The 141559-nt window shown below is 44.7% G+C and overlaps 5 protein-coding genes across 16 annotated transcripts in view; 4 read left to right on the forward strand and 1 right to left on the reverse strand.

Moving 5' to 3' along the window:
• The first annotated feature begins 8054 nt into the window (after positions 1 to 8054).
• Positions 8055 to 22643, forward strand: FBXO31 (F-box protein 31). Of its 2 annotated transcripts, XM_070761606.1 has the most exons (9): positions 8055 to 8432; positions 11357 to 11443; positions 11908 to 11984; positions 15127 to 15294; positions 16631 to 16705; positions 16955 to 17064; positions 18128 to 18281; positions 20223 to 20578; positions 21928 to 22643. In XM_070761606.1, exons 2-9 carry the CDS (start codon positions 11389 to 11391, stop codon positions 22148 to 22150), a joined length of 1218 nt encoding a protein of 405 aa, XP_070617707.1. In that variant the 5' UTR covers positions 8055 to 8432; positions 11357 to 11388; the 3' UTR covers positions 22151 to 22643. The 2 variants fall into 2 exon arrangements, with proteins under 2 accessions (XP_070617707.1, XP_070617708.1); XM_070761607.1 differs by lacking the exon at positions 11357 to 11443 and having other exon boundaries at positions 8361 to 8432; positions 21928 to 22354.
• Positions 22644 to 25504: 2861 nt separating this feature from the next.
• On the forward strand, positions 25505 to 63905 carry KIAA0513 (KIAA0513 ortholog). Of its 4 annotated transcripts, XM_070761845.1 has the most exons (13): positions 25527 to 25604; positions 26322 to 26445; positions 44407 to 44862; positions 49701 to 49800; positions 50059 to 50132; positions 51405 to 51475; positions 52181 to 52385; positions 52971 to 53011; positions 53120 to 53204; positions 54400 to 54477; positions 58696 to 58776; positions 59356 to 59450; positions 61007 to 63905. In XM_070761845.1, the coding sequence occupies exons 3-13, from the start codon at positions 44528 to 44530 to the stop codon at positions 61054 to 61056; spliced, it is 1215 nt and encodes a 404-aa protein (XP_070617946.1). In that variant the 5' UTR covers positions 25527 to 25604; positions 26322 to 26445; positions 44407 to 44527; the 3' UTR covers positions 61057 to 63905. The 4 variants fall into 4 exon arrangements, with proteins under 4 accessions (XP_070617948.1, XP_070617946.1, XP_070617945.1 ...); XM_070761847.1 differs by lacking the exon at positions 26322 to 26445 and having other exon boundaries at positions 25505 to 25604; XM_070761844.1 differs by lacking the exon at positions 25527 to 25604 and having other exon boundaries at positions 26292 to 26445.
• Positions 63906 to 65857: 1952 nt separating this feature from the next.
• On the forward strand, positions 65858 to 93276 carry LOC139172641 (meckelin-like). 5 transcript variants are annotated; one of them, XR_011559903.1, is made up of 24 exons: positions 65866 to 66368; positions 68755 to 68828; positions 68920 to 68985; positions 69835 to 69935; positions 70147 to 70225; positions 70433 to 70510; positions 71020 to 71085; positions 71344 to 71488; positions 73506 to 73623; positions 75459 to 75549; positions 75731 to 75787; positions 77685 to 77783; positions 78474 to 78572; positions 78861 to 78959; positions 81702 to 81795; positions 82226 to 82350; positions 82763 to 82903; positions 83327 to 83407; positions 84225 to 84341; positions 85106 to 85222; positions 87383 to 87478; positions 89190 to 89645; positions 90773 to 90915; positions 92309 to 93276. XR_011559903.1 is itself a non-coding variant. In XM_070761853.1 (24 exons), the coding sequence occupies exons 1-24, from the start codon at positions 66143 to 66145 to the stop codon at positions 92387 to 92389; spliced, it is 2496 nt and encodes an 831-aa protein (XP_070617954.1). In that variant the 5' UTR covers positions 65877 to 66142; the 3' UTR covers positions 92390 to 93276. The 5 variants fall into 5 exon arrangements, 3 of the variants coding, with proteins under 3 accessions (XP_070617956.1, XP_070617955.1, XP_070617954.1); XM_070761853.1 differs by having other exon boundaries at positions 65877 to 66368; positions 89543 to 89645; XR_011559904.1 differs by lacking the exon at positions 90773 to 90915 and having other exon boundaries at positions 65865 to 66368.
• CIBAR2 (CBY1 interacting BAR domain containing 2) lies at positions 93266 to 112268 on the reverse strand. The gene is made up of 9 exons (XM_070761857.1): positions 112149 to 112268; positions 110531 to 110765; positions 108881 to 108949; positions 106707 to 106808; positions 100238 to 100243; positions 98629 to 98733; positions 96366 to 96479; positions 95989 to 96096; positions 93266 to 93805 (listed from the first exon to the last, which is right to left on the reverse strand). The coding sequence occupies exons 1-9, from the start codon at positions 112166 to 112168 to the stop codon at positions 93677 to 93679; spliced, it is 888 nt and encodes a 295-aa protein (XP_070617958.1). The 5' UTR covers positions 112169 to 112268; the 3' UTR covers positions 93266 to 93676.
• A 23310-nt stretch (positions 112269 to 135578) lies between these two features.
• Positions 135579 to 141559, forward strand: part of GSE1 (Gse1 coiled-coil protein) — a 319547-nt gene continuing 313566 nt past the window's right edge. For all 4 annotated transcript variants that reach the window (XM_070761849.1, XM_070761851.1, XM_070761850.1 and 1 more), the window contains exon 1: positions 135579 to 137768. In XM_070761849.1, coding sequence (XP_070617950.1) covers positions 135579 to 137768 — 2190 coding nt within the window. The remainder of the gene's footprint in view (positions 137769 to 141559) is intronic.

Below are 141559 nucleotides of genomic sequence, written 5' to 3' on the forward strand. Positions count from 1 at the left end.
TCATGTTTAAGGAGTCTTAGTTCTAGGCTTTCTAGACCCAGGATTGAAAGTCTAGTCTCGTAGGGTATTCTATCTAATACATTAAAAAACTACAGCTAGCCAAGTGGTTAAAAAAACCCACCACCATCCTTCTTTCTTATTGTTCCTCATTTTGATGCCCAATTTTAGCCCCAACCTGAAGATTAATTGCCTTTTTTTTTCAAGAGCTGTAGTGGTGTAAATCTACACGAACTACACAACAAATCTTCAGCGAAGTGAGCAGATCTTCAGCGAAGTGGCAACCCCTAACCCTCAACATTTTTCCCTTAGACTATCCACGATTGACCTCTCCAGATTTCTAAGTGGTCAGTAAGGGGCGTGCGTAAGTGCACCAGGGCTCCTTCCGTCCCCTGTCCAATTGTCTCTCCTATATCTCATATTTCTTTTCTTCCACTCATATATCTCTTCCTCTATCCTCCATTGATGTATTGCATTTTATTCTTATATCTTCACTCCTATCCTGTCTTTCTTCCTTCCTTCCCTTCCTTCCCTTCCTTCTTTCCTTCCCTTCCTTCCTTCCCTTCTTTCCTTCCCTTCCTTCCTTCCCTTCCTTCCTTCCCTTCCCTTCCTCCTTCCTTCCCTTCCTTCCTTCCCTTCCTTCCTTCCTTCCTTCCTTCTTTCTTTCTTTCTTTCCTTTCTTTGATATATATTCTACATGGTTAATCTCATTAACCTTCATTATGTATTTGACTAAACAAACAAACAAACAAACAAACAAACAAATGTTAAAGCAGTTCATCCAGAGAGATTGTAGTTTTGTGCCGTACAGCCCTGCTTAGGTTTAAGAGGAGGTGGGAAGAATTAAGTTAATACTGATCTTGGTGGGACTCTCCCCTTGCCATAGATTCCCTGAGCCAGATTTCCTTGGGGGGGGGCAGACCTTTTCCTTTTACAGCCCCTGTCCTGTGGATCCCTTCCCAGCCACAATCTGCTCCCTCCTGCCCATTTTTCGGTATTTCTCTTTTCAGCACTGCAGTCGGATCGTTGCCCCCTTTAATGCAGCTGGTCCCTTCCCCTTCTCTCCCCCCCCCCCAGCTGCAACTCCTGCCCCTGCAATGAAATCATCCCTTTGGACTTGCCAGGGCGGAGGCGGTTGGGGTGCTGTGTCTGCCCAAGGCAGAGCCTGGCAATGCGCTCGGGATGCCTGCACCACTGTCTCCTCCTTGTGGGGGAGAACTCTTGTCTCCGGGGATGGGAGATGATAGCACTGACTCATCCTCCTGGGTTGGAGGAGGCCCAGAATCCTCCCTATAAGGGGCTTCGTTGCCGTTCGCCTTTCCTGCCTGAGATGATTTGGGCCAAGCACTCTCTTAGTCCGTGAGGGTTGTTATTATTATTATTAATACCAGGGAAAGAAGATATTGGGTCATTCTTTGTCAAGTGGACCAGCTGAAATCGAAGCCTTCTTGGAAAAAAAACCCATCACAAAAATGTGATAGGAAAAAAAACGTGCTTTTTCTAATGAAGATGATTGAAGGCGATGAAACAGAGCTCTCTGTTTTCTCACCTTCAATCATCTTCATTATTGTTTCATTAGAAAGAGAACATTTTCCCCTATCATATATGTTGTTTTTGTGATGGTTTCTTTTCAAATAAGGCTGCAGAAATCAGTCAAGTGGACACCTGGTCCACTTGACAAAGAATGACCCTATTATTTGTTTTTTTGTTTGTTTGTTTTGTCAAGTATGTATTGGTGGTATACAAAGATATAACAATGTTTATATACATGATACTAGTAAGAGAGAAACATTAGGACAGAGGACGGAAGGTACGCTGGTGCACCTATGCACGCCGTTTACTGACCTCTTAGGAATCGGGAGAGGTCAACAGTGGAGAGTCTCAGGGGAAAGCTTTGGGGGTTTGGTGATGATACTACAGAGTCTGGTGGTGAGTTCCATGCATCAACTACTCAGTTACTAAAGTCGTATTTCCTGCAGTTGAGTTTGGAGTGGTTTACTTTGAGTTTGTATCTGTTGTGTGCTCATATGTTGTTGTGGTTGAAGCTGGAGTAGTTAACAGGAAGGACGTTGTAGCAGATGATTTTATGGGCTTTGCTTAGGTCGTGTTTAAGGCGACGTAGTTCCAAGCTTTGTAAATCTAGGATTGTAAGTCTAGTTGTGTAGCATATTCTGAGATGAGTTAAGATAAGTTACTATATATCAGTGATCTGGGGGTCTGGACCCCTTTGGGGGTCGAATGACCATTTCACAGGGGTCAGCTAAGAAGTCCGTGGGAAAAGACAAATTTCTCATGGTGTTAGGAACTAAAGCTTCTATTCTGGTGCCTTGGGACATATTTTTACAATCCATCCAATCAGGAGTTTAAAGTGTCCCTCTCACCTTCCTGCCAATGAGCTTCAAGCTCTTTTGGGAGAACTAGCACTAGACTTATGGTTGGGGGGTCACCACAACACGAGAAACTGTTTTAAGGGCATTAGAAAGCTTGGGAACCACTGCTATAGATGGTCTTTAGAAGACTTCTTTAGCTGCTCTGAGTTCCTTCTTTCTGCAGTTAGATCTGATTGTCTGGACATAGAGCAAAACATTGTTTTTTTGAGATGTAGCTTCTTGAATGGCCAGGAATTCAATTGTTTAATCCAGGAGTATCCCAACTTCAGCAACCTTTAAGACTTGTGGACTTCAACTCCCAGAATTCTCCAGCCAGCATGTTAAAATCCACCAATTTTGAAGTTGCCAAGGTTGGATGCCTCCTGGTTAATCCTTTTTTGGGGCAGATAGTTGTCTGATGTTCTGGTGGGTCATTTTTTTCTCTATGTGTAAAATCTAAGCCTTAAAATTGTAGCATCCATTCCTGTGATCAAGTGTACTGTAGTTCACTTTGGTCGTTGTTTATTCTTTCTCCATGTCTTGCGAAGATACTATTTATCTTCAGAAGACAAAGACAAATTCCTCTCTCTCACACCCACACATACACACAGAGAAAGAGAGTGTGTGTGTAAAACTATAAGATTATTATTTAAAGTGAGAAATAGCCAATCGGTCAAAAAATCAACCCAAACATGTCAGAGTCGATTTAAACTTTTGCCAGCCCTGTTGTAATCCAGCCTTCTAACTTTTTAAACTACGCTGGTTCTCTTTTTAAAGCACACCTCTTTTTAATATTGTCTTCTGAAAATGAGGCACCCTTTTTTTTCGTCTTGTACAGTAATATTTGGGAAATCAATCCATTTTATTATAGATCCTGGATATGGTTCAGTTCCTGTGTCTGTAAAGCAGAGATCAATGTCTGCTGTAGAAAATAGCAGGCAAAATACTAGAACAAGCCAAATGCTAGTTATGTACTTTGGGTTCCTGTCTTATTTGATAGAGCAGGTTTCGCCTTCGTGGCTCGCAAGGTGCAACCGCTTGATAAGGTAGCCTGTCCTGTCCTGAGATTGATGGGCGCGTCTCTATTTTTTCCCTTTTCTGGAGTACGTTTGAGGGCGAGAAGGCCTAAAATTTTGCTCACCTTAGTTTTATACCATACGGAATCTACAGCGGTCCCTCTACTTAAGAACTTAATTCGTTCCGTGACCAGGTTCTTAAGTAGAAACGTTCTTAAGTAGAAGCAATTTTTTCCCATAGGAATCAATATAAAAGCAAATAAGGCGTGCAAACCCATTAGGAAAGAAATAAAAGCTCGGAATTTGGGTGGGAGGAGGAGGAAGAAGAAGAGGAGGATGAGGAGAGTTGCTGCCCAAGAAAGAAGGTGAGGTGAATAAAATTTTTTCCAAAACTTTAAGACTTAAAGAGTCCCGACGACTAAACAATGTCGTCTGGCGGGACCTAGGGGAAGAGCCTCCTCTGTGGCGGCCCCGGCCCTCTAGAATCAACTCCTCCTGGAGATTCGAAATGCCCCCACCCACCTCGCCTTCCGCAAGGTGTTGAAGACCCATTTATGTCGCCAGGCATGGGGGGACTAATTCCCCCCCCTTTTCTAACTGTAGCCTTTGAGAGTGGTATGACTGTATAGTATTGACTGTTTTTTAATATTAATGGGTTTTAATTTTAGTTTTTATTGATGTTGGATTTGTATTGCTGTTTATTGTTATTGTTGTCGAGTGGGGGAAGGTTCCGAAAATTGGTCCACTTGACAAAGAACGACCCAAAGAGCCTTGATGAGATTCATCGAATGCATGTTGGCTACCCATCGTGGTGGCTCCCTTTTGGCATCCGGCTCCAGCTATCTTGGTTTGTTCGCTACGATCTCAGTCAACCCCAATAGATTTTGCCTTTCATCTGATGAAGCTCTGGAAATAAATAGCCTTTCTCTCTCTCTCTCTCTCATATGACTTTCTGGGCACAGAGGTTGCCAATTGAGTGTTGCGGGGACTATAAATAGATGTTCATGACTTCTCCGTGGGCTGAATTAGCAAATTCTCCTCTGCTTTTTATTTTGGTTTTAACCCTCTTATCGTCCCTTGTTTGTTTTCTTTTCCAATGTTAGCCAGCCTGATCGTGGCCTTTAGTAACTGCTGGGAAGCAACAGATCTGAATGTGGGCTTAAGGATCATTCCAGGGGACCAGCAACAGACAAACAGCCGATGTGCACAATCAGGTTGCCTTGAGAAAGTTTGGGTGTGTGTGGTGTTGTGAGGAAAGCAGCCAATATTGTGTCAGGTTGCAAACCTGTTTTCTCCTATGTGCATGGACATTGGCACAGGCTTGGCCTCCTCTCAATGCCGCCTGGGAAATATCGTGGGGATATGATCTCTGACCATGCGCAGAGTACTGGGTCAGGATTTGGAAAGGCTGCAGCTGTTTTATTTCCCCAAACTCAAGATTCATTTAGCCTCTCAAATGATGATGTCTATCTTTACTCTTGATGGCTATATCCTCCTCTTCCTCCTCCTCTCCCTCCTCTTCCTCTTGCTCCTCTTCCTTCTCTTCTTCCTCCTCCTCTTCTTTCTCTTCCTCCTCCTCCTCTCCCTCTTCCTTCTCCTCTTCCTTCTCTTCTTCCTCCTCTTCCTCCTCTTCCTTCTCTTCTTCCTCCTCCTCTTCCTTCTCTTCCTCCTCCTCTTCTTTCTCTTCTTCCTCCTCTTCCTTCTCTTCTTCCTCTTCCTCTTCTTCTTCCTCCTCCTCTTCTCCTCGTTTATTATTATTATTATTATTATTATTATTATTATTTATATTTGTATGCCGCCCCTCTCTGAAGACTCGGAGCGGCTCACAACAGCAAAGCACAGTACAAATCCAATGATTAAAACATTTAAAACCCTTAATATAAAAACAGTCATTCATCCCAAACAAACCATACATAAAACGGAATGGCCAGGGGGAATCAATTTCCCCATGCCTGGCGACAGAGGTAGATTTTTAGGAGTTTGCAAAAGGCAAGGAGGGTGGGGGCAGTCCTGATCTCCGGGGGGGAGTTGATTCCATAGGGTCGGGGCCGCCACAGAGAAGGCTCTTCCCCTGGGTCTGCCCCAGACGACATTGTTTTGTCAACGGGACCCGGAGAAGACCGACTCTGTGGGACCTAATCGGCCGCTGGGATTCGTGTGGCAGAAGGCAGTCCCGGAGATATTCTGGTCCGGTGCCATGAAGGGCTTTATAGGTCATAAACAACACTTTGAATTGTGACCGGAAACTGATCGGCAACCAATGCAGACTCCTCCTCCTCCTCTTCTTTTCCTCTTCTATCTCCTCCTCTTCCTCCTCCTTCTTCCTCCCTTCCTCTTCCTCTTCCTCCTCCTCCCACCTTCAAGTTGCAACACGCTCTACATGGGGCTACCCCTGAAAAGCATTCAGAGACTTTAATTAGTCCAGAACGCAGCCACGCGAGCTATTGTGGGTGAACCTAGGCACACCCAGATTACACCAACGCTCCACAAGCTGCACTGGCTCCCAATCAGTCTCCAGACACAATTCAAGGTGTTGGTCATCACCTATAAAGCTCTACATGGCTTAGTGCCAGACTATTTACGGGACTGCCTTCTGCCGCATAGCTCTCAGCGACCGATAAGAGCCCACAGAGTTGGCCTTCTTCGGATCCCGTCAGTCAAACAATGTTGACTGGTGGGTCCACGAGGAAGGGCCTTCTCTGTGGTGGCTCCAGCTCTCTGGAACCAGCTGCCTCCAGAGATCCGTATCCTCCCCAGCCTACTGGCCTTCCGTAAAGCTGTAAAGACCTGGCGCTTCATGCAGGCCTGGGGTGTTGATCGAACGAGATAGCGTCCAGATCTGTCCGTGAGTCATTTGAGAGAGATGTGTTATGTTCTTACTTAAGGTCATTTAATTAAGTGTTTTAAATTGTTCTTAAATGCTCTTTAAATTGTTAAATTGTTCTTAAATGTTCTTTGTTGGAAGCCGCCCAGAGTCCATTGGGAGTTGGGTGGCGTATAAGTGGGATGAGTAAATAATAAATAAAATATATTTCCATCTGCATTCACTTTTAGAACCACTCTAAATAATTAATTCTGGTGATTTGCAGTGGAGAATTTTTCTTTTTCATAAGCCATGGTGGCGCAGGGTTAGAGCGCAGTCCTGCAAACTGCTTCTGTTGACTGCTGGCTGTAGTTCACCCGGTTCAAATCTCACCACCAGCTCATGGTGGACTCAGCCTTCTATCCTTCCCAGGTGGGTCAAATGAGGACCCAGATTGTTGGGGGCGAGAGCCTGACTCTGTAAACTGCTTAGAGAGGGCTGTGAAAGCATGATGAAGCGGTAGATAAGTCTAAATGCTATTGCTATTCCTTCCTTCATTCCTTTCCTTCCTTCCCTTTTATTTCCTTCCTTCCTTCTCTCCCTCCTTCCTTCCCTTTCATTTCCTTCCTTCCTTCCTTCCTTCCTTTCCTCCCTCCCTTCTCCCTTCTGGTTAGAGTGCAGCACTGCAAGCTTTTTCATCTAACTGCTAGCTGTAGTTCAGCTGTTCAAATCTCACCACCGGTTCCAAGTTGACTCAAACCTTCCATCCTTCCGAGGTGGCTCAAATGAGGACCCAGATTGTTGGGGGCAAGAGGCTGAGTCTCTGTAAACCGCTTCGAGAGGGCTGTCAAGCACTAGGAAGCCCTATATAAGTCTAAGTGCTATTTCTATTGCTATTTTAATCTCCTCCTCCACTTTCCATCCTTCTCTTCCTTGCATTCTATATCAGATGTACCAGAGGGTGTTTTTTTCCTTGTAACATCCATTAGCATAACAGCTTTTCAGAGTGTTGCCTGATTGTTATCATGGACTCCCAGGACAAGCTTTTGAAATTGGCAGGCTGCGTAAACCTTTACCTTGTGGGAGGTTTTCTTCAAAGCCAGATGCTTCCAAGGGACGTGAATGAAATATTCTCCTTGAATACTTCGTTCTGTAGAAAGTTGAATGTGCTGCCAACATGTGAAATTGATTGTCAATCAGTGTTGCTTCCTAAGTGGACAGTTTGATTGAACAGAAGTTTGATTTACTTGGAGTTATATTGTGTTGTTTAAGAGTCCCCCCCCCCCTTTTTTTTGAGCAGTGTGCGTAAATGTGAGATTGACTTGTAAGTCTGGAAATGGAGATTGAAGTGGCCCCCACTTGAAAAATAAATTAGAATAGCAAACAGGAGGTGCAGATGGAACTTCTGAGAGCAACAGTTGTGTAAAAAAAGGGCAACAAGGATGATCAAGGGAATGGAGCCCCTCCCTTATGAAACCAGGTTGCAAGGCCTTGGTCTCTTCAGCCTTGAAAGATGGCGTTTGAGGGGTGACTTGATCGAAGTGTATAAAATCCTGCATGGGATAGAAAAGGTGGATGGAGAAAAATTCTTTTCTCTATCACACACTACTAGGACGAGGGGGCCCTCCCTAAAGCTCATAGGTAAGAAAGGGAGGACAAATAAAGGGAAATATTTCTTCCCGCAGAGGGTCCTTGGTTGATGGAATTCCCTTCCAGAAGAGGTCGTGACAGCTGTCAGCCTGGATAACTTCAAGGCAGGATTAGACAGATTCATGGATGCCGAGTGTATACATGGTGGTTATTGAAATGGATGTCCAAGTGCCGCCTCTATGTTGGTTGAGACAGGCAGGGTTCTTTTGGGTCCCATTTGTTGGGGGTCAAGGGAAAGTCTTGCCTTCTCTTTCTGCCCAAGATTCCCATGGACAATTGGGGGGCCACTGTGGGACACAGAATGCTGGACTCGATGGGCTTTGGCCTGATTCAGCCGGGCTCTTCTTAGGTTCTTATGTGTTGGAGGCTGTGTCAGTGTGACTGGTCTAAGGTTACAGCTTACATGGGCTTTAGATGGAGGCCATAAAGCTCCACCAGAACATGGGCTTGCTCTGGACAGGAGATGGAATTGCATTAGAGTACATCTTAATCCTGGGTGACACCTGTCCCTCTCTTGAATTTCAGAATATGGCGTCTGCGAGAACCTGCGGAAGTTGGAAATCACAGGCGTATCTTGTCGGGATGTGTATGCGAAACGTAAGTCCTAAACCTCTGGGTTGTTGTTGTTGTTACTTTTGTGTACTTTATTGCCATTGCCTCTCATAACAGTGAAATTAAATGTTACCTTCAGTGTACATAAAAAAATAAAACATAAAGACACATCCTTCACATTCTATGCGATTGAATCGAAAACCCCTGGTATTGCATTAATATTGCACTATACAGTATACAGTGGTCTATACAGTGAGACCCCATTTGGAATACTGTGTTCAGTTCTGGAGACCTCACCTACAAAAAGAGATGGATCAAATTGAACGGGTCCAAAGAAGGGCTACAAAAACGGTGGAAGGTCTTAAGCATAAAACGTATCAGGAAAGACTTCATGAACTCCATCTGTAGAGTCTGGAGGACAGAAGGGAAAGGGGGGGACATGATCGAAACATTTAAATATGTTAAAGGGTTAAATAAGGTTCAGGAGGGAAGTGTTTTTAATAGGAAAGTGAAGACAAGAACAAGGGGGCACAATCTGAGGTGAGTTGGGGGAAGATCAGAAGCAACCTGAGAAAATATTATTTCACTGAAAAAGTAGTAGATCCTGGGAACAAACTTCCAGCAGACGTGGTTGGTAAATGCACAGTAACTGAATTTAAACATGCCTGGGATAAACATAGATCCATTGTAAGATAAAATACAGGAAATAGTATAAGGGCAGACTAGATGGACCATGAGGTCTTTTTCTGCCGTCAGTCTTCTATGTTTCTATGTTTCTACAGTAGAATTCAATATACATTGCTCAAAAAAATAAAGGGAACACTTAAACAATACAATATAACTCCAAGTAAATCAAACGTCTGTGAAATCAAACTGTCCACTTAGAAAGCAACACTGATTGACCGTCAATTTCACCTGCTGTTGTGCACATTCAATTTTGTACAGAACAAAGTATTCGATGAGAATATTTCATTCATTCAGATCTAGGATGGGTTCTTTGAGTGTTTCCTTTATTTTTTTGAGCAGTATGGTTATCGCTTTGGGATAGAAGCTGTTTCTCAGCTTATTTGTCCTTGTTTTTATTGCTCGGTACTGTCTGCCAAATGGTAATAGTTCCCCCCAAAAAATGTTGCCCAGGATGAGATGGCTCTTTAAGGATGCTTTGGCAACCAGAGACAGGTGCATCGTATGCCTCAGAAAATAAATTTGCACTACATCTTCAACGGGGATGATTGACATCTGCCTGTCCACTGTCACCCACTTGGCTTATCAGGGAAGACAGATGATCCCGCCTTGGGGTTTTCCTCCTGGAAAAATCCGGGTTTTAAATATCGGTGAGTCACCTCCTCATCCCTGAATGGAAAGCTATCGGCCTTCGGCCCAGGTCCTTCGGCCATAAAGATGGTTTATGCTGAACAGGTTTAGTGGCTGATGGCTATTTTTCCTCCAAATACGTTTCCCATCATCTTGACTCACTCCAGCCAAATATGTACCAAACAAGGCCCATAAACATCATCCCCTATTCATCCATTCCTTTGAATTAGATATTTCTCAGTTGACTTTTTTTTTATATAGAAAATATTTTATTGAAAATATATAGAAACATGGAAGATTGACGGCAGAAGAAGACCTCCTGGTCCATCTAGTCTGGCCTTATACTATTCCCTGTATTTTATCTTAGGATGGATATATGTTTATCCCAGGCATGTTTTCCTCCTGAACCTTATTTAACCCTTTAACATGGAAGGTCTTAAGCATAAAACTGATCAGGAAAGACTTCATGAACTCCATCTGTCTAGTCTGGAGGACAGAAGGGAAAGGGGGGACATGACCGAAAGATTAAAATATGTTAAAGGGTTAAATAAGGTTCAGGAGGGAAGTGTTTTTAATAGGAAAGTGAACCCAAGAACAAGGGGGCACAATCTGAGGTTAGTTGGGGGAAAGATCAGAAGCAACGTAAGAAAATATTAGTTTACTGAAAGAGTAGTAGATACTTGGAACAAACCTCCAGCAGACGTGGTTGATCAATCCACAGTGACTGACTTGAAACATGCCTGGGATAAACATAGATCCATCCTAAGATAAAATACAGGCAATAGTACCAGGGCAGACTAGATGGACCATGAGATCTTTTTCTCCTGTCAATCTTCTAACTTTCTATGTTTCAATGATGGCTTGTTGAATAAACCACAGTGCTCTGATTGACTTGTAAAACGTGGCCGCAAATTTCCATTTCGATCAAAGCCAACCATTATTATTATTATTATTATTATTATTATTATTAATAATAATAATAATAATAATAATAATGGTTGGCTTTGATCGAAATGGAAATTTGCGGCCACGTTTTACAAGTCAATCAGAGCACTGTGGTTTATTCAACAAGCCATCATTGAAACATAGAAAGTTAGAAGATTGACAGGAGAAAAAGATCTCATGGTCCATCTAGTCTGCCCTGGTACTATTGCCTGTATTTTATCTTAGGATGGATCTATGTTTATCCCAGGCATGTTTCAAGTCAGTCACTGTGGATTGATCAACCACGTCTGCTGGAGGTTTGTTCCAAGTATCTACTACTCTTTCAGTAAACTAATATTTGATTTGTGGGTCTCTGGCAACCAGATTTGTATGCCGCCCCTCTCCGGAGACTCGGAGCGGCTCACAACAACGAAACAGTACAAATCCAATGGTTAAAACAATTTAAAACCCTTAATATAAAAAACAACCATACTTCGCCATTTCTTAAGATCATTAAGTGCTTTTGCCCATCGCCACTGGCGTGGCCGAACTCGCCTGAAGGAGGCTGAAGGTTCTGAGTTTTGCAGGCCAAAATTGTTCCAGGGGGCTTGAGCAAAGAAATTCCCCAGCAGCATCCTAAATTTGAAGTAACCGTTGTGATAGATGGGCATGAAGGGGGGGGGGGGGGGGTGAGCGGCATTTTCACAATCCCCCCCGCTGTGTCTGCTCAGGTATAAACCCGCGAGTGAAGTCGGGGCGCTTTATGAAAATTCTTCCTGACTACGAACACATGGAATACAGGGATGTTTACACCTGCCGTATGTACCAGTGGTTTCTGGGCTGTGAACGCATGGCGTGTGCTTGCTTAACCGTGTGATTAGCAAAAGTTAATCATTAAAACCCTGGGATTTATTCGGGGACTGATAACGAGAGAATTTAATTTAATCAAGAACAGGTTTTTTTCCCAACCTTGGCACCTCTAAGACGTGTGGACTCTTAACTCCTAGAATTCCCCAACCAGGTATCTCGAAACCTGAGCAAGAGAGGGTCCCTTAATGCAGGGATCTACAACCTTGGCGACGTTAAGCCTGGCGGACTTCTGGCTGGGGAATTCTGGGAGTTGAAGTCCGCCAGGCTTAAAGTCGCCAAGGTTGAAGACCCCTGCCTTAATGGACAAAGTAAGCAGAATGCTAACTTCTGTCCTTCCCAAGTTTGTGCTTAGTTTTGCTACGGAGGAATTCCTTCTCCTTCCTATCTGATTCCTCGTTCTCTCTTTCTCTAGTGCTTCACCGGTACCGGCATATCTTGGGTCTCTGGCAACCAGACATTGGACCCTATGGGGGTCTCCTCAATGTGGTGGTAAGTTCGGAAGCCTTGGGAATACGGAGCCCCTGTGCTTTTCTTTCATTTCATTTCATTTCATTTCATTCATTCATTCATTCATTCAATTCATTCATTCATTCATTCATTCATTCAATTCATTCATTCATACATTCCTTCCTTCCATTCCTTCCTTCCATCCATCCATCCATCCATCCATCCATTCACTCATTCATTCATTCATTCACTCATTCATTCATTCATTCATTCATTCATTCAATTTGTATGCCGCCCACTCCTGAAGGACTCTGGATATAAGATGATTGCCCTTTTTCTTGTCCTGGAAGGAATTCTTTTTTATTATTTTATTTTTATGTTTATGTTTATTTTTATGTTTATTTATTAGACTTCTATGCCACCCTTCTCGAAGAGAATCGAGGGTCGCCCAGAAAGTGATGCACCACATTTTTTTTCTTCAAGAATTATTTATTGAACCCAATGAAACTGACACCCAAGAGAGAACGATGTTTCTTCTACACTCCCTCTTTTTCCACGTAATCTCCGTCCCGTTCTCTGGCCTTCCTCCAGCGAGACATAAGGGCATGTTTGCCCTGTCGGTACCACTCCTTGTTCTGGTCATGAAGCCATTTCTGCACTATGCGAATCCCATCTTCGTCATCCTTGACTAACCGTCCTTCTGTCGACTGCAGATTCTCCATCAACTGTACACAAACGTTTGTGAATGTTCCCAACAGTTTCTTTTTCCGCAGTGAGAAATTCAATGACGACACGCTGCTTGCAACGTACATAAGATGTCATTTTTAAACACTTCTGCAGCTACAATTCAAATAAAGTTTCGCATTCGTACCATTACTGTAGGCTGAGAAAAAAAATGTGGTGCATTGTTTTCTGGGTGACCCTCATACATTAACAGAATCTATTTTTTTTTTACAAAAAGTTTTATTTATACTTATATATACATCACACAAAACAAAAGACATTGAAAAACTTTGGACGTTTGTTTGAAATCTATCTTACATTTCTTATTGTGCTCACAACCTATTACGTAACTATTTTGGGCATATTATTATAAACAAATCATATACATTGATCTTACTTCTATGTCTAATCCTATGTCTATTTTCCCTTAACCCCCATTTGTCCCCAATAAATCATTCCAGTTAATAATATTATTACTAAGTATACATTTCTTACTTTTTCGCTTTCTCCAGCCAGCAGTAGAACTTGCCCCAACGTTCATAATACAGTGGAACCCCGACATAAGAGCTGCTCTACTTAAGAGCAACTCGAGATAAGAGCTGGGAGGGGAGAGATATTTTTGTTCTACTTACAAGCCCAAATTCGAGATACAAGCGCCAAGGAGCTGTCTCCTGAAGCCAAACGCTAACTTCCGCGTTCGGCTTCAGGAGACAGCTGCGAAGCGGCGCGCGTGGGGGGCTCGGGGGGTGCTTGCAGCTTTCTTTCCTGCTCTTTTTCTTTCTCTCTTTTACCTTCCCTTCCTCTATTTCTTCTTTTCTTTCTCCTTCCCACCTTCTTCCCTCCCTCCCTCCCTTCACTCATTCCTCTCTTACTCTCCCCTTTCATAAGTTTCCTTGCTTCCTTCCTCTGTTCCTGTCCCTTCCCCCTTTCTTTCTTTCTTTCTTTCTTTCTTTCTTTCTTTCTTTCTTTCTTTCTTTCTTGCTTTTTCTTTCTCTCTTTTACCTTCCCTTCCTCTATTTCTTCTTTTCTTTCTCCTTCCCACCTTCTTCCCTCCCTCCCTTCACTCATTCCTCTCTTACTCTCCCCTTTCATAAGTTTCCTTGCTTCCTTCCTCTGTTCCTGTCCCTTCCCCCTTTCTTTCTTTCTTGCTTTCTTTCTTTCTTGCTCTTTTTCTTTCTCTCTTTTACCTTCCATTCCTCTATTTCTTCTTTTCTTTCTCCTTCCCACCTTCTTCCCTCCTTCCCTTCACTCATTCCTCTCTTACTCTCCCCTTTCATAAGTTTCCTTGCTTCCTTCCTCTGTTCCTGTCCCTTCCCTCTTTCCTTCCTTCCTTCCCACCCTCCATCCATTCATTCACCCATTCCTCTCTTGATCGCTTAAAGCCGGTCCCTGGTGCAAAAAGGGTTGGGGACCTCTGTCCTACAGGATTGGGTGGAAGAGAAGTTGAACATATGTAAATTTAAAAGTTTAAGAAAGTTTACAAGTTAAGTGAAAGAAACTTCATTATTCATTTATATGTACATGTACATTTCTTCATTAAAAACATGTCTTTCTGCATAATTTAGACTAACTTTGTGAGTTTTTTGAGGGCTGGAACCAATTAAAATTATTTACATTAATTCCTATGGGGAAAAGTCGTTCGAGATAAGAGCTGCTCGACTTAAGAGCCCAGGTCCGGAACGAATTAAACTCGTATCTCGAGGTACCACTGTATTCCGAATCTTCCTTATTTTTGTAATCCTGATGTTAATTTCTCCATCTCTGCACATGCTGTTATTTTTTTCTATTACAATGCTCCCTTGATTTTTGTGGGTTTTTCAAAAAGATTAATTAAAAAATACTTTGCGTCCCCCCCCCCCTATACCACGGTTTTTCCCGCCGATGACGTCATATGTCATCGCCAAACTTTCGTCCGCCTTTAATACATATTTTTTAAAATAAACTTTAATAAATAAATATGGTGAGTAATAATCTAAATGGTTGTTAAGGGAATGGGAAATAGTAATTTAGGGGTTTAAAGTGTTAAGGGAAGGCTTGGGATACTGTTCACAACCAAAAATGGTGTATTTACTTCTGCATCTCTACTTTGCGGAAATTCGACTTTCGCGGGCGGTCTTGGAACGCATCCCCTGCGGAAATCGAGGGAACACTGTATATCTCGCTCTGTCGGGACATTTTCATTTTTTCAATATTGTGCAAATATTATCCTTGATGTGGTTGTTATGTGCAAAATTAGAGAGAGAGAGAGAGTTTGAAAGTACAAATCTCTCACCCTTTTCTTTCTAGTCTTGAAAAATTAAGGGGGGGGTCCCTTCTGTCCGAGCCCCTTCCTCTGCCTGCGATGCTGCTGCAGTCTATTACTTCTTTGGCCTAATTGGTCTGCAGGCAGCATCTCTTCTCGAGGACCAGTTCTCAAGGTCTTTCTCACACGCCACTCCACCTCTTTTGCCCTTTTCGGCAGGTTGACGGGCTCTTCATCATTGGGTGGATGTACTTGACCCCCCACGACCCTCACGTGGACGGGCCCATGCGATTTAAGCCCCTGTTCAGGGTCCACCTCATGGAGCGGTGGAGCGCCACAGTTGAGTGCATGTACGGTCACAAGGGACCTCACAGTGGGCATATCCAGGTGAGACCCTCTTCTTCCCACTTCTCCCTCTCCCACGGAAGGAAGGAAAAGCTCTGTTCTGAGGCCCTAGAGCAGTGATGGCGAAACTTTTTTTCCTAGAGCATGTGCATGCACTATTATATTATATTATTATTATTATTATTATTATTATTATTATTATTATTATTATTATTATGTCAATACATCACAGCAAACGAGATCACTATGCTGGATTTCGTATTTCATCACCAGTTGGGCGCTTCCCAAGCACCTAGGGCTGCGTGATGTAGCGGCAAATTATGTTTGCCGATCCCAGTAAAGTGGCCTTTTGCAATTGACAGATGGAGATTTTGTCAATTCCGATGGTTTTCAAATGTCCGCTGAGATCCTTTGCCACTGCGCCCAACGTGCCAAGTACCACTGGGACCACTTTCACGGGCTTATGCCAGAGTCGTTGCAGCTCAATTTTTAGATCTTCATATTTAACTAATTTCTCTAGCTGCTTCTCCTCAATTCTGCTGTCTCCTGGGATTGCGATGTCGATGATCCATACTTTCTTTTTCTCCACGATCACAATGTCTGGTGTGTTATGCTTCAGAATTCGGTCAGTCTGACGTCGGAAGTCCCACAGTAGTTTTGCTTGCTCATTTTCGACCACTTTTTCGGGCTTATGATCCCACCAGTTCTTTGCCACTGGTAAATGGTAGTTCCGGCACAAGTTCCAGTGGATCATCTGTGCCACAGCATCATGTCTATGCTTGTAGTCAGTCTGTGCAATCTTTTTGCAGCAGCTGAGTATGTGATCGATTGTTTCATCTGTTTCTTTACAGAGTCTGCAGATGAAACAATCAATGATGATGATGATGATGATTATTAAGTAGATTTGTATGCCTCCCATCTCTGAAGACTATTGTGCATGCTCGAGTGCCCACACCCATAATTCAATGCCTGTGGAGGGCGAAAACAGCTTCCCCCGGCCCCCGGAGCCCCTCTGGAGGCTGGAAATAGCCTGCTTCCCAATTTCTGGTGGGCCTAGTAGGCTCGTGTTTTGCCTTCTGTGGAGCTGGGGGAGATGAGAAATGCTCTCCCCCATCCCCCTGGAGGCTCTCTGGAAGCCAAAAACGCCCTCCCAGACCCTCCGTGCGAGCCAAAAATCAGCTGGCCGGCACACACATGAATGTTGGAGCTGAGCTAGGGCAACGGCTCATGTGCCAGCAGATATGGCTCCACGTGCCACCTGTAGCACCTTTTCCATAGGTTCACCATCAGTAGATGCTTAGTCCATGCAGGGGCTTCATTTCCAGACTGGGCTTCAGGCTATTGACTTGCAACCTCCTTTCCCCCCCAAAACGGACAGATTGTGAAGAAGGACGAGTTTTCGACCAAGTGCAACCAGACAGATCACCACCGTATGTCAGGAGGGAGACAAGAGGTGAGCTGGGCCTCGGCAACACCCCCGCGGAATAAAGCCCCCCCTGGAATAAAGGACCCCCCTCTATAATAAAGGCCTTCCTGGTTTGGTATCCTTCAGATAATGGTGGCTTTTATTCACTTGACCTCTGTCTGGTTTCCTGAATGACTCCATCCCGTGTGGTGGATGTAGTGGGAGGTGGGAACAGGATCAAGAGGGGCTTCTATCCAACCTGTGGGTCTCACCTTCTCCTCTGCGCTGTTTCTGCAGGAGTTCCGGACGTGGCTACGAGAAGAATGGGGTCGGACTCTGGAGGACATTTTCCACGAACACATGCAGGAGCTCATCTTGATGAAGTTCATCTACACGAGTCAATACGAGTAGGTGGAAAGCAGGCAGTCTGGTGGCTTCCTTCAAAGAGCTCCGGCGGCCCCAGTGGTTAGAATGAGATACTGCAGGGCTAAACGCGCTAAGCTCACAGCCTGGAGTTTGATTCTGAGCAGCTCAAGGTTGGACTCAGCCTTCTGTCCTTCTGAAATGGGTAAAAGGTTGTGAGTGCTCTAGCACTGGAAGTTTTTAAGAAGATGTTGGATAATCATTTGTCTGAAGTGGTGTAGTGTTTCCTGCTTAGCCAGCAGGGGGTTGGACTAGAAGACCTCCAAGGTCCCTTCCGACTCTGCTGTTCTGTTCTGTTCTGTTCTGTTCTATCCTATCCTATCCTATCCTATCCTATTCCATTCCCTTCCTTTCCCTTCCCTTCCAGTCCATTCTATTCTTATATATTTTTATTGAATTTTTTAGAACATAAAGCATAGAAAAACAAAAAGAAGGAATAAACAATATACAAAATTACAAAGCCATTTGCACATTTAAAATAAGGTTGTTATTAAATTTCTATTCTATTCTATCCTATCCTTTTCTTTCCCTGTTTTATTCTATTCTATTGTATTTATTCTATTCTATTCTTTCTCTATTCTATTCTATTATTTCCCTGTTCTATTCTTTCTCTATTCTATTCTATTCAATTATTTCCCTGTTCTATTGTTTCCCTTCCCTTCTCTTCTCTTCTTTCTCTATTCTATTCTATTCTATTCTATTTCTATTCTTTCTCTATTCTATTCTATTCTTTCTCTATTCTATTCTATTCTAATCTATTCTATTCTATTGTAGCCCCCATGAGCACTCTGTAGGCCTCCCAAACTCTCTGCACACTCCATTTTTGGGGACACCTGGACTATTTTTTTGCAAAAATGGGACATGGGGAGAGGGGTTTCGTGAGGCCAAAAACGGCTGTATTCTGTCTATAAGACACACCAACATTTCCACCCTCTTTTAGGAGGGAAAAAGGTGCATCTTATACTCTGAAAACTACGGTACATGAATCGGTAATTTAAAGGTGAATTTTTCCGACCGGTCATCATAATCTGCTTTTTTCTGTTCCAGCAACTGCTTAACCTACCGGCGCATTTACCTCCCCCCGTGCAGTCCGGAATATCTGATCCAGCCGGGCCTTTTCAAAGGGACCTACGGCAGCCATGGCCTCGAGATCGTCATGCTCAGCTTCCACGGGAAAAAGGCCAAGGGAACCAAAATCACGGTCAGCACAGAGGATCCGGCCTCACAGAGCCACAGGCACTCGCTCGCCCCGTGTGGTTTATTTTAAAATTATGTAATGCTCTCTACATGGGGCTACCTTTGAAAAGTGTTCGGAAACTTCAGATCGTGCAGAATGCAGCTGCGAGAGCAGTCATGGGCTTTCCTAAATATGCCCATGTCACACCAACACTCCGCAGTCTGCATTGGTTGCCGATCAATTTCCGGTCACAATTCAAAGTGTTGGTTATCACCTATAAAGCCCTTCATGGCATCGGACCAGAATACCTCCGGGACCGCCTTCTGCCGCACGAATCCCAGCAACCGACTAGGTCCCACAGAGTGGACCTTCTCCGGGTCCTGTCGACTAAACAATGTCGTCTGGCGGGTCCCAGGGAAAGAGCCTTCTCTGTGGCGGCCCCGACCCTCTGGAACCAGCTCCCCCCTGCCTTTCGTAAACTCCTTAAAACCCACCTCTGCCATCAGGCATGGGGGAACTGAGTTAACTTCCCCAGGCCTATACTGTTTATGTATGGTATGTCGTGTGCATGTTTTTTAAATTATGGGTTTTTAGTTTTAATTATTAGATTTGTATTATACTGTATATTGTTTTCTATTACTGTTTTGAGCCACCCCGAGTCTACAGAGAGGGGTGGCATACAAATTTAATAAATAAATAAATAAATAGATAGATAGATAGATAGATAGATAGATAGATAGATAGATAGATAGATAGATTAATTAATGTTTAGTAGTTCTTCCATCCTGCATTCCAGAAACACTGCCAAGACGACCGTGGCTTTTGAGTATAAGACGCACCTAGATTTTCAGAGGTGCAAAACAAGGGAAAAAGTTTTCTGAACCAAATGATGTAGTAATATACTGCTAAAAAAAAAAGGGGAATACTCAAATATCACATCCTAGATCCGAATAAATAGAATATTCTGATTGAATACTTTGTTCTTTACAAAGTAGAATGGGCACAACAGCAATAGAACTCCAACTAAATCAAACTTCTGTGAAGTCCAGCTGTCCCCTTAGGAAGCAACACTGATTCAATTTCAATTTCATTTTTTTGTCAGCACATTCAACTTTGTACAGAACAAAGGATTCAATGAGAGCATTTCATTCATTCAGATCTAGGATGTGTTATTTGAGTATTCACTTTATTTTTTTGAGCAGTATATTAAATACTTAAGGAGGAATAGAGGGAATGTAAAGTGTATATAGTTATAGATTTAGAAGATCGATGGCAGAAAAAGACCTCCTGGTCCATCTAGTCTGCCCTTATACTATTTCCTGTATTTTATATTACAATGGATCTATGTTTATCCCAGGCATGTTTCAATTCAGTGACTGTGGATTGACCCACCACCTCTGCTGGAAGCTTGTTCCAAGCATCTACTACTTGGAACAAACTTCCAGAAGACGTGGTTGCCAAATCCACAGTATATATAGATATAGATATAGAAAAGAATAAATGTGATAGGATAAAGAGAGTTTAAGTGAAGATATAGTAAAATTAGAGTTATTGTATATAATGAAATGGTGGCATAGACTGAAAACCGAAAACTGTAGAAGAAGAAATCTTTGCATTGGCATCCTATAGAAGAAATAGTTTATCTTACCAGAATTGATATGGAAATATAACCACAACGCAGTTTACTGTAAAAGAAAGGGTTAGAAGGTTTTTGTCCTTTGTTTGTTTGTATATTACGTTTGCACAGAATTGTTTGAAGTTTGTGGTTTAATGTTTTAAATGTACTTTTTAAGGTTTATATTTAATAAAAAATATTTTTTTAAAAAATAAAAAAATAAATACTTAATGTTTTGGAGATATGATTTTTTTTTTTAAGAATACCTAGTAGAAAGAGTTCAGTTTCAGTGTCAGTCCTTTCCTGCAATTGCAAAGCTTGAACCAGCCCTTGTCTCCCTCCCCTTCCAGGGTGACCCCAACATCCCAGCCGGCCAGCAGACTGTGGAGATTGACCTGGCCCACCCCATCCAGCTGCCCGACATTGAAAACCTGAGCAACTTCAGCGAGCTCTCCCGCATCGTGCTGGAGGTGCGTGAACAGGTCCGGAGGGAGCAGCAGAAGGAGGAGGAGGAAGAGGAGGAAGGCGCCTTGGCGGTGGAGATGGGGCCGGAAGCCGGAAGCCAGCAGCAAGAGGGCGGGGATGGATCGGAGGCAGCGGAAGATGGACCAGGCACCTCTGGCTCCCCCCCTGCCCCCTGCCCCTTCGTCCTGCCTGGCGGGATCGCCTCCCGAAACGAGGATTATCCCCGCACCTGCAGAGCATGGTAATGATAAGGGTTGATTTTTATGGGTATAGATATGTAGGTCTTGGCATATTCGGGTCTTTTCCTATGTGTTGTGTATACTCCTGTTCAGTTTGGGGATTTTGCAGATTTTGGTTCAGAAAGTGCTTATGAATTAGTGGCAGGGCCTGATTTACAAGCAGAAGAAGGAGAAGACCAACCACAGGACATTTCTATGGGTTCAGATTCAAGTGAAGGAGAAACAGATGCTAGATGGGTAAATCCTTATTTCAGACGCTTGCAGAGGCGAAGAGAGCAAGTGTCAGGGAAGAAATATTAAGGAGAAGAATGGGTTAATTAATTAAGTAATTAATTCATCACCTCCGTCTGCCAGCGGAAGAGAAGGGTTGAGTTGTCAATATGCTATTTAGAAATATAGAGGTGTCTTCAAGCGGCTCTGAAAGTAAGCTTTGCCTTGTGTGCTTTTAATTGCAGTTTTTATTACCTTGGGCTAACTCTGACTAGCCATAAATCTTAGAATGACTTGTGGAATGCTTTGATGATTTTGATGTTTCCTTGCCTACCCAAGAGAGCGCTGCGTGTTGAGATGATGCAGTGTGGAACAGAGGAAAGAAAAATAAAGATGATGTCTATGCATTTAGCAAGCCTTTATTCCAATTAACAGTGGCTTTAGCCGGAGATCAGAACACCGTGTAAGGTTGATTCTATCAACGTTACACGGGAAAAGACCCAAGTATAGGCACAAAATTGATTGTCAATCATTGTTGCTTCCTCAGTGGACAGTTTGATTTCACAGAAGCTTGATTTACTTGGAATTATATTGTGTTGTTTAAGTGTTCCATTTATTTTTTTTGAGCAGTGTATTATTATTTTTTTGCTTTACTGTATTCTTTTTTAAATATTCCCAATAAGAACAATTCCAGAGAGAATTCTATCTTTGTTTGTGTCATCTCTTGTAACCATTTGTGGATTTTCATCTGGAATTTTTTTGTCTCAGAGCATAACCACCACATGTGGAAGAAGGTGCCACTGTATTTTCTTTTTACACTGCCAACAATTTGGGCTCAATTTTGGATATATTATTCAAAATTTATTATTATTTATTTTTATTCTTTTTATAACTACCATTCCTTATGGCAGTGTTTCCCAACCTTGGCAACTTGAAGACATCTGGACTTCAACTCCCAGAATTCCCCAGCCAGCGTTGGCTGGCTGGGGAATTCTGGGAGTTGAAGTCCAAATGTCTTCAAGTTGCCAAGGTTGGGAAACACTGCCTTACGGTATATATCCAATTACTACAATTGTTAACAATGATAATCCCTTTTAATTTAGCGTCCTTTATCCATTTCTCTCTCTTCTGCTGCTGGCAGTTTCTACGGGACCGGCCTCATCGCGGGCCACGGTTTCACCAGCCCCGAGCGAACCCCCGGCGTGTTCGTCTTGTTCGACGACGACCGTTTCGGCTTCATCTGGTTAGAGCTGCAGTCGTTCAGCCTCTACAGTCGGATCAAGGACTCCTTCCAGAACGCCGAGGCCCCGTCGCGGGAAGCTTTCGACGAGATGCTGAAGAACATTCAGTTACTGACCTCATGATGGAGGCCATCCGGGAAGCAGAAGGAAGGAAAGGAAGGAAGGAAGGAAGCTAGGAAGGAAGGAAGGAAGGAAGGAAGGAGGGAAGGAAGGAAGGAAGCTAGGAAGGAAGGAAGCTAGGAAGGAAGGAAAGAAGGAAGGAAGCTAGGAAGGAAGGAAGGAAAGAAGGAAGGAAGCTAGGAAGGAAGGAAGGAAGGAAGCTAGGAAGGAAGGAAGGAGGAAGGAAGCTAGGAAGGAAGGAAGGAGGGAGGAAGGAAGGAAGGAAGCTAGGAAGGAAGGATGGATTTCTCCTTTTGTCCACGGTTGCGGGGTCTGGGCGCCCGACCTCAGTGTGAGGAGGCTGCGTGTCTTTCTTCATCCGGCCTTTTTATTGAATTGTATCCTCCACCTCTCCTCCTTCTTCTCCTCCTCCTCCTCCTTCGTGCGCTAACGTTCCTTTCCCAATATGTGATGTATAGTTTGTAATATAGCTTTATTATATTGGGAGGGCAGCTTGCCCGCTTGTGTTTTTATTTCCTCTCCACCTTCAACCTCAAGGCCCGATTTGGTGCAAATACAAACACACACATATACGGTACACACACCCCCCCCAGCCCAGTGATGGTGAACCTATGGCACAGGTGCCACGCGGAGTCATATCTGCTGGCACGCGAGCCGTTGCCCTAGCTCAGCTCCAACATGCATGTGTGTGCCGGCCAGCTGATTTTTGGCTCACACAGAGGCTCTGGGAGGGCGTTTTTGGGTTCCAGGGAGCCTCCAGGAGGATTGGGGAGGGCATTTTATCTTCCCCCAGCTCCAGGGAAGACTTTGGAGCTTGGAGAGGGCGAAACACAAGCCTACTGGGCCCACCAGAAGTTGGAAAACAGGCTGTTTCCAGCCTCCAGAAGGTCTTTCGGGGGTGGAGGAAACTGTTTCTGCCCTTCCCAGGCATTGAATTATGGGTGTGGGCACTCATGCATGCCCACTCTCAGAGGAACCAGAGGGAAAAAAGAACCTAAGAAGAGCCCGGCTGAATCAGGCCAAAGCCCAGTGAGTCCGGCATTCTGTGTCCCACAGTGGCCCCCCAATTGTCCATGGGGATCTTGAGCAGAAGGAGAAGGCAAGACCCTCCTTTTCCCTTGACCCCCAACAAATGGGACCCAAAGGAACCCTGCCTCCTCAACCAACATAGAGGCGGCACTTGGACATCCGTTTCAATAACCACCGATACACTTGGCATCCATGAACCTGTCTCATCCTGCCTTGAAGCTCTCCAGGCTGACAGGTTTGCCATCCCTGCCCTCGCCTCTCGCAGACCACGGGACTTGTCTCAAAGGAGGCTTGTCAGAATATGGAACTAGCCACGAACACATCCCGGCTGTTCCCTGCCCTCTTCTGGAGCAAGCTAAGAAGACACTGGCGCTTTGAGGCTTCTGTGCTGACTTTAAAAGGCCTCATTTTGCCCTAGGACGGCATTGCTTTCATGATCTTGAGACTTCAGAAAATATTAAACCCGGCTGCTCCAGGAAGCTTTTCTTAAAAGGGGAACCATAAATAGAATTGTCTTTGCTTGGCGTTATTTTACAGGCGGTGTTACTAGCACAGAGAAGAATACTGAGAATATTCGTATTAAGGTTCTTAGAAGAGCTGTGTGGCACAGTGGCCGGCTCCTTCAGCTGACTGATAGCTGTAGTTCAGCGGTTCAAATCTCACCACCGACTCCAGGTTGACTCAGCCTTCCATCCTTCCGAGGTGGGTCAAATGAGGACCCAGATTGTTGGGGGCAAGAGGCTGATTCTGTAATCCGCTTAGAGAGGGCTGGAAAGAACCGTGAAGTGGTATATGTCTAAATGCTATTGCTATTCCTTCCTCCTCTACCTTTTCCTTCCTTCCTTCCTTCCTTCCTTCCTTCCTTCCTTCCTTCCTTCCTTCCTTCCTTCCTTCCTTCCTTCCTTCCTTCCTTCCTTCCTTCCTTCCTTCCTTCCTTCCCTCCCTCCCTCCCTCCCCATGTCTGGCCTGGCCTCCATTCAGGACCTCCTCCCCTCCCGGCCCCCCAGTGCTTTTCCTCCCTCCCAACTGCTTCCCCGGGAGGCCAGAGCTCAGGTTTTCCAACTTGCTTTTCCAGTTTCAGACCACAATAACAAAGACAATAAAAACCAGGCTGGGCATTTTCAACTTGTGTCCTGGGACTTCCACTCGGGCCTCCCCTGCGGTTTCTCAACCTTGGCAAACTTCGACTCCCAGACTTCTTCTTTCTCTCCCCGTCTGTTGCTTGAACCCCAACATGCATAAGTATTATAAACATAAGTGGTGCATCAGTCCCCTGTCCCAATGTTTCTCTTTAACTAGTGTCATGTATATAAACATTGTTATACGTTTGTATACCACCAAAATAAACAAAATAAATATTTAAAAAATTGAAATGAAGGAAAAAAAGTGTCCTGGTGTTGGTACAAGACCAACAACCCTCCCTCCCCACCCGCTCCCCGGCATCAAAGGACCAGGCTGCATTCTAGGTACAAGTCCCTGAGGATAAGGGCGGCCTATAAATCTAATAAAATAAAATCTAATTTTAAAAAATATAATAAAATAATAAAATAAAAGATAAAGAAAGTTATTTATTTATTTACTTACTTACTTAATTCGTCTTCTATGCCACCCAAACCTGAAGGACTCAGGGTGGCTTAAAATAATAATATAGATAGAAATACAAATATATACAGAACAATAAAAAGAAGTCGAATGTAATCTAAAAATATAAAAAAAGAAACATTAATTATAAAGCCTTCATGATCCCATACATCCATACCGTTCATACAGCGTAGCCTTGTCAATTATTATTTCGTGGCCCCCCCAGGCCTACCAGCAAAGATAAAGATAATAAATAAATAATAAATAAATATGACAAATGATAAATAAAAAATAATGATAAATGAATAATAAATAATATAATAAATAATGACAAATGATAAATATTAAATAATAAATAGTACTCCCTCCCCCGGACCGTTTCATCACCGTCCCATTTGAAGCTCCGACCTCCCGCCAATCTTTCCCCGGGACATCTTTCCATCGGCGACGCGCGTGGCGCACAGCTTTGGAAGGGCATCCCCACGCCACGCGCGTTCCCGCCCGCCTTCCACCCCCGCCCCTTCCCCCTTCCCCCCAGCAGCCGCATTCCGAGGGCCGGAGCGAGCCAAGGGATGCTCCGCACCGGTCCTGCCCCCGGCAGGCTGCGGGGCTCCTTCCCAGCAAGGCTTCCCCACCCCCGCGCGCGGTCCAGATGTTGGCCGCAGCTGCGCGTCCGCCTCGGCCGGGCTTCCCCCGCCGCCTCCTCCTCTTCCTCCTCCTCCTCCGGCCGCCCCACGTGGCAGCTGCGGAGCTTACACACACACACACACACACACCCTCCACCCGCGGCTCCGCCTCTGCGCCCTGTTGGCTCGGCTGGCAGCAGCTGGAGGAGGCGGCGGCCCAGGTAAAGGCGGCGTAGGGCCGGTGCCCGGCGGGCAGGGCGCTCCTGGGCACGTGCAGAGCGCTCGGGGGCGAGGAAGTGGGTACCTCCGGTCCAAATGGGGAGCGGGTCGGACGGGGAGGGTCCGGTGCTGAGTCCCTTCCTCTCTGGCTGCCTTGCCAACCCTTCTCCAGCTCCTGGGCACGTGCAGAGCGCGCGAGGGCGAGGAAGCGGGTCCCTGCGGAGCCCCCTCCTCTCTCCAGCCCTTCTGGAGCACCTGGGCACGTGTAGAGCGCTCGGGGGCGAGGAAGAGGATGCCTCCGGCCCAAATGGGGAGCGGGTCGGACGGGGAGGGTCCGGTGCGAAGCCCCCTCCTCATTTCAGCCCTTCTGCACCTCTTGGGCATATGCTGAGCGCTAAAGCTGGTCCTGCGTTCCGGCTTCGGGAGGCGGTTGACGTGCCTTGCGCGGTTCAAGCATGCTCGTGGTGGATACCGCGCAGCCGGGGAGGCTCTGGTGCCCCGGCATGACGGCTGCCCCGAGGTCACCTTTCCTTCTGGCTGCTGCAAAGCGCCTTTTCCTGCCGGACCGTTCGGCTTGGCTGGCGTTTTCCTCCTCCCTCCTCGCGGGCTTTCCTCTTTAACGCCGCGACTCCCGGCCCAGATCCGGTCAGGGCTGTCCTGGGTTCCCCCCCGCCCCCCAACACACCCACTTTCTTTTTTTCCCTGCTGTCTTAAAAAAGGCATCAGAGCTGCAGCTTCCTGCTCAAGGCAAGGAAAAGTTGTCGCCAGCGCTTTGCAGCAAAAGCCTGGTTTGGTTTGGTTTGGTTTGGTTTGGCTGGGCTTGGACAAACAGCCCATCTCCAGGTGAGTTCTAGAGGGGAATTAGGGAGGGAGGGAGGATTTCCTGGGGAGGGGGTGTTGCTGGCGACTTTTGCAATTGGTAGAATTTGCAGTTGGTAGAATTTGCAATTTGTAGAAAATTCAGAGCGAATGGTATTGGCTGGGCAGCCTTGATTCGGAGCTTGGGTTCTCCCCAGATCTAGGATCTGGTGGACTGGCTTGGCTCAGCTGGGTTGAATCTTCTTAATTTCCCCCTTGATGTTTTAGCAGGCTTGTCTGGATTGGTGCAAAATAGTGCAGTAAAACATGGTTTGATCTCTGGTAAATGTCTGCAGAGCTTCCCAATCATCCAGATCTTGGTTGTCCTAAATATGCTTTTTTGAAAAGGCAGCTGGACTTTTTCTTTCTTTCTTTCTTTCTTCCTTTCTTTCCTTCTTTCTCTCTTTCTCTCTCTCTTTTTCTTTCTCTCTCTTTCCTTCCTTCCTTCTTTCTTTCTTCCTTCCTTTCTTTCCTTCCTTCTTTCTCTCTTTCTCTCTTTTTCTTTCTCTCTCCTTGCTTTCCTTCCTTCCTTCTTTCTTTCTCCCTTTCTTTCCTTCCTTCTTTCTCTCTTTCTCTCTCTCTTTTTCTTTTTCTCGCCTTTCCTTCCTTCCTTCTTTCTTTCTTTCTTCCTTTCCTTCCTTCTTTCTCTCTTTCTCTCTTTTTCTTTCTGTCTCCTTCCTTCCTTCCTTCCTTTCTTTCTTTCTTTCCCCCTTGAAAAGGTTTCATTTCTCATCCAAGGAGAATTTGTGGGAAGAATTTCAGGTGAAGGCAGAGTTACTCTGTGGGAGAGGTTTTTCAATACATTCATTCTTCAGAGCCTCAAGCTAAGTGGCAGTCCTTAGGCAGCCTTGAAAAGCTCAGCAGACTTAGAAAGGGAGCCACTAGGAGATTTAATTTAATTTAAAGCTGCCCAACTCCTTGCACACTTTGGACGGCGTACAATAATAATAATAAAAATGATAGTGTATGAAAACTATATAAACAATAATCAACTAAGCAAGTGGAAGGTTTGTACACCAGCAAGCAAACTTTTAAAGCTCGGAAGGAGTTTTTGTTGGCAAGATCCTGTAGCCAGGCTGGAATGGATTTGGGACTCTCTTGAACAGCTGGAGGAGGTGACAAACAGCGAAATTTCTTTCTGGGCCTCCTTTCAAAGAGGTTCTACTCCGCAGGACCAGTTGGCACATCTGGAGTCTTTCCTCTAAGCTGTTCTTCCTTCTCTCTGCAGATATGCTTTTATTTTTAAAAAATGCTTTTCTCATCTTTAAAAACATCACAGTAATTTTACACAGATCAATACCGATCTCTTATATTGTATTCCTTCTGTAATCTACTACTGTTGTTTGTATTTGCAATATATTTACTTATATTGTTATATTTACTTATTTACATTTTTCATACATTCTTTCACATTATATCACATTGTTTTTATTTTATTTTCCATCCAATTATACCATTTATACCATCTTTTGCAGACCTGCTTTTAACATCTGTAACAGTTCATTGGTATATAATCCAGCTGTGCTTTTTGGTACACCAGTTTCCCCCTGTTTGTGAATCTTTGCAGCTTTGTCTCATTTTCAGCCCTATCTTGAGAAAGAAAAAAGAATAGGACAAGCTCAGGTCAAACTCCCACAGCCCTCTCCTATTTAAGAGGAAGAAAATTCAGACCATTATTTTCTGGTTGACAGAATCTAACCTCTAACCCAGATCTTGTGACTTCCAACTTGTAAAATCTTTCACAATCTCAATGCAGCTGTGAACTTCACACGTGTTACTCAGGTGCTGCCTGTGTCAAATCCGCAACCATCGCACACTTGAATTTGGGGTTGAGATCTTGCAAAGAGATTGTGCTCCTCTTCAGAAAGGCAGCAGCCCTATTTGACCGACATGGTTTAAGGGCAAAACTGTGTGTGATTTTTTGGGGGGACAGGCTCAGAGTACAAGAAGACCTAGACAGACTATCACAGTGGGCCAATACCAACAAAATGAGGTTCAACACCGACAAATGCAGAGTCCTCCACCTCGGCAAAAAGAACCCTAGACATACATACAGCCTGGGAGATACCCCACTCAGCAGTAGTGACTGCGAAAGAGATCTTGGAGTCTTGGTGGACAATCAACTAAACATGAGTCAGCAATGTGCAGCAGCAGCCAAAAAAGCCAACTCAATCCTAAGCTGCATCAACAGAGGAATAAGCCCTTCATGGCACCGGGCCAGAATATCTCAGGGACCGCCTTCTGCCGCACGAATCCCAGCGACCAGTTAGGTCCCACAGAGTCGGCCTTCTTCGGGTCCCGTCAACTAAACAATGTCACTTGGCGGGACCCAGAGGAAGAGCCTTCTCTGTGGCGGCCCCGACCCTTTGGAACCAACTCCCCCCGGAGATTAGAATTGCCCCCACCCTCCTTGCCTTTCGTAAGCTGCTTAAAACCCACCTCTGCCGCCAGGCATGGGGGAACTAAGATACACTTTCCCCCTAGGCCTTCACAATTTTATGTATGGTATGTTTGTAGGTATGATTGATCTTTATACAATGGGTTTTAACTGGTTTTTTAGTATTGGATTTTGTTGTACTGTTTTACTGATGTTGTTAGCCGCCCCGAGTCTGCGGAGAGGGGCGGCATACAAATCCAATTAATAATAATAATAATAATAATAATAATAATAATAATAATAATAATAATTATTATTATTATTTATTTATTTATTTATTTCGTCATATAATATTAATATACAAGGTACACGTAAATGTCTTAATATTCAAATGTATGCAACAGGTAGAAATAAAGAAACAGTAAGGACAGGGGACGACGGAAGGCACGCTGGTGCACTTATGCACTTATGCACAACGAGAGACTATTGCTTTTCTCCTCTTGCTCCTTCCTCCTGGAGAAGGAACTTTTGATTAACCTCCACCTATTTGTAGAAGACGGAAGCTGTAAAACACACAGTGGGGCAATTCAACAAGCTGGATTCTTGGTTTACTTTTTGGGCTTCCGGAGATGAAAGGAATGCAAGCAAAACGCGTGTTTTCAGCTTGAGATTTGGACCCGGGTCGGTTGGGCTTTGGCACCTTGGGCTGAGTCACAACTGCTGAGGAAAAGCAGAGGACAAAATGTGTGATTTTGCACAGGGGAGCGAGCGTTGGTGCATTGCCGAGGGTTGAAGCGTGAAGCAATACAGTCCCTGCCTTTACCCAACAAGGAAATGCGGGTCACTTTTTTCAAGAATTCAACATCTTCCCAGAATGAAACCGTTTCTAAGTCATCTCATGGAGGGCTGAGATCAATTCGGCTTCTTGTGGATATTCCTGCCCTCTCAATTCTGTTCACACAAGCAGGTTTAATGGGGGTCCTCCTCAACTTATAACAGTTCATTTAGTGACGAAGGGACACTTCATGTAGAAACATAGAAACATAGAAGTCTGACGGCAGAAAAAGACCTCATGGTCCATCTAGTCTGCCCTTATACTATTTCCTGTATTTTATCTCAGGATGGATATATGTTTATCCCAGGCAGGTTTAAATTCAGTTACTGTGGATTTATCTACCACGTCTGCTGGAAGTTTGTTCCAAGGATCTACTACTCTTTCAGTAAAATAATATTTTCTCATGTTGCTTTTGATTTCCCCCCCAACTAACTTCAGATTGTGCCCCCTTGTTCTTGTGTTCACTCTCCTATGTAGTTCAAAGTTACAGCAGCCATTGAAAAAAATGGTTTGGGGATACCCAAACTAAATAAAATAAACCCATTCTTATTAACGGACATAGTTACCATATTTTTGGGAGTATAAGATGTGCCTTTTTCCTCCCTAAAAGAGGCCGATGATTTGGGTGCAGTTTATATAGGTGTTTTTTCAATCCTAACTAACGATCTTCCCAGCTCTTACCTTGCAGGCTCTTTCATTGTTGCTGTCTGCAAAGAATGTTTTCCAAGCCCTAAGACTTTGCAGTTTTTCCCCCCATTGCTCTAACTTGCTCTGGATAAGTTTCTTTCCAGCCCTAGCCAGGTGCTAATGATGTTTCCAGCTCTTACCAGCTTGCAAGCTCTTCCACTGTTACTCTCTGCAAAGAATGTTTTCCAAGTCCTAAATCTTTGCAGGGTTTTTTCATTGCTCTAACTTGCTCTGAATAAGTTTCTTTCCAGCACTAACCAGGTGCTAACAATGTTCCCAGCTCTTACCGGCTTGCAAGCTCTTTCATTGTTACTCTCTGCTAAGAATGTTTTCCAAGCCCTAAATCTTTGCAGGTTTTTTCCCCCATTGCTCTATGTTCTCCAAATGTTTCTTTCCAGGTGCTAATGATATTCCCAGCTCTTACTGGCTTGCAACCTCTTTCATGGTTACTCTGTTTGAATAAAGTTTTTTTTAAAGCCCTAACCTAACCAGGGGATAAAATAATGTGCTAGCCAGATGAATGCCTGGTAAACAGATTGTTTTCCCTATTTATCTCCCCAAAAGCTAAGGTGCATCTTGTACTACAAAAAAACATGGTAGGTAGTTTTCAAAGCTGAAAGCGATGGGAAAGAATTGCAGCTTAGTTGACTTGTCCTGTGTCCGCGGGGATTAAATGCACAGAACGTACACATACGAGGAGAACCGAATTCCTTTCAAAGCAAAGCTGGCCTGCCTTTTAATGCTTGCTGCTGGTAGATAACATCTCTAATTTCAGAATGTGCTCCAATAGGCGACAGCGAAAGGAAATCATGTCCTGGATTAGCAAGGTCTGATGTAAACCAGAAGGCCCCGAGCAGCGCACAGCACGCAGCCGTGACTGAAAGCGAGGTTGTGCTATTTTAAAAATAAGTTACGCAACCGCCAGATCTCTTGACTCCCTAGGGTTGGCTTTTACCGAATCCCCAAAATCGGAAAGTCGAAAGAAGCATGTGCAACGCGAATGGCCTGGCGCACTGGCTGTTTGCGCCATCCTCAACCAGAGACCCTGGTGATGTCACTTCACAAAAGCAGCTGGACCTTTAATGTGCCAAATGATGCTCGCACATCCTGCCTTCCTTAAGCTTTTCCCTGTGAGATGCTTTTCCCAAGCAGCATTTTCAGGAGAGCAGAAAGCAGGGTAACACACCGACACAATGGCAAGCTAGGAGCCCGCCCTGCTTCTTTTGGTGCGGTGCCTTGTTCCGCCTTTTAACTCTGCCCTTGGGCACCTCACGCAGTGCTACCCCCGTTTTTATCCAAGCCTGCGCCAGGCGCCTCTTTCCCCCGACAAAAAGGGAGGGGAAAAATAACAACAGCAAAGTGTCAGGCTGCAATTGTGTGTTGTGTAACCATTGGGTAATTCAGTTACCAGGCCAACATTTCCACCAGTGGCAGGGATGCTAGTTAGACCCCCCTTGGCAACCTCCTTGCTTGTCCTTTCGGAAAGAACGGGAATGCTGAAACCTCTCCGCGCGGAGGTCAAAGAAAAGCTCTTGGAAGCCAGAGGTCCTTCCACAGGCAGCCATACGGAATTAAGCGCTTTGCAAAGCTCTTATCTTCTGCAGAGGAGGAGGAAAGGGTGGGGGTGCCCGGAGAAAAGAGCATTTGGGCCATAAATTTGGAAGGGCAGCCACAGTTGTGTGGTTGCTGCAACGGTATGTTAGCAAACTTGGCCAAGTTTAAATGTTCTTGGCACAGCGTCGGGCAATTTGGAAACTTGTCAAACCTCTTTGATTGGAATGGAGCAAGATAAGTCCTTGGTTTAAGACCAGAGGGGACACGATAGTAGTCTTCCAATATTTCAGGGGCTGCCACAAAGAAGAGGGAGTCAAGCTATTCTCCCCAAAGCACCTGAGGGTAGAACAAGAAGCAATAGGTGGAAATTAAACAAGGAGAGAAGCAACTTAGAACTAAGGGGAAATTTCTTGACAGCCAGAACAATTAGTCCATGGAACACCTTGCCTCCAGAAGTTGGGAATGCTCCAACACGACGTTTTTAAGCAGATGTTGGATAACCATCTGTCTGAAGAAATGCAGGGTTTCCTGTCTAAGCAGGAGGTTGGACTAGAAGACCTCTAAGGTCCCTTCCAACTCTGTTCTTCATGTTGTTATTGTTGTTATTATTATCAACAAGACAACACAGCAAACAAGATCACTATGGTGGATTTTGTATTTCATCACCAGTCGGGCGCTTCCCAAGCACCTAGGACTGTGTGATGTATAATAATAATAATAATAATAATAATAATAATAATAATAATAATAATAATAATAATAATAGACTGGAATTGAGCCTGGAATATATGAAACATAGAAGATTGACGACAGAAAAAGACCTTACGGTCCATCTAGTCTGCCCTTATACTATTTCCTGTATTTTATCTTAGGATGGATCTATGTTTATCCCAGGCATGTTTCATTTTAGTTACTGTGGATTTACCAATCACGTCTGCTGGAAGTTTGTTCCAAGCATCTTTCATTAAAATAATATTTTCTCACATTGCTTTTGATCTTTCCTCCAACTAACAAACGTCATAAACGGAGACAGATTCTCAGCGATTGTCTCTAAGATACAGGATAATTCTCGACTTACAACCATACACTTAGTGTGAAGTTACAATGCCACTGAAAAAAAGTGACTTATGCCTGGTTTTCACATTGATGATCATTGCAACACCCACAAAGTCACACATAGAAACATAGAAGATTGACAGCAAAGAAGATTGACAGGTCCATCTAGTCTGCCCTTATACTATTTCCTGTATTTTATCTTAGGATGGATCTATGTTTATCCCAGGCATGTTTAAATTCAGTTACTGTGGATTGACCGAACCACATCTGCTGGAAGTTTGTTCCAAGCATCTACAACTCTTTCCTTAAAATAATATTTTCTCACGTTGCTTCTGATCTTTCCTCCAACTAACCTCAGATTGTGCCCCCTTGTTCTTGTGTTCACTTTCCTATTAAAAACACTTCCTTCCTGGACCTTATTCAACCCTTTAACATATTTAAATGTTTCGATCAGGTCCCCCCTTTTCCTTCTGTCCTCCAGACTAGACAGATTGAGTTCTTCTTCTATGGTCATAAGTTGAGACAGTCATGCCAGTCCTTAAGTGAAGTTATGAATGCATTTTTCAGCCTTTTAAAACATTTTTTGGCAACACTTGTAATGTTCATGAAAAGCCAAAACTCGGTTCAGGGTGGTTCAGCAAAAACACTGTAGTTTCACCTGCTCTATTTCCTCATCGGAAGGAGAACAATTCTATTGTCCATTTTTCATAGCTGGTGACATGGTCATGCCTGGATAGAGCTTGCAAAAGTCCCAGGTGAGCTGGCAAAGAACCATTTAATGCTTGACAGCTTATCCTTGTGTGAGCCTTGCCTTTCTGGAGAAACCATGTGCTTTGCGACTCACACCTGCCCAGGGAGCTCAGGTACCACAGGAATGCAGGACGGTCTTGTGACAGGTGTCAAAAGGGATTCAGCTAAGAAGAGACTTTGACGGACAAGCGACTCCGCTCTAGCCCAGCGGCTTTCATTCAGAAACGGGCAACCTGTAGCCTGGCCAAGTGTGGCGTCATTAGCTAATAAAAAGCACCAGAAGAGAGAATATTAAATAAGTGTCAAGTTGTAGAACTGTAATAATGTCTTTTGGGGGGAAAAATGACAGGTTGGTAGTATACAGAGATATAATAATATTTATATACATGATACTAGTAAGAGAGAAACATTAGGACAGGGGACAGAAGGCACGCTGGTGCACTTATGCACGCCCCTTACTGACCTCTTAGGAACCTGGAGAGGTCAATCGTGGAGAGCCTAAGGGAGAAATGTTGGGGGTAAGGGGTTGACACTACTGAGTCTGGTAAGGAGTTCCACGCTTCGACAGCTCGATTGCTAAAGTCATATTTTTTACAGTCGAGCTTGGAGCGGTTCATATTAAGTTTGAATTTACTGCGTGCTCTTGTGTTGTTGCAGTTGAAGCTGAAGTAGGACGTTGCAGCATATGATTTTGTGGGCAATACTTAGGTCATGTTTTAGGCGTCGTAGTTCTAAGCTTTCCAGACCTAGGATTGATAGTCTGCTTTCGTGGGGTGTTCTGTTTCGAGTGGAGGAGTGAAGGGCTCTTTTGGTGAAGTATCTTTGGACATTTTCAATGTGCAGGACAGAGCATTTGTTGGTTGAGATTTGGAGTTGCCAGATGTTGGGCCATTCAGACACAAAGTCAAGGTCTTTTTGGCCTAGGCCCCACCTTCTGAATGAAGGGAAAAACATGCTTCCAACTGGAAGCATCCCAAAACTCAAGTCTGCCCAAGAGAAGATGAATAAGAGCCGAGTTAGCTTTCAACAGGCCGGACTGAAATGAAGTTAGAGCCCGACTGGCCGGCTGTTCATTTCCTGCCTCATTGCAAGTAATTATTTTTACTGGCTGGTGGAGCAACAGAGGGAGAGAAGTAACAGTTGCTCCCTTCGCTTTCTTCCTCCCACCGCTGCTGTTTGGTTGATTTCCCAAAGGGAGCCCAAAAGTGACGAATGCAGAGAACAGACAGCAAAGCATCCTCACACACCACATACGGGTGCGATGGAGCCAGAATTTGGAGTCTCATTCTGGGGATGGGGGAGGCCCTGGTTTTATGGAACCAGCTGCCTCTAGAAATTTATATCCTCCCACCTTACCGGCCTTTGGCAAAGCTGTAAAGACTTGGTTTTTCCAGCAGACTTGTTGATCGAACGAAACCATCCATGATAGCGAGAGTATGTATGTTTTAGGAGGGTTTTAAATAATGCTTTTTCTGTTACTTTTATGAAATGTTTGTTTTACTTGGTGGAAGCCGCCCAGAGTCCTTCGGGAGTTGAGTAGCATATAAGTACAACCAACCAACCAACAAGCAAGTACCAGAGAGACAGAGAGAGCACCCTGACTCCAAGGACATCTATCTATCTATCTATCTATCTATCTATCTATCTATCTATCTATCTATCTATCTATCTATCTATCCATCCATCATCTCTCTCTCTCTCTCTCTCTTTCTCTCTATCTATCTATCCTCTATCTTTCTACCCATCCATCCATTATCTCTCTCTCTCTCTCTCCATCCATCCATCATCTATCTCTCTATCACTCTATCCATCCATCCATCATTATCTATCTATCTATCTATCTATCTATCTATCTATCTATCTATCTATCTATCTATCTATCTATCTATCCTCTATCTACCCATCCATCATCTCTTTCTCTACCTACCTTCCTACCTACCTGCCTGCCTGTCTGCCTGCCTGCCTGTCTGTCTATTTGCCTGTCTGCCTGCCTACCTACCTACCTATTTACTTACTTGATTGGTTTTTATGCCACCCTTCTTGAAGCAACTCACAGCAGTGTACAGTATTATAAATGCAACAATATATAAAAGAAATCTAAATTACTTTGAAAGAGTTATACAAATTACTAAAAGTGTTAAAAACCCCATATGCAGTCATCCCCATTCATCCAATTTAATCATTCACAGAGTTGGCCTTCTCCAGGTCCCGTCGACTAAACAATGTCGTTTGGCGGGACCCAGGAGAAGAGCCTTCTCTGTGGCGGCCCCAACCCTCTGGAACCAGCTCCCCCCGGAGATTAGAACTGCCCCCACCCTCCTTGCCTTTCATAAAGTTCTTAAGACCCATCTCTGCCGTCAGGCATGGAGGAACTGACACATCTCCCCCGGGCCTATACAGTTTATACATGGAATGTTTGTGTGTGTGTATTTGCTTTTAATAATGGGGTTTTTAGCATTTTTTAAATTATTAGATTTGTTCTTACATTGTTCTTGTTATTGTTGTGAGCCGCCCTGAGTCTACGGAGAGGGGCGGCATACAAATCTAATAAATAAATAAAATAAATAAATAAATAAATAAATAAATAAATAAATAAATAAATAAATAAATAAATAAATAAATAAATAAATAAATAAATAAATAAATAAATAAATAAATAAATAAATAAAATCGGCTGGGAACAATCTCAACTGTCACAGCCCTCCATGCCTGCCGGCAGAGGTGGGTCTTCAGAGCTTTACGAGAGATCAGGAGGGAGGGGGTGGTACGTATTTCCGGAGGGAGTTCGTTCCAGAGGGCTGGGCCCACCACAGAGAAGGCTCTTCCCCTAGGTCCCGCCAGTCGACATTTTCTGGCCAATGGGACCCGGAGAAGGCTAACTCTGTGGGACTAGACTGGCCGCTGGGGTACATGAAGCAGAAGATGGTCCCAAAGATAATCTGATCCTAAGCCATGTAGGACTTTACAGGTCATAACCAGCATTTTGAATTGTGCCCAGAGATCAATTTGCTAGCTTGCAAAGCTTTCTAGGCGTTGCTGGCAAACCTCTGGGAATCTGGGGGGGGGGGGGGGGGGGGAGATGTCAGGAGTCTCCCCCACACAGAAAAAAGGAAGGAGGCGATGGTTAGCTGGCGTTCTAGGTTTGCATTTCTCAAGAGCTTCTGATCCCGAATCGAGGTGACACCCTTGGAAGGGGAGAGAAACGTACAGCCTGCAGCTACTAAAATGCACAACGCAACGGGAAGCCTCTCCCGTCTGTTGCTAGACCTAGAATATGCCGGGGTGAAGGGCTCGACAGACCCCCCTCCCCCAGTGCTGGAGGGTCCTTGCACCACGAAGGGGTGGCAGCCGTTGTCGGCGCACACAGCCTCCTGCGGGGGTGGCCGTCTCAATCTGTGCTGGAGACCACGAGTGGCCTTGTCCACCTGGCTCCGCTCGCTCAGAGGCGAGGAAGAAAAACGCTGCTCTTTTGCAAGCGCTCGGGTGGGAACGGGGGAGGCCGCAGCTTTGCCTGAGTTGGATCTGCCAGCTCCGCCTAAAGTGAAATGGGTTTCAAAGAGCTGCCAGCTGCCCCGGCATGCCTGCCTCCATCCCACGCACATCTTTTGAAACGTCGCCTTTCCATGGCAATCTCGGTTTCTGATCAAGAGGAAAGCGTTTCGTTTCAAGGCAGAGCCGAAAGATGTGAATAGAATAGAATAGAATGGAATGGAATTTTATTGGCCAAGTGTGATTGGACACACAAGGAACATAAAAGAAAAAAGAGACATTTGTCAAGAATCAAGTGGTACAACACTTCATGATTGTCATAGGGGTCAACTAAGCAATGAAGAAACAATCAATATTAATAAAAATCTTAGGATACAAGCAACAAGTGACAGTCGTACAGTCCTAAGTGGGAGGAAAAGGATGATAGGAATGATGAGGAAAAACTAGTAGAATAGAAGTGCAGATTTAGTAAAAAGTCTGACAGTGTTGAGGGAATTATTTGTTTAGCAGAGTGATGGCGTTCGGGAAAAAACTGTTCTTATGTCTAGTTGTCTTGGTGTGCAGTGCTCTGTAGCGACGTTTTGAGGGTCAGAGTTGAAACAGTTTATGTCCAGGATGCGAGGGGTCATGTGCTGTGCTTTGAGGCAGGGATCTCAAAGCTGGCTGGGGAATTCTGGGAGTTTAAGTCCACGAGGCTTAAAGTTGCCAAGGTTGGAGATCCCTGCTTTGAGGGATGCACTTTGGAACTGGAGAAGGGAGGGTGGGAGCATGTTTGGGCTCTGTTGGGACTAAGAGGACAGAATAGGCAGGGTTGGAGAGGGCACCTTGGATGTCATCTAATCCAGCCTTCTACCCAAGGAGATGATGCTATACCAGTCTCTTGAAAGACTTACAGTCCTGGGCTTAGAAAGCTTCGAACTACGTTGCCTTCAAGCATAGCCCATAAAACCATCTGCTACAACGGCCTTCCTGTCAACGACTACTTCAGCTTCAACCACCACAACACACAAGCACACAACAGATACAAACTCAAAGTGAACCACTCTGAACTCGACTGCGGGAAATATGACTTTAGTAACTGAGTGGTTGATGCCTGGTAACCCCCAAAATGTTAACCTTAGACTATCCACTGCTGACCTCTCCTGATTTCTAAAAGTTAATGTTTCTCTTTTACTAGTATCATGTATATAAACACTGTTATATCTTTGTATACCACCAATACTGTATGTACATGACAAAACAAAATAAATAGAAATAAAATAAAATAAATTAGGCGATGCCTTCATTCCTGGTTCCTGCAACCGTTCATCATACACTTTAGCCTCCAGTCCCCTAATCACCTTGGTTGATCTTCTATGCACTCTGTGTTTGTGTGTGTGTATGTGCAAATAGTATACGAACATATCTCAAAAGGGTTCCTACTCAAGTGTAATGTTCATAGCCACTGAGTAGACCTGCACAGTACATCAGCCTTGCAGGGGAACATGGTTATTGTGATCGTTGGGAGTGCAAACTCATCGCCTGCATCCTGGATCGCAACAATTTTATTTATTTATTTATTTATTTGTTTGTTTTGTCAATAGTGGTATACAGAGATGTAACAATATTTATATACATGATATATACATAATAGTAAAAAGGAAACATTAGGACAGGGGACGGAAGGCACACTGGTGCACCTATGCACGGCCCTTACTGACCTCTTAGGAATCGGGAGAGGTCAACAGTGGAGAGTCTTAGGGGAACGTTTTGGGGGGTTTGGTGATGATACTACAGAGCCTGGTAGTGAGTTCCATGCATCAACTACCCGGTTACTAAAATCAAGCCAAGATAGATGTTTATGCGACGTGTGTTGTGTAGCATTTTCCAGGGGAGAATTCACTGCACAACTTTGACGCAGCTGCTTCATCTGTGGCAGGGGCAGCTCCCTCTGGGCCGACCGTTTGGGGTCTTGAGATTAAGCCCTTTTTTGTTTCGCCTGGGGCTCCTCGTGCGCCAGGCCTTTCCGCTGGCGTCCCCCCCTCCAAGGTGAACCGTTGAGACGTCCGCTTGTGGTGGACGCCTTCCACTTCTATCCCGATTTGGCACTTCGGGCGGAAGAAGGAAGCACTCTGCTAAACCCTGATAAGATTTTCTCTTCTGCTTTGGCTGGGCTGGTTCCTTCCCTCCCCTTCTCTCAAATGTCACTGAGCGTGAGTCACGGGGAGATTTCTCCCCCTTCTCTGACGTGGTTTCATCAGGTTAACTGTGAGGGGAGGGACGTGTTTGTTTTTGGATCATCATCTGCACTTCCTTTCTCTGGTGTGAAACTGAGCACCGGACACACTCTCTCTCTCTCTCCCTGGCTGTGCCGCTTTTCTGCTTTCTATCCAGAGGTGCCCAAGCCGGCCAGCTAACTCCAGGTCTCCCCGCTTGTGGGTAAGTCCAGCTCCTACAATCCTCACCCTGAAGTCTGCTCCATTCTCAGCCACCAGGGGTGTGGAAGCTGGAGATTGTCAGTACTACGTACTGCACCGGTTGGGTTTGTCAATATATGAACTAACCAGCAATGTATGTTTGGAGGAAATATTATAATGTTACTTTAAGAGCTAGGGCTGCAATTAGCCATATAAGGGAGACAGATGCAAAAAGGGTGGAAGGTCTTAAGCATCAAACTGATCAGGAAAGACTTCATGGACTCCATCTGTAGAGTCTGGAGGACAGAAGGGAAAGGGGGGGACACCATTGAGACATTTAAACATGTTAAAGGGTTAAATAAGGTTCAGGGGGGGAAGTGTTTTTAATAGGAAAGTGAAGACAAGAACAAGGGGGCACAATCTGAGGTTAGTTGGGGGAAAGATCAGAAGCAACGCGAGAAAATATTTGACTGAAAGAGTAGTAGATGCTTGGAACAAACTTCCAGCAGACGTGGTTGGTAAATCCACAGGAACTGAATGTAAACATGCCTGGGATAAACATAGATCCATCTTGAGATAAGATGCAGGAAATAGTATAAGGGCAGACAAGATGGACCATGAGGTCTTTTTCTGCCATCAATATTCTTATGTTTTTATGTTTCTATGCATTGCTTTTTATTGAATTGTAATGTATTGTTGGTTATGGGTGGCTGTTGCGGTTAGTCTTGCTAATGCTTGCTGTTGCTGTGTGCTAAGTTTTGCTGTGTGCTTAACATTGGTCCATGAATTATATTATGGTATTGTATGGAACTATGTGTGATATTAATGGTTAGCTGCTGTATGTTTAGAACTATATATGATTGCTTGATATGTAGCTAACGGTTTACTGGTTAATTTATTGTATACATTTGTGAATAATATTTATATTCTTGCTGATTAATCTGTGTTATTGGCTGAATCGCCACCACTGCGACATGTACCCTACTTGAAGTTTGGTATTCTAACATTGTTTGTAATCCCAGTGTGGAATGTTAACAAAGATGACCATACCTGGATTCTCAGGTGGAGAGATCTCCTTCCTTCCCAGCTGGGAAGAGCCTCTTGGTAGCTTCCTCGGCACTTCTAGGAATTGTGGTGACCCCAAGTCTTGAGATCTCTCAAGAATAACTCCATTGCATAAACTGACTTCATGTTTAATCTCACCGTGGGAATTTTGGGGGTACTACGGGGGTCACCATCATTGAACTGCTGGACAATACTGCTTGGTCTGTTGTGTGGGTGTTGGATGGTTCAGGTGGGAAATTGTGGTGGGTTGAGCAGGTTCTTTCGCATTGTTACGTACGTTGAGATTGGTCTTTGGCATCATACGAATTTCATTGCATGGAATACAATGACAATAAAGTATTTATTATTACACTGCTCAAATAAATAAAGGGAACACTCAAAGAACACATCCTAGATCTGAATGAATGAAATATTCTCATTGAATACTTTGTTCTGTACAATGTTGAATGTGCACAACAGCAGATGAAATTGATTGTCAATCAGTGTTGCTTCCTAAGTGGACAGTTTGATTTCTAACTGAGGCTGACTCTGTAAACTGCTATATAAGTACTATAAAGTGGTATATAAGTCTAAATGCTATTCCTTCCTTCCCTCCCTCCTTCCTTCCTTCCTTCCTTCCTTCTATCGCTATCTCTTTGTCTCTCTCTTTTTCTCTCTCCTTCCTTCCTTCCCTCCCTCCTTCCCTCCTTCTCTCCTTCCCTCCTTCCCTCCTTCCCTCCTTCCCTCCTTCCCTCCCTCCCTCCTTCCTTCCTTCCATCGCTATCTCTTTGTCTCTCTCTTTTTCTCTCTCCTTCCTTCCTTCCTTCCTTCCTTCCTTCCTTCCATCCATTCTTCCAAGTTGGGTAAAATGAGGATCCAGATTGTAGGGACAATATGCTGGCTCTGTTAAAAAGTGCTATTGCTAACATGTTATAAGCCTGCCTGAGTCTAAGGAGAAGAGCAGCATTTTAAAAATTGAATAAATAAATAAAATAAATAAATTAGGGACAGCTCTGCCTTTGTGAGATGCTTAGTCTCCCCTGCCTGCCAAAGTTGCTGAATTCCTCTGTGCAGCTTTGCAGACTGAGGGGGTGGGGGGTAAGGTGTGTGTGTGTATGGGGTGGGGGGTAGAATCTGGGACATCTCATCCTCCTCCCTGTCAGGAGCAAAGAGCAGGTTGATTCAGCCCAAGCAGCTGGTGCAGCATCATCCTTCAGTTCTTTGAAAGGGGATAATTATTTACGGTGAGGGCCCGGTGCAAAAGAGGAGGAATTGTGTGTGTGTGGGGGGGCTCATCAGGAGAGAGGGGCAGAGGCCAGCTGGGAAGATAATATATGCTTTCAGCTTGAGATGTGAGCCCATTCAGCTCCCCAAAGCACCAAGCAGAGCTAGAGGCGGGTGCTGGTGCCAGCGAGAAACCCAAATGAGGTGGGGTGAAGATGAAGAAAAAGGTACCAGTGGCAGATCCAACAGTAAAAAGGAGCTCCGTCTCCTCTACAAGGATTGGCACTCTTGGACATTTGTATTCAAGGATTTATATTCCTTGTAGGCAGCTGGCCATTTGCATTCTTCCTGAGAGCCATTGAGGGCACTTGGGGGGTTTAGCTGTGCCCTCAGGGGTCACCTGAATTGTGCAAATAAGTGTGCAACCTTCTTGGCACTGCCGAAAAGACTTGTGTTGACTTGCTTCGAGTAAGTTTCTTTCCAGCCCTAACTAGGTGCTAACGATGTTCCCAGCTCTTATTGGCTTGCAAGCTCTTTCACTGTTACTCTCTGTGAATAATGTTTTCCAAACCCTGTCTATGTAGATTTTTTAATTGTTCTTTGCTCCGAAATGTTTCTTTCCAGCCTTTACCAGGTGCTAACAATGTTCCCAGCTCTTACCATCTTGCAGGCTCTTTCATTGTTACTCTCTGCGAAGAATGTTTTCCAAGCCCTAAGTCTTTGCAGGGCTTGCTCTGCTTGCTCTGAATTTTTCTAACCAGGTTCTAACAATGTTCCCAGCTCTTACTGGCTTGCAAGCTCTTTCATTGTTACTGTCCCTGAATAAAGTTTTTTTAAAGCCCTAACCAGGGGATAAAACAATGTGCTGAAACTGACCAGACTAAGGATGCTGAACAGATGAATACCTGGCAAGCAGATTCTTTTCCCTATTTTCCTCCCCAAAAAACTAAGGTGTGTCTTATACTACAAAAAATACGGTGCCCCGTCCCCATTTACTTTCAATAAAGATTATATTTTTTTTATAGGACAGGGAAAAATCCCCAGATTTTGGATAGCGCTGTTCCAGCCACTCTCTTGACTTTCTTTTCAATGCCCCCCTTCTCTTCTCTTGGAAAAATTTCCCTTGGAGACATCAGCCTGTCTGGAATCTGCCAGCTGGCTGTGGACAGAGTTTCTGGTGTCCCCCCCACCGTCCCCCCCCCATTGGTCCATGCCAGCCAGTTGGCGCTGCCTGCATTGCGTGACACTCTGCTGTGTTTTGTCGGGTGGAGGTCACAGATGGGCCTGCAGGCTTTTAACACCATAATCAGGCAAATTGCACCCCTTGCTGAAGTGTGATAACAGGGCCTGTTTTTGAAAAGTGCCACCGAGAGAAAGGAGGTGGAACCGGGCAGCCTTTTAAATGCAGGTTGCAGAGCGGCTTAAATTTGCAGCTGCTAGTTTCAAAAGAGCTCTGGGCTTCTCTCTGCTCTGCCTTGCCTGGCCCCCTTTCTAGCTAGGCTTGTTTTGAAGGGGCTGCAGAGTCTGTTTTTTGCAGGAGCAAAAATCCAGGGCAGCCCCACACATCAGGGGCAGGAGGTGATTGACAGAAGGGAGGAAAGCGAGCCAAGAAAAGATGAAATGAGAAATTTCAGGCCTGAAACGACCGCAATTGCACCTCAACCGAATGTTCCACGAGATCAACCAAGCAGGAGAATCCCACTCCAAAATAAGTCTTTGAGGATATCTCTAGAAATTTAAAATGGTGTTTGCGTGGCAGCTTTTGATGGGGCTCTGGGGAAGCGGGGAAGCCTCTGAGATGAGTTGGGGGAAAGAGCAGAAGCAACGTGAGAAAATATTATTTGACTGAAAGAGGGGTAGATGCTTGGAACAAACTTCCAGCAGACATGGTGGGTCTGGAGGACAGAAGGGAAAGGGGGGACATGATCAAAACCTTTAAATATGTTAAAGGGTTAAATGAGGTTCAGGATGGAAGGGTTTTTTTAATAGGAAAGTGAACACAAGAACAAGGGGACACAATCTGAGGTCAGTTGGGGGGAAAGATCAGAAGCAACGTGAGAAAATATTATTTGACTGAAAGAGTCGTAGAGGCTTGGAACAAATTTCCAGCAGACGTGGTGGGTCAATCCAGAGGTACTGAATGTAAACATGCCTGGGATAAACATAGATCCATCCTAAGATAAAATACAAGGGCAGACTAGATGGACCAGGAGGCCTTTTAGATCCCAGCCTCTGGCCACTCTATGCTTAGTATGTTTGGTTTGTTTTGAACGAATGATTTTTGATCTTCAGCTTTTACAGTGTTTTAAACTCGCTATTTGTATTAATTGGATCCAATTGTATTTTGTACACTGTTGTATTGTTGACATGTTGTGAGCCGCCCCGAGTCCATAGAGAAAGGGTCGGCATACAAATCCAATTAATAAAATAATAATAGATAAATATCAGGCCTTCTACAGCCATTGATTTATCACCAACTTCTGCACCAGTTTGACTTTAAACCACAATTCATTCCTCTGTGCATTTTCCCCCAGGGATGCTGGCCAAAGAGGAGTTTTGATCTAGAACATGGCTTGTTCCTGGCGGCCTCCAGCCTTCCTCCAAAAGGGAGTTTGAGATCTTCACTCTCTCAATTCCAGCACCTTCGCCAGAACCATGGAGGTGGTTGACGTCCCCGTGGGAAACCTCATTGACTTTGACTCGGAACCGTCTACCACGGACACCTCCGAGTCGGTCCGTACGGGCCCCTCGACCGCCAATGGCCACGCGGTGATGGATCGCCCTGCGGCCGAGGAGAGCGATGCCACAGAGTCGGCCGACAGTGAGAACGACACCACCGACTCGCCCAGTCACCCGAGCTGGAATAACCACCGACGGTCATCCTCGGATTCCTACTCGTCCAACCACAGCACGGAGTCCGCTCGGGAGGAAGCAGGGTCCGAAGACCGGGAGTTCGTGAGACAATACGTGGAGAAGATCTTCACTGGGGGGTGAGTGTTGCAGGAGAGACCACCCCTGGGGACCTCGGAAGGGGGATGGATGGGCAAGGGGTGGCCTGAATTTGGAACTGACGCAAGTAGACTTGACTTTATTTATTTAATTCATTTGTCAAACGTGTATAGGATAGTATGAGGGTTGCCCAGAAAGTAATGCACCACATTTTTTGTCTTCAAGAATTATTTATTGAACACAATGAAACTTTGATTCTTCCTGTTCGCCACCTTTTGGCACAGATATATAAAAAAATCCCCCCCCATCCGAATCTCAGTAAAGCTTGCAGCATTCTGAGTCACCCAGGCCTGAATGAATGTGATGGAAGTTGAGCGATGGGGGACGGAGAGGCTGGCTTGGCATCTTAGCTTGCTCAGAAGCCTGTTAGTTTTCGGAGCTCTGCAGATTATTCCCTCTTGGATGGTACCAAAAGGGGGGCTTGCCCTCCCTCTGGCGAAGCCAGGAAAGTCTTTGGAGCAAAGCTTTTAATGTCAATTGTTAAAGAATTGATTGAATAAGAAAGCCAGGAGCCCAAGGCAATATTTCTCCACGGTGCACCTTAACATCCTGTCTCCATGGATAAGTCGCTTAATTCCTCATTTTATTTCAAGCAACTTAACCCGAAAGATCTGCAGTTTGAGCCAATTATTTTGGAAGACAAGCAGTCCTTGCAAGCCCCCTGGGGTCCTGGTTAGACTTTTTAAGCCAACTAGATCATTCTAAAGGACAGCTGAAACAAACCTGGTGTTTTCCTGTGGGTACAAATTCATTCATTGACCTCTTTTTCTAGGGTGAGAAGACCTAGACTTGACAGAGGCCAATGTCTAGAGCTTTCTCCGTCCCTTTGCTGGGGGGGAAATTCTTAGTTATAGCATGGATACCCCCTGCACCCATTATTATTAAATTATAATTAGATCCTGCAAATGCCAGTCATGAAAAAGGCAAAGTCCCAGGGATGCTAACATTTCTGTAATAAAGGAAATGGTCCCCTGGAAGAGCCTCCTGCTGGAACAGGTTTTTCCCCCTCAACCATGTCTTTAAGAGGGTTGGACTTCAACTCCCAGAATTCTGTGCTGGTTGGGGAATTCTGGGGGTTGAGGACTACCCTGCTAGAAGTTGTCATGGCTTGGAAGCCCTTTAACCCACTGGTTTTATTCTAGAATGGCGAGGAAAGACTCCGGGACCACCTTCTGCCACACGAATCCCAGCGACCAGTTAGGTCCCACAGAGTTGGCCTTCTCCGGGTCCCGTCGACTAAACAATGTCGTTTGGCGGGACCCAGGGGAAGAGTCTTCTCTGTGGCGGCCCCGACCCTCTGGAACCAGCTCCCCCCAGAGATCAGAATCCTCCTTTTATTTATTTTTATTTATGCATTTGTCCAATACACAAATACATAGGAAGAAAAATAGACATGTGGTAATACATATAAGGGTAAAAGTGAACTTAGAGGAGAGGATATATGAAAGGAAGAGAATATATATGATAGGTGAAAGAAAGGAAAGACAATTGGACAGGGGACAAAAGGCACACCAGTGCACTTATGTACGCCCCTTACTGGCCTCTCCTTGCCTTTCGTAAGCTCCTTAAAACCCACCTCTGTCGTCAAGCATGGGGGGATTGAGATATCCCCTTCCCCCCAGGCCTATACAATTTATGCATAGTATGTTTGTGTGTATGTTTGTTTTTTTAATAAGGGTTTTTAGTTATTTTAAATATTAGATTTGTCATATGCTGTTTTTATTATTGTTGTTAGCCGCCCCAAGTCTACGGAGAGGGGCGGCATACAAATCTAATAAATAAAAATAAATAAATATGTAAGTTAGGAAAACATTCTTTGCAGAGAGTAACAAAGAGCTTGCAAGCTGGTAAAAGCTGGGAACATTGTTAGCACCTGCTTAGGGCTGGAAACAAGCTTATTCGGAGAAAGTTAGAGCAATGAAAAAAAACCTCTGGAAAGAGTTTGGAAAACATACTTCACAGAGAGTAACAATGAAAGAGCTTGCAAGCCGGTAAGACCTGTGAACATTGTTAGCATCTGGTTAGGGCTGGAAATAAACATTCGGAGCAATTATAGAATGGGAAAACCCCCCCTAGAAAGACAGGGTTTGAAAAACATTCCTTGCGGAGAGAAATAATGAAAGAGCCTGCAAGGTAAGAGCTGGGAAAATTGTTAGCAGCTAGTTAGGACTGGAGTGGGGGTGACGGGAAAGCTACATTCAGAGTATAAGATGCACCCAAATTATCAGTCTCTTTTAGGGATGAAAAGGTGTGCCTTATACACTGAAAAATACGGTACCCCTGCCTACAATGCATTCTTACTGTTTGCTCCATTATCATCACTGAATTAACTTATTTGTACATGCTACCTTACTTTTACTATGGATGTTTTAATTTCCTGGATTTATTGCATGCCGAATGCAAGCTGCAGGGAGACCTTGGAACTAAATCAGCATATAAGACACTTATATAAATAAAATACGCTGGGCAGGAGCTCTCTTTTTGCAGCTGGGATTGAGGTTGAGGAGAAATAAGCACGGACAACTTCGTGTCTGTTTTGGTGCCTTTGGGAAAGGTGTTTATTTACCTTGGCCGATGACACAACCCTGAGAGTAGTCGCACAATTGTCTCTTTGTTTTGAGTCAATAGAAAAGGGCAGGTGCTGTGGCTTCTGAGGACAAGGGTTTACCTGAGGCATCTGTACGTTTTAAGGAAAGGATGAATGAAATTCTGTGGGCCACCGGGCGCCTTTGAAACTTGGGATAAGTTGGAAATGTTGGAAGTGTAAAACTGATCATGGAACATATTACCATGCCCAGTAATTGTTGCGACTGTTCCCTGTCTGCATTTAGAAATGTCAGATTCAGAAGAGGAAGACAACATAGAAGCTGTCAATTACCCTGATTTAAGAGATGTGGAGGAGGATAGTAGTGATGAGAAATTAATAGAAAATCCAGAGGATATTAGTATGGGGAGTAATGCTTCTTCAGATAATGAGGGTGTAGAGAACAGTCCTTGGTTAAGTGCCAAATTTAGGAGGTCAGAGAAAAGGAAAGACAATCTTGGGGGAAAGAGGTTTTGAAATGCTATTCAGAGTTTGTAAATTAATTAATTCTCTCACATCTGGAATTGACCGGAAATAATGGATGCTTTTCTGCAAAGTGATATAGACAAGATGGATGCTTCTCCAGGAGAAGGGAGATTTTACATTGCATGATAAACTGTTTGAAAATAGTGTGAACCTGACCCAGAGATAAGGAGATGTTTGAAGTCGACAGCCTGTTCATTTAGAAAGAATTTATGACCCTGTAGTTTAGTCTGTGAGCTTGGAATGCAATTTGCATACCCAAGATGTACTGTGACGAATTCCAAAGCAAATAAAGAAGTGTTATTTTGAAAATACACACCTGTAAAAAGTAGATTCTAGTCAGACCAGAACAGTAATTAAGAAATTTTGGAACACGATTAGCAACTGGATAAAGGAAATGTTAGGATATGAATTAGAACTAAAGCAGGACACTTACCTTCTAGGAATTATGAGAGGACAACATACAAAAATGAACTACTACTATTTTTTCCCCCGAACGCCATCACTCTACTAAACAAATAATTCCCTCAACACTGTCAGACTTTCTACTAAATCTGCACTTCTATTCTACTAGTTTTTCTCATCATTCCTTTCACCCATTTCCTCCCATGTTGACTGTATGACTGTAACTTGTTGCTTAAATCCTAAGATTTTTATTAATATTGCTTCTTCATTGCTTATTTGACCCCTATGACAATCATTAAGTGTTGTACCACATGATTCTTGACAAATGTATATTTTATTTTATGTACGTTGAGAGCATATGCACCAAGACAAATTCCTTGTGTGTCCAATCACACTTGGCCAATAAAAATTCTACTCTACTCTATTCTATTCTATTCTATTCTATAACACATATATTAATGGCCGCTAGGTTAGCACTTGCACAAACATGGAAGAATGAAAGCCCACCTACAGAGACAATAATTAAAAAGAAAATGTTGGACTGTGCAGAAATGAGCAGGCTTACTCTAGAATTGCAAAATGAGCAAAGGAAAGAATTTTATACCATGTGGGAAAAATTGTATAAGTGGCTTGAAAATAATAAATAAATATGTATATAAAAAATTAGATATTAGTAGTTATAAGAGTTCCGTGTAAATACACTGTTCAAAAAAAATAAAGGGAACACTTAAACAACAGAATATAACTCCAAATAAATCAAACTTCTGTGAAATCAAACTGTCCACTTAGGAAGCAACACTGATTGACCATCAATTTCACCTGCTGTTGTGCAAATGGAATAGTTCATTCATTCAGATCTAGGATTAATTATTTGAGTGTCCCCTTTATCTTTTTGAGCAGTATATTATGTAAAGATCAATACATAAATAAACTAGTGATAAGATAGTTAGATAACAACGCATTGAAATGCTGATGCTACAGAAATGCAAGTGAATAGTTACTTGAATGATTTGTTAACATCTTTCATGTAGTTTGTATTGTTTATTATTGTTTAAAAATAATAATTTTAAAAAGAGGGAAAAAACTTGGGATACAGGAGAAGGTCTTTTGCAGCAAAACCTCCATTGTTGGTTTGTTGAAATCTCAGTTCCTTCTGCTTCAAGGGGCCAACTTCACAGAGGTAGCCTCAAAGAAGGTAGAGGTCAACCTATTTTCCAAAACACCTGAAGGCGGGACAAGAAGCAACAGATGAACGGCAGGCAAGGACCGGTCTGCAGCCTGGAAGCAGATTTTTCTATTTATAAGTGTGCAAGGTATGATTGTGACGGTGCATGTGTGTGATTTCAGAGAGGAGTTTGACCAAGAGGAGCAAGCCAGATTCGGAGAGCTGTGCAGCGGCGAGAACACCAAAGGCAGAGAGTGGTTTGCCAGATACGTCAGTGCCCAGGTAAGGAATGCTCTAGGATCAAACTGCTTTGCTAAATCTGGAACCCCGTAGATCTCCGGGAATGTGCCTAGTTTCAAGTTTAATTGGATTTGTATGCCGCCCCTCTCCGAGGACTCCTAGCTTTGCCCCTGGCTATGCAATTCCAGCTTGCTCCAGAACTTCTTTTCGGATTGTTAAGCATCCCAGTGAACCCCCATGGAAAAGCACAGTCTACCATCTTGATATTCCTAACTCCATCCGTTGTCGGTTCCTTTGCAGCGCTGCAATTCCAAGTGCGTCTCGGAACAGACTTTCTATCGCCTGGTGCAATCCTTTGCCGTTGTGCTGTTTGAGTGAGTAAAGCCAGGCATTTGTGTATGTGCTTGTGTTTTAAGAGGACTTAATACAGTGAGCTTTCAGCCCAGCCAGATACACTAAATATTTTGGCCTACATTGCTTTAAATCCCTGATCTTCTAAGCATTCTGCCTGCCTCTGTCTGTCTGTCTCTTTCTCTCTTACACACACAAACAGATTTCCACTTTGGCTCCATAATTCATTCAGTGAAGGGCTGCATTTTTTAAAAAATACCACACTGTGGGCGTGGCTTATTTTGTTCATGTGACCGGGATATGTGGCTTGAAGGTCATGTGACTGGCTTAAAGATGGCCAACTTGACATCTGGATAAGGATGCCTGGTCTCTCCTCGCCTGAAAGAGATTTACTATTACTCAACATTCAAAATACACTATTTAATCCTAGGTATATATGCCACATGTGTACATACATACTTATTATTATTATTATTATTATTATTATTATTATTATTATTATTATTAGACTTGTATGCCGCCGCTCTCTGAAGACTCGGAGCGGCTCACAACAAAATACAAAGCACAAATTTAATATTAAAAACAATTATAAAAACCCATCCAAACAAACCATACATAAAATGAAACAGCTAAGGGTCAATTAGGTCCCCCAAGCCTGGCGGCATAGGTGGGTTTTCAGTAGTTTGCGAAAGGCAAGGAGGGTGGGGGTAGTCCTGATCTCCGGGGGGGGGGGGGAGTTGATTCCAGATGGCTGGGGCCACCGCAGAGAAGGCTCTTCCCCTGGGGCCTGCCAGACAACATATTACACACAGGAACACAAAAATATACATTATCTACTATATAAACTATATGTAGTTTATATACATACACCCACGCACAGCTTTTCTAAAATTATACACGTTCAACCTCATTTACTGTGATAGGAAAAACATACCCAGAGCCCAGAAGGGAAAAAAAGAAAAAAAATCCAAATTTTTTTCTTCTGGTTCTGGGTACCTGACCATACCTGTAGGAGCTCATCACTGAATTCATTCCTTGGAATGACCCTGGGTCTTTCTCCTCCAGAAAGTACAGAATCATAGAATTATGGAGTTTGGAAGATAGATCAGGGCCCCTCAAATCCAGCTTGAAGGTGGGTGGACGTCAACTCCTAGAATTCTCCAGCCAGCTTCAGAAACGCTGCTCTCCAATCCCAACCTCTGCAAAGGGCAGGAAAACCAATTTTTGAGCCACGCTCCCTGGAGTGTGTCCCCCCTACCTCTCCTTTTCACCAACTTTTCTCTTTGGCTTTGTAGATGCTACCAGATGGATGACTTCAGCCCTGCTAAAAACCTGATGACCATGTGCTTCACTTACTATTACATTGGTAAGTGCAGCAAAAAGTCGAATCAGAGGAGCGGTTTGTCACCAGCATGGATCTTCCCAGAAGTATTTTTTTTAATACAGTGGTACTTCTACTTATGAACTTAATTCCTTCTGTAACCAGGTTCTTAAATAGAAAATTTTCTAAGAAGCAATTTTCCCCATAGGAATCAATGTAAAAGCAAATAATGTGTGCGATTGGGGAAAACACAGGGAGGGTGGAGGCCCTGTTTCCTCCCAGGAGATTCCTAGAGAGGCCCCGCAGAGGCTTCTCCCCAGCTTTTCCGGCCCTGTTTCCTCGCAGGAGATTCCTAGATAGGCTCCACGGAGGCTTCTCCCTGCCTTTTCCGGTTACAGTTTCGGAGGCTCGGGTTTGCAAGTGGAAAATGGTTCTTGAGAAGAGGCAAAAAAAATCTTGAATACCTGATTCTTATCTAGAAAAGTTTATAAGTAGAGGCATTCTTAGGTAGAGATACCACTGTATTAAAAAAGAATCCTGTCTGTCTTTATTTATAAGCTGTCATGTGGACTAGTAACTTGGCTTGTTTTTTAAAAAAAAGAAAAGTAGGTCTCTTTTACGGGATTGGAGGCAGCTTACTTTCTATTTTGACTGGGGAATTCTGGGAGTCAAAGTCCAGTCATCTTAAAAGTCGCCAAGTGTTGAGAAAGACGGGATTAAAAGGTTTCTTCTCCCCTTGTCTTCGCCTAGGCAAGGCTCAAACTCTCCCTGCGGAGTGCAAAGAGAAAGCCACGGGAAGCATTGATGCCTACCTGAAGTCTGCCAACAGCTGGCTGGCCGAGAAGAAGGACATCGCCGAACGGCTGCTGAAAAACACCAAGACGGAGAACATGAAAGGGTTCTTCGGGAGCTTTGAGAGCAAACTGAGGGGTCCCAGCGGGACCAGGAAGAACGAGTGAGTGCCCATTGCTCGTCTTCCAATTGCTGGGGGGGAGAGAAGATTGCATGATACTAATAAAAGAGAAACATTAGGACAGGGGACGGAAGGCACGCTGGTGCACTGATGCACGCCCCTTACTGACCTCTTAGGAATCAGGAGAGCTCAACAGTCGATAATCTAAGGGTAAAGTTTTGGGGGTTGCGTGATGATACTACAGAGTCAGGTAATGAGTTCCATGCATCAGCTACTCAATTACTCAAGTCGTATTTCCTGCAATCGAGTTTAGAGCGGTTTACTTTAAGTTTATACCTGTTGTGTGCTTGTGTGTTGTGGTTGAAGCTGGAGTAGTCATTGACAGGAAGGACGTTGTAGCAGATGATTTTATGAGCTATGCTTCGGTTGTGTTTAAGGCGACGTAGTTCTAAGCTTTCTAAACCTAGGATGGTGACCCTAGTTGTGTAGGGTATTCGATTGCAAATGGAGGAAAATCCAGGTTTTAACGGCTTTCTGGAGGACCGGCAGGGTAGAGATAGTACGGCTCTCTGGGGGCAGTTGATTCCAAAGACTTGCTGAACCCCACCTCTGATTTCTTCTTTCTAGGGATGGTGAAGAGAAGCCCAGGGAGAGAATGCAGAAATCAGGTAAGCAGATCCACCCAGAGAGTCGGTGGTAGCTGCAGATCTCTCAAAACAGGGCAACGGAGGTGGACGGTGGTTTGCCTGAATGTCTGAATGTCCCTTTCCGTTCAGTTTCCCTGTACAGCCCCGAGGAGGAAGAGGAAAGAAATGGGGAGAAGATTTACCTGTACATGCACCTCAAGCAACAGCCCATCTGGTAAGGACAGAGAAGATTTGTGATGGTTCGCTCGCGTCCTGCGCAAATAGTTATGGACTCAAAGGGCACAGTCACTGTGGCACTTGAGAGTGGCAGTGAAAGTGATGAGGGGCCAGGGTCAGAAATAACCAGGGCTTTCTGCACTTCCTGGCATGAGTGACTCGGGAAGAGAAGGAGCCTCTTCTGGATGCAAGAGTTCGGAGGGCATCCAGAAGAAAGGAATGGTTGGTTAAGAGTGAGCAGAGCCATGCCCCGTTGCAGAGAACAACAGATTATTCTGGTTTCTAGTTTTATGATTGTTGTCTTGCATTTGAAAGAACATTTTTGGCTTTATGAAGGACTCTGAACTTCAAAGATTATTCCTGTGCATTTTTGCTTTTGATTATTTCCAGCTGGGTAATTATTATTTGGGCTTATCTCTTTCTCTGGGACTCTTGCCAGCTGAAATATCCTCCCTGCTCCTTTCAGCAAAGACATTTATAGACTTTGGCTTCCTCTGAAAGACTTTTACTTGTAAATATACACCTTGTACAAAGTAAATTCATTTACTGTTTAATCCCGATGGTCTGCATTTGATTCCTGGGGGGCCTTGGTGCTAGAACATAACAAGATGGCTTCCCAAACCAGCTCCCCAAATTCTGAAGTTAAATCAATGATTCCTTTAATAGGAGCTCCAGCAGCCCCAGGAAAATGTTTCTCTTTCAATGCAGGCTAGCAAGTCTGTCTGGCAGGGAGAAGAATGGTTGCAGGAACTGGGCATGGCTAATTTAATGAAAAGACGGACCAGGGGAGACATGATAGCAGTCTTCCAGTATCTCAGGGGTTGCCACAAAGAAGAAGGAGTCAACCTATTCTCCAAAGCACCTGTGGGAAGGACAAGAAGCAATGGGTGGAAATTAAACAAGGAAAGAAGCAGCTTAAAACTAAGGGGAAAATTCCTGACGGTTAGAATAATTAACCCATGGAACAGCTTGCCTCCAGAAGTTGTGAATGCTGCAACACTGGAAGTTTTTAAGAAGATGTTGGGCAACCAGTTGTCTGCAGTGGTGTAGGGTTTCCTGCCCCAGCAGGGGGTTGGACTAGACGACCTCCAAGTTCCCTTCCAACTCTGTTATTGTTATTTAATGTATTAAATTTATAAGTCACCCATTTCACTATCCAAAGCAACTCTAGTGTCTCCCTCCCGGTTTTGCAGGCACACCCTGAGGTTCTGGAACGCGGCTTTCTTCGACGCCGTCCACTGCGAGAGGCGGAAACGGTCTCCCACTACCAGGTAAGCATCTCTCCGGGCCCCCTCTGGCTCTGGAGGAGGGCGAGGGGAGGAAAGGTTGGCTGGAGAGAAGGTTTCCCCTGCCTCTCTGGCCTTCCTGCCCCTTTGTCAAGGTGGCTCCTTCCATTCGTTTCTGCTCTCGGATGTTCCTCTTCAGATTTGGAAGCTCTCGGTTGGTTGCCATCGCTCCAATGTAGGGGGAGATTGGTGGGAAGGACCTTCTCTCTTGTACTGTCTTGTGGGAGGCTTGAAAAAAACTAATTCTCTTTCTCTCTTTCTCTTTCTCTCTCTCCCTTTCTCTCTCCCTCTCTCAATGTCTGTAATCCTCTTCTTTTTCCTTGGTTCCTTTCTTCCATCCTTTCCTTCCTTTCTTCCGTCCTTCCCTTCCCTTCTTCCATCCTTTCCTTCCTTTCTTCTGTCCTTTCCTTCCTTTCTCCCATCCTTTTCTTCCTTTCTTCCGTCCTTTTCTTCCCTTCTTCCATCCTTTCCTTCCTTTCTCCTTTCCTTTCCTTCCTTTCTCCCGTCCTTTCCTTCCTTTCTTCCGTCCTTTCGTTCCCTTCTTCCATCCTTTCCTTCCTTTCTCCTGTCCTTTCCTTCCTTTCTCCCGTCCTTTCCTTCCTTTCTCCCATCCTTTTCTTCCTTTCTTCTGTCCTTTCCTTCCTTTCTTCCGTCCTTTCCTTTCCTTCTTCCATCCTTTCCTTCCTTTCTCCTGTCCTTTCCTTCCTTTCTCCCGTCCTTTCCTTCCTTTCTTCCGTCCTTTCCTTCCCTTCTTCCATCCTTTCCTTCCTTTCTCCTGTCCTTTCCTTCCTTTCTCCCGTCCTTTCCTTCCTTTCTCCCGTCCTTTCCTTCCTTTCTCCCGTCCTTTCCTTCCTTTCTTCTGTCCTTTCCTTCCTTTCTTCTGTCCCTCCTTCTTCCATGTCCTTGCCTTGTGACTTCTCTTCGCTCTTCCTGCTGCCACTCCAGAGGGGACACTGGGGAGGAAGAGGAAAAGAGGTGTGTCTTCTCACCTTTACTTTCTTCCCTTTCTTTCCAACCCCCCCCCCCCCCACCTCAATGGTTTTACCCCTCGTCCAAAAATTTCCCTTCTGCCAGCGGGGATGAGAAATCCTGTTGCCTGCCACAACTGGACGACGGCATTGTTCATTCGTTAATTTATTGAATTCTTTTTCATTGGAATTCGCTTTTCTTTGGCCTGATGGGGGCCAAATAAAACTGTTGGACCCGTTTGAGGACCGAGGTTGTCCTGGGAGCCTCTCAAAAGGACACCTTTGGCCTCGTGGCTCAAACTTCCTGGAGGTGTCTGTAATATGGCAAATGATTTAACTTTACTAGATAAGTGGTCAAAGCAATAGAAACTGCAGTCGAATGTTTCCAAATGTAAAATAATGCACTTGGGGAAAAGGAATCCTCAATCTGAGCACTGTATTGGCAGTTCTGTGTTAGCAAAAACTCCAGAAGAGAAGGATTTAGGGGTAGTGATTTCTGACAGTCTCCAAATGGGTGGACAGTGCGGTCAGGCGGTAGGGAAAGCAAGTAGAAGGCTTGGCTGCATAGCTAGAGGTATCACAAGCAGGAAGAGGGAGATTGATAAGCATAAAACTTATCAGGAAAGACTTAATGAACACACAAGACTTTGAGCTAAGGGGGTAGGTACTTAATTCTTCAGTTGTGTGTTCAGTTCTGGAGACCTCACTTACAAAAAGATATTGATAAAATTGAACAGGTCCAAAGACAGGCTACAAAAATGGTGGAAGGTCTTAAGCATAAAACGTATCAGGAAAGACTTCATAGACTCCATTTGTATAGTCTGGAGGACAGAAGGGAAAGGGGGGACATGATCAAAACCTTTAAATATGTTAAAGGGTTAAATGAGGTTCAGGATGGAAGTGTTTTTAATAGGAAAGTGAACACAAGAACAAGGGGGCATAATCTGAGGTCAGTTGGGGGAAAGATCAGAAGTAACGTGAGAAAATATTATTTGACTGAAAGAGTAGTAGATACTTGGAACAAACTTCCAGCAGACGTAGTTGGTAAATCCACAGGAACTGAATTTAAACATGCCTGGGATAAACATATATCCATCCTAAGATAAAATACAGGAAATAGTATAAGGGCAGACTAGATGGACCAGGAGGTCTTTTTCTGCTGTCAATCTTCTATGTTTCTATGTGTGACTTTGTGGGTGTTGCAATGATCGTCAATGTGAAAACTAGTTATAAGTCACTTTTTTTCAGTGGCATTGTAACTTCACACGAAATGTACGGTTGTAAGTCGAGAATTATCCTGTATCTTAGAGACAATCGCTGAGAATCTGTCTCCGTTTGTGACGTCTTGATCCCAGCCTCTCCCTCTCTTACAATCTGATTCTTTTTCCTCCGTCAAAGAACCAATTTCCCCCTTCGTTTTGCACCCCGTTGCTTCTCCTCCTCCACCTTATAATTACCCTTTTTTTATTAAAAAAAAACATATTTCCACCTCTTGACATCGTTGGCTGTTAGCAGGGAAGGGCAGGCTGCAACGAAAATCAAGCTGGATTTATTCTTTCTGGACTTGAATTGACCTTTGGAGTGCAGTGCTGGTAGAAATTCTAGCAGCGGATGAAAGCAATGTGGGAATTAAAGAGATAAGTAAATTAATAGAGTATAGCAGAGGAAATGTACGGCTCAGAGGAGTTAACGTCATATATTAGTGATGCGTTGTATACGGAGGATATAGCGAGGGAAATGGGGAAGTTAACTGACCTTGTTATGAATCCCTTAAATGTCTGAATCTGTAGGCTGTTGGAAGGGGAGGTAGGTGGGCGTGAAATATTGATGTTCCTTTACCTTCCGTGGAATTCGGAGGAATCTACTTCATCTGGAATGGCAAAGATTTGGTGTGTCATGCTCTCTTAAAACGGAGGCTGAAATTCCCAGAATTCCAGCTAGCGTGGCCCAAGGAATTTGGGGATTTGCATTCCGCGGCTGCTTCCATTCTCCATGAAGATGGAGAAGGGGAAAATTGGGGGAAAGATCAGAAGCAACGTGAGAAAATATTATTTTACCGAAAGAGTAGTAGATCCTTGGAACAAACTTCCAGCAGACGTGGTTGGTAAATCCACAGGAAACATGCCTGGGATAAACATAGATCCATCCTAAGATAAAATACAAGAAATAGTGTAAGGGCAGACTAGATGGACCAGAAGGTCTCTTTCTGCCGTCAATCTTCTATGTTTCTAAGGATGGATGTAGAAATTCAACCAGCAGCTCAGTTGTGTTAGCAAATGTTATTTATTGCATTTATATTTTATTTATTTATTACATTTGTATGCCGCTCATTCTGAAATGGACTCTGAGCGGCTAAATTCATGTGACGCAGTGGTTAGAGTGCAGCACTGCAGGCTCCTTCAGCTAACTCCTAGCTGTAGTTTAGCAGTTCAAATCTCACCACCGGCTCCAAGTTGACTCAAGCCTTCCATCCTTCCGAGGGGGGTCAAATGAGGACCCAGATTGTTGGGGGGTGATACGCTGATTTTGTAAACCGCTTAGAGAGGGCTGTAAAAGCACTATGAAGCGGTACATGTAAGTCTAAAATGCTATTGGTATTGCTACTTTCCCACCAGCCTATAAGGTCCTTCATCTCTGCATTCTTTAAATTTTTCTCTTGGGAAACTTTTTAAAAAACTTATTTCTAAGAAGAGCAGGCTGGATTTTAAAGATGAACTCTGTTTCTGTAGATCTGGTCTGTGTTGTGGGCCTCTCCTTTGGGTTCCCCTTGTGCTGAAATGGTGACCTGATTTTTTTCAGGAAGCAACAAGTACTTGGCCAATTTCAGAATGTTTAATTCTAAATGGTGGGATATCAGATTTAAAGCTAACATTTGGATCAGGTTATCAGAGAAAGGTAGAGCTTTATGGCCCAGCAGCCGATTAGGTCCCACAGAGTTGGCCTTCTCCAGGTCCCATCGACTAAACAATGTCGCCTGAAGGGACCCAGGGGAAGAGCCTTCTCTGTGGCGGCCCCGGCCCTCTGGAATCAGCTCCCACCAGAGATTAGAACTGCCCCCACCGTCCTCACCTTTTGTAAATTGCGGAAAACCCACCTATGTCGCCAGGCATGGGGTAACTGATACATCCCCTTGCTAATAAGGTTTATGTATGGTATGATTGGGTTATGTGGTGGGTGATGTGCCAATTGATTGCGCATGGAACCCTGGTTACATGATCTCCACCTGTGTTCGCAGGGAGAAGTGGTGTCACATGACCCAAGAAGAACGCATCGATAGCCTCCGCTTTCATGAGAATATCACCTTTGGACAGTTGGGGTAAGTACCAAAACACCAGCCACGTTTTCAAATAAGTGAGAAAAAGAAGAAATTTCTCGGCCTTCCAGGATTAGCAACTTCTCTCTCTCTCTCTCTCTCTCTCTCTCTTTCTCTCTTTCTCTCTCTCTCTCTTTCTCTCTCTCTCTTTCTCTCTCTTTCTCTTTCTTTCTCTCTCTCTCTCTTTCTCTCTCTTTCTCTCTCTCTTTCTTTTTCTGTCTCTCTCTTTCTCTCTTTCTTTCTTTTTCTTTCTCTCTCTCTCTCTGCCTCCCTCTCTTTCTCTGTCTCCCTCTTTCTCTCTCTTTCTCTCTCTTTCTTTCTCTCTCTTTTTCTCTTTCTTTTTCTCTCTGTCTTTTTCTCTCTCTCTTAAGGCCGTCATTATATTTTAAATCCAATTAATAAATAAACGCATGCCATAAATCATACTAGAAATGTATGTGTCCCTAAGGTCTTCTCATCTCCAGGTGACCAAATGCAGTGTGCCCTTTGCATTGTGCATTCTCGGAAGGTCTATGAGGACCTTCTACTTTTTTGGGATATCTGAAGATCTTGTCTTGACATCTCTTTACTTTCCTTGACCAGAACTTTCACTCATAACATGCTGGCTTTTGGGCTGAACAAGAAACTTTGCAATGACTTCCTGAAGAAGCAGGCAGTGATTGGAAACCTGGATGAAGGTAGGTGTGAGCCTGGAAAGATCTCGGAGTGTTTACAAAGCCAGGGACATCTTGGGGAAGGAAAAAAGGGTTAAGAAGATGAGCAGTTTCCCATCAGAGCAGTGCTTCTCAGCCTGGGCATCTTTAAGGTGGGTGGACTTCAAATCCCAGATTCTGCCAGCCAACCTTTCTGGGAGTTGAAGTGCATATATCTTCAGTCTCCCAAGGTGGAGAATCACTGTTCTATACATTGCTCCTCTGACACTTAAGTGGCAACTTCCTGTGGACTCCAGTTCCCAGAATTCCTTGCCAATATGGGAGTTGAAGTCCACACATCTTCAGGTTTCCACAGGAAAAAGCTATTTTGGGGATTTAGATACACCCATTGCCTTAGGCTGCCTGCTGCCCCCCAGATATGTAACCCCCTTGTAACTGAAGCTGATCCCCAGACACTTGGAGGACATCAGTTTTCCAAGAAGAATGGTTTTGACAGAAGGAGTATGGAGGAAGCCCAAATTGTAAACAGAGTGATGGAGAATTTGCTGTTCTTGCAATGTGGATGACAAATGTTGTAGAATTGTTTTGGTCCAGTGCAGGCTTGACCAACCTTGACAGTTTTCAAGACTTGTGGGCTTCAGCTGCCAGAATTCCCCAGCCAGCCTAGGTCTTATAGTTGACAAAGAAGGACACACCTTTGGTCTAGCTTAGTGCATTAGAGGGCACTAGGTTGAGGGAGATGAACGTCTAGGCCAGGGGTGGGCGAAATTGGCTCTTCTAGGACTTGTAGATTTCAGCTCCCACAATTCCTGAGCCAATCATGCTGGCTCGGAAATTCTGAGTCCACATGTCATAGAAGAGCCAACTCTGCCTATCCATGGTCTAGGGCAGGGGTAGGCAAAGTTGGCTCTTCTATGACATGTGGACTTCAACTCCCAGAATTCCTGAGCCAATCATGCCAGCACAGGAATTCTGGGAGTTGAAGTCCACATGTCATAGAAGAGCCATCGTTGCCTACCCCTGAACCATACTATACCTTACCCTGAAAGATCCACCTATGGTCTGCAGATCATGGACTCCACTCCCAATCTCTCACCTTCTGAGGCAAAGGAAGGACCCTTGGGACTTTCAGTGCAGTCATTTATGGTGGCCCATCAAAGACCCACAAATTGCTCATTTCATTGCCTACAAAAGAAGCACCAGAGAAAACCTTGTAGCTTCTCTACCTCTCTTATGCGTCAGTTTTGCCCCATGCCTGCTGTTCTCTGGGCCCCCAGGGGCCAAGGAAGGATGAAATGGACCCTAGGTGGACTACAAGGGATTAGAGCACCCCTGATATACCTTTAGACATAGATTTGAAACTGCCATCAGGATGGGTCATATAGCATGTTTGGCTCAGGAGTCTACATGTCATAGAAGAGCCAACTTGGGCCTACCCTTAGTCTAGGGATTTCCATTCTCTAGGGTGGAACGGTTCCTTCTCATCTGGAGCTCCAAGCTGTTCTCCCCACTGCTGACTTGAACTGACCCTTCCTGTTTGCAAGCTCTCTCAGCTGGTTCTCCTTTGATTCTCCTTCCAGAACAGTACAAGCTCCTGAGTGACCACATTGACCAAATGGCGGCTGAATAGCTCCACCGCCTGCTTTGCCAGGACCAAGGATGGAGAGGAGAGGCCGGCGGAGGCAAAAGGCTGCGAAACTCTGTCTCTGGGACCGTCTTGAGACTTCAGATGGGCTTTTCAATCAACAGACACCCACCCACCCACCCCCGCAGACTCAGCAATAATCCTGCATGATTGCTATTAAGCCGTGTCGTGCTGTGCTAAGCAGCCCGTAGACGTAGAGCTCGTTCATCCAAGGACGCCTGTCTCCTTCTGCAGCCTCAAGGACACCCAACAGGGTCCTCAGACTTTGGGCATGAAAGCCCTGGCTTTGCCCCCCCGCCCCCCGGAGAGATGCAAGGCAGGGAGAGTCCTTGGGGGGCCAGGGCCTTTTGAGAAGGTCCGAAAAACCCCTCCACACATGATCACAGACTATTTTAAGCAGCCAGGATATATTTTTTCTTCAACAGCTGTGAAATGTAAAATAGGGCGTGCACACAAGTTGCGATGGAACGACAAACGGATATGAGTGTTTTAGTTTTTCTACAGAGCTGGTAATTCTGGAGAAAGGTATTTGTGGAGGGCCTGGTTCAATTCACCCCGTTGGGCAGAGAAAGATATTGAAAGGTCGGCAGGTGCTGACCTTCGTATTTTTGGATCCTAGGATGCTGTGCAAGAAAACCGAGTCCAGATTCCTGGTTTCCTGGAGTAGTTCTGGGTTGTTTTCAATGCAATATTGATAAAACCAGGAAGCTGATCTGACCCCGGAGCTGTAACAAGAACAAATCCACCAGTGTGGCTGACTCAGTTGGCCAGCCAGTTGATCGTTTGGTCAACTGGTTGACCAAGATTGATCCCATCTCTCCAGTTTGTCAGCTTCACATAGTCTTTGTCTGGTCGGCCCACATGAAGTAGGTGGAGGGTTGTCTATGAGGTGCTACCATGTTCCCACCATTCATGAACACGAAGTTTACAGGGCCACAACAGGGCCCCAATCTTTGGGGGGGGCAGCCAAAAATATTCTTCAACATTCTCCCATTTTGAGAAGTCTCCTCTGTGCTGCTTCTCACCCCTTTGATGACCAACCTCTGGTTTTGTATCTGGGATACATGTGTGTTTCTAAGGACAGGTTGACGTTGGATATGTAAGGGAGTGTTTTCCATTCTCTTTGTGTGGCTGGATGAATGTTGGTTTCTCTTATCTTTGGGGAAAGACACAGCTGCTAGGGAGCTGTTGGTTGAGTTGCAGAATGCACAAGAAAATCAATCTCACTCTTTCTCTCCCTTCCCTTCCCTTCCCATCTCTCTCTCTCTCTCTCTTTGTGTGTGTGTGTGTATGTACATATGCCTATTATTCAGGAATGACAGCTAGCCTTCATCTTACAACCCACAAATGTTGGAACCCCTGCAGTTCTCTTCTCTATCAGGAGAGGACGCCAAAAGAACATGGTTTTGATATGTTTCCTCCTTTGTGCGTTCAAGGCAAGAATCCTTGCGTAGAAGTTGGTTGTCTATGTTGAATCTGCTCTAGAGCCTAAGTTGGGAGTGGTTGTGACTTCTACTGATAGGATATTTCAATGCTCCCCTTTGTTAAACCCTCTTAATATTTCTATTCGCTAACCAGATCCTTCTCTGGTGCTTTCCAAACCAAGCAGCTTGCCGTCTCTAGCAGCCTGTCCTTTGCCAGTTAGTCGCTTCTGTTTATAGTTTTGTTCCAATCTGGGTTGAAAACCAAAAAGTTTGGGGCTGAGAAGAGGCATCTGGAGGAGGCTCAACACCTCAGCATTCTGCACAGCTGGCTTTTGCTGTTCCTAATCCTGCAGGGGGAACAAATCCCAAACCACCACATCTGGAGAGAGAGGCCTCTGCTAAATTTTTCTAGCTCAGCTTTACTTCCACTTTGGGGGAAGAAGATGTCCAATTCTCCCAAGCAGCTAAAAACACAGTAGAAGCAACACATTGAGAGATGCACCAACCATGGAAGGTTGCAAATGCGTTTGGGCAAAAAGGCATCAAAATTCAACTCCCAGACGGCTGAAAACATGGAGTAAGATTTAAAGACGGCTTTGCGTGGATTTATCCCAGAGTTTCTGCAAGCTACAGCAATCCAGGATGTGGCCTCTATTCTGTGAAGGCTGCAGGAGTCAACGAGTATCGTCTGGTCTCCTTTTATCCCTTAATATTTCTGGGTCTTTTGTGCTCATGTGAATTTGGTTTTTTTCCTTCCCTTCTCTATTCTGTTGTTCAATCTTGAAGGTTTTTCTCTTTGAGGTGGGGAAAGTCGGGCAGAGCAGCAGCACTGAACCGAACGTGAGTGAGGACCCTAGTCTACAATCCGTTCAATGCAAAGACTTAAATCCAGATGTTTGCTTGCATTTCTGAGGTCTGTTTTAAAAGGCTCGGGGAGGTAATTGCAGCGAAGAGTTTACGGGGCTTCTTGGAATGAGAAGGAAGATGGGTCTGCAACAGGGTTTTTTTTGTGGGGGGCAGTGCTGCTAAATATGTAATTTTAGCACCATCCTTCTCTCGTTTACCCTTTTAAAAAGCCCAAACCCAGAACTGCACATCGTATGATTGTAAACCTGGGTGTGTCAGCCTGGCACATCCATCTTGTGAGTTTCGCTGAAGTTTTAAAACTGCTGTGTTTGGTTGTGTAAGATATATATATATATATATATATATATATATATATATATATATATATATATATATATACATATGTTCTGATGTACATTGGGTGCAGTTGTGTGTGCCCTGTATCGAGAGTGTGACTTTGTGTCCTATGTGAAATATTGTTGTTTTTAACTTATGTACTGAAAACATTTCAAGTTCTGGTTACGACAGGATCAGGGGGAATAAAATAAAGCTTCAATAAATAAATGGAACTACATCTTCCCTCTTTTTTCCCCTGCCCAGGTTATGTTTTTTCCTGATCCCGTCTTCTGTGCTATTCTATCTCTTTTTTCAGTAGGTGAAATAGAATAGAATAGAATAAATAGAATAGAATTCTTTTTTGGCCAAGTGTGATTGGACACACAAGGAATTTGTCTTTTGTACAGATGCTTTCAGTGTACATAAAAGAAAAGAGACATTTGTAAATTGGCTGTTTTATATTTAATTTAACTTATATTTAATATTTATAATTTGGCCCTTTTACATTTATACAGATGCAAGTGATTCTTCACTTATAACCTGCACTGGCTGCCGATCGGTTTCCGGTCACAATTCAAAGTGTTGGTAATGACCTTTAAAGCCCTACATGGCATTGGGCCAGAATACCTCCGGAACTGCCTTCTACCGCACGAATCCCAGTGGCCGATAAGGTCCCACAGAGTTGGCCTTCTCTGGGTCCCGTCGACCAAACAATGTCGTTTGGCGGGCCCCAGGGGAAGAGCCTTCTCTGTGGCGGCCCCAGCCCTCTGGAACCAACTCCCCCCAGAGATTAGAACGTCCCCCACCCTCTTTGTCTTTCGCAAATTACTTAAGACCCACCTTTGTCGCCAGGCATGGGGGAGTTAAGTTATCCTTTCCCCCCAGGCTATTACAAGTTATGCATGGTATGTTTGTGTGTATGTTTGGTTTTCTATAGTAGGAGTTTTTTAGTTGTTTTATTAATTGGATTGTTCATGTTGTTTTACCACTGTTGTTAGCCACCCCGAGTCTGCGGAGAGGGGCGGCATACAAATCCAATAAATAATAATAATAATAATAATAATAATAATAATAATAATAATAATAATAATAATAACAATAATAATAATAATAATAACAATAATAATAATAATAATAATAATAATAATAATAATAATAATAATAATATAACCATTCATTTAGCCATCATTCAGTTACTGGGGAAAAAAAGTAATATAATATGACCGGCCCCAGAACTTATGAGAAAAAACAATAGAAAAAAACCAAGAAAATGGCTTGTGACCTTTACACTAGTTATAAATGCCTATGGATTTTATCCACTTTCTCTGAGGTTAATACCATCACTGCCTTCTTTCCATAAGCTGTACTTTCTTATGGCCAATCAACCTCACAAATCACAAGTCTTCCTTTGCATTTTCCGTGTGGTCTTGGTGCTCGTCTTGAACCATAGAAAGCGCTCCTCTACCGTGATCCTTTAAGTTTTGCACCAGGATCGCCCCAATCTTGAGCCGGGGTTGATACAGTGGTTAGATTGCAGCACTGCAAGCTACTTCAGCTAACTGCTAGCTGTAGTTCAGCAGTTCAAATCTCACCACCAGCTCCAGGTTGACTCAGCCTTCCATCCTTCCGAGGTGGGTCAAATGAGGACCCAGATTGTTGGGGGAAAGAGTCTGAGTCTGTAAACTACTTAGAGAGGGCTGTAAAAGCACTATGAAGTGGTATATAAGTCTAAATGCTTTTGCTAGTCCTTCCTTCCTTCTCTCCCTTCCCCTTTCCTCCTTCCCACTTTCCCTCCATTCTTCCTCCCTCCCTCCCCTTCTTCTTCCCCTTCCTTCCTTCCCTTCCCTCTTTTCCTCCCTTCTTCCTCCCTTCCTCTCTCCCACTCTCCCTCCTTCCTTCCCTCCCTTTCCCTTTCCTCCTTCCCACTTTCCCTCCATTCTTCCTCCCTTGCCTTCTTCTTCCCCTTCCTTCCTTCCTTCCTTCCTTCCTTCCTTCCTTCCTTCCTTCCTTCCTTCCTTCCTTCCTTCCTTCCTTCCTTCTCTCCCAATGGTTAGAATACAGTATTGCAGGCTGACTCTGCCCCCTGCCAGGAGTTCAATCCTGACCCGCTCAAGGTGGGCTCAGCCTTCCATCCTTCCAAGCTCGGTAAAATGGGGACCCAGATTGTTGGGGGCGAGAGGCTGAATCTGTAAACTGCTTAGAGAGGGCTGTAAAAGCATAGTGAAGCAGTATATAAGTCTAAATGCTGTTGCTATGCCTTGTCTCCGTGGCCGAGTCTGGCCACAGACAGTGTCCAAAAGTTTAAAACGGCAGGTGAGTGAAAGCTAGACGCCTCGCTGCAGCTCCTAAGAAGCCACACCTGTGTTTGGTTACTACGGATACACCTGGATCGAGACAAAAGCAGTGCCTTGTAAACGCTCTCCTGATCCTCTTGCCCCACAGAGGGTCAATCTGTGGGGAGTGGAATGCCCCAACCCCTATTGCGAGCTTCCTCCAAAATGCCAATTTTGAAGAGCTCTGTTGTTCTCCTCCTCCTCCTGTTTCTTAATCTCTTGCAGGGCTCCACACTGGGTCTAAGGGACGGGCGGGCCGCCTCCAGCCTTCCTGAAAGATGTGGGCCTGACCAATTCTTCCATCTTGAGACTGGCCAGTGCAGCTCCTGTGCCCCAGAGCGGATCCAGAGTCCTGAGGGTGAGTGGGGAATGGACGGAGGGCAGGGGGCAGGGGAAAGGGGTAGGGGGAGTATGCGCCCAGCACTAAAACTGCAATGTAGGAACTCTCTGGGTGGAAAAATTCCACCCACTTCCCTTTCGCGAAGAAGCCCCACCAACAAGAAGCCTTAATGAGTTATTAGCCGCTGTGTTTATCGCTAGCAAAATGCCAGCTCTGCAGAAAGGAAGCGCATTGGTGCATCCTGAGCATGCCCTTGGGGTTAGTGCAGTGAGCATGAAATGATGTGCCACGGCTAATTGCAGATTGGCGGGGGAGGCGTTTGATTTGTGGCAGGATCCTGCTGCAGTCCCCTCCTCGCTCGCCTCCCCCTTCCCCGCTACTTCAATAGTAGTAAGAGACGTGTTGAGCTGTTTCTGTAGCTTAAACCTAAAAGGGTTTTCCCCCTATAGTGTACAGTATATTCCACAAGGGTACAAGCAGAGGTGGGATGCTAAGTGGGAACAGTGGATGTGTGTTCATCCCCATGGCGCTGAGTGCTAGCGGAGTCCGGCGCAATTCTGCTACTGCACCTGGGCCAAAGGCACACCTGCGTGTCCGTGCATAATTTCACTACCTGCCCAGGTGCAGTGGCATAATCGCGCTGGACTCTGCCAGCACTCAGAGCCACGGGGGCGAGCACACCTCACCGTTCCCCCTTAGCAGCCCCCCTCTGGGTACAAGTAGCGACAAGAATTGTTTAGCGACGAGAATCGGGAAGGGCAATGCCATCGCTAAGTGAGGTGGGTCGTAATCCTGTGACCCTGACCCCAACATTTGGAATGCTAACTCAGTGGCTGGGATAATTTCCATGAAGGGAGTTAATGTTTGCATTTGCATGCGTTGGAGAGAAAGGGATTACAAGAGAATAAGCAGGCACAGTGGGGGGATGCCCATTGAAAGAGGCATCAGCTGGTGCATTACAGATGGGCTCTACAGTGATGTTTTTCAACTGAGTTGAACTGTTAGTATTCCTGATTTCTTTGAAATGCTAAAGTTCACTTACTCAGATAAGAGTTTCTTTCTTTCTTTCTTTCTTTCTTTCTCTCTTTCTTTCTTTCTTTCCTTCCTCCCCCCTCCCTCCCCCTCTCTTTTTTCTTTCTTTCTTTCTTTTTTCCTCCCTCCCTCCTCCCTCCCTTTCTTTCTCTCCTTCTCTCCTTCTTCCTTCCTTCTTTCTTTTTTCCTCCCTCCCTCCTCCCTTCCTTTCTTTCTCTCCTTCTCTCTTCTTTCTTTCTTTCTTTTTTCCTGCCTCCCTCCTCCCTTCCTTTCCTTCTCTCCTTCTCTCTTCCTTCTCTCTTTTTTCTTTCTTTTTTCTTCCTTCCTTCCTTCCATCCTCCCTCCCTCCCTTCCTCCCTTCTTTTCTTTCTCTCCTTCTCTCTTCTTTCTTTCTTTTTTCCTCCCTCCCTCCTCCCTTTCTTTCCTTCTCTCTTCCTTCTCTCTTCCTTCTCTCTTTCTTCCTTCCTTCCTTCCATCCTCCCTCCCTCCCTTCCTTCTTTACTCATTTATTTACTTGTCAAACATATATAGGATAGTAGTAGTTTGTATAAACATAAGATAAGAAAGGAGTAGCAATAAAAGAGGACAATAGGTCAGGGATGTTAGGCACAGTGGTCTGCTTATGCATGGCCCTTGCAGACCTCTTAGAAAGGGGGAGAGGTCAACGGTAGGCAGCCTAGGGTTAAAGCTTTTGGGGTTTGGGGAAAAATCACACTCAGGTAGTGCATTCCAGGCATTGATCCACTGTTGCTGAAGTCGTATTTTCTGCAGTCGAGTTTAGAGCGGTTTACATTGAGTTTGAGTCTATTACCTGCTCGTGTGTTGCTGCGGTTGAAGGAGAAGTAGTCATTAACAGGAGGGACATTTTGGTATATGATTTGATGAACTATATTTTAGAACAGTTCGGAGGTGACGTAGTTGTAAATTGTCTAATCCCAGTATTTCATGTCTGGTGGAATAAGGTATTTTGTTGCGGGAGGAGGAGTGAAGGACTCTTCTTGTGAAATATTTCTGGACTCTCTCGATTGTATTAATGTCTGATATGCAATGCGGATTCCAGACAGGTGAGCTATATTCTAGAATTGGTCTAACAAATGTTTTGTGTGGTTAGCGGTGTTGCCAGAGAAGAAGCTGCGTAGGATTAGATTAACAACTCTTAGTGCTTTTTTGGCAATGTGGTTACAGTGGGCTCTACCATGTAAGTCATTGGATATGAGTACTCCAAGGTCCTTGACAGAGTGAGGGTCAACTACAGGTTCTTCTAACTTGACTGCCAATTTATCAATCTATGTTTTCAGTGAACCCCTGGGACCTCTACAGTGAGCAAGTAGCTTCTAGAAGCCCTGCCTTGACTCAGTTTCCCTCCTTGTAGGTTTGAGTTGTGTTTGCAAGCCTGGATCAAAAGACCCCGTTGGAGATGCCCATCGTCCTCCATGCCCTGACTGTGTAAGAGGTTCTGTTTTGGGCTGTTCCTTGGGGATGGAGGCAGAAGCATTAAAAAAAATTAACATGGTCTTTCTCTTCCCTGTATTTACAGAGCAGTATTCCCACTGACTCCTTCTGGGAATCTGAGTTCCTTGACGGGAGCTTCCTAGCATGCGAGGTGGGTGGATTTCTGCTGCATATAAGCAAGATTTCATGCCCTTGACTTAAGTCTTTTTATTTATAAAGGATTTTCCCATAAGTCAAAAAAGGAAAGAAAGAAAAAAGACCCTAAAATAAACAAGTATACAAATGACTTCTAGCCTTGTTTTTAATAATAATAATAATAATAATAATAATTTATTAGATTTGTTAAAAAAGCATCTAAAATTACATTGCAAAACAACCAAGTAGCCTGCAAGCTCCAACTACTCAGGATATCACGCCTAATCCACAATCATTAACTAATCAGCATACCTCAGTTACATCAACGACCCCTGGTCTTACCCCACTGACTCACCAGGAAGTTTCTACAAAGCAGGCAATTGCTGAGCCATCAAACCACACCCAGCCACCAGTATTTATAGAAGGAAGGCAGCTCAGGTCTCGCTGTGTTCGCCCTAGTACAAGGACAGAAGCACCAGCCTGAAGATGACGAGTGGGACCTCGTCGAAACGTCGCCAGAAATTTCTAAATCCTACACGGGAAGAAACCCGAATATACCAAGACCGTATATATATATATACAGTATATGTACATACATACATATGATACCATAAGTAGATTATTTCTTCAAGTAAATAGAAGCAGGAGAATTAGTTTCATTTCAGCAGAGCAGACAAACACAGAGTGGGCTGAGAGTACAGAGAAGACAGAGAGCAGAGTGGGGTGAGCCACGCCCAGCCTTAAGCTTAAGTTTTCAGTTTCAATTCTCTGCACAGATTCAGAAGTGTTTAGCTCCTATTGGCTGACTTAGTTGCTCTGCCTAGTTCATGAATATTGTAACAATACTTTATGTTATTCCCCTTAGAAAACCTGCAACGCAACGGCGTGTCAAATGCTCACCAACATGGTCATCCTCAGAGCCTTCTCTTTGCAAACCAGGTCTTACGATCTTTACACCAAGGCCAAGTAAGTAACTCCAGCGCTGCCTTTCCAGCTCCAGGGGTGGCATCTCAGGGAGAAGTTGGTGTCCTACACATCATGCAGACGATACCAAGGGTGCATCTCTGGCGCAGTGACTTTGTGATGTCTCTCTGGGTTGCAGCTGACCCTTGTCTCTTCAGAAGGTCCACTGGGCTTTGGCCATCTTCTTTAAAGCATGAATGCATTTTCTTTTTAGGAGCCAAGATCTCCCAAAGCTTTGGTACGGTAGCTCCACCAGACCTTTCCCTTCTGTGGCTTTTGGGAAGCATTCGAAGGCAAGTAGAGGCAGATCCCCCAACTCCCGCGAATGTTTCTCAGTGGTGGCCAATTTCAGATGGATGGACTTCAATTCCCAGAATTCCCCAGCCAGACATGTTAGCTAAGTGGAGCAGACATTTGGAGGGACCAACTTGATGAAGTCAGGGAGAACTTCTTCAAACGCCGGACCTAGTGACCACTGAATTTGTTTTTGTTTTCTGCAGATGGACTTCAAGGTTATTCAGTACGATGCCCGGGGAAAGTTCCTAGGTTGGCAGGATGTAAAAGGAGCAACACTTCAGGTAAATGAATTACTTTTATCTTTTAAATGTGGCCCACTCCTCACAATGCCCAATGCAAACATAGACTAAGATAATTTCTTCCCACCCTCCCTCTCTCCCTCCTTCCCTTCCTTCCTCTCCACTTTCCCTTCTCCTTCCTTCCTTCCATTCTTCTTTCTACCTTCCTCTCCCCTTCCCTCCCTCCCTCCCTGTTTCCCTTTCTTCCCTCCCTCCTCCTCCCCATTTTCCTTCCTTCCTCTCTCCACATTCCCCACTTCTTCTTTTCTTTCCTTCCTTCCTCTCCACCTTTCCCTCTCCTTTCCTCCTTTCCTCCCTTCCTCTCTCCATCTTCCCTTATGCCTCCTTCCATTCATTCTCCTCTCCACCTTCCTCTCCCCTTTCTTCCCTCCCTCCCTCTTTCCTTTCTCCCTCCCTCCCTCCCTCCCTTCTTCCCTCCATTTCTATCTTCCACGAATCCATTTGAGATACTTTTAAAAGGTTGCATCCCCTTTTCCCTTTGCTACGTTTAGCTCTGTCCAAACAGCCAGAAGATCCTGGATGCTGCTTTCACCATGGGAACCACCTACCAACAGTCCGTAAGTGATGCCTCTATTGCAACTTAAGCTTTGGAATTGGGAGATGTGGGTCCAACTAGTTATTTCAGCAGATCAGAAGTACGCCATGGCTCGTCTCAATTACAACAGTTTGCACTTGCAGCCTGTTGTGAATTTGGTGGCTTCTTTATAAACGATTAACTGAATATGTCCGTCTCAGATGCGTCACTTAAACAGATCTCTTAACTAGGCGCAGCGAAGTCAATTGCATGGTCTCCACCTGGTATTTACTGTTCTTAGTGCACTCTTGATGTCTCTGCCCTGCTGCAAAGGACTCCAGAACCCATCTTCTACGAGATGTTCTTGCAGTTTGAAGATGAGAAGGGGAACCCCCAACTCTGGCCTGTTCCTATAAGCAACCCCGCAGTAGTGACTAACAATCCAGGTAAAGCAATCCTTTGGGGCTTTCTAGGTTTACCTCGAATGCATTGTCATTGAAACCTACATTATTATTAAGGCATTTGCTGGAATGCTCCCCACCCACCTTCTGAAAACTTGGCTTCCTTCATTCATCTCTTCCTTTCATTCATTCATTCATTCATTCATTCATTCATTTATTTATTTAGATTTGTATGCCGCCCCTCTCCGCAGACTCGGGGCGGCTCACAACAAAGTGAAAAACAATTTATAACAAATCTAAATTTCTACTAAAAACATTTTAAAAACCCCATTTTCTAAACACACATACATACACACATACCATTCATAAATTGTATATGCCCGGGGGAGATGTCTCAGTTCCCCCATGCCTGACGACACAGGTGGGTCTTAAGGAGCTTACGAAAGGCAAGGAGAGTAGGGGCAGTTCTAATCTCCGGGGGGAGTTGGTTCCAGAGGGTCGGGGCCGCCACAGAGAAGGCTCTTCCCCTGGGGCCCGCCAACCGACATTTAACTCTTCTACCAAGGCTGAAAAAGTTTCCCTTCTCAAACCCCAGCCTTTCCCCACAATCTGTAAAAATGCAGCCGTAGATGTGCTTTCAACAAGTTGTGTGCATCAATGTCGTGTCTGAATGTGCCTTGGAGGTTCACCGGTTCAGTTTTGTAGTTTCTTTCTTCTCCTTTATTTAACAAAAAAGTTTTATTGAATTTATATACACTGCTCAAAAAAAATAAATGGAACCCTCAAAGAACCCATCCTAGAGCTGAACGAATGAAATATTCTCATGGAATACTTTGTTCTGTCTAAAGTTGAATGTGCACAACAGCAGGTGAAATTGATTGTCAATCAGTGTTGCTTCCTAAGTGGACAGTTTGATTTCACAGAAGTTGGATTGACTTGGAGATATATTGCATTGTTTAAGGGTTCCCTCTTTTTGGGGGGCAGTGTACAATTAAAAAAGGCCGTACATAATCTCTGGTATCTTATTCATATTCTATAAACTAATCTTGTATTGTACATTTGTCTTGGCACAAACAAACATTTAACACAGAAAAGGAAAGGGAAGGAAAGGAAAGAAGTAAAATAAAAAGAAAAAACCCCTGCAAATATATAACAAATACTCCCCCCCTCCCACTTGCGGTCTATCTTGACAGCTAAACCATTTATCATTTATATTTTTTTACAACATTTGATACCACCAGTTTTTATTTGGCTTCATCTAAAGCCTCATTTTCCCCTCTACACTTGTGTATATATTCTCATTCATAATTTCTACCATAACCATCTTCTTTATACCTGTTTAACATAGTGTCCCTTTAAATAGCTTTATTCTGTTTCCTTCCTTCCTTCTGCTCTTTGTCTTCCTTTTTCTTAATTTTTCTTTTTTCTTTTCCTTCCTTCCTTTTCTTTCTTTCTTTCTTTCTTTCTCCTTTCCTTCCTTCCTCTTTTTTCTTTTTCTTAATTTCCCTTCTTTCCTTCCTTCCTTCTTTCTCTTTCTTTTTTTCTTTTATTTTTTTTTATTAAAACAAAACAAGATACCAACATACATATTAGAAAATGACAAACATATAAGAAAAAATAGGAGCTATTACCACTCCGCTCGTATCAGAAGTTTCCAGAGAAAAACCTCTGCAAACCATATCCTACAACGAAACATATTTCCTGTTATTTACAGATTTTTAGCTATTTAGTTCTATATAATATTTTCCGTTATATAATTATTCCTCAATCTTCTGTTCAACCAATCATAGACCTTATCCCATGCTTTGTAATATTCAGTTTCCTCTTGTTTTTTTTTTTATAAAATTCCTTCCATATTTCATCAATGCCATGTCTGAATGTGCGTTGGAGGTTCGCAAGTTTTGCAATTTTCATTTCAGCCCCTGCAAAATAGCTGGACCCCTTTCTGACCTTACCGATATTAAACAACTTCTCAGAAGCCGTTCTGCTCGGCTTGTGTTGAAAGAACAACTCCGGGACCTTTGCTAAAATCGTTCCCCTTGTATCTTGTTTTGATGTTTAGCAACCCCGTTGAATCGAGCGCTCCGGAGGTTCTTTCTGGTCGATGGGCTTTCAAGTAGAAAAGGGTATTTGTCAAATGCTCCAGCGTTTGTTACCGTGGCAAAGGAACTGCTGCTCAGGTAAAAAAAAATAGCTTTTTCCAAGGCCTGATTAAGGGTGGAGGTTGCCTGGGGCTTGTAGAATATCGCCCACCACATTTTTAGAAAGGATATTGAAGAAGATTTCATTTCATTTCATTTCATTTTATTGGATTTGTATGCCGCCCCTCTCCGTAGAGTCGGGGCGGCTAACAACAGTGCTAAAAACAACATGCGACAATCCAATACTAAAGTAGCTAAAAACCCTTATGTTAAAACCAATCATACATACAAACGTACCATACATAAATTGTAGAAGCCTAGGGGGAAAGAATATCTTAATTCCCCCATGCCTGACGACAGAGGAGGGTTTTAAGAAGCTTGCGAAAGGCAAGGAGGGTGGGGGCTATTCTAATCTCTGGGGGGAGTTGGTTCCAAAGGGCCGGGGCTGCCACAGAGAAGGCTCTTCCCCTGGGTCCCGCCAAACGACATTGTTTAGTTGACGGGACCCGGAGAAGGTCCACTCTGTGGGACCTAATCGGTCACTGGGATTCGTGCGGCAGAAGGCGGTCCCGGAGATAACCTGGCCCAGTGCCCTGAAGGGCTTTATAGGTCATAACCAACACTTTGAATTGTGACCGGAAACTGATCGGCAACCAATGCAGACTGCGGAGTGTTGGTGTGACATGGGCATATTTAGGGAAGCCCATGATTGCTCTCGCAGCTGCATTCTGCACGATCTGAAGTTTCCGAACACTTTTCAAAGGTAGCTCCATGTAGAGAGCATTACAGTAGTCGAGCCTTGAGGTGATGAGGGCATGAGTGAAACATCCAGAGAAGAATCAGCAAAATGGGTGAAAATTCTGAGGAGGATCAGTTGAAGGTGTTGGGTAAGTTTAGTCTGGAGGAGAGAGGATGGTGGAGAGATCGCGATGACCATATTCAATCAAGCACCTGAAGGACTTTAGTGTAGAAGACAAGCTGAACTTGTTCCAGAAGACAGAACCAAAAGCAACGACTCAAATCACAAGGAAGCAGATTTTGATTGGGTGTTGGGGAGACTTTCCTAAGCGTAAGAAGTAGTGGTGTTCTCTCCTTTACTAGAGGTAGTAAAAGGGCTGGATATCACATCTTGTGAATAGAAATAATGAAAATAAGGAAAAAAGGGAGGAAGAACAGTGGCTAGTAGTTGGTTAAGTGATCCTGTCTTTATTCTAATTTTCTCCCAGCTGTCTCTTTGGCAGTGAGTAGGAACGTCCGTGGTATCTATCTAGTAGACGTGTTACTTTGCTGGTACCCCAAATATCTCTGTCTCAGGAGCTGCCCGGAAACTTAAGTGGCACCGGACAAGATTATCTCAGGGACCACCTTCTGCTGCACGAATCCCAGCGACCAGTTAGGTCCCACAGAGTGGGTCTTCTCCGGGTCCCGTCAACTAAACAATGCCGCTTGGCGGGACCAGGGGAAGAGCCTTCTCTGTGGTGGCCTCGGCCCTCTGGAACCAACTCCCCCCAGAGATTAGAATTGCCCCCACCCTCCTTGCCTTTCGTAAGCTGCTTAAAACCCACCTCTGCCGACAGGCATGGGGGAACTGAGATACTCTTTCCCCCTAGGCCCTTACAATTTTATGCATGGTATGTCTGAATGTATGTTTGGTTTTTATATGAATGGGTTTTTAATCGTTTTTGCTATTGGATTATTGTGTATACTGTTCTATTATTGTTGTTAGCCGCCCCGAGTCTCTGGAGAGGGGCGGCATAGAAATCCAATAAATCAAATCAAATTAAATCAAACTTAAGTGGCACTCTTCACCTTCATTTTTCCTCCATCCCTCCTTCCCTCAAAACCAACCACCATTGTTCTTCCTGCCTTTTCAGTGTCCACCTACCAACCACTGTCCCTGGAGAACATCCACCTTTCTTTTTGACCGTCAGGTACTCAACACACCGAATTTCAGGAGCTGCCCAGGTGAGTCCGTGCGGTGGGAACTGCCACCAACATCCAAAAGCAGAGGGGGGCATCCATTTCAGGTTGGGTGTGTGTGTGGACTTCTTACTTCCCTTCACCCTTGGCTTCCGGCTTTCCCTGCTCTCCAGCTTTGTGGACATCTCGTTGTAGACATACCTGCTTTTGTCACTTGGCTTTGCAGGTGTCTTTTTCAGTCTCCTACAATCAGAGTCCTGGATCAACTCAGCTGGCAACGGATGTGAGTAAGCCCAGGGCAAGATTTTTGGCTTCTGTTGAATATTTAAGGGGTTTTTTTGGCTGATTTTCCCGCACAGACAAATGGTGGAAAGAAAATAAAAGCTATAACCAGTTGAGGTTTAGAGTAGGGGTCTCCAACTTTGGCAACTTTAAGACTTCTCACAGCTCCCAGAACTCTGAGAGTTGAAGTCCACAAGTCTTAAAGTTGCCAAGGTTGGAGACCCAGCCTGTTTTAGAGACACCATCAATGAAGGGCTGCATTTTTAAAAATACCACGCTGTGGGCGTGGTTTGTTTTGTGGGTGTGGCTTGCTGGCCATGTGACCAGGAGGGAGTGGCTTGATGGTCATGTGACTGGGGTGGCTTAAAGGTCCTGTGACTGGCTTAAAGGTGGCCAACTTGATGTCATTCATGTCAAGGGTTTGGGTTAGGGTGCCTGGCCTCTCCTCGCCTCCAACAGATGCAATTTCCCTATCAATTTACTATTTTATTCTATGCATATATGCCGTGTGTGTACAAACATATTGCACACAGGCACACAAAAATATACATTATCTACTATATAAACTGTATGTGTATGTACACACACACACACTCACAGCTCTTCTAACCTCATTTACTGCAATAGGAAAAACATACGCAGAGCAAAGAAGGGGGGAAAAAGAAAAAAAAATCAACATTTTTCTACCGGTTCTGCGTACCTGGCCATATCCATAGGAACCCATCCCTGATTTAAGGATTTTTTGGCTGATTTTCCTGCAAAGACAAATGCTGGAAAGAAATATAAAAGCAACAACCAGTTGAAGTCTAGAGCAGGGTTTCCAACTATGGCAACTTTAAGACTTGCCAGAACTCCCAGAATTCTGGGAGTTGAAGTCTACAAGTCTTAAAGTTGCGAAGGTGGGAGAGACCCCTGTTTTAGAGAGCAGACCCCATCCTAATGCTAAAATTACTCATCTTTCTGCAAGGATCTTCATTGTAATAACTCATATTTCTATTGAAGAGCATTTGTTCTTCTCACTAAGAGAATGGCCCCATCTCTGTTGGGAAAACAACTCACCCAGGAAGATGCTTTCAACCCTTTGGCCCATATCCCATTGCCCTTCAGCCCTTCCCAAAAAGTTCTAGACTCCTTCTGGACTCCTGGAAATCTCAGCGAGGCTGTGGAATCCTGGGAGTTGAAGTCCACTCAACTGGAAGTCCTCTAAGTTGAAGAAGGGCAGTTGAGCTATTGACTCTTTTTTAAAAAAAAATGTATTGAAATTTTCCATTTTTTAAAAAAAAACAATACATGATCGTATTTACAGATGAATCTACATCATATATACATTCCTATCAACATTATCTTTTGATTGCTTTTAGATTTCTTGATGTTTTATTTCAATGTTTAGTTTGAGTTTCTTTTTTTTGTCCACTGGTACCATTTCGTCCAGATTTCATAGTAGTCCGATTCTTTTCGATTATTGAGTTCCATTGTCAATCTGTCCATCTCTGCACAGTCGTATATTTTCCTGATGATCTCGTTGTCTTCAGGTATTTGCGGGTTTTTCCAGTTCTGTGCAAATACAATCCCTGCCGCTGTTGTTATATGCAAGCTTAAATATTTTACATTTTTAGGATAAGTCCCTCTCATAATACCCAGTAGAAAAAATTCTGGTGTATATTCCATTTCTGTATTTATTATTTGACACAACCAATTATTTATTTTTTCCCAATATTTTCTTGTCTCTGGACATAACCACCATAGATGAAAGAAGGCTATTGACTCTTTTAATCCGCTTGTTCCCAAAAGATCCTTCGGGAGGTTTTTAGGGATAATCTTACAGATCTGAAATGACTGTGGAAAGCAGCTTAATTAATCCATCTGCTGGGAATGACACACAGATTGTCTGTGCACAGATCTCCTTTGGGGTCCTGGGTTTTCTTGCCGTCCTCTACTCTTTGTTGGAAACCAGCAGTTGGGCCCGGCGATCTCGTCTGCAGAACATTGATTTCGTGGTAAGGATGAAATTCACCTTTTTGATCTCGAACGTCTGGAAAATGGGTCGCCCCTCAGAATTTAGGGCTTCACTTGGGGACCAGTGTTCCCTCTAATTTTTTTGGGGGGTGGGCGGAAAAGTATAGTGTCTGAGCGGCAGTCCCTTCGGGACTGGGCGGCACAGAAATAATAAATAAATAAATAAACCCACCCTGTTTTGCCTCAGGGAATTTCAAAATAAAATACTGCACTGTGTGTCTATAACAGTGAGCTCATAATAGGGCAACTCTATCAATATCAAAATGCCACTTAAATAGTTGAGCTAGTTTCAAACTAGATTTTGATTTTCTTTCTCTCTTCCTTACTACCATTCTTTTTCTTTCTCTTTTCCTTCCTCTCTTTTTTCTATCTGTTTCTCTCTCTTCCTCTCTTCCTCTCTCTCTCCTTCCCTCTCACTCTTTCCCTCTCGGCTTCTGGGCAGGTTTGGAAAACTCTGAGTTGATGATGATTTTTAAGTGAGCGATTGCTCACTGCTCAGCTTAGAGGGAACTATGCTGGGGACACGAGTTGTTTTTGCTTAGACTGTGCCTGATATACGGTATTTTTTAAAAAAGCAAAAAGCGAGTGTTGCAAAATTACTTTTTCTTCACGCCGGCTCTCCCTGGATTCCGATTTTTATTCCCGTTTAAATCTTTTATTTTTATTTTCAGACCATATTGAAGTTCTTTGCTTGCTTGGTTGGATCCCTGGCAAATGTCTTTTTCATGGTCACTTTGGGAATTGGTGTTTACTGGCTGATCGTTTTCAAGGTAATCAAGGATCCATGGCGGTGTGTGAGCAGGTGTGGTGGCATCCAGTGTTCCATTGGTTTATTTTTAATTACTTTGAGTGAATATTGCATTATGTGGCGTTGGCAAACAGATTGGGGCTTCCTTCTCGAAGTGGAAGAGGATCCTGCCAACCACAATGATAATAATAATAATAATAATAATAATAATAATAATAATAATAATAATAATAATAAGGTTTCTGCTGAGGGATGTAGAACCTCACAAGCAGAAAGATCTCATCTGTTTTTGGCTTTTTTCCCCCTATAGGGTCAGCAGTTTTCTACGGTGGCAATTACACTCCCAGCTGCTGGTAGCCAAGCAGAAACCAACTTTATCGTCTATGCGTTGTGTGCTTTGCTTTTGAAGGTGAGGAAAGGTTGAAAAGAGATTGCATAAAAGACCTGGGCCTTTGGGGAATGAGGTCCTACATTTAGGCAACAAAAACAAAACACACAGTATATGTGGTGCATTGCTCAACAGTAGTATCTGTGAGAGGGATCTTGGAGTCCTAGTGGACAACCATTTAAATAAGAGCCAGCCGTGTGCAGCAGCTGCCAAAAAAGCCAACACAATTCTAGGCTGCATGAACAGAGGGAGAGAATCAAGATCACGTGAAGGGTTAATGCCACTTTATAAGGCCTTGGTAAGGCCACACTTGGAATTTCAGTTTTGGTCACCACGATGCGACCAAAGAGGGCAGAGAAGAGCGACAAAAATTATTAGGGGACTGGAGGCTCAAACATATGAAGAATGGTTTCAGGAACTGGGCATGGCAGGTTTAATGAAAAGAAGGACCTGGGGAGACATAATAGCACTCTTCCAATATCTCAGGGGCTGCCACAAAGAAGAGGGAGTCAAGCTGTTCTCCAAAGCACCACAGAGCAGAACCAGAAGCAATGGGTGGAAACTAAACAAGGAGAGAAGCAACTTAGAACTAAGGAGAAATTTCCTGACAGTGAGAACAATTAATCAATGGAACAGCTTGCCTCCAGAAGTTGTGAATGCCCCAATGCTGGAAGTTTTTAAGCAGATGTTGGATAACCATCTGTCTGAGGTAGTGTAGCGTTTCCTGCCTAAGCTGGGGGTTGGACTAGAAGACCTCCAAGGTCCCTTCCAACTCTTCTGTTGTTGTTGTTGTTGTTGTTGTTGTTGTTGTTGTTGTTGTTATTATTATGATGATGATGTCTTGGAGAACTTTCATTCTCTAGAGCAGTGTTCTTCAACTGTGACAAAACGTGTGGACTTCAACTCCCAGAATTCAACTCCTGTTGCTGGCTGGGGGAATTCTGGGAGTTGAAGTCCACGCATCTTAAGGTTGCCAAGGTTGAAAAACACTAGCCCAGGCTGCTTTTCTGGTCTGGCTTGGTGGAACTTCCCCATAAGAAAATTGGAGAGGACAACATTGTGACTTTTGTCATGCACTTTTGTCCAGACAGCTCCAGGCAGCCTTCATATTAAGATGAAAACTGAGTTGATTTTTAAAAAAACCTTTTCCACCAAGCCATATTTTACAGCATGTTGTCCGAAACTGCTGGAGCTCGAGAATTGATTAATAAATGAAAAAAAAAAACCCAACAATTTTACAAGGTGAAAAAAATAGCATCTCATTACTACAGAAGCGCTTCCACCACGGCTTAATTCTTTGTGGCACTATTGATTTTATTTGACCTTCTTAACTTCTGCCAAGTCCAGCTTAATTCTTGATATGCCGCCTGGCAGTTGTGTCATTTTGTTTTCTTGGCAGCAGTTGAAAGTAACTGACCATTGTCCTCTTGAAGGACAGGATCCTCTGCTACCTGTTGCCAGGATTGCTCATCTGTCATACCCATTATCTGACCCAAAGGGAAGCAGTTTAGTGCTCAAAAAAAGCCTTGTGCAAATTTCCACTGCCTTAGTCTTAGGCGTTAGAGTTGAACATGTTGGTTATGACCTATAAAGCCCTTCATGGCACCGGACAAGGATATCTGCGAGACCGCCTTCTTCCGCACGAATCCCAGCAACCGGTCAGGTCCCACAGAGTTGGTCTTCTCTGGGTCCCGTCGACCAAACAATGTTGTCTGGCGGGACCCAGGGGAAGAGACTTCTCTGTGGCTGCCCCGACCCCCTGGAATCAGCTCCCCCCAGAGATTAGAACTGCCCCTACCCTCCTTGCCTTTCGTAAACCCACCTCTGTTGTCAAGCATGGGGGAACTGAGACATCTCCCCCTGCCTATGTAGTTTTAGTGCATGATATGACTGTATGTATGTTTTTTATATTGGGGTTCCTTGCTTTTAGATTTTTAAATGTACAAGTATTATTTTAGATTTTGAATTATTAGATTTGTCAATGTATATTGTTTTTGTCACTGCTGTGAGCCGACTCGAGTCTGTGGAGAGGGGCGGCATACAAATCTAATAAATAATAATAATAATAATAATAATAATAATAATAATAATAATAATAATAATAATAATGTTCAGGAATGTGCAGAACCCTTGAGTTATCAAGGACATGCCCAGAGGAAAATGTGGGATTCCAGCAGATATCCAGGAGGTAGGAGTAATTATTTAGTCATATAAGACAGACACATTAAAGTGCATAAAATAGTGTTTAATTTTAAAAACAGCACAGACAAGTTAAACAGTCAATATCTATCAATACAATGTCTTTGTCTTACATATCAGGCATACGTTACAGTTTACAAATCCATCAAACTAGTACAGAATTTACTACATCAGTCACAGTGAATCAGCAGAAAGAACAGAGAGAGCAGAGAGACAGAATCATGCTCTCTGGCTCCCTCTTATGGTAATTTGCAACACTGCCTCTTGAAGCTATAGTACTTCAATACAAACATATATTCACTGTTAGCTTGTTTATATATTGCAAACCCAACTGTTTAATGAAGAATACTAACAGAACATAAGCTCTGATCCTCTTTGGAAGATACTCAGGGTGTAGGGCTTGCAAATAGCTGTAGGAGAGGTCACATTCTTAAAATATGCTGGGGAATTCTAGGAGTTGAAGTCCAAACATCTTGAAGGCTGGGAAACCTTGCCTTAGATGATCAAAAGACAAAAATGAATACATAATATCTCCCAAATTCCCTGTGGATGCTTTTGTTCCAGAGCATTGATCTCTTACATCTTCTGATCACCCAGCTAATGGTCTCCATCTTCCTGATAGACTGGGAGAAGCCGAAGGCAAAACCAACAACGAAAGGTTATCATTTATCATTGCTTTGGTTTATACCATGTTCATTGTATACATGGTCCAAAAAGAGTCTCCTCTGGTCTCCCTCTTTTTGCATCCTGGGTGGTGAATAAATGTCCAGAGACATTTGGGGTTTTGTCACATGGGGTTTCTCCAACTGACCGGGTGAGCAGGTCTGACCCACTGCGCTCGCTCTTAGCCTGGGTAAAGGATGCTGGGTAAAGGATGCTGCTCACCCCTAAACAAGGGCAGTGTCACATCACATAATTTGCTGTTGGGGAGGCAGAGGAGCGAACAGCAAAATCTCCAGGGGTCTCCAGAGTGCCAAGCCTTGCAATTGATCAAAAGCACATGAGAGGCACGTGCAGATTCCTCCAATAAAAGCTCATCTTTCTCTTTGCTTGCCTGGGCCCTCCTTCTCCACCCCACCCCATTGCAGGAGGTCCAGCCTCGTCCGTGAGTGCCTGGAGGACTTTTCTGATCGCCAACGAGTGGAATGAAATCCAGACACTCCGGAAGGTGCATCCTTCGCTTCAGCTGTTTGCAGTTGTGTTGCTTTTGGAGGTCAGTCGCAAGACACAGTGCGGGCCAAACTATGCTGAGCTCTGCTGATTTCTATCGGCAGCCCTGGGAAAGAGTCTGCAGGTCTAGAGAGTTAGCTCAATAGAGAAATTTAGAATCTCCTCTTGACGGCAGAAGCTCCTGTTTTCACTGGTCTGTTCTGGTGGTTTTTCTCCTCCATCCTCTTAGGGAAAAACCTGGCTGGACCAAACCGACAGCCTGTGCTTCCTTCGTGCCCTTGTCCAGTCCCTTTGGGAAGCCACCTAAAATTCTGATGTCCTTTCCTAGCCTGACATTTTCAGTCCAAACTGTATAGCTGTGGACTATAAATACTTACCCAGAGTCCCCTGGCGAGCCATAGATGAAGAGAAGGGGTCTCCACATGGGAATGATGTTGGCTTCTATTCATCCACAGGTTGTGGGACTGAAAAACCTTGCATCAAGAGACCTGGATGTCAATCTGCAGCCTGAACCAAATGCCTACCAAGCTCCCTGGAGCCCAATTCTTCGTTTTGGGATTGCTGCTTCTGTTTGGCTGGCGGTGGCCATTGTGCAGGTTCTCTCCTCTCCTCTCCCCTCTTATCTCCTCTCTTCTCTTCTCTTCTCCTCTTTTCTTTTCTTCTCTTCTCTCTTCTCCTCTCTTCTCTCCTCTCTTCTCTTTTCTTCTCTCCTCTCTTTTATTCTCTCCTCTCTTTTCTCCTCTCCTCTCTTCTCTCCTCTCTTCTCTCCTCTCCTCTCTTCTCTTCTCTTCCCCCTTCCCCCTTCCCATGGGTCTCACTCTGCTTTCCTAAATTCTATCTATTCCCCCAGTATTTTGCACAAAATGCAAACGCTATTCTTAGGTGGCACTTCAACATGCATTGACTTGTTCCAATTGATTGGAAGAAGCCAGCAGGGATTTTTGCAAGAAGGATCTCTGGATTCTCGTGGGGAGTTGATGTGTCTTATGGTTCCTCACGTATCCTTGGTTCTGTTGCAGATATTGGTGTCCGTTGGGTTCTATCAACGCTTTGTGGAGGACAAGATTCACCAGTTCATCGACCTTTGTTCCTTGAGCAATGTGAGTCAAACCCATACACCCAAAGTCAAGACCTCGGGTCAGATGGTTTGTTTCCCAACTCGGCCAATGCCAGATGTGGAGAGTTAGATTCCCAGGGTCATGGCTGACAATCTTGAGAGCAGAAGTGCAACACACATCTGGGTGAGACTATCGGAGGGAAGATACTAGATCCTGGATTCTTCTTTTCTGCGCTTCTCTTACCCACTCCTCCGTTTAAGCGCTACCTACTTTCCTGCCTCTCGAGGTCAGATCTCAGCTCAGACGAAGATGTTGCAACCTGCTCTTACATTTCCAAGGAAAGCGGGCGGCGATAATGTAGTGCACCTATTAATAATGCTGTGATAACGAGGACATGGGGAGTTCTAGATGAAAAAGCCCATAGTTGGGGGCTCCCCCCTCCCCCCCAATGTTTGCTGAGCGAGGCTAATTTGCCCTTCAGGATATCTTAATTTGCACTTTTTGCGTGGCCGAATGTTCATTAGGAAATTCTTTCATTTTTAAAGCCCCTTGCAGCTGATTTGTGCCCGCTTTTAATTGCTTGCCTGAGGGATTCTGCTGCAAGTTTTAAGCCTTTGCTCTGAGCCATTAAAAAAAAAACACATTTACATTGCTTTAAAGGCCGGTTTTTAAAAGGTGTTCCAAGCCACTCTGGGAGGGAAATGTATTAATTCTTAAAATAAGCCAGATGCGTTTGAAAACGTCCTTGTTTCTCTATAATGAAATATCCTTGTTTCTCTATAATGAAATATCCTTGTTTCTCTATAATGAAATATCCTTGTTTCTCTGTAATGAGGACCTTTCGTTGTAACCCCTGCAGGTGTCAGTCTTCATTTTGACACACAGATGTTATGGATTCTACATCCATGGGAGAAGCATCCATGGACATGCAGATGTGAGCTTGGAAACTATGCTGCATTATCTCAGGAAGGAGGAGGTAATAATAATAATAATAATAATAATCATCATCATCATCACCATCATCATCATCGGAATTGACAAAATCTCCATCTGTCAATTGCAAAACGCCGCTTTACTGGGATCGGCAAACATAATTCGCCGCTACATCACACAGTCCTAGGTGCTTGGGAAGCGCCCGACTGGTGATGAAATACGAAATCCAGCATAGTGATCTCGTTTGCTGTGTTGTATTAACATAATAATAACAGCAGCAGCTAGAGAAATTTTCGAAATACGAAGATCTGAAAATCAAGCTGCAACGACTCGGCATAAGCCCGTGAAAGTGGTCCCAGTGGTCCTTGGCATGCTGGGCGCAGTGCCCAAGGATCTCAGCGGACATTTGAAAACCATTGGAATTGAGAAAATCTCCATCTGTCAATTGCAAAATGCTTCTTTACTGGGATCGGCACACATAATTCGCCGCTACATCACGCAGTCCTAGATCTAAGTAGTAGATCCTTGGAACAAACTTCCAGCAGACGTGGTTGGTAAATCCACAGTAACTGAATTTAAACATGCCTGGGATAAACATATATCCATTGTAAGATAAAATGCAGGAAATAGTATAAGGGCAGACTAGAGGGACCAGGAGGTCGTTTTCTGCCGTCAGTCTTCTTTGTTTCTAGGTGCTTGGGAAGCGCACGACTGGTGATAAAATACGAAATCCAGCATAGTGATCTAATTTGCTGTGTTGTATTGTTGAAATAATAATAACAACAACAACTTTTCCTTTCTTCCCAGGACAACCTTTGCCCCCTGAGGGGCTTGGAGCCCAATTCGGAGGTACAGACCTTCGAGGTGTTTCTCACTGACCGGACTCGGACGTTCTATGACAGAATTCTCCTCTCATTAATGGAGGTAGCAGACCTTGCAATATTTTCTTCTTAATTGCTTTTTCAGAAACGCTGCCCAAGCTTCCTTAAGAATGATTTAGCCACCCTTCAGGGCACAGGTACTCGGTGATCCATTTCATAAAGGCCCGTTTCCTTATCTGCCGCCCCCCCAGAGATGATGGGGCAGAAATTCCCCCCCACTTCATCTCAGCCAAAGGCCGAGACATTCCCAATGAATGTCGGTGTGAGTGCACAAAGTCTGTCTTGAAACTCAAAACATTTTTCTCCTTAGAAGATACAAAGTGCAGAAAACAAACCCTTAAGAGACAGCATGGAAAAATGTTTAACAGGGATGAAAAGAAAGGAGGAGAGAGACGGAGATCATGAGACAAACGTTAAGTCTCCCGAAAGCTAAGATGAGGAGATATGGCAAAGCATATGTAGCTTCACTGTGACTACGGAGGGAGACGAGGGAAGACCAGTATGTTGACTGCGTCTAAAAATGTTAGCAGCGGTTAGCAGGAAACCAAATAAAGGTGTCACTTAAACACATTACACTCCAATCATGCTGATAAGTTGCTTGTGTTTTTTCAGCAAAAATGTGCCAAATATTGCAAACAACCATCCAGGCAGAGAGTTGGGGGGTACAAAATGTTTACTTCTTCCTGGTGGGGGGGAGGGCTAACAGAAAATATTTGAGAAGCACTGAACTAATAGAACACCGAATTTATTATTATTATTTATTAGATTTGTATGCTGTCCCTCTCCAAGGACTCGGAGCGGCTCACAACAAGAAAAAAACCAGTACAAATCCAATATTATTTTTTTTTTAAAAAAAGTTTAAAACCCTTAACATAAAACCAATCATACATCTCATGTAGACCATACATAAAGTGGAAACAGCCCGGGGGAATCAATTTCCCAATGCCTGACGGCAGAGGTGGGCTTTGAGAAGTTTGTGAAAGGCAAGGAGGGTGGGGGCAGTCCTAATCTCCAGGGGGAGTTGATTCCAGAGGGTCGGGACCACCCCAGAGAAGGCTCTTCCCCTGGGCCCCGCCAGACGACATTGTTTCATCGACGGGACCCGGAGAAGGCCAACTCTGTGGGACCTAACTGGTCGCTGGGATTTGTGCAGCAGAAGGCGGTCTCGGAGATATTTTTGTCCAATGCCATGAAGGGCTTTATAGGTCATAGCCAACACTTTGAATTGTGACCGGAAACTGATCGGCAACCAATGCAGAATTGCAATATTGTGATATCGTTTCCTTCTGTCATGTCCGTGGCATCGTGTATGCACTTAAGAAGCAACCATTGTGATGCAATGACATACATATTGTCACATCTCATGCTGGTGAACTCAATCTCCTTTTAGTTCTGAAGCGCTCTTTCCATGTTAGCTTGGAAGCGAACCCCGTGCCGCATGAATTAGAAGGTGTAATTTTTCCAAGGGGACAAAATTGTTGTAAAAGCAGCACTGAGACACTCCTGGGGAGAATAGGGCGAATTAATTAGCAATTGATTATTAATGTGCAGGTGAGAGGGGGCACAGCTAGCCTGAAGCAGTAAGAAGGCAGCTTCTACTAAAAGGTGTAGTAGCTCTGTGTCGCCTCCACCCACCCTCCTTCATTGATGGGGATTGTTGAAAGTTAGAGCTACGGAAAAAATCTTTAGGTTACGGAGAAAAATGATAAAAGAGTGGCAAAAACATTGTGCATGTTTGTTTGTTTTTTGTCCAGCGTGATCAGAGAGAAAAATAGCAATTCCCACCTACACATAGAAGCGTTTAATACTGGATTTATTGTGCCAGGGGTTTTGTGCCTTAACGGGACCTCTTCAAATGCTGCGTAGCCAAGCGTGGAAACAGATGCTCCTATAAATCTATCTAGCTCTTGGGTGCCACAAAACCCTGTTTTTATTGAACTTTCTGGGTTTAGCCCCTTCAAGGAACAGCGGCTGAGCACAGCACAACCTCTTTTCTCACTTTGTACTTCACTTTCTAATTGAAAATTCCCTCCGGGGTTAGAGATGAGTTCTCAGACACGGGCAGGTGAAAATTGAACTGACATTTCTCCCTGCCGAAGGGAAGATTCAAGTCAAATAAATCAATTTTTCCACCTCCCTTTTCGCCAGTGCCTACCAAGGGGCAGGTTTGAACTTTTAAAGTCCATGAATGTTCTCCTTGTAGCACCAGAGAGGACTCCATAGACGCCCCGATCTTCATGAACAGAGGATGAAAGGCTACCATGCTCTGAATTGGTTCCTGGTCTCCTTCTTGGAACATGTGAGTCCTCTTCAGCCACCTTTGAGTAAACTGCTTCTGTTCTGCCGGCGTGTTTCAACCGCCCGTAATTACAGGGTAATTAGTCCAGGAAGACACACACCACACGATAAAAGGAAAACCCAAAAGTTTTTATAAACAGAAAAACAGAAACAGCTCCCTTTTTAAATGTCAAAGGGATTTTCTGGTACACACAAGGCACAGGTGAAATGCAATCATATTGCTCACCCAATAACTGGGAAATTGAGTTCAATTCTAAAGTCCAGAGAGTCCACACACACAATCCTGAACAGCAAAAAACCACGATCTTGACGAAACAATGAATCAGATAAACTGCCTTGAAGCTAACACACCAGGCTGCACTTTTATCTGTAGCACTAATTACAGCAGCCCCACCCAACCACAGGTGGCCTCATTTTCTCTTGTAATAATCCTTCAGTTGTTGTCTCCTATGCATCACTCTACGCATGCGTGGATGTGTCATTAATTGTTGTTCAGAATCCAAGGATAATACAGATGATTGATCTCCTCCTGGGCTGTCTACAAAACTCCCCTCTTCCCTGTCACTCACGCTTCCTTGGTCAGAGGAGACTTCGTCGGCAGATTCTACTGGGAGCAAAACAGGCCTGCGGCAGGTGGATGTCTCCCCCACATCCACCTCCACATTCCTTGGGGCAGGAGCTGGGCCAGAGCTAACCACAACTAACTGATTCCAGGGCTGGTGATTTGTTCGCTGTCATTCTCTTGAGCTGAGCATCTGGGAAAGAGCTCTAAAAATGATATAACGGAACTGGAAAAGGTGCCAAAAAGGGCAACAAGAATGATCAAGGAAATGAAGCAACCAGGTTGCAATGCCTTGGTCTCTTCAGCCTTGAAAGGCGGCGTTTAAGAGGTGACTCGATCGAAGTGTATAAAATCATGCACGGGATAGAAAAGGTGGATAGAGAAAAAAAATCTGTTCTCTATCCCACAATACTAGGATGAGGGGGCCCTCCCTAAAGCTCACAGGTAAGAAAGTGAGGACAAATAAAGGGAAATGTTTCTTCACCCAGAGGATCCCAGAAGAGGTTGTGACAGCTTTCAGCCTGGAGAGCTTCAAGGCAGGATTAGACAGATTCATGGATGCCAAGTTTATCATAGGTGGTTATTGAAATGGATGTCCAAGTGCCTCCTCTATGTTGGTTGAGGCAAGCAGGATTCCCTTGGGTACCATTTGCTGGGGGTCAATGGAAAGGGAGGGTCTTGCCTTCTCTTTCTGCTCAAGATCCTCAAGGACAATTGGTGGGCCACTGGGTGACACAGAATTCTGGACTCGATGGGCTTTGTCCTGATTCAGCATGGCTCTTCATAGGTTCTTAATGGCTTGAGGCCAAAGATAGTCAACAGGATCTTTATTAATTATTTTCATATAAAAACTAACAGACAAAATAAACAAACACAGACACATGTAAAACAATCCTATGATGAAAGTAAAGTAAATACATATATCCCCATCTTCTCAAAGACGAATGTTTTACAAAAAAGAAAGAAAAGATAAAGTGAGGGGGGAAATGGTCACTATTCTGTTGATTTATCATTATTATACAGTCATTGTATTTGTATTTCTTTCCTTTACTCTTTATTGTTAATTACAACAAGTTTTTAAATTCAATAACCATATTTCCGTTTTGTACAGGTAGAGCATGAATTAAAACTCTTTTTGAAACATATTTAGGCTCATCGGTGAAGAAGAAAGGAAGAATAATAATAATATTGACAAACTAACTGATTTTTAAAAGTTGACAAAATCACCACCAGTCAATTGCAAAAGGCAGCGTGACTCGGAACGTTACATCCTGTGGGGAGACCTTGAATCCTGTCAAACAACCATATCTGCCAAGCCCAGATGCTCGGGAAGGATTCGCTGGTTGGATAAAACTGCCCAATCCAATCCAAACATCTGTCTGACTGTGCAATGAAGCATAATGTGCACTGTCTTACTCTGGATAAGATGTCCTCTCTACAGAATCGTTTCCCTTTTAATCGGTCCCTTCTCTAACCACTTCTCATTCTGTCCCCATCCTTTAGCGGTACATAGATATGGACTACATAGTGAAGGATAAGTTTTTCTCCGAGAGGATCCTGGACTTGGAGTTTCAGGAGCAGGGAGATCTCTCGATTCTCTATAACGGTACTCAGCGTGTTCCTTTCTATGGGGATCTAGTTTGTTTGTTTTAAAAAAAATATTTTTATTAAATTGCATAGACAAACATGACATACATAACATGCAACACTTAGTGGAGCTACAGTCGCTCCGCTCAGAGTAGAAGTCATCTTTATGTTTAAGCATTAAAAAAAAATGAAAAGAAAAAATCTCGTCTATAAAATAGTTAAAATATCAATTATAAAGTGGTAAATAAGAACACATCTAAAATATTTAACAACATATGTAAACATTTTAAAATTCTAACTTAAATTGAGCTAAAATAAAGGGGGGGAAAGGAAGAAAAAAAGACGAAAGAATAAGGGTAGAAGAAAAAAGGAGTTCACATTTATATTGTGAGTAATCATCATCTACTACAGTATAACTATTAAATGCTGATATGTTTAAAGTAAAATAACAATAAAATTATCTCTTTTTCTTTGTATCCCATCAAATACAGTGATACCTTGTCTTACAAACTTAATTGGTTCCGAGACGAGGTTCTTAAGGTGAAAAGTTTGTAAGATGTAACAAAGTTTTCCATAGGAATCAATGGAAAAGTGATTATTGCATGCAAGCCCAAAATTCACCCCTTTTGCCAGCCGAAGCGCCCATTTTTGTGCTGCTGGGATTCCCCCGAGGCTCCCCTCCATGGGAAACCCCACCTCCGGACTTCCATTGCCAGCAAAGCACCTGTTTTTGCGCTGCTGGGATTCCCCTGCAGCATCACAAAAACACGGAAGTCCGGAGGTGGGGTTTCCCATGGAGGGGAGCCTCAGGGGAATCCCAGCAGCACAAAAACGGGTGCTTCTCTGGCAACGGAAGTCTGGAGGCGGGGCCTCCCAAAGGCGGCGGTGGGTTTGTAAGGTGAAAATAGTTTGTAAGAAGAGGCAAAAAAATCTTAAACCCCAGGTTTGTATCTTGAAAAGTTTGTATGACGAGGCGTTTGTAAGACGAGGTATTACTGTATATACCTTTTGCCAAACATCATGTTTGGGGATCTAGTTTTAAGGGGTGGCTCACATAATCCAGGCTGTAGATGGAGGAGAGGTTGTACCATTAGAATTATCCTGCATGATGGTCTGAGCTTTGTCTCTGGTGACTTTCTCCTTCAGATGACGGTGCGTTGTTCAGCCGTACTCTCTTCTATGGGCACGAGCTACTGCTCCTTCTCTTTGAAACCCTCCTGTTCTGCGCTGTGGATTTCGGGGCACAGAATTTTGTGCTCTCAACAGTGGTTACCTTCGTTGTGCAGAAGGTAAAAGTTTCGCGATTGAGAGGAAATAGTACGAGGGTCGCCCAGAAAGTAATGCACCACATTTTTTTTCTCCAACAATTATTTATTGAACACTGTGAAACTTACACACAAGAAAGAATGATGTTTCTTCTACACTCCCTATTTTTCCACATAATCTCCGTCCCATTTTATGGCCTTTCTCCAGTGAGACACAAGGGCGTGTTGGCCCTGTTGGTACCACTCCTTGTTCTGGTCACAAAGCCATTTCTGCACTGTGTGAATCACCTCTTCGTCATCCTCAAAATGTCTTCTGCGACTAACAGTACTTCTGTCGACTGCAGATTCTCCATAAACTGTACACCTGAGGTCTTCAAACTTGGCAACTTTAAGACTTGTGGACTTCAACTTCCAGAATTCTCGGAGAATTCTGGGAGTTGAAGTCCACAAGTCTTAAAGTTACCAAGTTTGAAGACCCCTGCTGTACACAAACGTTTGTGAATGTTCCCAACAGTTTCTCTCCGTAGTGAGAAATTCAATGACGACACACTGCTTATAACATACATCACTTACAGCCGCCAATTCGAAACACTGCTGCAGCTACGCACACTCTCCTGACAATTCAAATAGTGTATATCTAAAGTTTTGCATTTGTACCAATACTGTTCGCTGAGAAAAAAAATGGGGTGCATTGCTTTCTGGGCGACCATCGTAGAACATACTCTGGAAGTGCAGTTCCATAGGTTCTTTTTTCATTTATTTATGTCAGAAGCATCACAATTAAAATAAGGCATACTAAAATTAAAATATAAAATACAAAATTAAAAAATGTACAGGTTAGAAAGCCTTGGCCAGAAACTAGCAACATTAACAGTGTTCTGGTTCTAGGTCTTTAAGTGGACCCTGATAAGGACACAAGGGGTTCCATACTAATCTTGGGAGATTAGTATGTGGTGCATTACTTCCTGGGCGACCCTCGTAGAAAAATGCCATTCCCTTCATTTTCTTAAAATGAGGCACAGTGTAGCACGAGGAGGATAAATTTTGTCCCCCAAAGTTTGCTTTTGATTCATCGAAAGATCAGCTGCCATGCCCTGCATGAGTGATAACGCAGCTCCTGGGAGTGTTAAAGGCATGAGTAAGATGTGAGATTGAATCTGGCAATCTGGCTCAAAATGTCATGTGTGAATTGAGGAAGCTGTGAGGGCGATTTTATGTCCAACCGGCATGCACTCGGCCAGCCGCACAATGCTAACCCAGAGCTACCAACACCAGCTTGAATGGTGGCATACAGGGCCAGCGGTCTAGCAAAGTGGCTCTCGTGGAGTTAATTTGCTTTTTCCTGTCCATTTTGGAAGAGAAGGAAGATGAGGGTCAGCTGCAGTGAGGGCAAAACAGAGGCCTGTCTGTTTTTCAGCTTGTGCAAATGATGCGCGACACGCTTGGAAGGAGAAATCTAGCCGAGAAGACCTTAGTGGATAAACAGTTCCTGATCTAAGAGCCATCACCGAAGAAGAGATACTGCTGGCCGGACTACTGATAAGCTTGGAAAGAATCCCATCTTAAGAAGCTTCCTCTTTTGGAGAAAAAAAATGTCTGAGTGGTTCTTATTTCCAGGATTCTCACTCAAAGCATGAGAAAGAGTGTGGATTGGTGGGGAGGAGTATTTTCCCAGGGGACTGCGAAGACCTGTTGCCTCTGCTTCAAAGTTTGGATGGCCATGTGCTTCTGTTTGCAAGCTCAGCACATTCCCAGTAAAATTACAGAGAATCCTCGATTTACAACCATTTTTTTCGTGATTGTTCCAAGTTACGACGACACTAAAAATAAAGCGATTTGTTTCTTTACAATTTATGGCTGAACTGCTGCTATGGCAGCTGGGGAATTCTAGGAGTTGAAGTTCACAAGTTTTAAAGTCACCAAGTTGGAGACCCCATGCTCTACGATGGACTGGTGTTAAGGTATTCCTGAACTGGGAGAGCCATGTTTACAAGGTTAGCCAATGAATAGGCATAGCAACTAAGTCGTCCAATAGGAGCTAACCATATATAAGTCTGTGCAGAGAATCGAAACTGAAAAATTAAGCTTAAGGTTGGGCATGGCTCAGCCCACTCTGTTCACTCTGAACTCTGCTAAAATGAAACATACATACATACATACATACATACATACATACATACATACATACATAATGTTTATAAAGAACTTAATGAATCCAGCTGAATCAGTCATCTGTGTGTGCTTTTGGTTTTGATTTTTATGCAACAAACTCTAATAACTGGAAACCTGCATTCTTGAAAACCTCTATGTTATGTATAGCTTTTGAAAATATGATCTCTATGGACATTTCCTAGACAAAAATAAAAGGATGCACTTGAAAACAAAGGCTTTTATTGTGATGTCAAGTTTGGGAGGGTACTGGGGGGGGTACATGGGGGGGTACAGGTGGAGGGTACTGAGCTGGAGGAAAATAATAGCAATAGAAATAGCACTTATATACTGCTTCACAGTGCTTTTACAGCCCCCTCTAAATGGTTTACAGAGTCAGCATATTGCCCCCAACAATCTGGGTCCTCATTTGACCCACTTCGGAAGGATGGAAGGCTGAGTCAACCTTGAGCCTGGTGGGATTTGAATTGGTGAACTACAGCTAGCAGTCAGCAGAAACAGTTTGCAGTACTGCACTCTAACCACTGCACCACCATGGCTCAACCTTAAAGGGGCAAAGAAATTTGGCCAAGAAATAATAAAAAAGAAGGTCTAAATTCACAAATGGAGAAACTCGTCAGGGGGTCCTGCTGGCTACTTGCCAGACCTGGGGGTGTTTAGCAATGCTAAAATCTTGGGTTTCCTCCTCTTCAGATGTTTCTTCAGTATCCACAAATGTCAGTTTCTGGAGCGTGCTAGGGACACTCTAGAGGTGGACAAAGAGAACCGTGGTTACATTTAGGTGAGCACAAGCCACAATTGCCGTAATGACCACAACCAAGGCCGTGTTTTGACCCTGGGAGCCGTTCCTCCCCTTCCCCCCAAAAAACATCTCGTCTTATGGGTACACCATGTTGGGCAAAAGCTCTCTTGGGTATCTCCATCACTCCAGGACCTGCAATACAGGTGGTAATCCTTGGAACAAACTTCCAGCAGACGTGGTTGGTAAATCCACAGTAACTGAATTTAAACCTGCCTGGGATAAACATATATCCATCCTAAGATAAAATACAGGAAATAGTATAAGGGCAGACTAGATGGACCAGGAGGTCTTTTTCTGCCGTCAATCTTCTAGGTTTCTGTTTCTATTTATGACTCTAATTCAACCCTTGTCATTGTGAGACATCTCTTGAGTTTTTGCCCTGTTTTGCAACCTTCCTATCCACTGTTGTTAAGTGAACCATTTCAGTTAAGTTAGTGACATGATTGTTTGAGTAAAGTGACACAAAAAATTTACAATGAAAAGGAGGATGAAAAAAATTAGGAAAAAAGTACAACGTAAATAAATAAAACATGTCATCACGAATAAATAAAATTAATAATTAAATCTAAAACTTGAAGAACAAAAGCGATAAAACCTATAAACCTATATTTAAATTATTTTACACTTGTGGTGAAAACAGGGCTGTATAAAATTGAATTTAATGAATTCATAAAATGTGAACTGTACTTACCTGAGTGTAATATGCACTGAGAAAGAAATAATTTTGTATTTCCATTAGAAGTAAACATGAAATATAATGTAAATATAGGTTTGAAAGCTTTTATTCTGGTTTGAAAGCTTTTGTGGTGGAGCAAGCATTGGTTCCTAGTAGGCCTTCTTGCCAATCAGCCTTTGACGAGCAGCAGCTGGGGATGGGTGGAGACCAGAAAGCTGCTCCAAGCAGGGGACCAACAGTTGCAAGAGCTGCCCTCTTAATTCTTTGCATTGCATTTCTTGGTGGGACCTGAGACTGTGGATGAAGGTTGGTTTCCTGGCTCTGCCTCTTGTTTGTTGCACTTTGGGGAGGAATTTAACTCCTTTTCTTCCATAAAACCTATTTTTGCCTTCTGGGTTTCTTTTCTGTGGCCCACAGAACTGGGTACTTTGTGCAGGGCAGGCTGTATCTATGTAATCGTTAATCCCCAAAGTGCTTTTCTTCCAAAAGGCCACTGGACCTTCTGGTTTTTCTTTGAAGACCTTTCAGTCAGAGGTAAAGAAGCTTCTGAGGAGAAGCGAAATGTCTTCAAAGAAAAAAACTCAGAAAAGTCCAGTTGCCTCTTGAAAAAAGCACCTTTGGGATAACATTTAAATACCGTATGTTAAAGGGTTAAATAAGGTTCAGGAGGGAAGTGTTTTTAATAGGATAGTGAACTTACTATATCTTCTTTTATATTCTTTCTTAGATATATTTTACTATGAATATCTCCTCTATAACCTTCATCATGTATTTTACTGTGTGTGTGTGTGTGTGTGTGTGTTACACCAGGGTGATTCGACACAAAAATATGTAACCCTTCCCTGGTGCAGAGCTGAAGGGATTGTATATGGCAGCTTAGAGGATAATTCTGTTCCTTACAAGGCAAAGGTTGCAGGTTCAAGTCCCAGTGGGTATGGCTAGCTGATAAGGCCAAAATAAGGCCGAAATAGATCTATCCTAGTCTCCCTTAATTTTCAAATTCAGCAAAAAACATGTGACACACACACACACACATATATACACCCACTAAAACCCTCATTGTATATTGGACAAAATAAATAAGTAAATAAAAATAAATCAACCCAAGAACAAGGGGGCACAACCTGAGGTTCGTTGGGGGGAAAGATTAGAAGTAAGGTAAGAAAATATTATTTCACTGAAAGAGTAGTAGATGCTTGGAACAAACTTCCAGCAGACGTGGTTGGTAAATCCACAGTGACTGAATTTAAACATGCCTGGGATAAACATAGATCCATCCTAAGATAAAATACAGGAAATAATATAAGGGCAGACTAGATGGACCAGGAGGTCTCTTTCTGCCCTCAATCGTCTATGTTTCTATGTTTATTGTCCTATATTTTGGAATGCCAGATTATGCCCTCCTGCCCTTTCTTAGGGATTTTCCTTTCCCGTAGTCCTCCTTGCTCACCTGTTGTGCTCCTGTGGACCATGGAAGGCTGGAAATTGGGTTGGTGGCAGTGGCTGGCTTGGAGTCAGGGAACCTTCCGGAAGCAAGTTGTATTTTTGCTTTGAAATCCTGTCAAGGCAAGAATATCACTGGCCATAAGTCACTTTTCCAGGGACTTGTAACTTTGAACAGTCACTAAATGAAGGTTGTAAGTCAAGAACTGCCTTTAATTTGTGTGTGTGTATTTTAATTCCCAATCAGAAACCATGAAAATTAGAGTGGCGTCTTTTTGTGCACAGGTTGGTGAGGGAAGTTTAGCCAGGCACCTTTGTGCTGTTGGAGAAATGACCCACAAATGGACACCCACCAATTCTTTCTGTTTCCCCACTGTTCGGTACCTCAAAATCTTTTTCTGCGTCGTAGTTTTTCAGAGTTTGGAATGCCTGGGAATAAACCTCCAGAGCTTTTGCATGGAACGACATCTCGATGCCGATAAAGTCCAAGAAGATCTTCTGCAAGGTAAAAGAACATCAGGACAATCGAAATGTCGATCTTGATCGTCTTTTGAATTCCCCTAAGAAAATTCTCTTTGTGAATAACGGCCGGCACATATTTTTCTCAGCTTCACTAAAACTGGGCTGAATAAGTCATTTGGGAAGTGTGTTTTTCCTGCTGAAGTTTGGTGAGTGAAAATTGAAAAACCCAAACGCCTTGGAATATACTGTACATTTGTTCTTGCTTAATGCTACTGTAATCTCGAGGTCAAAATAACAGTCTGCAAGCAGCTGAAAATAGAGGAAACAAATTGCAGAAAAATATAAATCAATCTTCCTTCGTTCCTTCGTTCCTTCGTTCCTTCGTTCCTTCGTTCCTTCGTTCCTTCGTTCCTTCTTCCCTTCTTTCCTTCTTCCCTTCTTTCTTTCCTTCCTTCCTTCCTTCTTTCCTTCCTTCCTTTCCTTCCTTCCTTCCTTCCTTTTCCTTCCTTCCTTCCTTCTTTCCTTCTTCCCTTCTTTCCTTCTTTCCTTCCTTCCTTCCTCCCTTCTTCCCTTCTTCCCTTCTTCCCTTCTTCCCTTCTTCCCTTCTTCCCTTCTTCCCTTCTTCCCTTCTTCCCTTCTTCCCTTCTTCCCTTCTTTCCTTCTTCCCTTCTTCCCTTCCTTCTTTTCTTCCTTCCTTCCTTCCCCTCTATCTCTATCTGCAAGAGCTACCATAGATAGAGAACGCATGTAGTACATTATTTCTTTTCAAATGTTCTTCCTCTCAGTTTCTAATTTGCAAATTTCCTTTAGCAGCTTCACTAACTTTCCTTCATTGAAGTGAAGCTGAATATTGAATTTTGTATTCATTTTCCCCACCTCCAGCAATAGTCAAATCCAGTAATAATCAATCATTGCAGTATTTATGATTAGGTCAATACATTTAGGGTTAATTATAGCAATATGGATTTTTCTGTTTTTACGTGAGACTTCCCACAGTGGTCTTTCATGCTCTTTTTGCTGCATTATGTTTCATTCTAATCCTTTGCAGAAGACAATAAAATATTTGATGTTTTATAAGATGCCCAGAGTAATTTTGGAGTTAGGCGCTCTTAATCAAGAATTTTTTAAAAAAATAATAATTTTCAGCAAATAGGATTCCTCTAGATTTGTTTGCTTGATTTAATTTGCAATTTTAAAATACAGCTATTGGGTCTATTTTAAAAAAAACACCAACACCTCTCTCTGTTGCTCTCTGTATTTATATTGTGCATTTTCACAAGGATGTACTCAGCCCCATTTCAATGTGCTTTCATTTAGAATAGAATAGAATAGAATTCTTAATTGGCTCTCAGTGCACATAAAAGAAAAGATAGAATAGAATAGAATAGAATAGAATTCTTTATTGGCCAAGTGTGATTGGACACACAAGGAATTTGTCTTTGGTGCAGATGCTCTCAGTGGACATTATTATTATTATTATTTATTAGATTTGTATGGCGCCCCTCTCCGGAGACTCGGAGCAGCTCACAACAGCAAAACACAGTACAAATCTGATGATTAAAAAACAGTTAAAACCCTTAATATAAAACAGTCGTGCATCCCAGACAAACCATACATAAAACGAAACGGCCTGGGGGAATCAATTTCCCCATGCCTGATGGCAGAGGTGGGTTTTAAGGAGTTTTTGAAAGGCAAGGAGGGTGGGGGCAATCCTGATCTGTGGGGGGGAGTTGGTTCCAGAGGGTCGGGGCCACCACAGAGAAGGCTCTTCCCCTGGGTCCCGCCAGACGACATTGTTTTGTCGACGGGACCTGGAGAAGGCCGACTCTGTGGGACCTAATCGGTTGCTGGGATTCGTGCAGCAGAAGGCGGTCCCGAAGGTATTCTGGTCCAATGCCATGTAGGACTTTATAGGTCATAAACAACACTTTGAATTGTGACCGGAAACTGATCAGCAACCAGTGCAGACTGCGGAGTGTTGACGAGACGTGGGCATATCTGGGGAAGCCCATGACTGCTCTCGCAGCTGCATTCTGCATGATCTGAAGTTTCCGAACACTCTTCAAAGGTCGCCCCATGTAGAGAGCATTACAGTAGTCGAACATAAATGGGATCTTAGTCTCCACCAACTGCACACATGATTCAGAGTCTGAAAAGCTTTTGAAGCAGCTCCTAAACACATTACCTGGATATCTTTTAACTTCTGCTTCTGGAATTCCTCCACGGTTTCTTCAAGCTGTTGGGAGGTCCGGCTTGCGTCCACCGAAGCTTTGTGTGCTTGAGATTCAACCTGTCCAAAAACGGGTGGAAGGAACGTGGATGAGATGGTTGCCAGGAACCCAGGGAGATATTGATGGGGAAGGGGCGCCACATCGTCACCGCTTTCCCCATCAATGGTCTCTGACACATAGAACACCAAACTTTATTAAGTGACGTGACTCTATTGGTGACTGTGCCCGCACTGTGTATTAGGAGTGGGTCACTCAGTATATATCTCCTCCTCAGCTTATGAACTTACATGAACGATAGAAAGTATCAGATGTGATTAATTTCCTGGCCCATCATAAAACCTCTGGAGAAAATGTGCAGAAGAGATACTTTGTAAGAGCACATTTAAATTACAGTGGTACCTCTACCTACGAACGCCTCTACTTACAAACTTTTCTTGATAAGAACCAGGTGTTCAAGATTTTTTTGCCTCTTCTCAAGAACCATTTTCCACTTACAAACCCGAGTCTTCGAAACTGTAACTGGAAAAGGCAGGGAGAAGCCTCTGTGGGGCCTCTCTAGGAATCTCTTGGGAGGAAACAGGGCCGGAAAAGGCAGGGAGAAGCCTTCGTGGGGCCTATCTAGGAATCTCTTGAGAGGAAACAGGGCTGGAAAAGGCAGGGAGAAGCCTTCGTGGGGCCTATCTAGGAATCTCTTGAGAGGAAACAGGGCTGGAAAAGGCAGGGAGAAGCCTTCGTGGGGCCTATCTAGGAATCTCTTGGGAGGAAACAGGGCCGGAAAAGGCAGGGAGAAGCCTCTGTGGGGCCTCTCTAGGAATCTCTTGGGAGGAAACAGGGCTGGAAAAGGCAGGGAGAAGCCTCTGTGGGGCCTCTCTAGGAATCTCCTGGGAGGAAACAGGGCTGGAAAAGGCAGAGAGAAGCCTCTGTGGGGCCTCTCTAGGAATCTCCTGGGAGGAAAGAGGGCCGGAAAAGGTGGGGAGAAGCCTCCGTGGGGCCTCTCTAGGAATCTTCTGGAGGAAGCACCTTCCCCAATCGCACACATTATTTGCTTTTACACTGATTCCTATCGGAAAAATTGCTTCTTCTTAAAAACGTTTCTACTTAAGAACCCGGAAATGGAACAAATTAAGTTCTGAAGTAGAGGTACCACTGTACTATGCTTTAGCTCCAGAAGTTCCTGAAAGAAAGTCAAATGCTTTTTCATGGATCAATTTGAATTTGAGCCTTAGTGGTGTCTTTTGGCCAAACCTCTCCAACCTGGTAGCCCTCTAAGAGTTTTGTCTGGAAATTATGGAAATATCCCCTATCTAGAAGTGACATAAAGTTAATGAAATTGGTAGCATCTGCCTTATCCGGAGGTCTTTTGACACCTCTCCTTATTGGAAAAGCAATTTCTTCAAAAAGAAATGGTTGAACTTCTCTTGTGAATATACCCTTCTGGGACCTTTTGTCCAGTGGAATTTATTCTGGGGAATGGCTCTTGTATTAAGGATCTCCATCTGTGTCTTTATTCCGACAATACTGCTGGGTCTTTGGTGGTCTTCTACAAGAAAAGAAACCCCTTACCTGTGACTGAAGATGATAGTCAAGGCAAAACACTGAATAGGAAACCGCATTGAAACTTTTTTTATATAGTAGCAGTTCTGGTTGGGATGGAGTCTGTCTTAACAAAGCTAAGCCATCGCTAAAATAAATGGTTCCTTTAGAACAAACTCATACATCATGCTTTGCAATGTGCTGGCTCTTTCAGGTCGCTCGTGAGGCTGATCTTTGAGGAGGGGAAGGAAGACTAGATCAGAAACAGCCTTTCTTTGGATAATGCGGCCTTTGAACTGGGGTCTGCTCTCTTCTGAACTAAAATGGATAACATTTATTGTTAGATGATCAGGAGTAAACTGTGCTACTCTTAAGTTACAAAGGTTATACAGAGGAATAGGTGTAGGTGGAAGATACCCAGCTAATAACCCAGAGATATGAGTAGTACTACATAGAAACACTACATAGAAACATAGAAGATTGACGGCAGAAAAAGACCTCCTGCTCCATCTAGTCTGCCCTTATACTATTTCCTGTATTTTATCTTACAATGGATCTATGTTTATCCCAGGCATGTTTAAATTCAGTTACCGTGGATTTACCAACCACGTCTGCTGGAAGTTTGTTCCAAGGATCTACTGCTCTTTCAGTAAAATAATATTTTGTCATGTTGCTTTTGATCTTTCCCCCAACTAACTTCAGATTGTGTCCCCTTGTTCTTGTGTTCACTTTCCTATTAAAAACACTTCCCTCCTGAACCTTATTTAACCTTTTACATATTTAAATGTTTCGATCATGTCCCCCCTTTTCCTTCTGCCCTCCAGACTATACAGATGGAGTCCATGAAGTCTTTCCTGATACGTTTTATGCTTAAGACCTTCCACTATTTTTGTAGCTCGTCTTTGGACTTGTTCAATTTTGTCAATATCTTTTTGTAGGTGAGGTCTCCAGAACTGAAGACAGTATTCCAAATGGGGTCTCACCAGCGCTCTATATAAGGGGATCACAATCTCCCTCTTCCTGCTTGTTATACCTCTAGCTATGCAGCCAAGCATCCTACTTGCTTTTCCTACCGCCCGACCACACTGCTCACCCATTTTGAGACTGTCAGAAATCACGACCCCTAAATCCTTCTCTACATATAACAAAAACAGATAGCTTGAGTATATAAATATTATTTACATTTATCAAATATCGTAGTCAGTAACAATCCTAGTCATTCATAAAACACTAATCTTCTCAGTATATTTACACTGCTCAAAAATAAATAAATAAAGGGAACACTTAAAAAACAGTATATAACTTCTGTGAAATCAAACTGTCCAGTTAGGAAGCAACACTGATTGACAGTCAATTTCACATGCTGTTGTGCAAATGGAACAGTTGTGCAAATGAAATATTCAATGAGAATATTTCATTCATTCAGATCTAGGAGGTGAAATTTGAGTGTTCTCTTTATTTTTTTGAGTAGTACACATACACAAACCAACATGAGAACACAAAGTTCTTACTACACACAGTAGTTCTCACAACAATTCTCCCCCAAGAGAGATGCTGCTCGCTCCCTTTCATGGCTTACTGCATCACCAGTTCTTAAAGCAACAGTGTACTAAATCCTTAAACATACATTGCTGGTTTGCTTTACATATTGTAACACCCAACTAGTTACGCACATAGCATTAACATTTATAAAGGAAAGAGAAGTCACAGAGAGCCTGGCCATTCGGCAACTTCAACACGAGGGGGCAGCCGTGTCCATGAGTCCATTGCAGATCCTTCAAGGAGATTTTGGGCTTTGAGCTTAAGTGGAGAAACAAGAGGCAGAGACATTTGTGGGGTTTGGTGGGGGCAGAAGAAGAAGGTGGGTAGACCATCTATTCAAGGAGAGGATGAAGGTTGGAGCACGGCTGGGTCATTTAGACCCTAAAAAAAAAAAGTCTCCAGGATGCTCAGGTTGAATGTTTCCACCTCCTAGAGAGGGGAAATATTTGACGAGAGGAAAGCGTAACCACATTTTGCAGAGAGGAAACGAGGGGCTGTAATTGTGTGGGTGGGTGGCTCCATCTGGCTGTCTACAGACTTTGTCAAAACATGGGAATGGATCCCAGAGCGAGCAGATTCAAAGCCCACGGTTGAAGCTTTCTCTGGCAACCCAGAAATGCTCCTGTGCACGGTCTTTGAGAATTACGGGGCGCCCGATTTTGTCCCTGAAGAAGACCAAGATGAACTGTTCCTCTGTAGGAGGAAAGAACCAAGAGAGATCGGGCTGAAAAATTGAAATCGGTATTCCAAGATTGGTTAGAATGGGATGGAAGGAGGATGGTTTTCCTGCTCTTGAGAAGATGATGGTGAAGATGGCAGAAGGATGACCGTGAAGGCATCCAGAAGGCATCCTGGGGGAAAGGGAAGGGAAGGAAGGAAAGAAGGAAGGAAGGAAAGAAGGAAGGAAGTCCACAAGATGTGTTCTAAAAAGTCAAAGAAAGGAACAACCAGAAGGAAGGAAGGAAGGAAGGAAAGGAGGAAAGAAGGAAGGAAGGAAAGAAAGAAGGAAAGAAGGAAGGAAGGAAGGAAGGAAGGAAAGAAAGAAGGAAGGAAGTCCACAAGATGTGTTCTAAAAAGTCAAAGAAAGGAACAATCGGAAGGAAGGAAGGAAGGAAGGAAGGAAGGAAGTTAAACTTGCAAGATTCCCCTATTGTAACCTGATGCTGTCTGGAGAATTCTGGAAGTTGCAGTCCCCAAATCTCAAAAGTTGCCCAAGCTGGAAAACACTCAATAAATTCCCATCAAATAGAATTCATGTCTTCCTGTTGAGTCCATTCCTGATCTAGTCTCTATCTCACCAAGCTCTAGGAAAAGAGAACATGTTGGTTTATCAAGTGTTTGTCCTTTCCCATCCAATAATGATGGGTGATCCATGCCACCATCTGTCTCCTTCCCTATTCTACCGATTTCCAGGTGTCTTTCTCCCCCCTCCGTTACTATTTAATTCATGCACCTTTACTTTGTTTCCCTCACAACAGGCAGGTGTTGAGTTCTTGAGGGGTTGAGAGCAGGGAGCTGGCCCCCAAAGTTAACCACCTGGCTTCCCTGCCCAGAGGAGAGACAGAATTCACGACCCTCTGGTCTCTAATCCGGCATTTTCACAGCTAACACATCAGCTCCTACAGCTGCTTGACCTGCTTTGTTCCCTTCCAGAGGATTTACTCAAAGGACTCGCTTTTCAGAACTGCTACCTTTAATATCTCTCTCTCTCCCTCTCTTCCTCTGTCTCTCCCTCCCTCTTTCTCTCTCTCCCTCCCTCTCACCCTCTCTCCCTTTCTTTCTTTCTCTCTCCCTCCTTCTCTCCCTCTCTCCCTTGCCTTCTCTCTTTCCCTCCTTCCCTTTTTCTCTCTCTTCCTCCCTCTCTTTCCCTCCCTTTCTTCCTCTATCTCTCCATCCCTCTCTTTCTCTCCTTCCCTTTCACCTCCCTCCCTTTCTCCCTCCCTCCCTCGCCCTATCTCTTTCCCTCCTTCCCTTTTTCTCTCTCTTCCTCTCTCCCTTTCCCTTTCTCTCTCTCTCCCTCATCCTCTCTCTCTCTCCCTCCCTCTTTCTCTTTCTCCCTCTCTCCCTCTTTTTCTCCCTGCCTCTTTCTCTCTCTCCCTCTCTTTCTCTCCCTCCCTCTCACCCTCCCTCCCTTTCTCTCTCCTTCCCTCCCTCGCCCTCTCTCTTTTTTCTCTCTCTCCTTCCCTTTTTCTCTCTCTCCCTCCATCCCTCCCTTTCTCTCTTTCTCTCTCTCCCCCCTTCTCTCTGTGTATGTGCATGTGTGTTACTACAGGTATTTGGCTCTTCAATATCCCGCTTACAATATCTGCAGGAAGAAGCGTGATGAGAAAAAAAAGATTAAAAATAATCTCTCAGGATTATCCCGGGGTGTCTTTCCCCAGCAAGATCTTATTTCCCCCTCGTAGGTTTAATATTTCACGAAAGAAGGTGGCTGCCAGTCCTGCTGGCATTTTAAAGGGGCTGTGTGTGTGCGCTAAGAAGCTGTTTTGATGACAATCGCAGGCCCCAAGGAATTTGCAGGGAAATCTTAAAGGTTTTTTTTGTTTTTTTATCATTCTGAAGGTGGGGAGGGAGCATTTTGATTGGCTTTGCAAAAACAGGCTTGGAGGTGGATGTTAGGAAAACAGCTAGTGTTTGTGTGTGTGTGTGTGTTGGTTATCTTCAGTTATCTCCTCTGTGTGCGTGTTTGTTTGTGTGTGTGTGCTTGGAAACCTCTTTAGGGGCCTTCTGCATGCATGCAAAGGTTTCCTGGTCTCAGCCGAATCACCACTTTCCTTGGCTAAAATCTAGAACAACAGAAAGCATTGGATTTAACTAGGATTCTCTATCATCATATTTTTAATCTCTTATTTTAGCTTTGTAGCCCTATGATCCATAAACACGGTGTGTGGGGGGTGTGTGTGAATTATTTTAATTTGCATCCGGGTGTAAAACATATTTAATTTTGCATTTCAAATTAGAATGCAAATCCGAAAACCTAGTTAACGTGTGGATTTTAGGCTTCCTCAAAGCATAGCTGTTCAGTTCAACATAATATATTGTAATGTCATGTGCACAAGGAAAGGCTGCAAGGGGGGGAAAAAAAGCATATATTTATGAAAATGTGGCACAAAAGCTTTCCTGCAGAGGAAATGATAGATAGAAAATGAATTGCCAGGCAACATTGAAAGCAAAAACAACACCCCCCCCCCCCCCCCCGGCAGTTTGGAAAAGGTGAACCAAGGTACAGACATTATCGTGTGAAGTTTAGGAAAGACCTGGTTAATTCAGACGTGGAACAGAATTGAAAAAGCCCCCGTTTGAAATATTTGCAAAAAACCCCAGAAACTAAAACCGACAGCTTGCCCATCTGTGAGTGAGGTTTGGCACCTCTAATACCCAACTAGGTCCCTGTGGTTTTTCACTCGGCTTCTCAAGGCTGCTGGTAGCAATCTAGAGAAATTAATTGTCTATTGGCATTTGAGGGATATCCCCCCCCCTCCTTTCACGTCTGTTTCCAATAGTTTCAGTTGCTTTGTGGATAGTTTTCGGAAGAAATCATTTGGGTAACACAAACCTCCCATGGCAAAGAACCCCCCCAAGCAGTTTTAAATTGGGTTTCTTGGTCTGGTTGTTGTTGGGAAAATCTGAGTTCAGTGATAGTGGGGTATTGGGGAGACTGGGGTCCAATGGGCAATTTCCACAATGGAAGTGGTTGTGGGATTGATGGGAGACCCCACTTCCACACACCTCTCACTCTCTGCTCTCCATCCTCCCATCCATCTTTTTGGTTATCATACTGATGTACAGGTAGATCTGCACCTGCAATCGATTTTTCTGTTGCTAGGTGAGAGAGTTGTTAAGTGAGTTTTGCCTCATTTTATGACCTTTCTTGACATAGTTGTTCGGTGAATCATTGCCATTGTTATGATAATAACACGGTTGTTAAGCGAACCTGACCTCTCTGTAACTTTAAGTGGCACTCTGAATTATGAAATATGAATTAGTTGCCAAGCACCCAAATTATGGTTACAGGACATTGGTCATAAGTGTGAAATACAATGGCGCTGTTGTAACTTTGGTCACTAACTGAACTGTTGTAAGTCGAGGAGTACAGTATTTGTATTATTCTCCCTCGATTCCTTTTTTATTGTGTATTTTATGGGTTCGATTATTTACAAACATAGAAACATAGAGGATTGACGGCAGAAAAGGACCCCATGGTCCATCTAGTCTGCCCTTATACTATTTCCTGTATTTTATCTTAGGATGGATCTATGTTTATCCCAGGCAGGTTTAAATTCAGTGACTGTGGATTTACCAGCCACGTCTGCTGGAAGTTTGTTCCAAGCATCTACTCCTCTGTCAATCAAATAATATTTTCTCACATGGCTCCTGATCTTTCCCCCAACTAACTTCAGATTGTGCCCCCTTGTTCTTGGGTTCACTTTCCTATGAAAAACACTTCCTTCCTGAATCTTATTTAACCCTTTAACATATTTAAATGTTTCGATCATGTCCCCCCTTTCCCTTCTGTCCTCCAGACTCTACAGATTGAGTTCATGAAGTCTTTCCTGATACGTTTTATGCTTAAGACCTTCCATCATTTTTGTAGCCCGTCTTTGGACCCGTTCAATTTTATCAATATATTTTACTTCTGTTTACATCTCTTTCATTTTGATGATTATTCTAAGCTGCCAAGAGAGCTCCATGGTTAGATAGTTGGCAAATAAATGTACTGTAATTAATAAATAAACAAACAAACCAGTGTTTCTCAACTTTGGCTGTTTGAAGATGTGTGGGACTTCAACTCCCAGAATTCCTCAGCCAGCACAGCATAGCATAGTACAGCAATAGCTGGCTGGGGAATTCTGGGAGTTGAGGTCCCTCACATCTTCAAAGGTTGAGAAACCCTGAAATAAATAGATTTGCAGAAGTCAAAGGAGAATTTGACCCAATTATGTTCAGCCAAGGATACAATCATATGTTGATTGGAGGGTGACTTGTGTCTTGTTTTTTCCAGCTTCTCCAGCTGTTTTATTTCAATCTTCCGGGCTTTGCTGAATTTTTTAATCTCGGCCTGTGGAAGAAAAAAAAATCTGTTTAGCTCCAAAGAGCTGAAAACACTTTATGCAGCCCAATAGATCTGAGAGGCGTCTTTGCAGATGGCCATGTTGGGCAAACCTGGTTTGTAAGCCCAGGCTTTGCAGTTTGCTCAGTTGTGTCAATTCAAGAAAAAGTGGTGAAGAGAACCACGGTAAGAAAAGAACCATGGTTTGGAGTGTAGGGCAAAAGTCAATGAAACGTTCCTCTGCAGTACAAGAGAATATTTATAACTCGCGGTTGAACTGTGGGTCCTTGATGATCTCTGACCTTGGTTATTTTCTTGCAGATGTTTCAATTACCCAACTAGGGAATATCATCAATGCCAGAATGGAGTGAGGTGTGTATTTGTGGAAGAGGAAGAAGAGGAGGAGGAGGAGGAGGAGGAAGAGAAGGAGGACTATGGGGTCTTTGGTGCCCTCTCAGCTTGGTTGCTTTCTTGCAGATGTTGTTTATTATTATTATTATTAGTAGTAGTAGTAGTATTAGAAACATAGAAACATAGACGACTGACGGCAGAAAAAGACCTCATGGTCCATCTAGTCTGCCCTTATACTATTTCCTGTATTTTATCTTAGGATGGATATATGTTTATCCCAGGCATGTTTAAATTCAGTTACTGTGGATTTACCAACCACGTCTGCTGGAAGTTTGTTCCAAGGATCTACTACTCTTTCAGTCAAATAATATTTTCTCACATTGCTTTTGATCTTTCCCCCAACTAACTTCAGATTGTGTCCCCCCTTTCCCTTCTGTCCTCCAGACTATACAGATTGAGTTCATTAAGTCTTTCCTGATACGTTTTATGCTTAAGACCTTCCACCATTCTTGTAGCCCGTCTTTGGACCCGTTCAATTTTGTCAATATCTTTTTGTAGGTGAGGTCTCCAGAACTGAACACAGTATTCCAAACACAGTATTCCAAATTAGTATTAGTATTAGTATTTTAGTATTAGTATTAGTATTAGTATTATTAGTATTAAGATATGTATGCTGCCCATTTCTGAAAACTTCATGACCTGATGATGTTACCTGGTTTGGATATTGGAACATCTACAAGAAAACAACCAAGCTCAGAGACCCCCAAAGACCCCATAGTCTTCCACATCCTCCGCTCCACAAATCCTTACTCCTCTTAGCACTGGTGATGTTACCTAGTTGGGTTATGAAACGTCTGCGAAAAAACAAGTTGAGAGAGAACTTATCTATTTCCCTCAATAGAAAACCGAACTAACTGCCATCACTGGTTAAAATCAAGGTTAAAAGAAAGGCTATCTTTCTGCTTTGCCTCTTTGTCCTAACCATTTTGGCCCTTCAGATTGGCACCCCCAAAATTTGCCCACCTGCTTTTACAGGCAATTGAGAAAACCAGGAGCCCTTTCCCTGTAGAGGTGTAGCTGCTTGGTTTCTGTCTGGCATTGATGGCCACCTGCTATGAACACTTCGTGGACAGAAGGTTGAAATTATGAGTTTTCCTCATTATTGTCTGTTTGTTTAATTCAACTTCTATGCTGCCCAATCCTGAAGGACTCAGGGCAACAATATAAAATACAAATACAAATAAAAAGAAGTCAGCTATACAGTCTAAAACCATAAACACCTAATTAAAACCCATGGTGAAACTATCCAATTCATACAATTTGGCCATGGTAGATGTCAGTTCATGGCTTCCAGGCCTGCAGGCAAAGCCAAGTCTTACAGAAAGCCAGCAGGGTGGGAGCGTACGGACATGGGGGGGAGTAGTTGGTCCATAGAGCTGGGGCAGTCACAGAGAAGGCCCTTCCTTGCGACCCCACCAACCTGCATTGCTTAGTCGACGGGACCTGGAGGAGGCCAACTCTATGTGCTTTTATTGGTCTCCAGGAGGTATGCAGCAAGAGACGGTCCGGTAAATAGTGAAATTATCACTTCTCCATCCTTGGACCTTTTGATTAAGCAGGACGGGGAAATGCCCTGAATGATGCATCTATCTCAGCTCTCTATTTGGCCCTGATTCCGCTGTTGTCAGTGCGGTACAGGGGTGCTAAAAAAAGAGAGGTGAATTGCTTACCTTGGCTTGTTTGATGAGCACACCGTACACCTTGAGAGGCTCAACGACCTTCTGTTCTAGCCGCTCCACCTAAATGAGAAATTGTGTTGGCCACTACTCAAAGGTCAGCGTCCACAGACGGACACTCCTGAGTGAAGTCCTGCAAAGGAAACGGCTCCGTAGTTGGCTCAATGCCTCCTCCTCTCTGCACTGCAGCTTGCTATTTAACAGCTGTTCTCCAGATGTGTCACGCCAAAAATTGGCTGGGAACTTTGGGAGTTCAGGTCAAAACCATCTAAAGTCATATTGCTTAAACCTGGCCACTTTAAGATAGGCGGACTTCAACTCCCAGAATTCCCCAGACACGTTTGGTGGGGAATTCTGGGAGTTGAAATCCACAAGCTTTAAAAGCTGGCAAGTTTGGAGGCCCCTGTTCTAGAGGCATCTTGCTCAACATGGGCTACTGTAAGAGGGGTGGACTTCAACTCCCAGAATGCTAGGAAGGGAAAATAGGATCACAAACCATCAATGTAGATAAGATAATTCTGGGGATTGGCATCGTTTTATCTACATTGATCTTCCTGGTATAGCAACCTGTGTACCCCAGCTTTGTAGTCATCCACACAATATCTGCCTGCTCCTTTTTGGAAACAGGGTGTATCCTTGGAGTAATACCATACAGGTAGAAATCAGTGGAGCCCTTTCATCTTGCCCTAAAATAAATCAACATCCCTCCAGCTCACTTCCTAAATCATATCGGCCTGTAATTTTTCCTTTCTTTTTTGTAGAGGACAAATATTCATTTAGAGCAGTGGTTCTCAACCTGGGGGTAGAGACCCCTTTGGGGGTCGTATGACCATTTCACAGGGGTCACCTAAGACCCTGGGGGAAAAAGACAATTTTATTTATGATTTGATTTGATTTGATTTGTATGCCGCCCCTGCCGGGGCGACCTTACCCCTGGTGTTAGGAACTAAAGCTTCTATCCTGGCACCTTGGAACATATTTTTACGATCCAACCAATCAGGTGTTCACAGTAGGGGTGTCCCTATGACCTTCCTGCCAATCAGCTTAAAGCTCTGTTAGGAGAATTGGCGCTAGACTTATGGTTGGGGGTCAACACAACATGAGGAACTGTATTAAGGGGTCGTGGCATTAGAAAGGCTGAGAACCACTTAGAAGCTAAGACTTGTTGCTCCTGGGTGTCACGTACATAATGAATGTTGTTGGTTTGAGCTCCGAGTTTGGCTGGTTGCAAAAGTTTCATCCCCATTCGAGCAGGCATCTTCAGCAAAGATATCTCCCCAAAACATCTGAAACCAAATTGGAGCCAAGCTCGGCAGAAGTGGGATCCAGCAGGTTCTGACCAGTTCTGGAAAACTGGTAGCAGAAATTTTGAGTAGTTCGGAGAACTGGTAAATACCACCTCTGACTGGTGCCACCTCCATCTATTCTCTGCCTCCCGAATCCCAGCTGATCGGGAGGAAATGAGGATTTTTCAGGATCCTTCCCTTGCCACGCCCACCAAGCCACACCTACAGGACCGGTAGTAAAAGAAATTAAAACCCACCACTGAAGCTCAGAGCTCAAACCACCAACGTAACTACCCACCTGAGCTGCTAATATTCAAAGACGTTTTAGTCCATAATGGATTTCAATTGCCAAATTCACCTCTGCTTGTCTGTAGTCCTGTACTTTGGCCAGATCCTCGACGAAATTCTTCACCGTCGTCCGCAGCTCGGGATTTTCTGTGTTGGCATAGTCGATAAGCTTTTTCACCAAAATGTCAGCCTTGTCCCGAAGTCTGGCAGTCTTGCGGGTATAAGACGCCATCAGGGTGCAGAAGCTGCCAAAGTATTTCTCAGCATTGGCGATTGTGTTCTCCATGACCTGCACTTGGGTGTCTCTGAGACAGAGGAACAAGAAGTATTTTTATTTATTTATTTTTAGTTCGGGCTTCTCTGAAACGGTAAGTAATTTCTTAATATAGAAACGTAGAAGATTGACGGCAGAAAAAGACCTCATGGTCCATCTAGTCTGCCCTTATACTATTTCCTGTATTTTATCTTAGGATGGATCTATGTTTATCCCAGGCATGTTTAAATTCAGTCACTGTGGATTTACCCAACCACGTCTGCTGGAAGTTTATTCCAAGCATCTATGACTCTTTCAGTCAAATAATATTTTCTCATGTTGCTTCTGATCTTTCCCCCAACTAACCTCAGATTGTGTCCCCTTGTTCTTGTGTTCACTTTCCTATTAAAAACACTTCCCTCCTGAACCTTATTTAACCCTTTAACATATTTAAATGTTTCGATCATGTCCCCCCTTTTCCTTCTGTCCTCCAGACTACACAGGTTGAGTTCACTAAGTCTTTCCTGATACGTTTTATGCTTAAGACCTTCCACCATTCTTGTAGCCCATCTTTGGACCCCTTCAATTTGATCTATACCTTTTTGAAGGTGAGGTCTCCAGAACTGAACACAGTACTCCAAAATATTCCTGAACACAGTATTAAAAAATCTTGGCTATTTATCAAACTTCTAGTCATCCTTGTCTTAGGAGAACAATCGAGCTGAAAATTTCCACCGATAAGCAAGACAGTAGTTAAATGAGTTTTGTCCCTCTTTCCACTTTCTTGCCACAGTTGTTAAGTGAATTCCCACAGCTGTTACAAAGTCCCAGGGTTGTTAAGTGAATCTGATTCCCCAGTGACTTTGCATGAGAGAAGATCACAAAATGGGATCATGCGACCTCTGGGTGTGGCTGTTTCCCACCAATCACTTTCTTCAGTGCTGTTGTAACTGTATGGTCACTAAGCAGGCTGTTGTAAGTCAAGATCTAAATATTTACCGTATTTTTCGAAGTATAACACGCACCTTATACAAGACCTATCTTAGTTTTGGGGAGGAAAACAGGGGAAAGAATCCTTGTGCACACTTAGACAAGTTCTCCCCACATGTGAATTAAACCCCCAACATTTTCTTTGCAACGCACACCTTTTCCACTGAATCTCCCTTCCCTAAAATCATGCGCTAGTCTTGTGGGCTTCACAACTGTTCTTCTCTCCTAGCGATTGTCCCAGGACAGAAATTAAATTCTTAGCTCTTTGAAGCAAACCACAAAACACCTCCTTGTCTCCATCAATAGTGCCCTTAAAGGCACCAGGGAGATTCCCACTGTCAAATCCTCCTGCTTGCACAGAAACTTATGCATCTCCAACCAGCAACGCTTAAGCCTGTTTTGCGAGAGGGAATTGCTCTAATTAAAGTAAATTCTCCTGTCTTACCTGAAAAGAATGACATTCATGTTTGCAGGGGGACTTAGCTGGCCTTTGTAGCAGTGAACTCAGCGGAGGGAGAGCTGCACCCTCGTCTACTCAGGTGCTGCTCCTGACCTGGTTGGTACGGCAACCCCATCAACAAAGAAAAGGGAGTGGTATCCTAGTTTCCATGGATCACAGATTCTTGGAGGCAGATAATTTACGAAAGCTGGGTTTGACTGAATATCTGTTTAAGCTGTGCACCATGTGTATCAACCCTGATGTTGTTATTGTTGGTTTTTGGTTTTTGTTTTGGTTCTTCTTGACTTTGTCTGCTGAGAGTTCGAGAGTTCCATCTTGAATACAATCCTTGAATACAGCTCACCGCATCTCAGACATAAACACTCTAGAAAACGTGCAGGGATACTTTACAAGCAGAGCTTTCTACTCCTTCACTTGCAACAGAATCCCCTACGCCACCAGACCTACAATACTAGGCTTAGAAAGCTTAGAACTACTTCACCCTAAACACAATCTAAGCATAGCCCATAAAATCATCTGCGACAATGTCCTTCCTGTCAATGACTACTTCCGCTTCAACCCCAACAACACATAAGCACACTACAGATACAAACTTAAAGCAAACCGCTCCAAATTTGACTGCAGGAAATACGACTTTAGTAACCGAGTAGTTAATGCCTGGAACTCACTACCAGACTCTGTAGTATCATCACCAAACCTCCAAAACTTTACCCTGAGACTCTCCACTGTTGACCGCTCCCGATTCCTAAGAGGTCAGTAAGGGGCGCGCATAAGTACACCAGCGTGCCTTCCGTCCCCTGTCCTCATGTTTCCCTCTTACTAGTATCATGTATATCTTAGGTTGCTACAAAGAAGAAGGAGTCAAGATATTCTCCAAAGCACCTGAGGGTAGAACAAGCAGCAATGGGTGGAAAGAAGCAACCTGGAATGAAGGAGACATTTCATGTCAGTTAGAACAATTAACCTATGGAACAGCTTGCCTCCAGAAGTTGTGAATGCCCCAACACTGGAAGTTTTTAAGCAGTTGTTGGATAACCATCTGTCTGAAGTAGTGTAGGGTTTCCTGCCTAAGCCTGGGGTTGGACTAGAAGACCTCCAAGGTCCCTTTCAACTCTGTTATTATGATTATTATGATTATTATTATGTCTTGGAGAACTTTCATTTTGTAGAGCAGTGTTCTTCATCCATGTCAAGACGCTTCCAGATAATAAGGGTGCTCCATCACTGGAGCAGAAAAAAATGGCATAGGATCTCCTGCCTGAGCAGAGGGATGGACTACAGGACCTTCAAAGTCCCTTCCAACTCTTGTTACTCTGACTTGCATTGCTTTCCTAGCCTGACCTGCTTTGAAGGGCTGACAGATGGTAGTTGCTCTCTTGACCTTTTTGGGGGCAACTCCCCCCAGACACTCCTGACCCCAGGTGGGACCACCCGAGAGGTGCTTTATATAAAGAATCGGGTCCCCCTCAACTCCAGCAACCAGAAGAGGGTGGCCGAGAGCTTTCCGTGCAGTGGCATCGATGGTGATGAATTTTGCAGAGCAAAAATTGTGGGCAAGAACTTAAGGCTGGAAGGTTGCTCTCCTCCCTCCCCATGCAATATCCCCCCCCCTTGAGAACTGGCCTATGCATGGCTGGTTGTCGGGGCAGAAAATGTGGAGCATCTTTTCCAAGCACTGATTCAAGGGCTTCTGTTTTTGTCGTCCGCTGCAATCCAACTCAAAGGACTTTGCTCCTACCACTTTTTAAAATATATTTATTTTTTTATATATTTATATTTGTCAAACAATTATAGTATGGCAATTTGTATAAATAAAGCATTAGTAAAATAACGATAGAAACATAGAAACATAGAAACATAGAAGTCTGACGGCAGAAAAAGACCCCATGGTCCATCTAGTCTGCCCTTATACTGTACTATTTTCTGTATTTTATCTTAGGATGGATATATGTTTATCCCAGGCATGTTTAAATTCAGTTACTGTGGATTTATCTACCACGTCTGCTGGAAGTTTGTTCCAAGGATCTACTACTCTTTCAGTAAAATAATATTTTCTCATGTTGCTTTTGATCTTTCCCCCAACTAACCTCAGATTGTGTCCCCTTGTTCTTGTGTTCACTTTCCTATTAAAAACACTTCCCTCCTGGACCTTATTTAACCCTTTAATATATTTAAATGTTTCGATCATGTCCCCCCTTTTCCTTCTGTCCTCCAGACTATACAGATTGAGTTCATTAAGTCTTTCCTGATACGTTTTATACTTAAGACCTTCCACCATTCTTGTAGTCCGTCTTTGGACCCGTTCAATTTTGTCAATATCTTTTTGTAGGTGAGGTCTCCAGAACTGAACACAGTATTCCAAATGTGGTCTCACCAGCATTCTATATAGCGGGATCATAATCTCCCTCTTCCTGCTTGTTATACCTCTAGCTATGCAGCCAAGCATCCTACTTGCTTTCCCTACTGCCTGACTGCACTGTTCACCCATTTTGAGACTGTCAGAAATCACTACGCCTAAATCCTTTTCTTTTGAAGTATTTGCTAACACAGAACTGCCAATACAGTAGTCAGATTGAGGATTCCTTTTCCCCAAGTGCATTATTTTACATTTGGAAACATTAAACTGCAGTTTCCATTGCTTTGACCATTTATCTAGTAAAGCTAAATCATTTACCATATTGCCGACGCCTCCAGGAATATCAACCCTATTGCACACTTTAGAGTCATCGGCAAATAGGCAAACCTTCCCTACCAGATCTTCCCCTATGTCACTCACAAACATATTAAAAAGAATAGGACCCAGAACAGACCCTTGTGGCACACCGCTTGTAACCTGACTCTGCTCAGAATACTCGCCATTCACAACAACCCTCTGGTGTCTATGCTTCAGCCAGCTGCAAATCCATTGAACTATCCAGGGATTAAGTCCAATCTTCACTAATTTATCTATCAGCTCTTTATGTGGAACCGTATCAAAGGCTTTGCTGAAGTCCAGGTAGGCAATATCCACGGCACCACCTTCATCCAACACCTTTGTGACATAGTCAAAGAAATCAATGAGATTAGTCTGACATGATTTGCCTTCAGTAAAGCCATGCTGATTTGGGTTCAATAAGTTATTGTTTTTTAGGTGCTGATTTATCCTCTTTTTGAGTAGAGTCTCCATCATTTTAACTACAACTGAAGTCAAGCTAACTGGCCTGTAGTTACCAGCTTCTTCTCTACTGCCCTTCTTGTGAATAGGCACAACACTGGCCATTCTCCAATCCTCAGGAACTTCTCCTGTTAACAAGGATTGGTTAAACAAATCAGTCAGGGGGGTAGCAATGACAGATCTGAGTTCTTTAAGAACTCTGGGGTGGATGCCATCTGGACCCATTGCCTTATTTATCTTTAATCGTTCAAGTTCTTCTAAGACATCGGCTTCTAAGATCACTGGAGCTGAATCCGTACAGCTGGAAGCAATGCTATATCCCTCTATAGTATTATTTTGTAAGGTGTCTTTTGAGAAAACTGAACAGAAGTAGCTATTGAAATGGTCAGCGATCTCCTTATTCCCATCAATGCATGTATTATAGAACAATAGAACAGGACTGTAGGAACAATGGTGCGCTTATGCACGCCCCTTAGAAAGGGAGAGAGTTCAATTGTAGATTTAAGGTTAAACGGTTTGGGGTGAGGAGTAGAAACCACAGAGTCAGGTAGAGCATTCCAGGTGTTGATCACTTTGTTGCTGAAGTCATATTTTCTGCAATCTACATAGTTTGGAGTGGTTGACACTGAGTTTAAATCTACTGCGTGATCGTGTGTTGTTGTGGTTGAAGGTGAAGTAGTCACTAACTGGAAGGACATTTTGGTATATGATTTTATGAACTATTGTTAAGTCGGAATAGAGACGACGGAGTTGTAAGTTGACTAATCAAAGAATTTCAAGTCTGGCGGAGTCAGGTATTTTGTTGCGGGAAGAGGAATGAAGGACTCTTCCTCTAAAATATTTCTGGACTCTCTCAATTGTGTTGATATCAGATGTGCAATACAGGTGAGCTGTATTCTAGGATTGGTCTGACAAATGTTTTGTAAGCTTTGGTTTGCAGATCGATATTGCCAGCGAAGAAGCGGCGAAGGATTAGGTGAACAACTCTTAAAGCTTTTTTTGGCAATGTTGCTACAGCAGGCTTTGGGACTTAGGTCACTGGATATGAGTACTCCAAGGTCTCTGACAAGGTCATCAATAAATTCTATTCCTTCAAGTTTATATTTAGTATTAAGATTCTTTTTGCCAATGTGTAAGACGGAGCATTTAGTGGTAGAGATTTGAAGTTGCCAGGTTTTTGACCATTCAGCTGCGTGGTAATTCCCTGGATGCCATTTAAGGGCGAGGCATGTGCCTTCCAGCCATGCCCAAATCTTGGAAAATGCGCTATGGTAACTCCTGGCTGGGACCTTCTGGCTACCAGCTGAGACTGTGCCAGAGAGCAGCTGAAGGAGCGTTAAGGCTGAAATTGGAAGGAAAGTCTTGGCCGTTTGCAATTTATCTGCTAATCTCCCTCTTGTCAGCTGAGAACATAAACAGTTCCTCCTTAGAAAAACAATCAAGCTGGAAACAATACTCTAATCAAGGAACTGCCAAGGAGACAACCCGCACCCCCACCCACGTGGGCAGGGCAAGCTACTGTGGGGCAAACCCCACACTCCGCAGCACTGATGCTGTTCCCTAGTTGGGTGATGAAACGCCTGCAAGGGAACTGCCAAACTTGGACATTTAATTTAATTAATTCGACTTCTATGCGCCCCAATCCCAATGGGACTCACAAAGGAAGCACCAAGGACTCCTACAGTTCAGCCCTGAGCTACAAATATACCCTTATATCTTTGCGATTCCCTTGTTTTGCAGTTCCTAGTTAGCCCAGTGCTTAATTGTGTGAGCAAATAGAGGTTGGCACTCTGACAACCTGCCCCAAATTGAAGCCTTGGCATGTGGGCGATGCCTTATGGTGGCGACTGACCTGTAGAAAATGTTGGTTGAGGAAACTGTCTTGTAGGAACAGCTTTCCTCCATACTCTAAGGGAGCAAGAGACGAGAATCTGCTTTTCATGTGCGTACAATGTTCCTTAAAAGCTTGAAGTTCCAATTAGTTATTCACTCCTGGGTAAAAACCTCTGCCCCCCTTGACTTGTTTTGTGTATCCCAGGCTGGACTTCTTGAGAAACTGCATGTGTGAAGGTCTTGTGAGTGCTCCTTGTCCACCTCAGGTCATGTCAGATTCTGAGGAGGTTGAGCCAGGCCCCTCTGGATACCCTGGGCAAGGGGGGGGTCCCAGCTGATGCAGAGAGTGAGGATGAGGGAGAAAATGACCTGAGTGAGCCTGAGGAACCACTAGAGGGGGCTGGTGTGACAATGGGGGAGTGGTCCCAGTCAGAAGATGAGGAAGACATTAGAGTGGGAAGTCAGTGGATATTTTATTTTATTTTTATTTATTTTATTTTTTATTTATTTATTTTGTCAAACAATTATAGGGTGATAATTTGTACAAATTAAACATTAGATAAGGAATGATAAAAAGTAACAAAAGAAGACAATAGGACAGGGACAGTAGGCACAATGGTGCGCTTATGCACGCCCCTTACAGGCCTCTTAGAAAGGGGGAGAGGTCAATTGTAGATAGTCTAAGGCTAAAGGTTTTGGAGTTAGGAGTAGAAACCACAGAATCCAGTAGTGCATTCCAGGTGTTGATTACTCTGTTGCTGAAGTCGTATTTTTTGCAGTCAAGTTTGGAGCGGTTGATATTTAATTTAAATCGATTTCATGCTCGTGTGTTGTTGCGGTTGAAGGTGAAGTAGTCATTGACAGGTAGAACGTTGCAGCATATGATTTTGTGGCCAATACTTAGATCGTGTTTTAGGCTTTCTAGACCTAGGATTGATAGTCTGCTTTCGTGGGGTCTTCTGTTTCGAGTGGAGGAGTGAAGGGCTCTTCTGGTGAAGTATCTTTGGACATTTTCAAGGGTGTTGATGTCCGAGATGTGGTATGGGTTCCAGACAGATGAACTGTATTCAAGGATGGGTCTGGCAAAAGTTTTGTAGGCTCTGGTGAGTAGCGTGAGATTGCCAGAGCAGAAGCTGCATAGGATCAGGTTAACAACTCTAGAAGCCTTTTTGGAGATATTGTTGCAGTGGGCTTTGGCACTTAGATCATTTGATATTAGTATTCCAAGGTCTTTTACTGAGTGGGGGTTGGCTGTGAGATTTTGTTTATTCAGTTTATATATGAGGTTCGGATTCTTTTTGCCGATGTGGAGGGTAGAACATTTGCTGGTTGAATTGAAGAAGAAAATGTTTTAAACCCCATCTACAAAAGGATCTGCCCCGCATTGCTGATCTCCCTGGGCAGAAAGTCCTGGGGAAATGCTTATATCTGCAGGTTCCGATTGCTGATGTGGGTGTTCCACATCTTAAATCCAGCCTCTTAGAGAAAACAGCCCCCGCCCTCCCCACTTCTCCTTGATTCTGTGAGTTGCAGCCTGTTTGGTTTTCAGCCACACAATCCAAGGATTGTTTGTATGTGCCTGGGGAGAATTCTATCTTCAAACATTTTCAAAACATACTTTAAAAAAAAAATAGTCTGGTTTATAAAGCAAACAGTTAGGAGATACCCTTTGTGGGCAATTAGAGCCATGGAAACAACCCAGGGCAAATTCGGAGGGAAGCCACCAGTTTACAGTGGTTACCCACTCAAAACCTTCCCTTCTGCCTCTGTCTGTCCATGTCTGCCAACAAATTTTAGCTTGTTGAGAAAAATGTAAGGTTTTCTCTAGGCGTGTGTATGCCCCAATAGAGCTCTGCATAGGCATCTTGCAATAGCACTTTTGATTTACAGTGGGGGGAAATGTATTTAGTCAGACACCAATTGTGCAAGTTCTCCCACTTAAAAAGACGAGAGAGGCCTGTAATTGACATCATAGGTAGACCTCAACCATGAGAGACAACGTGAGAAAACACATCCAGAAAATCACATTGTCTGATCTTTAACGAATTTATTTGCCCTCTCTAAGTGGTTTACAGAATAGAGTAAAATAGAGTAAAGTAGAGTAGAGTAGAGTAGAAAAGAATTAGAGTAGAGTAAAGTAGAGTAGAGTAGAATAGAGTAGAATAAAATTAGAGTAGAGTAGAGTAGAATAGCATAGAATAGAATAGAATAGAATTCTTTATTGGCCAGGCATGATTGCACACACAAGGAATTTGTCTTTGGTACATATGATCTCAGTGTACATAAGAGAAAATACACATTGGTCAAGAATCAGGAGATACAACACTTAATGAATCAGCCTCTTGCCCCCAACAATCTGGGTCCTCATTTGACCCACTTTGGAAGGATGGAACTCTGAGTCAGCCTTGAGGCTGGTGAGATTTGAACCTCCGAACTGCTGCTAGCAGTCGACTGAAGTAGACTGCAGTACCACCCTCTAATTACTGCATTCCCCAGGGTCGCACCCCCCCTTGGCAATAGGGGGGGCACCCCACTATTTGAGAAGCAGTGGTCTAGTCATTAAATTGGTGGACAGTCTCAACCCACCTAAACTTGAAAAGTCTACCCAACAGATGAATCGTCCCTGGCAGAATTTACCTGGAAGAGAAGATGCTGCAAATTGCTGTGGGGTTTGTTTTGGCTGCCTAAAGATGCAAACCTCAACGGATCTTTCGGCAGTGCTCAGCACATAACAGGTGTGCGGGCATGAAGGCGTCCAAGGTAAAAAAATAATAATAATCAATTGAGCTGGAAGGAAAGAAAGCAAACAAAGGCAGAGGGCTCTTTTCATTCCCTTTTTTTTCCTGGGAGGAATAACTGCAAAGCTCAGCACTTTAGTGCTCCCTGTGCTCAGATATTTGCAAAGCAAGACAGGTTAGGAAACACAAAAGAGGCCGGCAGCAGCGCAATCACCTGGTAGCTGATTTGTGAAATGTGGAAGGAAAAAGGGCATTTGCAGATGGGAAGCTTGGTGGGGAGTTGTTTCCAACCTTGTCTACTTTTGTTGTATATTGTTTTATTGTTGTTGTGAGCCGCCCCGCGTCTACGGAGAGGGGCGGCATGCAAGTCTAATGAATAAATAAATAAATAAGACTTGTGAACTCCAATTCCCAGAAAGTTGTGGACTCCATCTCCCAGAATTCCCCAGCCAGCATGCGCTGGATGGTGAATTCTGGGAGTTGGAGTCCACAAGTATTAAGGTTCCCAGGCTGGCTGTGGAATTCTGGGAGATTTTATTTATTATTTTATTTATTACTTAGATTTGTATGCCGCCCCTCTCCGAAGACTCGGGGCGGCTCACAACATGTAGTAACAAATCATAAGCAATCAGACAATTTAAAATATTTAAATATTTAAAAAACCCCATATGCTAACAGACACACACACAGACATACCATGCATAAATTAAACGTGCCCAGGGGGAGATGTTTCAGTTCCCCCATGCCTGACGGCAAAGGTGGGTTTTAAGGAGTTTACGGAAGGCAGGAAGAGTAGGGGCAGTCCTAATCTCCGGGGGGAGTTGGTTCCAGAGGGCCGGTGCCGCCACAGAGAAGGCTCTTCCCCTGGGGCCCGCCAACCGACATTGTTTAGTTGACGGGACCCGGAGAAGGCCCACTCTGTGGGACCTAATCGGTCGCTGGGATTCGTGCGGCAGGAGGCGGTCTCGGAGATAATCTGGTCTAAACTTTTAAACAAATCTAAAAGTTGCCAAGGTAATTATTCCTCTCTACAGGACTTTGGTATGACCACACTTGAAATACTGTGTTCAGTTCTGGGGGGTGGGGGCAATTTAAGAAGGACATTGATAAACTAGAGCAAGTTCAAAGGAGAGTTACAAGGATGGTGAATGGTCTGGAAACCACATCCTATGAGGAACGGTTAAAGGATCTAGGGATGTTTAGTCTGCAAAGGAGAAGACTGAGAGGAGACTTGATAGCTGTCTACAAATATCTGAAGGGCTGTCACAGAGCAGAGGGATTGTCATTGTTCTCATTAGCACATGGAAGGACTCGAAACAATGGAATGAAACTGCAAGGGAGGAGATTTAGATGAGATATTAGAAAAAAACTTTCTAACGGTAAGGGTGATAAACCAGTGGAACAGTTTGCCACAGGAGGTGGTGGGTTCGCCTTCACTGAAGGTCTTCAAACAGAGACTGGACAGTCATCTTTCTGGGATGGTTTAATGTATCCTGCATTCAGCGGGGGTTGGACCTGATGACCCTGGAGGTCCCTGCTGATTCTATGATTCTATGAGGAAACAGGGCTGGAAAAGGTGGGGAAAAGCCTCCGTGGGGCCTCTCTAGGAATCTCCATGGGGGGGAAACAGGGCCAGAAGAGGCGAAGAGAAGCCTCTGTGAGGCCGCTCTAGGAATCTCCTGGGAGGAAACAGGGCCAGAAAAGGTGGGGAGAAGCCTCTGTGGGGCTTCTCTAGGAATGTCCTGGGAGGAAAAACGGCCGGAAAAGGTGGGGCGAAGCCTCTGTGGGGCCTCTCTAGGAATCTTCTGGAAGGAAACAGGACTTGAAAAGGCAGAGAGAAGCCTCTGTGGGGCCTCTCTAGGAATCTCCTGGGAGGAAACAGGGCCTCCACCCTCCCTGTGGTTTCCCCAATCGCACACGTTATTTGCTTTTACATTGATTCCTATGGGAAAAATTGCTTCTTCTTACAAACTTTTCTACTTAAAGACCTGGTCACGGAACGAATTGAGTTCGTAAGTAGAGGGACCACTGTACTTGCCAATTTAGGGGAATTCTAGGTGATGAGAAACCTGGGCTTAGATGAATGCTGCTCTCCTCCTGTGTGATGGGTTGTCCATCTGCCTAAATCTACATCTGCTGCTGGTGGGCAGCGCTGAAGTTTGGCTCGCAGGTGTCTTCCTGGAAAAGGATGCAGCTGTAAATAGACCAGGCACCCTGACTGGCTTTGAAGAACGTCCAAAAATCCCATCAGCGGATGGGGCAGGAACAGGCCTCGGTGTGGGAGGAGAGAGGACAGGGTTATTTTAAGGCTGTGTTTATACAACACCCTTGACTTGGGGATGGAATTAACTCACCCCAAAATGAACCCAAGGGGGGAAATCAGCCAAGTACTTTTGTGTTGGTCTTGCTGGGTTCTTCCTTTCTACCAAGAAAACCTTTCTAGAATGAACACCTCTGTTCTTTGGATGGAAGGGAGGGGCTTGCAAATGCAATGGAGGGGGGAGAAGAGATGGGTTGGTGCATTGGTTAAAGTGCAGCACTCCAGGCCACTACAGCTGACCGCTAGCTGTAGTTCAGCAGTTTACATCTGACCACCGGCTCAAGGTTGACTCAACCTTCCACCCTTCTGAGGTGGCTCAAAGGAGGACCCAGATTGTTGGGGCAAGAGGCTGATTCTCTAAACCGCTAAGAGAGGGCTGTAAAAGCACTGTGAAGTGGTATATAAGTCTAAATGCTATTCTTTCCTTCCTCCTTCCTTCCTTCCTTCCTTCCTTCCATCCATCCATCCATCCTGAGGTGGGTCTAAAGAGGACCCAGATTGTTGGGGGCAAGAGGCGGACTCTGCAAGCTGCTTAGAGAGGGCTGTAAACACACGGTAAAGCGGTATATAAGTCTAAATGCTATTCTTTCTTTCCTTCCTTCCATCCATCCATCCTTCTGAGGTGGGTCAAAAGAGGACCCAGATTGTTGGGGGCAAGATCTGCAAACTGCTTAGAGAGGGATGTAAAAGCACGATGAAGCAGTATATGTCTAAATGCTCTTCCTTCCTTCCTTCCTTCCTTCCTTCCTTCCTTCCTTCCTTCCTTCCTTCCATCCCCGTTCCGCTGCTCCGCATTCTTCCCTGTCATGTTTTCCATTAAAGTCCCCCAGTTTTGACAGACTGCAGGTGGCTTAACTTAGGGCTGGGCAGTGGGACAGAGAGCAGCTTTTGGGCACCCTGGAATGGCATCCATCCGTCATGGGGACAGATCCTTCCAAAGGCTGCTTCAGCCCCCAGGGGCTTGCAAAGCTTCTCGACTAGCCATCAAAGGGTAGGGGCTGTTTTGCATTACGGCATCCACACTCACAGGCAGAGGGGGAGGGAGGGGGGAGTTGGCAGGACTTCTCTCCATCTTTTGGTAGGGGCCTGGGTTGATTTTTACTCCCCTTTTGTCCTCTTCTTCCTCGCAAGGAGAGGCGGGGAGTTTCCTTCCAACTGAAGTTTGTGTCTCCATGGGAGTAGCGAGACTTGTCAACAGAAATGAGCCTTGTGGGTGTGTTGCGGGAGGGAACACAACTGCAGGCCAAGCCCGTCCAGCTACACACTTCCAAGGTTGTCTTCCTTAGGCCTCTGATGGTTGCAGATCTTGACATCTGTTTGATTTAAAAAATAGTAATAATTTGGTAGACCCAGCTACCCAGCTGTCTTAAGAAGTTTCCTAGAATTCTGTTCGTAAACTACGTTGGGTATTCACTTTAATTATTTAATGTTACGATGTAGGGACCAGAAAATATAATATGGAAAACAGTGCAAAACTTGCTCTGCTTACTTTGAAATTGTAAATTCAGTGGCAATTATTCTGAAAGGAAGCCGTGGCAGGAAACAGCAACTCTTTAGGCTTGGAAGCTAATCAGGATCAGGAAAGGTTCAGAAATAGATGGGAGAAAGAAATCTCAACATGGTAGCTGTTCTGTCGGGCTCTCTGGTAGAATCGTCCCAAAAATTCACAGGTACAAATTGCAGACACACACACACACGTTTGAAAATTCAAAACAATGTTCTTTATAATGAAAATTCACTTAACCTAAGCCCTCTTTTGGTATAGCAAAGAGCCCTCGTCTCCAAACAAACTGGTAATTTGTACAAGTCCCTTATCAGTTCTGTGATACTTAGCTTGCAGCTGTGAGGTAATTCACAGTCCTTCTTCTTTCACAAAGTGAAACACACTTTGCTCTGGTTTAGTTTCCAAGCGGGGAAAAATCAGCACACAAAAGGTCCAAGTCAGTAAAGCAGTCACGAAACACAACGATCAGATAATCCTCCACAATGGCCAAACCACTAATGACCACAGCCCCACCCAACCACAGGTGGCCTCATTTTCTTTGATAATAATCTCTCATTTGTTGTTGCCTATGCATCGCTCTCCGCATGCGTGGCTGTATCATTAACTCTTGTTCTGAATCCAAGGAGGAGCTAGAGAATTGATCTCCTTCTGAGCTGTCTGCCCCACTCTCCTCCTCCCTGTCACTCATGTCTTCTTGGTCAGAGGAGCCTTCATCATCAGATTCCACCAGGGGCAAAACAGGCCTGCAGCATGTGGATGTCTCCCCCACATCCACAGTCCTTGGGGCAGGAGCTGGGCCAGAGCTAACCACAACAGTAGCTAGGCTGGTAAACCAAGAGAAATGTTTATTGCTTTGTCACTGCCAAAACAGCTATGAGTTGAGCAGAAAAGTTACTCAAAGCAGAGGGTTAGATCTCTCCCTGGGGTCACATCTACAACCGTGTTCATGGCCGCTTAACCTCTCTACAAGGTTCTTCTTTTAAACCCCCAAAATAAGGATATGGAACAGTGCGGCAAAATTGATGTTGACCCCATTGCACAGCTGTGGCTACCTGTATGTATGGAAAGAGTTTTCCTAAGACGGCCGAGTAAATCAGAATGAGGTTTTTCTTGCCTTAGCGTGGTGTGTAAACCATTATGACTTGGCTTTATACACACCCCAGGTTGCTATGGCTCATGGTTTTAAAAGACCGTGGCAAGACCACCCACTGCGTGATGGATATGGAATGTCAGTGTTGACATTCCCCCACCCCCCTTGAATTAACTGAAGTTGTGCAGCAAATGCAAAATCAAATGTCACCCACCGAGGTCTTCAGCAGTATTAAACGATGGATATTCAGGATATTTAAGGAAAAGGAATCCTCAATCTGAGTATTGCATTGGCAGTTCTGTGTTAGCAAAAACTTCAGAAGAGAAGGATTTAGGGGTCGTGATTTCTGACAGTCTCAAAATGGGTGAACAGTGCAGTCAGACGGTAGGAAAAGCAAGTAGGATGCTTGACTGCATAGCTAGAGGTATCACAAGCAGGAAGAGGGAGATTGTGATCCCGCTATATAGAGCGCTGGTGAGACCCCATTTGGAATAATACTGCGTTCAGTTCTGGAGACCTCACCTACAAAAAGATATGGATAAAATTGAAGGGGTCCAAAGATGGGCTACAAAATTGTGGAAGGTCTTAAGCATAAAACGTTATCAGGAAAGACTTCATGAACTCAGTCTGTATAGTCTGGAGGACAGAAGGAAAAGGGGGGACATGATCGAAGCATTTAAATATGTGAAAGGGTTAAATAAGGTTCAGGAGGGAAGTGTTTTTAATAGGAAAGTGAACCCAAGAACAAGGGGGCACAATCTGAGGTTAGTTGGGGGAAAGATCAGAAGCAACGTGAGAAAATATTATTTTAGTGAAATAGTAGTAGATGCTTGGAACAAACTTCTAGCAGACGTGGTTGGTCAATCCACAATGACTGAATTGAAACATGCCTGGGATAAACATATATCCACCCTAAGGTAAAATACAGGAAATACTATAAAGGCAGACTAGATGGACCAGGAGGTCTTTTTCTGCTGTCAATCTTCTATGTTTCTATATGTGGAGTTATTTATTCCTCGGATCCATGCCTGGGTGAAGCGTGATTAAGGTAGCCCTATTTTTAGCCCCCTGTACTGTTCTTCTGATGGTGGTTTAGATGTCTTCTTTGACGAGTCCTCGGTGGCTGGAGATGGGACCTGAGCCAAGCCTGAGACATGAACCTCGGGGCAATTAACGGAGACCTCGGGACGCTTTCTCCAGCGGTCGCTGGGATTTATTCCCTTGGAAGCGGATCCTAATACGTCTCAACAAAGCGATTGCAGAGTCAGTTGGGATGGAAAGCAGATTTGGGGTTTGTAGAGGAAGCATCCAGCTGGCCCGGCCTGGACCACAAGATGTTGGGGCAGGTCCCTGGGTTGGAGGGGTTTGTGGGCAGAATGCTCTCTTTTTTCCTTCTCTCTCGTTTGATCCGTGACCCAAAAGGAAACACGAGGCCTTGGGAGGTTGTTCTTTAAGAATATTCTGCCGCCGAAGCGTCCAGGGAGAAAATGCGTAGCTGCTCTGCTCGATGGGCAGATAATCTGGTCCAAAAGAACCTTGTGGGTCTCTTTCCTGTTTTACTTTGTCTCAGAGAGTGGCCAGGGTTGCCTTCTGCGGAGTTGTCCAGCAGCAAGGAAGGGGGTCACAGACCACGGGTCAAGGAGCAAGAGGGAGCCCCTCCAGAGGCTTTCAAGACAGGCCTCCCCCCAGGAAGCTGTTTGGGGGTGATGGGTGTTGCAGTCCAGCATTCCTAGAGGATCAGCTGGTTGGGAAAAGGAGTTGTGATTTGCAGGAACACTAGGCTGTGTTTGTACTATCAGTTCACTCATCTATTCTACTGCACATGTCTGGCAGATTTCTTTCTTTCTTTCTTTCTTTCCTTCCTTCCTTCTTTCCTCTCTCCTTCACACCCTCCCCTTTCTATTCCTTCATTCCCTCCTTTCTTAACTAACCCCCTTCCTTCTTTTTCCCTCCCTCGTCTTTCTCTCCTTTCCTTCTTGATTTATTTCCTTCCTTCTTTCTTTCTTTCTTTCCTTCCTTCTTTCCTTCCTTCCTTCTATCCTTCCATCCTTCCTTTTCTTTCTTCCCTCCCTCCCTCCTTCCTTCCTCTCTTCTTCACCCCTTTCCATTCCTTCCTTCCTTCCCTCCCTCCTTTCTGAACTCCCTTCCTTCTTTCTCCCTCGTCTTCCTCCCTCCCTCCAGCAGATAAGATTTGTGGCCAAGATAACAGAACTTTTACGGACAAACCTTTGACAGTCTAAATGGGTAGTTTTGTCCTTTCCTGGGGAGGGTTCCCTTCCTTTGAAAACAGAAGATGCTTGAGGGCTGGCTATCTCGATTGGAGCAGGCCAGGCCAGGGGGGGGTCAGGGCCATTATACTGCAGTGGGGGGGGTAGCAGTGGGTTGCCTCTGGGGCTTGGAAGAGCCAGCCTGGGCCTCAGGAGAGCCAAAGAAGAGCAGGGATATCTCTCTGAACCGTTGCCTGCTGCTCTCCCACTTCCCTCTCCCGACCTTGAAGGATGTTGGCGGGTGTCATCAACGCATCAGCCTTTCTCCAGCCGCTGGGTGATGGGGGATGCTGTGGAGGGGGGCGGGCGGGCGTGTTGATCCTTCTTCCTGAGGCTGGTTGCCAAGAACAACAGCAGACTCCGGCAGGTCGGCGCAGGAAGGGAACGGCTGGGAGCTGATTTGTAGCGGGAGCGCTTCGGAGATGCACAAACTCCCCCCTGAGTTCTCCCCTCCCTTCTCCTCTCCCCCTTCCCCCCAATGGCCAGCTGCCAACGCCATGCCAAAAAAAAAAGAAGAAGAAGAGAGAGAGAGAGAGAAACCCTTTCAAATAAACTCCTCTCTGAGTTTGTTTTCATGTCACTGAAGTGTGGGAAGAACAAAGCGGAGCTGACATATAATTTGGGTGGGTGGAGAAGCCTGGGGACCCCCCTCTCCATCTTGATCATATCCCAAGATTTTCTGGAAGCGCTGAGTCCACCCAATTCCCACCAGCGAAGTCTCAGGCCCAGGGCTAGGCTTCTCAGTAGTACATCAACACAACAGGTAATCCTCAACTTACAAGGTAATTCTCAACTCTGTCGCTAAGCAAGACAGTTAACTGAGCTTAATCAAACTTTTTTTTGGGGGGGGGGGGATAATTTTTTTATTTTTTCTCCACCACAGAATAAAACATACATAGATAAAAAAGACAGCATCAATGCCTAGGAATCACAATATATACCATTTCCTTCTCATATAAAGTATAAAACATTTTAAGGAACATTGTAAATTTCATTTTCCATTTAAACAATCTTATCCTCATTCTTCCATTATTTAAACTAACTTAGTATGAAAAACATTAATAAAAATCAGAAACTAATGTTTCAATATCTAGCTCTCTCTATATATGAAATTTCTTTATCTGATCACACCATAAAATTCCCTAGCTCCAACATTTAAAATATAAAGGAAAACACATTAGCCTTTATATAACGAAACATCTTGAATCTGTGTTATATTGTTATCTAGCGCTACTGCCATGTCCTTTTTTCGTCACCTGGGTCTTTTAACCACCTAATCTCTAATTTCCGTATATCACTTCAAAAATAGTTGTAAAATTTTTAACCATTTTTAATTTCCATCCATTCATAAAACTTTCCCCAAATTTTATTATAATCAAACTATATCTTAACCGACTTGAAGAAGTCACCTTTTCTCTCTCTTGATCCTGGTTTCCCACACATCGGTCATCTATTCCCATACAAATCTAATATATTATTATTATTATTATTATTGTTGTTGTTGTTATATCTTGCCTTCCACTTCTTGGGCTGCAATTCTCAGTCTTGGCCACTTTAAAACGGGTGGACATCGACACCCTTGGCTGGGGAATTCTGGGAGTTGAAGTCCACCCACCTTAAAGTTGTTCAAGTTGCTTGAAAATCCTAGCTCAAGGCTCCCCTGATTGGCTGGCCATTCCGTGACATCACAGAAGTTCACCCAATCCCCAACAACAGCTCCAACTCTGCATTTCTTGGACCAATTTGGACCAGTTTGGACCAGTCTGGAAAAAGAGAAGCAAACAGTCCCTGTTCTAGCACGAGCCACATAAAATTTCATCGGAAAACGTTGTAACTCACATCCTCCTAGAATATTGTTTCCAGGATGAAGGAATCCCAGGGTTCCAGAGGAAGGTTGGAGACATTCCTTTCCCCGTTTCTGTGTTCCCGAAGGTTTATCTGTTCCCATCTTGTGGATGTTCTGTGCAATGAACATATTTCTCGACTTCTTCTGCCTTGAGTAAAAGCTTGGCTGTCTTTGAGGCAGACCTCAGCCAACTTTTCCCCAGTAAAAACTTCCACCAATTCTTTCAGGACCGTGCCAAAGAAACTCTTGGACAAAATTCTCACTCTACAGCTACCGCCAGGCAGGGAAACTGCTAAGGCTGGAAGGATTTCTAACTTCCTTTCTTATAGTTCATCATTATTATTATTTTTTGCTTTCGGTAAGTGCCAACTGAGCGACAAATTGCAAGCGTCCTGCACGATTTCATTCCTGCCTGGTCCTTTCTGCACAATTTGTGTGTAGTTAGTCCTGTTGGCTTAGCAGTCCTTCTAAATCAGTGTTTCCCAACCTTGGCAACTTGAAGATATTTGGACTTCAACTCCCAGAATTCCCCAGCCAACAATTCTGGGAGTTGAAGTCCAGATATCTTCAAGTTGTCAAGGTTGGGAAACACTGTTCTAAATGACAGTGACACTAAAGAAAGGACCAGTCCTCACACTTAGGGCCACCATAACATTCCCCGGAGTTACGTGATCCAAAATCCAGTTGCTTGGCAACTAGCACGTATTGAGGACAGTTGTAGCATCCAGGGGTCATGCGATTATAATCGGCGACCTTGCCATCCAGCTTGGTTGGATTCTCCTAATGACGGATCGTAAAGGAGGCTAAAACCTACGAAGACCGGTTGCAGGAATTGGGTTTGGCCAGAAGTAGATCTCAACCTTTCTAATGTCTCGACCCCTTAATCCAGTTCCTCATGTTGTGGTGACCCCCAACCATAAGTCTAGCGCTAATTCTTCCAACAGAGCTTTAAGGTGATTGGCAGGAAGGTCAGAGGGACACCCCCACTGTCAATGCCCGATTGGTCGGATTGTAAAAAATACGTTCCAAGGCGCCAGAATAGAAGCTTTAGTTGCTAACACCGTGGGAAATTTGTCTTTTCTCAGGGTATTAGGTGACCCCTGTGAAACGGTCATTTGACCCCCCCCCAAAGGGGTCTCGACCAGTGTTCCCTCTAATTTTTTTTTGGGGTGGGCGGAAAAGTATAGTGTCTGAGCGGCAGTCCGTTCGGGACTGGGCGGCACAGAAATATTAAATAAACAAACAAATAAACAAACAAACAAGCAAACAAACAAATAAAAAACCCACCCTGTTTTGTCTCAGGGAATTTCAAAATAAAATACTGTACTGTGTGTCTATAACAGTGAGCTCATAATAGGGCAACTCTATCAATATCAAAATGCCACTTCAATAGTTGAGCTAGTTTCAAACTAGATTTTGATTTTCTTTCTCTCTTCCTTACTCCCATTCTTTTTCTTTCTCTTTTCCTTCCTCTCTTTTTTCTACCTGTTTCTTTCTCTTCCTCTCTTCTCTCTCTCTCCTTCCCTCTCACTCTTTCCCTCTCGGCTTCTGGGCAGGTTTGGAAAACTCTGAGTTGATGATGATTTTTAAGTGAGTGATTGCTCACTGCTCAGCTTAGAGGGAACTATGGTCTCGACCCCAAGGTTGAGGAGCACTGAACTAGGGAAAGACATGATAGCAGTCTTCTGGTATTGGAGGAGCTGCCACAAAGAACAGGGGGAGTCAGCTTATTTTGCAAAGCACCAAAGAAGGCCCGACAAGAAACAATGGATGGAAAGTCATCAAGGAGAGAAGAAACCTGGAATTAAGCAGAAACCTCCTACCAGGGAGAACAATTAACCTTCAAACGTTGTGGGTGCTCCTCCATCATTGGAAGTTTTTTTTAAGAAGAGACGGGAAAACCAGAGATTGTTCTTTTTTATTTTTTTTTAATATTTTATTCTTTATATTTTTATACATACAAAGACATTGCAAACAAAATAAGTACAAGTAAATAAAAACAAACAGAAAAATAAACATAACAGGAAACAAAACAAAACATTTGGGAAAAGTAATTTCCCCACTCTTTTAGAATGTTCAATCAGAGAATTTTTCCTCATAACTTGTTATTTTGTTAACGTATTACTTTGCATTACTTTTGCTTTAAAAAAAAAATCTGTTTTTTGAGAATTTATAATTTATATTATATTGATTGATTGATTATTTATTTATTTATTGGATTTCTATGTTGCCCCTCTCCCAAGTCTCAGGGTGGCTTACAACATATAAGAAACAGTAAATTACAACAACATCAATCCGATTAAATTAAAATTACATAATAATAATAATAATAATAATAATAATAATAATAATAATAATAATGTACCGGTAATTTATTAGATTTGTATGCCACCCCTCTCCGGAGACTCGGAGCGGCTCACAACAATTACAGCAATATAACAAATCCAATAATAAAAAGACATCTAAAAACCCTTCATTAAAACCATATCCCTAAATATTAAAATCAATCACACCCATTTGTGCAACGATCATACAATCATTTGTTGGCCAAGGGCTAAGATCTAATCGGCCCAAGCCTGATGAGTCTTTAGGCTCTTGCGAAAGGCGAGGAGGGTAGGGGCAGTGCGAATCTCCGGGGACGCCGATTCCAGAGAGTGGGGGCCCCCACAGAGAAGGCTCTTCCCCTAGGCTCCACCAAGCGACATTGTCTAGTTGACGGGACCTGGAGAAGGCCGACTTTGTGGGACCTGACCGGCTGCTAGGACTGATGCGGCAGGGATCCATTAGGCTTGGAACCATCCCCACGTGACCCATCACAGATGGTGGCTTCCTTCTGATCCTTCCGAAGCTGTGTTTTGGAGAGGAAAGATCGAGCCATCCTGCGTCTGAATCTCAGCTGTCGCCAGCAGCCCTGGCTTGAGCCCAGAAGAGGAAACAGCCCCGAGGCTTTGCTCGTGGTAAAATTAGCCTCTGACCAGGCCTGGGGAGAATGTCCTTTTGGCCTGGGGTGGACAGCCCAGCCTGCTTTCCTTGGCCGAGCAGCACCACCTGTGCTTGCTGTTGCCTTTCTGCTCCCTCGCTTGCTCCGTGCAAATGTCACCACCTGTTTGCTGTTATTTTCCCCCTCCCCCCCTTCCAGCTCAGCTTTCCGCCTCGATAAATATTAATGGGCGACCTCGAGGCGACTCTTTGCCCGACCGAAAGGTGCCCTTTGGGGAACGGTCGGCTTCTTTTCTGCTCTGCTCCAGTTCTTCCACAAATGGGATCTGTGTTAAGTGCAGCTTCTGGGATGCTGGCTTGTTATTCCAGCTGTTAGCCAGGCTCAGACAGTGAGATGGTTTTTTTTGCCTTTGGGGAGGGTATTGGGGTTCAACGGGAAGGGTTTTGGTTCAAGGACTGACTGTCCCTTTCAGGAGCTTCAGCCAGCAAGGCCAGGGCTGGGGATTGTGGGAACTGTAGTCTAAAAGGTCTGGTAGGTGGCAGAGTGGTTTAGATGTGCAGTATATAGTGCATGATGAGGTTGAAGGAAAATATAGAGCTGCCTTTTCACCAGCATGTTTGTTTGTTTGTTTGTTTATTTATTTAGTCCAATACACAATGAGGGTTTTAGTGGATATATATCTATATACGCATAGTAAAATACATGATGAAGGTTATAGAGGTGATACTCATAGTAAAATATATCTAAGAAATAATAGAAAAGATATAGAAATAGAACATATCAATGAAAGAATAGAAGAAGAGATATAAGAATAGAAGAAAGGTATAGGAGATATAGGAGAGCAATAGGACGGGGTGGAAGGCATTCTAGTGCACTTGTACTCGCCCCTTACTGACCTCTTAGGAATCTGGAGAGGTCAACCGTAGATAATCTAAGGGTAAAGTGTTGGGGGTTTGGGGATGACACTATTGAGTCCGGTAATGAGTTCCACGCTTCGACAACTCGGTTACTGAAGTCATATTTTTTACAGTCAAGTTTGGAGCGCTTAATATTAAGTTTAAATCTGTTGTGTGCTCTTGTGTTGTTGTTGTTGAAGCTGAAGTAGTCACCGACAGGCAGGACGTTGCAGCATGTGATCTTGTGGGCAATACTTAGATCTTATTTAAGGTGTCTTAGTTCTAAACTTTCTAGGCAATCAATTACAGTGGCGCCTCTACTTAAGAACATTTCTAGATAAGAATTGGGTGTTCAAGATTTTTTTTGCCTCTTCTAAAGAACCATTTTCTACTTAAGAACCTGAGTCAGGAAAAATTTCGCAGCAAATTTGAGAGCGGCACAACCTCCTGCTTAGACAGGAAACCCTACACTACCTCAGACAGATGGTTATCCAACCTCTTCTTAAAAACTTCCACTGTTGGGGCATTCACAACTTTTGGAGGCAACTTCTATTCCACTGATCAACCGTTCTGACTGTCAGGAAATTTCTCCTTAGTTCTAAGTTGCTTCTCTCCTTGTTTAGTTTCCACCCATTGCTTCTTGTTCTAACACGAAACATTTTTCTAAGATGAAACATTTTCTAATGCTACTTAGAGACCCTCCCGCCTCCATTGCAACTTCTCCCCCAAATATTGGCTGCCCTCTCTAGTTCCCCCTGTCTAGACGTGGGCCACCTGTGGAGCAGGGGATCCCTGGTGGATCAGAGAGCACTGGCTTTGGCCTCGTGGGATGAGGTCACACAATCTGCTCGATCCCTCAGCATCAGGCATTCAGTGATGACATTTCCCCCAAATGCAAAATGCAGCGCAGCTGTTGGAAGAGGCAGAGCTTGGAGGGCTGGGGGGGAATACGAGCGCTCTGTCGGTGGCTGGCTGGGTGGCGCTTATGTGGGAAAGCTCCTCAGCCAAGCTAGGGCTGTCACTTTGGGGATCTCTGCTCCCCAGCTGGCTAACCAAAGCCAGGCCCTGGTAGCTTTTCCCATTGGCCTCTCAACTCGCCCCTCCAACTTATAAGCACAAGGAGGGGAGGGGGCTTTCCTACCAGCAGGAGAGCACATGTTTGGCCTGCTCAAGTCTCCAGCAGCCCACCGACCCATCTCACCTCTCCCCATCCCAGGACCACGGGGAACTCTCACTGGTTGGGGGTGGGCTTAACAGGCTCTCAAAACTCTGTATGTCCAATCACACTTGGCCAATAAATCCTATTGTGTTGTATTGTATCCTATGCTAAACCCATCTTATCCTTATGTCATGCTATGCTGGGCTAGGCCTTCCTAGATGGGTTGAAATATCCAGTATCTCAGGGGTTGCCACAAAGAAGGAGTCAACCTATACTCCAAAGTACCTGAGGGTAGAACAAGAAACAATGGGTGGAAACTAAACATGGAGAGAAGCAACTTAGAACTACGGAGAAATTGCATGGCAGTCAGAACGGTTGATCGGTGGAATAGAAGTTGCTTCCAGAAGTTGTGAATGCCCCAACACTGGAGGTTTTTAAGCAGATGTTGGATCACCATCTGTCTGAAGTATTGTAGGGTTTCCTGCCTAAGCAAGGGGTTGGACTAGAAGACCTCCAAGGTCCCTTCCAACTCTGTTGTTATTAAATGCAGATCCCAGGATTCCATGCTGCTGCCTTGGAGTTCTGGGAGCTTCTCTATGGCACTGAGTTTCCAAAGATCTTGAGCACATTTTGGGGGCAGGAAAATGTCTCCGATTTGAGGGGTGTGGGGTTCTTGTCCCAGGAGAATTGGGGAACAAAATTTAGAGGAGGGGAAACTTCAGTGTAGCCTGCTTTCCTTCTGGGTTAACTTTGAGGCTCTGTCATGATGAATTTCATGGGGAGTGGAGGGGATTCCTGGGGAAAAGGGCTTTGGAAGGTGAGTCTGCAGACCCCCCTTTCTCTCTGATGGGCAAAGAGGAGGCATCCCCCCAAGAGAGGTGAGACCCCCTCCCCAATTGGCTACCTAGCCCGTTTTCCCTTTGCTGATTGCGAAGCATCAGGCGAGGAAGTGTGTTCCAGGTGGGGTGACCTTCATGTTCCCCCCCCAGCGCCCTGGTGTCAGACCCCCGCCCAGGCCCTCTTGTCCCTGGCTGCTCAGGTTGCTGCACCGAGGCGCCCCCGCCCCAGCCCCCTCCTCAGTTAGCCTGCCTTCTTCGCGGTCCTCCGAGGCGGCTTTTCGGGCGGAGGGGGCCTGGCTCCGCGGCGGGTCCGAGCCCCCCCCGCCTCCCCCGCCCGGGGCATTTCCTCTCGGCGTCAAGGAGGCGCAGCGGCGGGCGGGCGGAGGGAGGGAAGGGGGGGCAGCGGCGTCCCTCCTGGCCTTGGCGGCCCGCCCGACCCTCCCCACCTCCTGCAAACGCGGCGGGCGGCGGGGGGAGAGCGAGGAGCCGGCTCCGGCGGGCGCGGGGCTTGGCTGGCTGGCTGGCGGGGGGAGCGCCGCTGGTGGTGCGGAGGGAGACCCTCCTCCGGGAGGGAGGGGGCCAGGCAGCAGCCAGCCAGCCGGCGGGATGGCGCTTCCGAGTTCGCAGCCAAACTTTGCACAGGCGGCGGCCGGCCGAAAGGAACGCTAGAGCGGGCGCGCCTCCGGCCGCAGCAGCAGCGGCGGCGGGGAGGCTGCGGCTGGGAGTCCGCGAACCGCCGCCAACTAAACCGCCCGCCTCTCCGGCCGCCCGGCGCCTTTGCAAGATGAGCGGCCGGCCCGGGGAAGCCTCTTCCAGCCGCCGGGCACGATGAGCGCTCCTCCTCCTCCTCCGCGGAAGGAGGCGCCGATCTCTCGCAAACAGCGGCTGATGGCCTCGCTGGCGTCCGGGGACCAGGCTGCTTTAGCGGTGAGGAGCCCCGGCCGCCCGCCCGCGTCCCCCTCCTCCTCCTCCACGGCGCTCTGCTGCTTCGTCTGCGGCGGCGGCATCAGCCGGGGCAAGGAGCGGAGGCTGCAAGTGCGCCCGGCCGGCGCCCACCAGCCCTTCTTCCCCTTCCTGCAGCACCAGGAGCCGGCGCCCGGCGCGCGGGAGGTCAGCGCCGAAGGGTGCGCCCTGGTCTGCGCGGTCTGCCGCTGCTTCCTGGCCGAGCAGTGGGACGCCTTCGAGCGGGCGCGCACGCCGGTGGAGAAGCGCATGTACTGGCTCAAGCGGCCCTACCAGTGCGAGGGACCCGCGGCGGCGGGCGGAGGAGGGACGCGCCGCGCGCCGCAGGAGTGGAACCTCGCCTACGCGCTGGGCACCGACGACGAAGACGAGGAGGAGAGGCCGCCCGGCAGCCGCCCCGACGACCCGTCCCTTGGAGCGCCCGCGCCGGCGGGCGAAGACTCCTCGCTCTCCTCGCTCTCGGACGCCGAGACCTCGCCGGAGCGGGTGCCGCGCTTCCCTAGCCCCGAGGAGCGGAAGAGGCCCGGCGCGCATCTGCCCGCTCGCCAGCTGCGGCCGCCCCCGGAAGAGGCGTCGGGGATCCCCTTCCACCCGGGGAACGGGCTGCCACTGGCTCCCAAGCCTCGCAGGAAGCGGCAGGGGCCGGTGAAGCGGCGTCGGGCGAGCGGGGATTGGAGGGCCGCCATGGAAGGCTTCGGGTGGCATCAGCCCGGCTCGGAAGCGAGGCGAGGCGAGGGGGCGGCGAGCGAGGGGCCCCGTCCGCCGTCGGACCGCTGCTCATCGGAGGAGAGCGAGATCAACATCACCAGCGACGAGGAGGCGCGGACGGCGCGAGGCACCACCGGGGGAGCCCCGTCGAAGGGCCCCGGCTTGGCCTGCTACGTCTGCGGCTCCCTCCTGACGCCGGGCGCGCAGCAGCGCATCCACGTGCAGAAGCAGGAGAAAGCCCCGACGGCGCCCTTCTTCCCCTTCCTCTGGCTGCACAGCCCGCCGCCGGGCGCCCTCCCGCTCAGCCCCGCCGGCAGCACCCTGGTCTGCCCGGCCTGCCACGCTTCGCTCCTGCAGCAGTGGCGCAGCTTCGAGGGCGCCCGCGTGCCGGTCCTCCAGCGGCTCTACATGGTGCCCCGGGCCGCGCCGGCCCCATCCCGGAGAGCCGGGCTGAGCCGAGAGGAAGGGCCTCCGGGGGCCCCGCAGCCCCGCCCGCCTGAAGCCTGCTACCTCTGCGGGGAGGACTGCACCCAGGACTGGCGCCCCGTCTCGGCCAAGGCCCCCAACGGCAGCTCCAAGGCGGCCATGCACTTCCCCTTCCTCAGCCGCCTGCCCTGCCCGCCGGGGGCCAAGGGGCCCGACCACCGTTGCCAGGTGCGCAGCTGCCCCCGGTGCTACCTGGTGCTGCAGGACCTGTGGGCCATCTACCGCGCCTGCCGCAACGAGCAGTGGATCGCCTCCGCCCAGAGCTTCCTGGGAAGGTACCAGCAGGTCTTCGCCGCCGTTGGGGAGGCCGAGGCCCTGAGCGCGACCCAGACAGGCCTGGCCTCCGCTTGCTACATCTGTGGTGCCGTGCTGGGCCCTGGCAAGGAGTTCCAAGTCAGTGTCAACCCTGCCGCCGGCCGCTTTGGTGAGAAGGAGCCCTTTTTCCCTTTCCTGGCGGTGTATCCACCAGCGCCGCGAGCCAGGCTAGCTGACGCCACGGGCATCGTGGCCACCTGCCTGCTGTGCTACCACGACCTCCTGGCCCAGTGGCTGCAGCACGAACAGGGCAGCGCCCAGCACCCCAGCAGCGCCTGGTCCCGGCAGTACAAGGTGGACACCTTTGCTTGTTTTTTCTGCCGGCGAGAGAAGAAACGCCACCTTGGATTAAGAGCGGTGCCAGTTAGCCGGCTGCCCATCTTCTTGGGCTCCTTCCGGGGTCCGGGCACCTTGTTGGTGGATGATGGCAAGTGGCTGACCATTGGGGCTTGCCCTGAGTGCGCCGTGCTGGTGCTGGCAGGCAAATCGGCCGTGGCCCGGGATCTTTTGGCTCTGCCCACAACCGGGCCTCCGTCTCTCCAAAAGGTAAGCTTCTGGTGGGGTTTGCTGCCTTTGCACCACCGTTGGAAAGGCCGCGGCTCTTCAGCAGTTGCTGGGCTGGGAGCCTTTGATGTATCGCAGCATCGAAGTTCAGCCAATGAATTTCTATCCAGGCAGGTGTGTGAGAATGCTGGAGCGGTGTTAGTAGAAGAAGCACATACCGTATTTTTCAGAATATAAGACGCACTGTAGTTTTTGGAGAGGGAAATAGGGGAAAGGATCTGCTTACCAGGTATTTATCTGGCTAGTGTCCTTAGACAGCACATTATCTTATCCCCTAGTTAGGGCTTTTAAAAAAACCTTATTTGGAGAGAGTAACAATGAAAGAGCTTGCAAGCCAGCAAGAGCTGGGAACATCATTAGCACCTGGAAAGAAACATTCAGAGCAAGTAGATCAAGGGAAAAAACCCTGCAAAGACTTAAAGCTTGGAAAACATTCTTTGCAGAGAGTAACAATGAAAGGGCTTGCAAGCTGGGAACATCGTTAGCACCTTGTTAGGGCTGGAAAGCAAAATCTTGCAAGAGGACATGCGCATATGTGAGATTTCGGTGATTTTCGGTGGTTTTTTTACCTCTGCACATGCACGAAAGCAAAAAAGTCACTGAAATCTCGCAAGGCCATGCATATGAGATCTTGCTTCCTGCGCATGTACATAAATCTTCCTGCGCATGTGCAGAAATCTTCCTGCGCATGCGCAGAAGCCAAATCTGGGTCCCGTTGACTAAACAATGCCATTTGGTGGGACCCAGGGGAAGAGCCTTCTCTGTGGTGGCCCCGGCCCTCTGGAACCAACTCTCCACGGAGATTAGGACTGCCCCCACCCTCCTTGCCTTTCGCAAACTTCTGAAAACCCATCTATGTCGCCAGGCATGGGGGAATTGATATACCCCTTAGCTATTATAATTTATATATGGTTTGTTTGAGTTGCATGATTATTTTTATAAGGATTTTTAAAATTGTTTTTAACTATTGGATTTGTATATTGTGTATTGTCCTTTTGTGAGCCGCTCCAAGACCTTGGAGAGAGGCGGCATACAAATCTAATAAATTATTATTATTATCTTGCTCCGAAATGCGCGCATGCCCACCGGTCAGCACCGTTAGCGGCGGTAAGTTGGAACCCCCGCCTGAGTGGGTTGGTCTCATTTTGCCAGTGCCCCTTGAGTCCTGCAGAATGGCAGGGGTCCCAACCAGAGCCATTGCCCATTAAAAGTCTCATGAGTCATAGTTTGCAGGCGAGCGTTGGCTGGAGATGCGCAGAACTTCCTTCCCGTCTCATCCTGGCAGAGTAGAGCGCTTCCCTGTGGTTTGAGTCCTTTGCAGCGAAGGCTTTCAGGGTTGGCTTCTGTTCTTTGCAAGGAAATAGTTTTGCTCAGCTGTGAATGCGAGGGAACCCCAAAGGCCAGGCTTGATGGATCTGCCCTGGTTTCAGTCTGCTGGGTTCAGAAGGGTCCTTGGCTTGATTGCTCTGAGCAGCATCCTTAGGGGTCTAGAGAAGGCTCCTCTGTTGACTGCAGATAATTGTTTGTTTAGTTACTTAGTTATTTAGTTATTTACATATTTAGTTATTTAGTTATTTAGTTATTTAGATATTTAGTTACTTAGTTACTTAGTTATTTAGTTATTTTATTTAGTTATTTAGTTATTTAGTTATTTAGTTGCTTAGTTGCTTAGTTGCTTTGTTATTTTATTTAGTTATTTTATTTAGTTATTTAGTTTCTATGTGCCCAACTCCCGAAAGACTCTGGGCAACCTATGGCCAAAAAAAATATATCCAAACATTATAAAGAACAATTTAAAACCCCATTAATTAAACCCCCCACACACATCTCTTCTGTGGCCAGATCAGAACTCACCCAATCAGTGGCCCTAGGCCTGCCAGCAGAGCCAGGTCTTTAAGGCTTTCTGGGAGGCCAGTAGGGTGGGGGCAGGATGGATTTCCGGAGGTATATGAATCCAGAGAGCTGGGGCCACCACAGACAAGGCCCTCCCCTGTGGTCCCGCCAACCAGCATTGTTTACCCGACGGGACCCGGAGAAGGCCGACTCTGCGGGCTCTTATTGGTCATAAGAACCTAAGAAGAGCCCTGCTGAATTGGGCCATCGAGTCCAGCATTCTGTGCCACACAGTGGCCTCCCAATTGTCCATGGAGATCTTGAGCAGAAGGAGAAGGCAAGACCCTCCTTTTCCCTTGACCCCCAACAAATGGGACCCAAGGGAACCCTGCCTGCCTCAACCAACATAGAGGGGCACTTGGACATCCATTTCAATAACCACTTATATACTTGGCATTCCTGAATTTGTCTCATCCTGTCTTGAAGCTATTCAGACTGACAGCTGTCATGACCTCTTCTGGAAGGGAATCCCATAAAACAAGGACCCTCTGGATGAAGACATATTTCCCTTGATTTGCCCTCACTTTCTTACCTATGAGCTTTAGGGAGGGCCCCCTTGTCCTAGTAGTGTGTGATAGAGAAAATAATTTTTCTCTATCCACCTTTTCTATCCCATGCAAGATTTTATACACTTCGATCAAGTCCCCCCTTAAACGCCATCTTTCAAGGCTGAAGAGACCAAGGCCTTGCAACCTGGTTTCGTAAGGGAGGGGCTCCATTTCCTTGTTCATTCTTGTTGCCCTTTTTTTGCACCTTCTCCAGTTCAGCAAGGCTTTGGTCCAGGCTGACTGAGGAATGACACCTCCCATGTGGATGAGTGACCCAGAGATATTTCACCTCTGCTTGTATATTATTTGTTGCCTGGAAACCTTTGTGAGAGCAACTTTTATGACCCGTGACAAAGTTGAACAGTTCAGAAATTACAAGGGCCAAGAAGGAAGAGTATCTCAGGAGTACCTTGGACAGTAGCTGGGCCCCTCGGAGGTTGCTGTGGAATGGGAGGATGAGGAAGGAGAGGCTTCTGGAAGTTTCTCTCCTGTTTTGAAAAACTTTATTTATTTATTATTAGAGTTGAAAGGGACTCTGCAGGTCATCAAGTCCAACCCCCTGCCCGAGCAGGAAATCCTATAGTACCCCAGCCAAATGGCAGTCCAATCTCCTCTTGAAAATGTCCAGAGTTGGGGCATTCACAACCTCCGCTGGCAGGCCGTTCCGTTCCACTAGTTGATCGCTCTGACCATCAGGAAGTTCATCCTTATTTCCCAGTGGAATCTCTCCTTGGTCAGTATCCATCCGTTGCTCCTGGTCTGGCCCTCTGGTGCCCTGGAAAATAGAGTGACCCCCTCCTCTCTGTGGCAACCCCTCAAATACCTATATACTGCTATCATGTTCCCCCAGGCTCTCCTTTTCTCTAGAACAGAGGCCTCCAACCTTGGGCGCTTTAAGCCTGGAGGACTTCAACTCCCAGAATCCCCCAGCCAGCTTTGCTCTGCCCCTGCTCTAGGCTGTCCATGCCCAAGTTCCCGCAATCTCTCTTCGTAAGTCTTGGGTTTTAGTCCCCTCATCTTTTCTGCACCTTCTCCAGAGTTTCAATGTCTCTTTTGAAGTGTGGGTGACCAGAACTGAATGAACTTTGCAGCCCAGAAACATGGCAGGAAAGGTTTCAACAGGAGATGCAAAACTCACTTAAGAAGCGTCCTGTGGAACAGCAGCAAAAATGGGGGGCGGGGGCGGGGGACGGGCCTTGATTGTGGTCGTAAATTGAAGACTATGGCAGGGAGGGAGCTGGTTTTTTGGGAAGCCCAGTGAAGGTCAGCGCCTGACTCAATTGCTGCTTGCTTTTCTTGCTTTGGGTTTTCCTTTCCCTCCCTGGATAATGT

The sequence above is a fragment of the Erythrolamprus reginae genome, chromosome 9, assembly GCF_031021105.1.
Source record: "Erythrolamprus reginae isolate rEryReg1 chromosome 9, rEryReg1.hap1, whole genome shotgun sequence".
NCBI classification, from domain to species: Eukaryota; Metazoa; Chordata; class Lepidosauria; order Squamata; family Dipsadidae; genus Erythrolamprus; species Erythrolamprus reginae.

Coding starts and splice junctions, on each gene's coding strand:
- FBXO31 (XM_070761606.1), top strand. CDS start 11,389: ATGAAAATTCTTCCTGACTACGAACACATGGAATACAGGGATGTTTAC. Junction 15,295..16,630: donor CTCACAGTGGGCATATCCAG/GTGAGACCCTCT, acceptor CAAAACGGACAG/ATTGTGAAGAAGGACGAGTT. Junction 16,706..16,954: donor TGTCAGGAGGGAGACAAGAG/GTGAGCTGGGCC, acceptor CTGTTTCTGCAG/GAGTTCCGGACGTGGCTACG.
- KIAA0513 (XM_070761847.1), top strand. CDS start 44,528: ATGGAGGTGGTTGACGTCCCCGTGGGAAACCTCATTGACTTTGACTCG. Junction 52,386..52,970: donor AGCGGGACCAGGAAGAACGA/GTGAGTGCCCAT, acceptor TCTTCTTTCTAG/GGATGGTGAAGAGAAGCCCA. Junction 58,777..59,355: donor ATCACCTTTGGACAGTTGGG/GTAAGTACCAAA, acceptor TTCCTTGACCAG/AACTTTCACTCATAACATGC.
- LOC139172641 (XM_070761853.1), top strand. CDS start 66,143: ATGCCCCAACCCCTATTGCGAGCTTCCTCCAAAATGCCAATTTTGAAG. Junction 68,829..68,919: donor GTCCTCCATGCCCTGACTGT/GTAAGAGGTTCT, acceptor CTGTATTTACAG/AGCAGTATTCCCACTGACTC. Junction 87,479..89,542: donor TGGTCTCCTTCTTGGAACAT/GTGAGTCCTCTT, acceptor CCCATCCTTTAG/CGGTACATAGATATGGACTA.
- CIBAR2 (XM_070761857.1), bottom strand. CDS start 112,168: ATGAATGTCATTCTTTTCAG. Junction 106,809..108,880: donor TGCTCATCAAACAAGCCAAG/GTAAGCAATTCA, acceptor TTTCTTCCACAG/GCCGAGATTAAAAAATTCAG. Junction 96,480..98,628: donor AGAAGTTAAAAGATATCCAG/GTAATGTGTTTA, acceptor TTTACCTTGCAG/AAGATCTTCTTGGACTTTAT.